Source organism: Neoarius graeffei, chromosome 20, assembly GCF_027579695.1.
Source record: "Neoarius graeffei isolate fNeoGra1 chromosome 20, fNeoGra1.pri, whole genome shotgun sequence".
Classification (NCBI taxonomy): domain Eukaryota; kingdom Metazoa; phylum Chordata; class Actinopteri; order Siluriformes; family Ariidae; genus Neoarius; species Neoarius graeffei.
Window position 1 is genome coordinate 32883060 of NC_083588.1, and position 109795 is coordinate 32992854.

Sequence of the window (109795 nt, forward strand, 5' to 3'; positions counted from 1 at the left end):
GCGTGTTGCTGAATCCAAGGACAAAATAAAAACTATACTCGAAAACAAAACCCACTAAAATACAAAAACAACCCCCACAAAATATGGAATGAAGGTATTTGATGGTAAGAACTTTTTTTTTTAAAGAATTATTATTACAGCATTTTTCCAAATTGCTACTGTCATTTCGCTGGTTTGTTTACATTCTAAGTGGAAATGATTTTGTTATCAACTTTGCAAAAAATAAAACTGCTCTCTCAAAATCCAGTGAATGTGAATATAATAAAACAGTTATTCCACTCAATCTTGCCATACATGGCTTATAGCCAACTCGGAGCTACATGCCTCGTCGGCTATCAGCTCATGTACGAATCAATTCCATGGAATAACTGTTAAATTTACCCAGACAGTCAGTAAATCAATCAGTAAGTAATCTATTTAAAGTCAGTACTCATTCATATTCCTCATGAAAAAAATAATAATAAATTATATACTTACATGGTCAGTGTTGTTGGTTATTTGTGTAGGGACGGATTGCCATGCCCGTAACCATAGTAACCCTTTCACAGTACAGTTTGAACACACCAATCTCTGTACTCGACGCCATGTTCTATCTCCGTCCATTCTTCTGACTCCCTGTAACGGTATTGGACAGAGGTGATACCGGATACCAGGTACAGTGACGTCACGACTGCTTTAAACTCACGGTGGGACTGAAATTCTGCCTCTCTAGCAGTGGATTCCCTCCCTGGTGGTGGATTCCACACATGAAAGAGAGAAGCCGATGCACTGGCATTACAGAAGGACAAGAACAAAGAACGAGCTATTGATACCGGACTTTAGCCAAAGTTCAATGTATTTGACCTTCGCAGAGTTGTATTAATAACTGAACCAGTTAGTTACTGCAGCCCATGCAGTGTTTCAAAGAGAAAAGGCGACCGGATCCCTTTTCCCTTTTTCAACATCGACAAATTATAAAAAAGATTCCTTCTAGATCATCGGACAACCGACGGGACACTGAGGATCTTCAGCTGACGAGTTGTGAGGAACAAAACCATCTTCTTCTTGGATCTGCATTCTGCGCTATCTTAGGAGAAGGCACACCTTCAATCGCTAACAAGAGCGATTACCCAAGTGAGGCTGGCACCTGGGCAAAATTTGTTAGTTTTTACTTGTAGTTAGTTAATGTGAATAGTGTTGTTTATTTGAATTCATTTATGATTTAAATGTACACGTTTTGATTCACATGAAAGTCGGTCTTAGACCGCGAGTTGTTTGATTTACTTTGTTTACTATCTGTATTTAGTTAGATTGTGCATGCGTTCTTTCTCTCTCTCTCTCTCTCTCTCTCTCTTTAACTCCCTCCATCATACTTCACTCCTCAACATTAGGATTTGAGTAGAATTTGGGTTTAAGGCCTAGCCGAGACTAGTTTGAACTACAGATTCCTTTGTTCAATTTTGCGCGCCCTTTCTGTACTGACCATCCCCCTTTTGGGCACAGCTGCATTCCATTCACATTCCACACATACACACATGGTTACCCTATCACATTTTAACATTCACTCGCCCCTACACTGTAAACCTGTATATAGCTTTGTGGCAGTGGGGGCGTGGTCAAGCGTCGGTCTGTGACCGGAGGGCGGGGTCAGGGAAGGTAAGTGGCAGAATCACTACACCTGATGTGAATTAACCTGTGTTTGTGTCTTCCCAGCAACCACGCCCTATATAAGGAGAGAGAGAGCAGAGGAAGTGAGCTCTCTCCCGAACCAGATGACTTATGTGTGTGTGTATGCGTGTGGCTGGGAGAGTGTATGTTTGTCACTGGAAAGTGCAAAAATAAAGAGTTTTGGAAACTCAGTTCTGGCCTCCCGTACTTCTGTGCTCCACCCACCTGGTCAAAGTTCTACAGTGGTGCCGAAACCCGGGACGGAGCACAGAGGAGAACAGCCCCATGGAGTGCTCCCCCTTCGCAGACCTGATCCACGCCCTCACCACGGCCCAATGGAGCCAGCACCAGGCGCTGCTCGCCCTCCGAAAGGTGCAAGAACAACGGTTCGAGGCCCTGGTGCTGGCGCAACAGGAAGATCGTCAGGCGTTCTGGCACCTCCTTGCGTCAGTGGGGCCCACCATCTCCACCGCTGCGGGCCCACTCCACCTCACCCTAACAAAGATGGGCCGGCACAACGACCCCGAGGCCTTCCTCACGCTGTTTGAACAAGCAGCAGAGGCCTCAGGGTGGCTGGTGGAACAGCGCACGGCACGCCTCCTCCCCCTGCTAACGGGTGAGGCGCAGCTGGCCATGCTACAGCTCCCCGCCGACAGCCGGCAGGTCTACGCAGACCTGCGCCGGGCTGTCCTCCAGCGTGGGGGGCGCACCCACGAACAACATTGTCAGCGCTTCCGCGCTCTGCGCCTAGAGGAGGTCGGCCGCCCGTTCGCATTTGGCCAGCAACTCCAGGACGCCTGCAGGTGGTGGCTGAGGGCTGATAGCCGCGACGCTGAGGGAGTCGTCAACCTGGTGGCACTGGAGCAGTTCATCGCACAACTTCCCAAAGGAACGGCGGAGTGGGTCCAGTGTCATCGCCCGGCATCGCTGGATCAGGCCATCAAGTTGGCGGAGGATCATTTGGCGGCTGTTCCCACGGCAGGATCACAGATCCTCTCTTCGCTTCTCTCCTCTCTCTATCCCCCTCCCCTTCTATGCCTCATCCTCGCCCCGTTCCCCACCACGGAGGCGGGGGCTGGCTCCCTCACAGCCGGTCCGCTGCACCCGCGGTGTCCTCCCGTTTCCCACTTCCGTGTCTGTCTCTTCTCCCCCTCAGGTGAGTGAGCCCCAGAGTACTGGTGCAGAGAGAAAGCCTGGGCCAGTTTGCTGGCACTGCGGGGAGCCGGGGCACCTCCAGCATCAATGCTCGGCAAAGGAGGTGGGCACGGTGGTCCAGATCCCCGAAGCGCCAGGACCCACCCTCGATCGGGCCGGAGCATATTGCATACTGGTGAGTATCCAAGGGGATACATATCAGGCGTTGGTGGACTCTGGCTGTAAGCAGACCTCAATTCACCAAAGCCTGGTGCAAGACGAAGCACTGGGGGGAGCACAGGGGGTGAAGGTGTTGTGTGTGCATGGGGATGTTCACAGCTACCCTTTAGTGTCGGTCCACATTTTTTTCAGAGGAGAAAAATTTAGAGTAAAGGCGGCGGTTAATCCTCGTCTCACCCACTCGATAATTTTGGGGACTGATTGGCCGGGATTCGAGGAGTTAATGAGTCATTTAGTAAAGAGTGGGCCCTGCCGTAGTTCAGCAGGGGGAGGTCCCGGTGTCACATTGGTGGGAGCAGCTGTCACAGAGCCGTCTACGTCATCTCCGCATCAGAGTGAGGAGCCGCCGGCTCCTCCTCCCTCTCTCAGGGAATCCCTCATGGATTTTCCGTTAGAGCAATCGTGAGACGAGACTCTGCGGCATGCGTTTGACCAAGTGAGAGTAATCGATGGTCAAACGCTCCAGCCAAACACCACCCCGTCCTTCCCCTATTTTTCTGTTATGAAGGATAGATTATACAGAGTGATGCAGGACACTCAGACTAAAGAACAAATCACGCAGCTCTTGATTCCAAAAAGCCGCCAGGAATTGGTATTCCAGGTGGCTCACTTTAATCCCGTGGCTGGACACTTGGGGCAGGATAAAACACTAGCCCGAATAATGGCCCGGTTATATTGGCCAGGAATTCACGGCGATGTCCGTAGGTGGTGTACGGCGTGCCGCGAATGCCAGTTAGTAAATCCAGCGGCATTCCAAAAGCGCCTTTGCGCCCTCTTCCATTAATTGAGACCCCGTTCAAAAGGATTGGGATGGATCTCATCGGGCCATTAGATCGGTCAACACGAGGGTACCGCTTTATATTAGTTCTAGTGGACTATGCAATGCGATACCCGGAAGCGGTGCCTCTTCGCAATAGCTCAGCACGCAGTATTGCGGAAGCGCTCTTCCGCGTTATCTCCCGAGTTGGAATCCCCAGAGAGATTCTGACTGATCAAGGCACCTCGTTTATGTCACAAACACTGAACAAACTTTATGGGTTATTAGGTATTAAGCCGATCCGCACCAGCGTTTATCACCCACAAACGGACGGTTCAGTCAAACAATTCAATCGCACCCTCAAAAATATAATTAAGAAATTCGTAAGCGAGGACAAACGTAATTGGGATAAATGGCTCGAACCCTTGTTGTTTGCAGTGCGAGAGGTCCCACAAGCCTCCACGGGGTTCTCCCCATCCGAAGTGTTATATGGGCGTAAGCCGCACGGCATTTTAGATGTGCTGCGAGAAAATTGGGAGGAGGGACCTTCACCAAGTAAAAATGAAATTCAATACGTTATTGGCCTGCGTGCAAAACTCCACACACTCACACACCTAACCCAGGAGAATTTGCGGCAGGCCCAAGAATGGCAAACCCGCCTGTATGACAAGGGTACGCGCCTTAGGGAGTTCGCACTGGGAGATAAAGTACTCGTACTGTTGCCCACATCGAGCTCCAAATTGGTCGCCAAGTGGCAAGGACCCTTTGAGGTCACACGGCGAGTCGGGGACGTCGACTATGAGGTGAGGCGAATGGACAGGGGAGGGGCGCTACAGATTTACCACCTCAATCTGCTCAAACTCTGGAATGAGGAGGTCCCCATGGCATTGATGTTGGTGGTTTCGGAGAAGGCGGAGCTGGGGCTGGAGGTTCAAAAGGGAGCATTGGCATCGCATACCTCTCCGGTCCCCTGTGGAGACCACCTCTCCCCGACACAACTCGCGGAGGCTGCCCAGTTGCAGACCGAATTTTCAGACGTGTTCTCGCCCCTGCCCGGCCGCACCAACCTCATAGAGCACCACATTGAGACGCCCCCGGGGGTGGTAGTGCGTAGCCGCCCTTACAGGCTACCTGAACACAAGAAAAAAGTGGTTCAGGAAGAACTCGAGGCCATGCTCGAAATGGGCATCATCGAGGAGTCCCACAGCGACTGGAGCAGCCCGGTGGTCTTGGTACCCAAGGCCAACGGGTCAGTCCGGTTCTGTGTAGACTATAGAAAAGTTAACGCGGTGTCTAAATTCGAGGCGTACCCAATGCCTCGTACTGATGAGTTGCTCGATCAACTAGGCATGGCTAGCTTTTACTCGACACTGGATTTGAAAAAGGGTTATTGGCAGATCCCCTTGACTCCATTATCCCCAGAAAAAATGGCCTTTTCCACACCGTTCGGCTTACACCAGTTTGTGACACTTCTTTTTGGGCTGTTTGGGGCACCCGCTACGTTTCAGCGGCTGATGGATAGGGTCCTATGCCCCTACACCACCTATGTGGCCACATACCTTGACGACATCATTATTTATAGTAATGACTGGCCACGGCACCTACAACACCTGAGGGCCTTCCTTAGGTCGCTGAGGCAGGCGGGTCTCACAGCCAACCCAAAGAAGTGTGCGATTGGGCAGGTGGAAGTACGGTATCTGGGCTTCCACTTGGGCAATGGGCAGGTGCATCCCCAAATTAACAAGACGGCAGCGATTGCGGCCTGCCCAAGGCCCAAGACCAAACAGGGGATGGGACAGTTCCTGGGGCTGGCTGGCTATTATCGTAGGTTTATACCTAATTATTCGAACGTCACCAGCCCGCTGACTGATCTGACTAAAAAGGGGGCACCAGATCCGGTCCAGTGGACGGAGCAATGCCAGCGGGCTTTTTCTGAGGTAAAGGCTGCACTGTGTGGGGGGCCACTGTTACACTCCCCTGACTTTTCTCTCCCTTTTATATTGCAGACACATCGGACAGAGGGCTGGGGGCTGTTTTGTCCCAGGAGGTGGAGGGGGAGGATCGCCCAATGCTGTACATAAGTCGGAAGCTGTCAGTGCATGAGGGGCACTACAGCACCATAGAGAAGGAGTGCCTGGCCATCAACTGGGCGGTCCTCGCCCTCCGTTACTACCTGCTGGGACACCCTTTCACCCTCTGTTCGGACCACGCACCCCTCCAGTGGCTCCACCGCATGAAGTATGCCAACGCGCGGATCACCCGTTGGTATCTGGCACTCCAACCCTTTAACTTCAAGGTGGTCCACAGGCCAGGGGTGCAGATGGTCATGGCAGACTTCCTCTCCCGTCAAGGGGGGGGAGTCGGCTGCGGACCGGACGGCTGCCCGGCCTGAGTCGGGCGGTGGGGGGTATGTGGCAGTGGGGGCGTGGTCAAGTGTCGGTCTGTGACCGGAGGGCAGAGTCAGGGAAGGTAAGTGGCAGAATCACTACACCTGATGTGAATTAACCTGTGTTTGTGTCTTCCTAGCAACCACGCCCTATATAAGGAGAGAGAGAGAGAGAGCAGAGGAAGTGAGCTCTCTCCCGAACCAGATGACTTATGTGTGTGTGTATGTGTGTGGCTGGGAGAGTGTATGTTTGTCACTGGAAACTGCAAAAATAAAGAGTTTTGGAAACTCAGTTCTGGCCTGCCATACTTCTGTGCTCCACCCACCTGCTCAAAGTTCTACAAGATTATTACTTCTGATCACCATTAGTGCCTTAGTTATCATCACATACACTACTGATTCTTATTTGTACATATTGTATTACCATTTATATTGAATTATTCCTTGGCTGCTATTGTTGCTATATCTGATCAGTATTAGTTTGCTAATTCATGTCAGCTATTTCAATAAATGGTATCTTTGGAATAAACTGTGTCCTGTTTATTGTTACAATATTCACTGAAGTGCCAACCTCTGCCAAGAAAAGTACTCTAATTATCTTCACCCATTTGGTTGTATGAATGTTATAGATCTAGAGTAAATGTATTACATTAGAGCTACAATACTCACTAAACTATAGCAACATCACCACCAAGTTATTCCAGTGATTTTAACAGTTTAGCTATAAACTATTAGACACTTGAATTAATGCTTAATGAATTTGAGAGACTGATTCCTTTTTATATGACTGTTAGGACTAGGATTGTTTTGGCCTCTAGAGGCCGCTGTTATTTCCTTTTCGTGTCATGTTTATTTTGGCCTCTAGAGGCCGCCAATGTTCCTGTGTTTTGTGTTTGTGTTAATTGCCTGTTTAGTCCTGATTATCTTCACCTGTGTTCAATTTAGTTTGTGTATTTATACCCCCTGAGTTCAGTCCTCTTGTCACGGAGTCTTTGTGCTGTTATGTTTATCTCCAGTTTCCTCTGTACCGTGTTCTTTATTTTGCATTTTGCTTTTCTTTTGGACCTAGTAGTTACTGTTTTTTGGATCTTCTGAGTTTTGGTATTTTTGCCTTTTCTTTTCTGTTTTTTGGCTTTTGTTTTGTACTTTTGGATTTTTTATTTTTTCCCTTATATCTTCTGAGCGTTTTGGTATTTTTACTTTTTGGATATTTTTTGTACATATTGTAAATAAACCTTTTTGATACTTTTTCTACTTCTGCCTCACGCCTCTGCATTTGAGTCATCCCCCTGGTGGCCTAGTGGGGGTTTGCTGGATTATCACACCAACGAACCAGGTTTGAATCCCAGCAAAACCCTAACAGAAAGACTCCGTCATGACCGACTCAGCAGAGGCTGCTTCAACTGTCTACCCGGCCAACCTTCAGGGAATTACGGCAGCTTTGACACGCTTCGGAGCGACCATGGACGCTCATGGATGTACGCTCACCAGCCAACGTGAGGCCCTTGCTCGCCATGAGGAACTGCTTCAGCAAATCGGGAAAACCCTGGCACAGCTGACATCTCTGCCTGCATCTCCTGATCCAGCTCCTGCTCCTGTGCCTCCTGCCATGCTGCCTTCTTCACCTTGCGAACCCAGCCTTCCTGCACCACAGAGGTATGATGGCAAGCACAGTGAGTGCCGAGAGTTCCTTACCCAGTGTCAACTCACCTTTGAGCTTCAGCCGACCACCTACACTACGGATCGCCGCAAGATTGCCTTTGTGATCACCTTATTAGCTGGTAAGGCACGAGCCTGGGCTACTGCTATCTGGCAAAGACAGGGACCTGAGTGCCTTGATTTCCAGCTGTTTTCTGAAGAGATGCTTTGGGTCTTCGATCAGGCGGACATCAGTACCGACGCAGCCCGAAAGCTCATGTCCATCCGGCAAGGAGGAAGCGTCGCAGATTACGCCATCTTGTTCCGAATGCTTGCAGCAGTAAGTGGATGGAACGAGACTGCCCTGGTGTCAGCCTTCCACCATGGTCTGTCTGACCCCATCAAGGACGGTCTGGCCTCTATTGGATGCCCAAGTGACCTCGAAACCCTCATCTCACATGCTATTCGTCTGGACAACAGGATGAGAGAACGCCACCAAGCCTTGAGCCCCCCCAGCCTCCCTACCTCTACCTGGAAACCGTCTACCTCCTTCAGTGACTGTCCAGAACCCATGCAAGTGGGTCGTACTCGCCTCTCCGCATCTGAGAGGGAGCGCAGAAGGAGGGACAAGTGCTGCATCTACTGTGGCAAGCCTGGTCACTTCCGAGCATCATGTCCCGAACTCTTGGGAAAAGGACCGCCCCGTCCAGCCGAGGGAGGGTTGTGACGGGGCCTACCCTCTCTCCCGGACTCCCTGGCCAAGGAATCTACATCCCGGTCTCCATCTCCTGGGGTGAGTCTGTCCACTCTTGTCAAGCTTTGTTAGACTCAGGGGCGGCTGGGAACTTTATGGATATTCACTTCGCCCAAAGCATCAATATTCCGACTGCGCCTCTTGAAGTCCCACTGTCTGTGTCTGCCCTTGATGGCCAAGCGTTAGGTGATGGAAGAGTGACCCCACTGGAGAACCTTGGCCCGGGCTTGATGTGGGACGTACAAGAGGCCCGGTGGCCCCGTCCCAGGACCGGGGTCCTGGCGTTGGGCTCGTCAGACAGCATCCTCAATACCCCAGCGGACAGGGGCCACAATCCGGGACACAGGGATAATAGGCCCGACTTCATTCTCCCTGTTAGTGGCAGAGAACAGCCTGGACAGTGCGTCAGGTTTGGTGTTCTTGGAGCCGGGGCGGTACGAGAGGGTGAAGTCAAACCGACTGAAAAACAGGGCCCACCTAGCCTGTCGAGGGTTCAGTCTCTTGGCTTGCTGGAGGTACTCCAGGTTCTTGTGGTCAGTCCAAACCAGGAATGGATGTTGCGCTCCCTCCAGCCAGTGCCTCCACTCCTCAAGGGCCAGTTTGACCGCTAGCAGTTCTCGATCCCCCACATCGTACCGGGACTCCGCAGGACTCAGGTGGTGGGAGCAGCAAGAGCAGGGCCGCCGTTCTTCCTCCGCACCAGGCCTACGACTGTGCCATCGACTTGCTCCTTGGGACTACCCCTCCTCATGGCAGACTGTTTTCCCTCTCTCAGCCAGAACGCAAGGCCATGGAGGAATACCTCAAAGATGCCCTGGTCTCTGGGTTCATTCGACCCTCCACCTCACCTGCTGGTGCCGGCTTCTTCTTTGTCGGCAAGAAGGATGGGGGGCTCCGACCATGTATTGACTACAGGGGCCTGAACAAGATCACTGTGCGCAACCGATATCCCCTTCCGCTGATGTCCACTGCTTTCGACCTGCTCCAAGGCGCCACCGTCTTCACCAAGTTGGACCTACGGAACGCATACCACCTCATCCGTATCCGACAGGGAGACGAGTGGAAGACTGCCTTTAACACCCCGTCTGGGCACTACGAATACCAGGTGATGCCCTTCGGACTCACCAACGCACCAGCTGTTTTTCAGGCCCTAATCAACGACGTCTTAAGGGACATGATTAACGCCATCCTTATCTTTTCCAAGACCGTGCAGGAGCACCACCACCATGTCCGCCAGGTTCTCCAGAGGCTGCTACAGAACAATCTGTTCGCCAAGGCCCAGAAATGCGAATTTCATGTTCCCGAGGTCTCCTTTCTGGGATTTATTGTACGGACAGGCCAACTCCAAATGGACCCTGCCAAGACCCTGGCCATCCGGGACTGGCCTACTCCCAAGTCCGTTAAGGAGGTTCAGCGGTTCTTAGGATTCGCTAACTTCTACTGCAAGTTCATCAGGAACTTTAGTTCTGTAGCAGCACCCATGTCAGACCTCACCAAAGGGACAGGTGGATCTTATGGCTGGTCTCCTCAGGCAGAAAAGGCGTTCAAAGACCTCAAGGACCGCTTCTGCACAGCACCCATTCTGGTCCTCCCGGACACCTCCCAACCATTCATCGTGGAGGTGGACGCCTCGGACAGTGGTGTTGGCGTGGTGCTCTCTCAACGTTCGGAAGGAAAGCTGCACCCCTGCGCTTACTTCTCCCACCGCCTGAGTCCTGCGGAGTCCCGGTACGATGTGGGGGATCGAGAACTGCTAGCGGTCAAACTGGCCCTTGAGGAGTGGAGGCACTGGCTGGAGGGAGCACAACATCCATTCCTGGTTTGGACTGACCACAAGAACCTGGAGTACCTCCAGCAAGCCAAGAGACTGAACCCTCAACAGGCTAGGTGGGCCCTGTTTTTCAGTCGGTTTGACTTCACCCTCTCGTACCACCCCGGCTCCAAGAACACCAAACCTGATGCACTGTCCAGGCTGTTCTCTACCACTAACAGGGAGAATGAAGTCGGGTCTATTATCCCTGTGTCCCGGATTGTGGCCCCTGTCCGCTGGGGTATTGAGGAGGCTGTCCGACGAGCCCAACGCCAGGACCCCGGTCCTGGGACAGGGCCACCGGGCCTCTTGTACATCCCACATCAAGCCCGGGCCAAGGTTCTCCAGTGGGGTCACTCTTCCCCTCTCACCGCCCACCCGGGAGCTCAGAGGACCCTGGACTTCCTGAAAAGACGCTTCTGGTGGCCTAACATGGAGAAGGAAGTAAGGTCATTTGTCCTGTCCTGTGAGGTTTGCACCAGAACCAAGAACCCATGACAGCGTCCCCAGGGTCTCCTGCATCCCCTGACCATTCCCCGGCATCCCTGGTCCCACGTGGCAGTTGACTTCATCACGGGTCTCCCTGAGTCACAAGGTAACACGGTCATTTTGGTCATAGTTGACAGATTCTCCAAGGCCTTCTGCTTCATACCACTGTGCAAACTCCCCTCTGCTCTTGAAACAGCGAAACTTATGTTTAATCATGTCTTCCGAGTCTTTGGTCTTCCACAGGACATCGTCTCAGACCGAGGGCCCCAGTTCTCCTCCCAAGTGTGGCACGGGTTCTGCAAGGTCATCGGAGCCACTGCCAGCCTCTCCTCTGGGTTTCACCCACAGTCCAATGGTCAGACGGAGAGGCTCAACCAGGACCTGGAAACCACCCTGCGAGGCCTGGCTATGGATAACCCAACATCGTGGAGCACCTGGCTGCCATGGGCGGAGTACGCCCACAACACCCTGCAGTCATCGGCCACCAAGCTGTCGCCATTCCAGTGCCAATTCGGGTTCCAGCCACCTCTGTTCCCGGACCAGGAGGAGGACGCGGGGGTGCCCTCGGTCAACCAATATGTGAGACGGTGTCACAAGACCTGGAGCAAGGTCAGGAAGACCCTCATACAGACCTCCAGAACCAACCAGACTCAGGCCAACTGCCATAGAAGACCTGCACACGCTTTCCGCCCTGGGCAGTGGGTTTGGCTGTCCACTAAGGACCTTCCGCTGCGGGTGGAGAACCACAAGCTTGCTCCTCGTTACATTGGCCCCTTCAAAGTGGTGCGCAGGGTGAACCCTGTCTCCTACCAGCTCCAGTTGCCCCGGACTCTGAGGATCAACCCCACTTTCCATGTTTCCCTGTTGCGGCCCGTACTGACGTCTACGTATGCCCCTGCCCCTAGGAACCCCCCACCCCCCCGCATCTTCCAGGGGCAGACTGTGTTCACTGTGCATCGCCTGCTTGACTCCCGCCGGGTCCGCGGCAGGTTGCAATATCTGGTGGACTGGGAGGGCTATGGTCCTGAGGAGCGCTGCTGGGTTCCTGCTCGGGATGTCCTAGATAAAGAACTGTGTCGGGACTTCCATTCGGCCCATCCGGATCGCCCTGGGAACGTCAGGAGACGCTCCTAGGGGGGGGGGGGTCCTGTTAGGACTAGGACTGTTTTGGCCTCTAGAGGCCGCTGTTATTTCCTTTTCGTGTCATGTTTATTTTGGCCTCTAGAGGCTGCCACTGTTCCTGTGTTTTGTGTTTGTGTTAATTGCCTGTTTAGTCCTGATTATCTTCACCTGTGTTCAATTTAGTTTGTGTATTTATACCCCCTGAGTTCAGTCCTCTTGTCACGGAGTCTTTGTGCTGTTATGTTTATCTCCAGTTTCCTCTGTACCGTGTTCTTTATTTTGCTTTTCTTTTGGACCTAGTAGTTACTGTGTTTTTTGGATCTTTTGAGCTTTGGTATTTTTGCCTTTTCTTTTCTGTTTTTTGGCTTTTGTTTTGTATTTTTTATTTTTTCCCTTATATCTTCTGAGCGTTTTGGTATTTTTACTTTTTGGATATTTTTTGTACATATTGTAAATAAACCTTTTTGATACTTTTTCTACTTCTGCCTCACGCCTCTGCATTTGAGTCATCCCCCTGGTGGCCTAGTGGGGGTTTGCTGGATTATCACACCAACAAACCAGGTTCAAATCCCAGCAAAACCCTAACAATGAGACTGATATGAATTAATGAATTTATGAGGCTGATTCCTTTTTATATGAGACTGATTTGATAAGCCCATTGCACCTACATATTTTGGTGCCCCGTGTGAGGATTGGTATTGTTGGATTCAGTGATTTTTGTAGTAATAACAGATAAATTTAGTGTTGAACCATTCCAGGCCTCTACTCATTAATAGGCTAGTCAAGTGGAATTGCCAAGGCTATACCAGAATGTATTTTAATTAATTGCAATGTAGTGATAGTGTTGTGTAACTAACCCAGGGCTGCCAACTTTTCAAAATTCCTTGGAGTGAGGTTTTTTTTTTGGGGGGGGGGGTCGACGGCAAAATTTTTCCACACACCACACAGTAAGTGGGAATTTTGTATTCAGTTTGATATTCACTTGTCCCCCTGCATTCTGGTGTTTTGTTTGTGGGTCGTCCAGCTGGAGATGGACAATGAAGGGGGGGGGGTTGAGATTTTGGATTTAGTAGATGTTCCTGCATTCTGGTGGATTTTTGGAGTGGCCTGCTGTGCCATACCTACATTCTTACACACCCTGACTTGCCAGGCCTTCAGCTTGTGGCCAACAAAAGCACCAAGTTTTGGCTTAAAAGCCCCCAGACTAAAAAACTACAGATGACTGCCAATGTTCCTGTAGCCCTATAGACCTGTGTTTCAGATTTAAAGGCAAGTTCATGTTTGAAAATATTTAATCAGCTAAGCCTAAACACCTTCTGAATTGAAACTAAATGTTAAGTTTTAATAACTGTTGCAAAAATAAGATTGTCCCTCGCTGACTATTCATTATGCATTTAAGAGCTTTCCCCACCACTGGGTTCAGCAGAAGATTGGCATGGGGAAAATATTAACAGCAAAAGAACAAATAAAATGCTTAAAAAGTAAGCAAAATGTGCATGTGCTACAAGAAACATTAAAATGATCAAGTTTGAACAGTACTGAAACACAAAAAGCTGAACCTTGGCCATTGGTGGGAATGTGCACACAAAGTTGGGCTTAAAAATTTGTCATACTTAAATAAGCTATATTAATATATTTCTTATTAATTTATTTCTTATTAGTAATAGAGCATTCATCAGGGCCTGTTATCTGACAAATATTCTCTACCTGTCTTGCCCTCTTTGAAACCCTGTCTCCTCAGTATATTGTTCTCCGTCTTTTTTTTTAATTATTCACAACAAGTTCAAGTTCTTTGATATTACAGGTGACCATGCTTTATTTACTTTAACTGAGCAATTACATAAATCATAAATAATTAAAAATAAATATCCTGTAAATAAACAATAGGTATGGTGGCTAATGGCTCTTCTTGCATTTGTAATATTATCTCTTACTTGCTTTATTTTACAACATTTCCAGTATGGCTTCAAATAAAGTCATAAAGTATTATAACATACAGTAAACAAACTAAAAATGCGCCTTAATAAACGTGTGCTAAGGAGGTGCTCTCCCTTGCTGCTTGTTGGGGAAGATAGAGGCTGTGGCACGGCAGTAGGCCTATAATGATTTAGCATGCCTAGTACACAGCTCTCGATATGGCATTAAATATTCTCACAACACTTATAGGCTAAAATGATTCAGAAACTTTATATAAGTTCATAAGTACACCAGTAACACCACACATTGGCGTGCATATGCACAAACCTGTCTGAGACACCCGTCTTCAACTCGGATACCTTCTTCTCCCTCCTCTTCCTAAGTGACGGTAGGCAATTATCCAACTTCCAGCGAGTGCAGCATCATTAGATGCGCCACCTACCATAGGGGAGTGTGTACAGAAGGGAACACCTCTCTGCCTGTTTAGCCATGCGTAAGGCATAATTGATTGATCGCAAGTGGTCGGTGCGACGCAATGGGTAGCCGAAATCAGATAGATAAACTAGATTTTTTTCTAGCGTGAGAAATCGGAGGTATGGCGTGTGAGCGTGTGAAGACAGTCAGATGCGTGTGTCTCACACTCATTGCGTGAGAGTTGGCAGCCCAGACTAACCATCTTGTGTGTCAGTCATACCGGAAACACAAATAGTAGGGAGTAAGTTACCGTACCACCAGTAGCCATTGGTAGAAACATGTACAGTTGCCATAGTTAGTTGGCATATTTCGAGAGAGAGCAGTAGTAAACAAAACCCCACAGGTTAGGAGCACCTGTGCATAGTAAACAAACCCCACAGGTTAGGAGCACCTGTGCATTTTCTTATTATCGCTGTTTGAGCACAGCCTGTCCGTCATCACCTCATAGCCACGGCATTATTTTATATTCAAAGGGGTAGGCTGAGAAATAGTGCCCACGTCACTAGCTCGTCAGGTATAGGTCTGTGCCTGAACCAGGCAGTCAGGATGAGCCGCCATAATTCCCCACATACCCCAGGAGGTGAGGAGGATAGCTCTCCTCCCCTGGAATGTATACCCCTGTCTGACCTCATCTCTAATCTCCTCAAAATCTCTCCTAAGGAAAGGAAAGAACTTGGGCAATTAACCCCGGGTGAGTGTCAGACATGGATTGATAGCTTGATACAGCACGTGCAGAATCCCCAACGCGGTGCCATCACCATCCAAGAGGTGGTAGGCAAATTAATTCTGCTCCATCACCGACATACCCGTTTGGAGCTGGAAACACTCCGGGAGAAGAAAAGGGAGCTGGAAACGCTCTGGGGGAAGAAAAAGGAGCTGAGCGTTAGTTGCGACCAGCTAGACACAATGAATCAGACCCTGCGCAATGAACTCAAGCTTAACAACGATTTGCTAGAGGAGTGTGCTAATAGACTCCAGCTAGTTGAATGTTCTAGCAGGAAAACTGCTAGTGACCAGGCCCAGGAAGAAAGTCGCAAAACGTGCCAGGGCCCAAGCAGTGCTTCAGGCACCATACATGGAGGCAAAGACAGAAACTGATCCAGTAGCTGGGAGAGGGGCCGAGTCTGACACAGACTCCGAAGATTTCTTGGTTGATCACCAAACGCCCTCCCCTTTCAAACCAAAGTGCCAGGCTGCTGCCCCCCCCGCAACCCCGGTGGAGTGGAATCACGCCCACTAGCACTTGAGGAGCCCCCAAAGCTCCCGACCATTAAAAAGGAGAAGAAGAATGAGAAGTCTTTGGTGGTAAACCCCAGCTACGAACACTCTCTTCCTCCTCCTCTTCTGATGAGTACCATGTGAGGTATCCCCCTCCATCAAACTCATCAGGTAGCTCAGAGAGCAAACCTCCCCTACGGTCCAGGAGGACCCAAAGGAACCATTCCCTGGGCCTCCGTATGCGCCAGCTTGACTCCTTTGTAAAGGATGTTGACCGATTCGACCCCGATTAAACCGAGTTATGCGGTAAATGCCATTACCCGTCGACAGGCCAGAGAGAGTCGTGAGAACTCCGACACTAAGTTGCAGACTGTTCGTCTAGGACCAACAGCCTGGCAATGCTGACTTAGTTTCTATGCCAGAACGAGACCCGGTGATCCAAAGAATCTGACAGTTAGTCACAGACCCCCAGGAGTTTCCCATTAATGGCACCCATGCTGCAACAATCTCCAGATTTAAGTCACTTTCAGAAGTTACGGCGTTGCCTGAAAGTGGAGAAAGGGTTGCTAGTGTATGGTCCCCATGGCAAGGGACCACTCTGGTGGGGTCTCCCCAGTCCAAAGGGGGGTGGATAGCTGTAGTGGCCTCACTCCACCTTTCCTTTTTTTTCCCTCATTGCATGCATCGCTAACCCCATAGGCATGCACCACCGTTAAGTATTCACCCAGAAATCTAACAGAACCTTTGTCCAACAAGACCAGCTGCAGGGCTCCCTGCAGGATCCCTGCAGAATGCTGCAGGGAACCATTCTCACAGTCAATATGCACTCAGCTTTAATAAATAACACCCTGCATGCTTTAGACACATTGTCAGGAATTGTACAGTCTGGCATATAGTCTTGGCAGTGCTATTTCCATATTTGTTAACCCGTTGAAACTAGGGTAGAAAGAGTAGGTAATCAATGGATAGTTAACACCCCAAACACTGAAATCCTGATGTCTTACACCCGGCATGACACAGTCACGAGGATGAAAATTCCCAACCAGACGGTGTTCCTCAATGTCCCACAGGGAGCTACTACTCATATAGATGACATTGCATTACGTCACCTCAACCCTGATAGATATGAGACTGAAATTGAAATGACAGACACATTCCAAGGTCACGACCTGAACATTAATGACACCCTTCAACAGCAGCTCCTGGCTGAAGGGACTAAAATGGTAAAGTTCAATCTGGAACCGGCTGGACTAAAAACCATATTTCCTAACCAATTAGTCAGACAGTCATCTAATCTAGGACATCCTGTCAGTCTGGTTGTCCTGGGACTCCTCCTCAGTGGCTGGGTCATCACGGCAGGAATTGCATACATGCTATACAAACATATACAAACACTACACGCCAAACTTGATTCCCTAGTCAAGGTACCTGACAGCTGGAAGTGCTGCAGTGTCCGGTACACCCCCTCATCGCAGGCCGCCACTAACCTTCCCAAAGAATAGGCTTGCTAACCCCTATAACTAACACGTCTTTGTTTCTCTTTCCAGGCATACTTGAAAATATACTTGAGATGTGTTGAATGTATTTGAAAATGTATTTTGAAATGTAACCTTTTAAAGTGTAGACTACCTCATAGTTACTTAGTGTTGCTTAGTTACACCAATAGTAGACATATCATCTGCCCAGATCCCAAAGCCTGTATAAACTGCTAATGTTTTCAGGACTGACAGAGCGTAAGTGGACTACGGACATGGACTACACAGTCTTCTGTTGCTCTCAAGGACTATGGAAGAACCCCAGTCTTGAGACCAAAAGGGGGGATGTAGGAACGGATTGCCATACCCATAACCAGAGTAACCCTTTCACAGTACAGTTTGAACGTGCCAATCTCTGTACTTGACGCCGTGTTCTATTTCCGCCCATTCTTCTGACTCCCTGTAACGGTATTGGACAGAGGCGATACCGGATACCAGGTACAGTGACGTCATGACTGCTTTAAACTCGCGGCGGGACCAAAATTCTGCCTCTCTAGCAGTGGATTCCCTCTTTGGCGGTGGATTCCACATGTGAAAGAGAGAAGCCGATGCATTGGCATTACAGAAGGACAAGAACAAAGAACGAGCTATTGATACCAGACTTTAGCCAAAGTTCAATGTATTTGACATTTGCAGAGTTGTATTAATAACTGAACAGGTTAGTTACTGCAGCCCACACAGTGTTTCAAAGAGAAAAGGCGACCGGATCCCTTTTCCCTTTTTCAACGTTGACGAATTATAAACAAGATTCCTTCTAGATCATTGGACAATCGACGGGACACCGAGGATCTTCAGCTGACAAGCTGTAAGGAACAAAACCGTCTTCTTCCTTGTTCTGCGCTATCTTTGGAGAAGGAACACCTTCAACTGCTAACAAGAGCGATCACCCAAGTGAGGCTAGCATCTGGGCAAAATTTGTTAGTTTTTACTTGTAAAGTAAAAGGTCCCATGGCATGTAATTTTCACTTTCTGAGGTTTTTTAACATTAAAATGAGTTCCTCTGACCTTCTTAAGTCACCCCAGTGGCTAGAAATTTCATAATGTGTAAACCAAACTATGCCCAACATTTGAGAATGGCGTGTCAAAACGGCGCGTTGATAAGCTCTTCCCTTTACTACATCAGCAAGGGAGATGATCCCCACGCCCCCCCTCTGGATTCCCACCCACTATATGGATTGCCCCGCCCAGTTGTAGTGAGGAGACCATAGAGGACACAACAACATGGCATCACCTAAGCGAGCGAAACATGGAAATTGCGCTGTACATGGATGTGACAACACAGAAAGGAGTCTGTTTTTACTGCCGACAGGAGAGCCCCTGAAGACGCAGTGGCTTAATTTTATTTACTTCAATAATATGCCGTCGAGTCTACCTAAGACGGTGTATGTTTGTCGGAAGCATTTTCCTGTGGAATGTTTCCACAACTTGGGACAGTACAGGGCAGGTTTTGCACATCAACTGTCACTGAAGCCTGGGTCCGTACCAAGCATCCCTGCCGCATCAGCAACAAACACCGAACAAGTAAGTGTATAACTGGTCGTTTTGCCGTGTTTTAAAATCGGTGCGTTAGCCTAGCAATGGCTACATTAGCTGTGCAGCTAACCGCTTCCTGCAGTTAGCCTGGTAATCTGCGCTACAAAACTAAAGAGCATGCAGCATGCTCTGTTAAACTGAGTTTAGTCTTGAAATTGACTGTAACTTATGAGCTTATGTTTGACTATTGCTCCGCAATGCATGTCTTCTGTCGGATAAGCGATATGTTGCTGTAGTTGCTGCTTCTATCCTCTTTGGTTATGGAGTGCGTGTTCAAGCCTAGGGTATTATACGTTCTTAAACTACCACTCTGAACACTCTCACTCTCTGTTCTCTGTGTCACGTTGAGTTTAGGAAAGGAGTCCGAGGGAGAACGGGGTTTTGTCTTAGCAGTGTGGCTACAGGCGCTGATAGCAGCGAGTATGTGTGCGCGCAGCTTGGTCAAGCCCCTCCCCCTCCCCCATGGCCCGCCCCCACCCTCTACCCTTCCCCGCCTCCTGCTTCTCATTAGCAAAACAACGCACTGGGAAAAGCGCTGAAATGGGGCTTTCTCCCAGGAGGCTATATTTACGTGCCAAGGGTTCATTTCGAGAAAGGCTGCGGATATAACATCCGGAAGCCTCCACAAGCCCGTTTAAAGCATCAACAAACCACCATACCATGGGACCTTTAGTTAATGCAATCGATGCCGTCTTGTTAATTTGGGGACGCACCTGCCCATTGCCCAAGTGGAAGCCCAGATACCGTACTTCCACCCGCCCAATCGCACACTTCTTCAGGTTGGCTGTGAGACCCGCTCGCCTCAGCGACCTAAGGACGGCCCTCAGGTGTTGTAGGTGCCGTGGCCAGTCATTACTATAAATAATGATGTCGTCAAGGTATGCGGCCGCATAGGTGGCGTAGGGGCATAGGACCCTATCCATCAGCCGCTGAAACGTAGCGGGTGCCCCAAACAGCCCAAAAGGAAGTGTGACAAATTGGTGTAAGCCAAACGGTGTGGAAAAGGTCGTTTTTTCTCGGGATAATGGAGTCAAGGGGATCTGCCAATAACCCTTTGTTAAATCCAGTGTCGAGTAAAACGAGCCGTGCCTAGTCGATCGTGCCCACTGTGACAGTTTGTATGAGTGGGTGGAGCACAGAAGGACGGCAGGCCAGAACTGAGTTCACAAAACTCTTTTTATTTTCACTTTTCAGTGTAAAACTTTAACTCTCCCAGCCACGCACACACACAGTCGTCTGGTTGGGGAGAGAGCCCCCTCTGCTCTCGCTCTCTCTCCTTAAATAGGGCGCGGTCACTGGGGAAGACACACAAACATTAATTAACATCAGGTGCAGTGATTCTGCCACTTACCTTCTCTGACTCCGGCCTCTGGTCACAGACCGACGCTTGACCATTCCCCGCTGCCACACCTCACTTTTCATGCTTCATGCTTTACCCCACCCTCTTTTGAAAATGGTAACTTGTAACCAGATACCCTTATGAATATGACTATGTTGATTAGTAAATTCGATCATCAGGGTTCATATGACAGAACCACTAAATCCAGTGAAACAGTAGTAGTTGTAATATTCAATAAGACAAGTTGCCTATTGTGTGCTCGGGAGCACTAAAGCCTTGGACACGATGACAACACAGAAGCAGAAGATATAGTACAATCAGTAATATATCCAGACCTGTTTATTCAGAAAACTTTAATTATTTCATCAGTAGACCTCAGTATGGACCTCTTCATTTCTTTTTGTACTTCGTTGTTGAAGAAATAGTTTGTTTCTCTAAAATCCAACTCTGTTTCTTTCTTCAGTTCCAGTCTCAGTCACCTCAATTCAACCCCCTGTTCTACCCCATCCTACCACCACAGTTCTATCCCCTGATCTACCCAACCATGCTAACCCATTTCTATCCCCTGTACCACCCCATTTTGACAACCTACTACTACCCTCCACCCTCAATGATGGGGATGAATGAACACCATGTCCCATCTGTCCAGGATGAGATTCTGGAAGGAAACACTGTGTCTCCTGGGACACCACCTGTGGTGAAAGTGTAGATGATGGCTGTGTGAACACTCCTCAAACTCATACCACTGACATGCTCACACTCGGTAAACAAGATTAAAATATATCTCAGTTTTCCGCTCTTGATTCTTTTGCACATTCTTTAATGTTGTAATGTTTTTTTTGTCTTAAAGTTCCATTTTATCTCCTTGTCCTGCAGTTTGTTACCAGTACCATCAGCACCAGAGCCTGAGCCTCGATCAGTCTGCCACCTGAAATTGTGGACATTGAAGTGCCTTTGTCCTCAAGACCCCCAAGTCCAAAGGCACCAACGTGGGGCAAAATAAAGGATGTTGTTGACCCACTCCCATCTAGACCCCCAACTCCAACATTATTCCCTTGTGGAGGAAGCCTGGATGTTGAAGGTTCTGAGCGGTCCACATCCCCAAATCTTGCATCACTCAGTTGGGGAAAAATAATGGACATTGTCGACCCGCTACCATCCAGACCCCCAACTCCCACATTACTCCATTGAGGAGACCTATTGGATGAAGCAGATGCTCAGCTGGAGGAGTTCAAGAAGGACGAGGGGCAGTTGGACGATATCCTGGAAGAAAAGGAGCAGGTTGAGGAGAAGGAGCAGGTTGAGGAGAAGGAGAAGGGTATAGCTGTCAGGGAGCAGAAAAAGAAGATTGAACAGTTTGAGGAGCCAAAACAACAGGCTGACCAGAACATCAACAAGCTCCCAAACTCCGACAGCGAGAACACCAAGGTGCAGCAGTCAAGTCTTTCTGCAGATCAGAGCTCTGAGAGGATATGCCTTTGTGTCCATATATGGGCATGGGGGTGTGTCTGAGTTCACTTGTCACTGAGCTCACATTTTTTGTTTTTTTTTTATGGTTTAATGAACACACTAGCACTGTTGCCTCACAGCAAGAAGGTCCTGGGTTCGAGCCCAGCGGCCGGCAAGGGCCTTTCTGTGTTGAGTTTGCATGTTCTCCCCGTGTATGCATGGGTTTCCTCCGGGTGCTCCGATTTCCCATACAGTCCAAAGGCAAGGCAAGGCAAGGCAAGTTTATTTATATAGCACATTTCATACAGAATGGCAGTTCAATGTGCTTTACAGAAGTAAAAACAAAACAGTAAACAATAGAGAATAAAATTATATAAAATAATTTTATTTTTATTCTAATATATAATATTAAAAGAATTAAACAATTAATTAAAAGAATTAAAAGAATTAAAAGAAAATAATAAGAATTAAACAATAGTAGAAATAAAATAATAAAATGAAGTAGTAGTTCAAATAGGAGGAGAAAAAGAAAAAAAAAGAAACCAGCAGAATAAAATAGAATAAAGTTAAAGTTAAAATAAATTTGAAACATGCAGAGAAAGTAAAAATTATAAAAAATGTAAAGAAGACAATATTAATTATTTAACAGAAAGCATCTGAAAACAGCTTGGTCTTTAACCTAGATTTGAAGCTGCCAACAGCAGGAGCATTTTTAATGTCCTCTGGCAGTTGGTTCCATAGCTGTACTGCATAGTAGCTAAAAGCTGCTTCACCATACTTTGTTTTAACAACTGGTTTTAATAGTACATTTTTCTGTTTCGATCTGGTAGATCTGATTGGGTTAGGCCGCTGCAACATATCAGAGAGGTAATTGGGCCCTGTACCATTTAGAGATTTGTACACCAGCAGCAATGCTTTAAAGTCAATTCTGTAGCTTACTGGAAGCCAGTGAAGGGACCTTAGAATTGGAGTAATGTGCTCTGTTCTTTTTGTTCGTGTGAGAACCCTAGCCGCTGCATTTTGAACCAGCTGAAGTCGTTTGATGGTCTTTTTTGGCAGGCCTGTGAAAAGGCCATTGCAGTAATCAACCCTACTAGAGATGAAGGCATGTATTAGTTTTTCCAGATCATTTTTTGACATAAGTCCTCTTAGTTTGGAAATGTTTTTTAGGTGATAAAATGCCGTTTTAGTGATTGCTTTCATGTGACTGTCAAAGTTTAGCTCGCTGTCAATGAAAACACCAAGATTTTTAACCATTTCTTTAGTTTTAATCCCTTTTGTGTCAAGAATAGTGGTAATCCTGAGTCTTTCATCTTTTTTTCCAAATAGAATTACTTCTGTTTTATCTGTGTTCAGCTGAAGAAAATTTTGTGACATCCAGCTGTTGATTTGATCGATACACTGGTAGAGACATTCAAGGGGGGCATAATCATTAGGTGATAGAGCAAAATAAATTTGGGTGTCATCTGCATAGCAGTGATACAAAATTGAATTGTTATTGATAATTTGCCCAAGTGGGAGCATATAAAGGTTGAAAAGTAATGGTCCAAGAATCGACCCCTGGGGGACACCACAGGTCAAGGACATTGACGTTGAGGAACAATTTCCCTTGGTAACAAAGAAGCTTCTATCTTTTAAGTATGAATTTAACCAATTGATAACTTTACCAGTCAATCCAACCCAGTGTTCAAGTCGATATAGCAGTATGTTGTGATCAACAGTATCAAAAGCTGCACTGAGGTCCAGTAATACCAGGACCGATGTTTTGCCTGCATCAGTATTAAGACGTATGTCATTTATAACTTTAATCAGCGCTGTTTCAGTGCTATGATTGGCACGAAATCCTGACTGAAAATTATCAAAATGGCTGTTTGATATCAAAAAGGCAGTTAATTGATTGAAGACAATTTTTTCAAGGATTTTCCTGATGAATGGTAAATTTGATATTGGCCTGTAGTTATTTAATACTGAAGGATCCAGATTATTTTTTTTAAGTAGGGGCTTTACAACGGATTTTTTTAGGGACACAGGAACAACGCCAGTCTCCAGGGATGTATTTATAATTTGAAGCACATCTGTTATTATAAGATGAAGAACAGACTTAAAAAAGTTGGTGGGCAGAATGTCCAATTCAGATGTTGAGGAACTGAGATTTTGTACAGTTTTTTCAAGAGTCTCATAATCAATTAAACAAAATTCTGACATTGTGTTAAAGTTATCTTTCTGTGTCATTGGTGATTGCAGTTTTTCAATTTTTTGCAACTGAGATATATTATGAGGAATATTCTGCCGTATTTTATCAATTTTACCTTTGAAAAAGGATGCAAACTCATTGCATTTATTAACTGAGAGAAGTTCAGGTGCTAATTGTGGTGGGGGATTAGTTAGCTTCTCTACTGTTGAAAATAGCACACGGGCATTGTTCATATTCCTGCTGATGATGTTGGAGAAGAAAGACTGTCTTGCTTTAAGAATTTCATAATTATAATTACAAAGAATCTCTTTATGGATTTGATAATGGATGTGAAGTTTAGATTTGCACCATTTTCTTTCAGTCTTTCTACATTCTCTCTTTAGCAGTTTAACAGCCGGGTACTGCTTCCATGGTGCTTTCTGCTTATCATTGACTCTTTTGATTTTGAATGGAGCAATATCATCCATAATTTGGGTCATATTTAAATTAAAAATTTCCAGTAAATCATCTACAGAGTCTGACATTTTGGTTGAGTTCTGAGAGAGAGCTTGCTCAAAGAGAGCACATGTGTTGTCTTTTATGACTCTCCTACCTATAGTCGTTGAGCTGTTCTGAATGTGAGGAGACATAGAAACATCAAAGAAAACACAGAAATGATCGGATAAGGCCAGGTCAACAACAGTAGTAGAAACAGTAAGACCCTTTGTGATGACAAGGTCAAGAGTATGACCACGAGAGTGGATCGGCCCCTGTACATGTTGTACTAGGTTGAAGTTGTCAATAATTGCAAGTAGTTCTTTGGCATAAGTGTTATCAGTATTATCTACATGCAAGTTTAAATCCCCAGATATAATAAGACAATCAAACTCTAAGTAAATGACTGACAACAGTTCACCAAACTCTTCAAGAAAGACTTTGGCGGAATGTCTCGGAGGCCTATAAATAGTTAATAATAATATGTTAGGAGAGCATGTAACAAGTGCACATAAGTGTTCAAAGGACGTAAAATCACCAAGTGAGGATTGTTTACATTGAAAAGAGACTTTGAATATATTTGCGATCCCTCCACCTTTCTCTTGTCGGGTAACATTCAAAAAATTAAAATTTGGGGGAGCTGCTTCAATAAGGGTGGTAGCACTATTTGCTTGATCCAGCCAAGTTTCAGTTAGAAGCAAAAAATCAAGATTGTGTTTGCAAATAAGATCATTAATTAAAAATGACTTGTTTAAAAGTGATCTAACATTCAGAAGAGCTAGCTTTACAGAAAGTCTAGAAGTAATATCTGCTTGTGCACTCTGATGTTGTTTTAAAACAGGAAGGAGATTAGATTGGTTCACCCCCAGGGTTAAATGTGCTCTATGTTTTCTATTTCTTATCAACACAGGAATAGAGAATGGCATAGGCACATTGGGTCCCAGCTGGTTTTCAAAACTACACCCATTCGCAGGGACCCAGAGTACATCAAACAAGACTTTCTAAATGTTCCATTTGGTTTGAGGGTGAAAGGATTGGAGATGACATGTATCTTTTGGATGGTGAAAAAGATTTGTAGCCAGCTGAAAGTCTTGGGCGAACACAATTTTGATGAACTGGGTACACTGCTTGTCGCGACAGATTTGGGCTGGAAAAAGAGAGTGTAGCCATTGGGAGCAATTTTTTCATGCTATTTGGGAAATCCATCCGGGGGGAAGATAGAGATGACGAAATGGGGTCCTCTGATTTTTGGCAGTCTGTCTTTGAATGTTGGCAGTCTTGTAGGTCAGATGTCTGTGTGTCCTTGATGACGACTTGCAAAGATGATTGTTTAGGCTTTGTAACTATGTCAGTCTGCGACATCTTATCAACTGTTTTCCTCAATGCTGGCTGAGAAAAGATTGCAAGTCTGTAATGGTCTACTAAGACTTTGGCTCCAATCCAGCTGAGTTCAGTGCTATTTGGCTTGTAAAATTCTCTGCGATTCCAGAAAAGGTTAAAATTGTCTATGAAGTTCATACCAAATGAAAAACAAGTTTTTCCAAGCCAGGTGTTAAGACTGAAGAGTCGAGAAAAAGCAAAACTTCCTCTCGCTGGAAGTGGGCCACTGATAAAAGATTGAATTCCAGTCTTATAGAGCTCAGAAAAAAGTTTTCTGAAATCATCTTGGACAAACAGCTGTTCTCTGAAAACATCATTTGCTCCCACATGCACAACAATACGTTTAATAGTTTTATGCTCAGACATGAGTTTCAAAATGCTGTCTTTGGTGTCAGAGATGGATGCATTTGGAAGGCAACAAATAATCATCCCATAACCTTTTAATTGTCTTACAGTGGAATCACCAAGAACAAGGGTTGTGGGATCAGGTGGTGTTACGAGCTGCTTTTTGTCTCTTCCCACAGCTCTTCGATCTTGGTGCGATCTCTTTTTACTATGTGTTTGTCCGCTTGAAAAATCCTCTTCCACATCCCTGAGGCATTCAAATTTGTTCTGAAGCCTTATGGGCTGTGGATTTTCCATAGGATTGTAGATCCTATTGTAATTTGTAGAACGAGCTGGTGTTGAAGTAATTACTCTTCTGTTTTTATTTTTGGGCTTGCCACCCATCATTTGCCAGTTTTCTGTACTCACATTTTGCCCAGCTTGATTGATGAATTCATCCACTTGATCTGCAATGCCATCGGTCTGTCGGAGTGCAATCTCTGCATTCTCAGCCACTGTTTCTGTACTCCTTTCCTGAGATATCGCTTTTAATTCGTCCGTCTTTGGCAGAGCATCAATCTTTGATTCCAGAATAGAAATCCTCTGTTCTAGTTCCATGCATTTTCTGCAGGATTTTTTGCTCCCTGGCATTTTGTTTTAAAAACTAACTTATCTTATAAAGATGAAAAATAAAATGGGGGAAAAAAAAGTGGAAATTAAATTAAAATTAAATTAAAAGCTTATAAAGATGAAAAACAAAATGAAAAAAATAGTGGAAATTAAATGAGAAAGTAAAGTATAGAAATAAAGATCAAGAAAGCAGGAGCAAAGCAAAGAAGCGTCCTACTCGCTTGAGTAGGAGGAGCAAAAAGACTAGGTTAGGCTAATTGGTGGCTCTAAATTGACTGTAGGTGTGAATGTGAGTGTGAATGATTGTTTTTCTCTGTGTCAGCCCTGTGATAACCTGGCGACTTGTCCAGGGTGTACCCCACCTCTCGCCCATAGTCAGCTGGGATAGGCTTCAGCTTGCCTGCGACCCTGTAGAGCAGGATAAGCGGCTACAGATAATGGATGGGTGGATGAACAGACTGGATGTTGACTTTGCCCTCTGTTCTGTAGGGAGTTGAACTACACATACGGAACATTAATTACAGAGTGGACTCCAGGCGTCTGTTAAACAAATTCCTCCTGTTTGGAAACATCATCAAAGCAAAAATCAGCAACTAAGCCCGGCATTTTCTTCCTTTCCCAGTAACCTGTGTTCACTTCCCCTGACGTCAAAACCAGTGTGCACTTGCAGCATAAGGACACAAGTGTGTAGTGCAGTGCTTATTTCATATCCTGCATTTTGTATAGCTGTTGCCTGAAATTACATTTAACACAGAAGACGTACATATGGACGATGGGGAGGTGCAATACCAGTACCCTGACACTAACACAACAAAGCTGTTGTGTTTATATTTTAGTGTGTGTGTAATGCTTATTTTTTGCTTTCTGTGTCTCTGTGCTGTCCCCTACAGGTGGTGATGGAGAAAGGGCACTCCAAGGGTTTGGGTGCGTCAGGTATCAGTCCATGACAGAAGCCATGACAGCATCCAGGAAGATGAACAGGAAGATGTTGGGCTGGAAGACGTTGGTAGCTCTGTCAAAAAGTAAAGAGGAGCACTAGTCTTGCTATGTCCAGAGAGAGCAGAAGACCAGGAGCGGCCTTCCATTCAAGCCTGGCAGAGTCAGAATATGGACAAACAGAGGGTCCAGCCTCAGAGTGAGTCACAGTCATCTTTGTAATGTCTTACAGAATGGGTCTTGTTCATTACCTCGGGAGCATGCTACTGAACAAAGCACATGTGGAGCGAATACTTTTGCATGCAATAATATGATCTAGAATAGTGCAATGGGAATATTATATACCGGGATAAAAAGGTTTGATGATTATTGTTCTAAAAAAAATCTCCTCTGCTTTTCTCTTCCATATCGTTCCTTAGTCACATCAACACGTGACTAAGGGACAAAAGAAACTTTTGAAAAAAATAAACATCTCAATTGAAAAATGCTGCACAAATGGGCTGTGTCTATCAGGGTGACTAAATGTTGTTGTAAACGGCTCATACAGCAACAGCACTAAAGGTGTTGCACTGTCAATCTGCTCAAATAATCAGCTATAAAATTCCACCTCAATAAAATGGAATTTTAATTGGACATTAAACGCTGAACACCATCAAACCTCAATTATTCACATTGATTAGTGATGAATAAATCTCATCTCATTATCTCTAGACGCTTTATCCTGTTCTACAGGGTCGCAGGCAAGCTGGAGCCTATCCCAGCTGACTACGGGCGAAAGGCGGGGTACACCCTGGACAAGTCACCAGGTCACCATAGGGCTGACACATAGACACAGACAACCATTCACACTCACATCTATGGTCAATTTAGAGTCACCAGTTAACCTAACCGGCATGTCTTTGGACTGTGGGGGGAACCGGAGCACCCGGAGGAAACCCACGCGGACACGGGGAGAACATGCAAACTCCGCACAGAAAGGCCCTCGCCGGCCACGGGGCTCAAACCCAGGACCTTCTTGCTGTGAGGCAACAGCGCTAACCACTACACCACCGTGCCGCCGATGAATAAATGATGTTTATATAAATACAGGTCATGTTTGTAATAGTAAACTGCTCAGAGAGGGTCACCCCACACTGGAACCTGGGACCAGAGGACTGAGAGAGCAACATGCAGCCCAGTGAGCTGCCAAGCCAGTAAAAACAGAGCACTGGGAGTGGCCCTCACTCAATTTGGCAGGGAGTCTGGGGGTCTGACTGCAGAAAGTTTAGTGTAGCCCTGGTCACTGCATCCTAGCCATTAAGTTAATTGACCATAGATTATTTGCTAAATAAATAAATAAATAAATAAATTCATACAGTTCATGACACATGGATAAATAGGATTTATGACAAAAATATATTAAATATAGCTATAAATCCAAAAAGAAATAAACACACAGGTTTATTCATATGCACTTCATTTTATCTCAAAAGTGACGAATGTGCTCTTCTTTCATGTGATAAAGACATGGGTGACATGTGGAGTTCACATGCGCAAGGACATGGGTGACATGTGGAGTTCACATGCACAAAGACATGGGTGATATGTGGAGTTCACATGTGCAAGCTGAGCCAATCAGAAGCCACCGGTGACTTTACGCTATTAGTTTTCCTCTCTGGAGGTGGCTGCTTGCCGACATTCACGGCAGATTCTGCTAACTGAGCACTTGAAACTTCGACATTTTACCTTCCTCTTGCTGTCATTGTAAGAGTCAACTGCATAAAAATTGTTTTGCCTGCTGGCTGAGCAAGGATTTTGTGTTTTTTTGCGACGGACACTAGAAGAAATGTAAGTAAATTGCTGGCTATGCTGCTAGTTTAAACTGTTAGCATACGAACGATGGAAAGTTCCATTTACGAAATTGCACACTGCTGAACTCCCATGTCCCCTGTGTTTTTGAAAGTGGTTGGAAGCTGGATTGGCGTGAGCTGTGATAATAGTGCCACTGTATGTGTGTACAGGATTTTGATCTCTGGTGAGTGCCCATTGATATTAACTCATAAATGACGTTTTGAATGTGTACATGCCAGTTAAGTTAGTACGGATGAACAAGTTGTTAATTTCATATGTTGTATTAAGCAGACCCTCCAGGATTTTGCGATGTTGCGATTTGCAACTTCAACGCAAATTCAACCAATCCCCACGAATTCAGGGCGGTGTTGCAATTATATCCAATCACCGCAACTTTCCCGCAAATTTGACCAATCGTTGGCGTCGTCTTGAGGTGATGTCGACAAACTACCTTCCGCCTTACTTCCGTGTTTCCATTCAAGAGAAGCAGCATGTGCGAGTCAGTGTTTATGTAGGCTTAAATTCTGTTACTGAAAGTGTGTTATGTTTACAGTGAAAGACTGTGTGCACTTTATTTTTTTACTTAATACAAGAAATTAATGGATGCCAACATTTTTGCCAAAATGGTATTTTATTTTCCATTGTTTAGGCAGCGTCAGCATCATACTGTGAGATTCTGTTCAAATTGTTTTTTTTCTTCTATGAAGCCTGAGCCATTTATTTTATTAGTTTATAATTATTGTTTAATTTAGTCTTCAGGAGAGACTGCCTGCACACAGTACTAGTATTAATAGTTTTTTTTCTTACATGAAAGCTGAGACATTTATATTATATTTTAAGGTAACTTCATGTTGTGCTGTGAAGTTCTGTGCACTTTAACTTTTGAACCAACAGGTGCATTTGGATAAGTAAAGCCTATTTTTCTGCATTTTTGTAGTCCTCGTAATCTTTTATATTGGTAAAGTTGTTTATAGGACCATTTCTCAGTGTCTTTTTGTTTTTTTAATCAATAGTTTTTCAGTAATAACTTAATATTTAACATATCACTCAATTTTAATCACAAAAAGAGGAAATCGCAACAATTTCTCGCAACTTTCACTTCCTCCCGCAATGTAATTGCAACAAAAACCTAAAAAACACCGCAACTTTCATCGCAATTTTTTGGAAACCCCCCGCAACATCAGACATTTTAGCCCGCAACAGTCACAAAAAAGGCCCGCGAAATCCTGGGGGGACTGATTAAAGGAGAAATGTTCATGCTAAGAAAATATATAGCTCGTTTACATGCTCTCACCTCATATGGTTCTGAGTGAGTGGAGATGAAGAAAGACATGAGACAAAGTTGATGTTTAGCCATATTTTAATTAGTGTAGTGATTGTAATTCATATGGATATGCATGTATATGTAGTTGTTAACCAGAACATTATTGTAACTGTGGTTTGGCCACTTCACAGCATCCGAAATAAGGCGTTTCCGGTTGTCCCGGACACAGCCATAACACCTCCGGACAACAAGAAATCGTCTGTAGTGTGTCCTGCCGGACAACCAGTGAAAATTACCCCAAATCATCCTAAAATCACCTACTAGCGTAGGCAGCGCCATTTTTGTTGTTTCTATGCGTACCGCGAGATCACGCGAGATGACGTAATTTTCGGTGATTTTCGGTGATTTCCGTCAACTGTCGTCTGTGTTTTTATATTCTCTCCTGCGAGATGGCGTGATTTCTCGATGATTTCCGACAAGACTGTGTGAATGGTGCCAATTTTGTGAGAGAGGAATCCCAGGCCAAGGTGAGTTATTTTTTTGTGTATATTACAAAATGGAATACATTTTATAATTTATTGTGTAATATTTTTTCATTTTCAATGATTTCAGTGATTATGACTTGCATTCACTTATAATGTACCTCCCTGAAACAGAAAGCATATATAAAAAAGATTAAATGACAAATATTGACATCAATATTTTTGGACAACCAAACATTTTGGCGGACAACCTAAAATGGTCATGAGGTTGTCCAATATTTCTCACTATTTCGGGCACTGCTTCATATGATGATTTATTCCATCTATAATGTATTTGTAGTAAATCCCTGAAGTGGGTGGAATACTGAAGAGCGGCAGGCAGGAAGTGTTGTTCACACAAACTTTTTTTATTTTCAATGTTTTCCTTGCTTTTCAGCTTTACACACACACATACACTTATGTGCTCTGGTTGGGAGAGATCTCCACTCTTCACTCTCTCCCTCCTTTTCTATTCTTTGCAGTTACTGCAAAGCATACAGACACAACGTTAATCGGGAACAGGTGTACTGACTTTGCCACTCACTTTCCCTGGCCCCGCCCTCCATTCACAAACCGACACTCGGCCATGCCCCCGCTGCCACATACCCCCACCACTCGACTCAGGCTGGGGAGCCGTCCGGCCTGCAGCAGACTCCCTTCCCCCCTGACGGGACAGGAAGTCCACCACGACCATCTGTGCCCCCAGCCTGTGAACCACCTTGAATTTAAATGGCTGGAGGGTGAAATACCAACAGGTGATCCGCACATTGGCATCCTTCATGCGGTGGAGCCACTGGAGGGGCGCGTGGTCCGAACAGAGGGTGAATGGGTGCCCCAGCAAGGAGTATCAGAGGGTGAGGACTGCCTACTTAATGGCCAAGCATTCCTTTCACACATAGAGAGCTTACGGCTGATATACAGCACTGGTCATTCCTCACCCTCCACCTTCTGGGACAGAACGGTCCCCAGCCCTTTGTCCAATGCGTCTGTCTGCAAAATAAAAGGGAGAGAGAAGTCAGGGGAGTGTAAAAGTGGCCCTCCACACAGTGCCACTTTTACCTTGGTGAATGCCTGTTGGCACTGCTCCGTCCACTGGACCGGGTCTGGTGCCCCCTTTTTAGTAAGATCAGTCAGTGGGCTGGTGACGTCTGAATAATTAGGTATAAACCTGAAATAATAGCCAACAAGCCCCAAGAACTGTCTCACCCCCTTATTGGTCTTGGGCCTCGGGCAGGCCACAGTCACTGCAGTCTTGTCAATTTGGGGGCACACTTGCCCATGACCCAAGTGGAAACCCAGATACGGTACTTCCACCCATCCAATTGCACACTTTTTTGGATTAGCTGTGAGGCCCACCCGCCTCAGCGATTCTAGGATGGCCCTAAGGTGTTCTAGGTGCTGCGACCAATTGTTGCTGAATATAATAATGTCATCAAGGTAAGCCGCGGCATGGGGGTGGAGGATCTTGTCCATGATCCGCTGGAACGTAGCAGAAATCCCAAATAATAATCCGAACGGTGTGGAAAAGGTCGGTTTTTTTCTCGGGATAGAGGAGTCAAAGGGATCTGCCAATATCCCTTTGTCAAATCCAGTGTCAAATAAAATCGAGCGGCACCTAATCGATCAAGCAACTTGTCAATGCAAGACATTGGGTACGCATCAAATTTAGACACCGCATTGACTTTTCTGTAATCCACACAAAATTGGACCAACCTGTCGGCCTTGAGAACCAGGACCACCGTTTTGTGAGATTTAGGAGTTATTGGGAATTAAATCCATCTGCACCAACATCTATCACCCACAAACAGATGGCTTGGTAGAACGATTCAATCAAACACTTAAAAACTTAATTTGGAAGTTTGTAAGCGAAAATGCATGTAATTGGGATAAGTGGCTTGAGCCCCTGTTATTTACAGTAAGAGAGGTCCATCAAGCCTCCACGGGATTCTCCCCATTCAAATTATTATATGGGCACAAGCCTTGCGGCATTTTGGACGTGCTGTGGGAAAACTGGGAGGAGGGACCTTCAAATAGTAAAAACAAAATTCAGTATGTCCTCGACCTGTGCACAAAGCTTCACACACTCGATCACTTAACCCAGGAGAATTTATGGCATGCACAAGAATGTCAAGCCTGGCTGTGCGCCTTAGAGAGTTCACACTGGGAGATAAAGTAATATATAGATTTAGGCACTGCCTAAAAGCAGAGCTCCCATCCGTTTCTGCGTTGTAGAATTTTCTTATATCATAGCCAGTCTCTTTTGTTTTATTTCTTTACTGGCTAGCACTGGCGGTGTGTATGGGTTTTCTAGAGCATTTTGGCAATTTCCTAAACACGCGATCAGGAAAAACCGAGCTATACGCCAGACATCGTTTTTAACCTCTAGCAACGAAGCTTTCACGTAATATAAATAATTCTCACTCTTTTCTGGTCAGTCCAAAAAATGGACTCTTCAGTTCATCTGCCATCTTTAGAATCCCAACCTGCATTACTGGCAGTCTGCGGTTTTTAACACGCTGTTTGGTTGTTGTCATGGAAACTTCATATGAAGCATTTGGTTGTCAAATTCAATAAAATTGATACTAAGAATAAGTATTTTGTCTAACATACTGGCTGACTGTTTAAAATTTATTACTCGTATTATCCTGGTTCACAAAAGACAATGAAAACATCAAAAAAACAACAGCAATTTTAAAGAAAAGGTCTGAACTGATTTCTATCAATGCAATAAGCTAGAAGTAACTAAGTTTACGGAAAATAAAATTAAAATATTTCATGTTTATTATAGGGCGGCATGGTGGTGTAGTGGTTAGCGCTGTCGCCTCACAGCAAGAAGGTCCTGGGTTCGAGCCCCGGGGCCGGCGAGGGCCTTTCTGTGTGGAGTTTGCATGTTCTCCCCGTGTCCGCGTGGGTTTCCTCCGGGTGCTCCGGTTTCCCCCACAGTCCAAAGACATGCAGGTCAGGGGCGATTCTAGCATCTGATCTTTGGGGGTGCTTAGCCCCCAGAGCTGACAGAGGCACCTGGCTTGAACGACAGTGTTTCCACGTTTATTCCGCATTTAGACTAGACTTATGCAATGTTTTAACAGAAGCTGACCCAATAAACTATGATATCTACACATTTACAGTCACTGACACAAATATTTACGTTATATTTTTAACTAAAGACCTACTACTGCATTTATAATGTTGGAGCTATTCATTTTGAACAGTGGTAATTGTTAATTAATGTGTTATTGTGTATTGTGTAATAATAGTGTATTATTATGATTTTACATTAGTTTACATTAGTTTATATTTTTTGTTGATAAGCATGATAAGAATGATAAGCAAACGTAAACGCTATGTTACATTAAATAAAATTGACTAACACACGGTGGTCTAGCACCGTAGCACTTGTACAGCTCTGCACAAAAGTATCTCGATATGGATGATAAATGTCGTTTTTATCATTCTGTTCATAGACCAGGGAACATCAATATTGCATTATGCATATTATTGTGTTGTGTTTAACAATTGTAACTCCAGTCCGTACCTTCACATCTCGCTATGCCAGTAATACTCAGGTGCTACTTCGAGTTCCTCATCAGCGTGGAATCCAGTTAAAAAAAACCACCATGTCGTAGCAAGCACTCGCGCGGACAGGCAACCCAATCAGAGGGGACGCAAGGAGGAGAGGGATTTTACTGCTCATAGAACTATCACGTAACAGGTGAATTCAAGAACACACACACGCCCGCGCACACATTCATTGCGCAGTGCGCAAGGGCACTTATTTCTGAAAATTACGTCCAAAAGCAGTGTTTTTGAGGGTGCTGAGCTAGGGGGTGCTGAGCTCGTTTTTGGGGGTGCTTGAGCACCCCCAAAAATAGGCTAAACATGCCCCTGAAGTTAAGTAAAGTTTAAAACATGTAAAGATGACATTTATCAGTTAGCAGAAAGCACAGCTTGGTCTTTAGTCTAGATTTGAAGCTGCCAACAGCAGGAGCATTTTTGATGTCCTCTGGGAGTTGGTTCCATAGCTGTACTGCATAGTAGCTAAAAGCTGCTTCACCACACTTTGTTTTAACAGGTTTTACCAGTAAATTTTGCTGCTGCGATCTGATTGGGTTAGGCCGCCGCAACATATCAGAGAGGTAATTGGGCCCTGTACCATTTAGAGATTTGTCTACCAGCAGCAATGCTTTAAAGTCAATTCTGTAGCTTACTGGAAGCCAGTGAAGGGACACTGCTCTCTCCCTCCTTTTATGCTCCATCCCTGTAACAAACACACACACACATTAATTGACAGCAGGTGGAATGACTTACCTTCCCTGACCCTGCCCTCCATTCGCAGACTGCTGCTTGGCCACGCCCCCGCTGCCATAATGTTTTTCTTGTTTCTGTTGGAAAAATATGCCAGTAGAAGAATTAGCTCCATTCCGGCCTGTGGGTGTAAATAACATGTGCATGCTCTGATTCCCTCAAAACCCTGACCAGAATAAAGCCTTTACTATGCCGAAGAATTAGTGAACAAATGATTTAATATCAGGCGGCACGGTGGTGTAGTGGTTAGCGCTGTCGCCTCACAGCAAGAAGGTCCGGGTTCGAGCCCCGTGGCCGGCGAGGGTCTTTCTGTGCGGAGTTTGCATGTTCTCCCCGTGTCCGCGCGGGTTTCCTCCGGGTGCTCCGGTTTCCCCCACAGTCCAAAGACATGCAGGTTAGGTTAACTGGTGACTCTAAATTGACCGTAGGTGTGAATGTGAGTGTGAATGGTTGTCTGTGTCTATGTGTCAGCCCTGTGATGACCTGGCGACTTGTCCGGGGTGTACCCCGCCTTTCGCCCGTAGTCAGCTGGGATAGGCTCCAGCTTGCCTGCGACCCTGCACTGTAAACCCGAATAAGTTGAGTTTACTTAAAAAAATTGAGGAAAGTGGTTGCCTTAAAAAAAAAAAAGTAATTATTAATGATTGAATTGAGTACCTTAAACTTACCAGAAGATTGTAAGTTTAAGGTACTCAATTCAATCATTAATAATTACTTATTTTTTTTAAGGCAACCACTTTCCTCAATTTTTTTAAGTAAACTCAACTTATTCGGGTTTACAGTGTGTAGAAGGATAAAGCAGCTAGAGATAATGAGATGAGATGATTTAATATCATATTATTTCTGCACAGGCGGCATGGTGGTGTAGTGGTTAGCACTGTCGCCTCACACCAAGAAGGTTCTGGGTTTGAGCCCAGTGGCCGACGAGGGCCTTTCTGTGTGGAGTTTGCATGTTCTCCCTGTGTCTGCATGAGTTTCCTCCGGGTGCTCCAGTTTCCCCCATAGACATGCAGGTTAGGTTAATTGGTGGTTCTAAATTGGTGTGAATGGTTGTTTGTCTCTATGTGTCAGCCGAGTGATGACCTGGTGACTTGTCCAGGGTCTGCCCCACCTCTCGCCCACAGTCAGCTGGAATAAGCTCCAGCTTGCCTGTGACCCTGCATAGGATAAGCGGTTATGGATAATGGATGGATTATTTCTGTAACTTGCATATTTTTAATGCTCTAGCATTTGCCTTCCATATTTTCAGCTCTGTAGGCCTGTGCATGTTGAGTGAAGCAAGTACAATCTACAAAACCTCCAGTCATTGTTTAGATCTCATTACTTAACGCATCACCAACACCTGTGCATCCAAGAAACAGTAGTGGTTTTAGGTGTTGGGCAACTCCAGGTTTGAATCCCACAAATAGATCCTTGGCTACTGTATGTATAAATTAATAAAATTAATATTGAATAAGCAGGCATGTCTTTTAAATGCTAAGTTTAATATAATAAACAATAGTTGCCCTCTGTAACCTTGTGGATGGACAACTATTGCACTATAATCCACTTATAAAAAATTGAATCAGCAAAAAAAAGTAAAAGATTTTTTCTTTCTTCAAAACCATAACTCTGACCAATTAAGCAGCATGTTAGCAGAATATTTCATTCTCTTTTCATTTTCTTTTCTGAGGGTGTGTGATGTTGGTGTGACATTTCTACACCTGCATGTGCGACCTTTCAACTCGGCCACATCACAAGACACTTTGAAGTGACCGCAGGAGCACATGTGGAGAGGATAATTCAACATGGGTTAAATAGCCAGGTTGGGAGATCGCAACACTACACAACGTTAGCAGAACTACACGAGCCTCTCTGAATGCATATAGATGACTATACAAGGTGTAGTCTCACAAGAGAAGCACTGAACTCATTGCAGAATAAATTGAGCTGCCCAGAGCAGTACTGAACAGAGACGTGATCAGTCTCATGCTACAGGTTGTGGCTGTGAGATGGAGTCTGGAAAAGTGTACAGCAGCAACACTGTGCTTCAAGCTAGAAAAGCGGTGGAGCAGCTGAGACTGGAAGCCAACCTGGACAGAATCAAGGTGAGATTTATTTCAATGCAAGACTTTTGTAACAGTATTTACTGATAAACATATATATAGTCAAGTGTTTATTTGTATAGTGCTTTTATAAGCATTGTCGCAAAGCAGCTTTACAGAATTTGAACGACTTAAAACACAAGCTAATTTTATCCCTAATCTATCCCCAGTGAGCAAGCCTGTGGTGACGGTGGCTGTTTTTATATATATATATATATATATATATATATATATATATATACACAGTGGTGCTTGAAAGTTTGTGAACCCTTTAGAATTTTCTATATTTCTGCATAAATATGAACTAAAACATCAGATTTTCACACAAGTCCTAAAAGTAGATAAAGAGAACCCAGTTAAACAAATGAGACAAAAATATTGTGCTTGGTCATTTATTTATTGAGGAAAATTATCCAATATTACATATCTGTGAGTGGCAAAAGTATGTGAACCTTTGCTTTCAGTATCTGGTGTGACCCCCTTGTGCAGCAATAACTGCAACTAAATGTTTGCGGTAACTGTTGATCAGTCCTGCACACTGGCTTGGAGGAATTTTAGCCCATTCCTCCGTACAGAACAGCTTCAACTCTGGGATGCTGGTGGGTTTCCTCACATGAACTGCTCGCTTCAGGTCCTTCCACAACATTTTGATTGGATTAAGGTCAGGACTTTGACTTGGTCATTCCAAAACATTAACTTTATTCTTCTTTAACCATTCCTTGGTAGAACGACTTGTGTGCTTAGGGTCATTGTCTTGCTGCATGACCCACCTTCTCTTGAGATTCAGTTCATGGACAGATGTCCTGACATTTTCTTTTAGAATCCGCTGGTATAGTTCAGAATTCATTGTTCCATCCATGATGGCAAGCCATCCTGGCCCAGATGCAGCAAAACCGGCCCAAACCATGATACTGCCACCACCGTGTTTCACAGATGGGATAAGGTTCTTATGCTGGAATGCAGTATTTTCCTTTCTCCAAACATAATGCTTCTCATTTAAACCAAAAAGTTCTATTTTGGTCTCATCTGTCCACAAAACATTTTTTCAATAGCCTTCTGGCTTATCCATGTGATCTATAGCAAACTGCAGACGAGCAGCAATGTTCTTTTTGGAGAGCAGTGGCTTTCTCCTTGCAACCCTGCCATGCACACCATTGTTGTTCAGTGTTCTCCTGATGGTGGACTCATGAACATTAACGTTAGTCAATGTGATAGAGGCCTTCAGTTGCTTAGAAGTTACCCTGGGGTCCTTTGTGACCTCGCCAACTATTACACGCCTTGCTCTTGGAGTGATCTTTGTTGGTCGACCACTCCTGGGGAAAGTAACAATGGTCCTGAATTTCCTCCATTTGTACACAATCTGTCTGACTGTGGATTGGTGGAGTCCAAACTCTTTAGAGATGGTTTTGTAACCTTTTCCAGCCTGATGATCATCAACAACGCTTTTTCTGAGGTCCTCAGAAATCTCCTTTGTTCGTGCCATGATACACTTCCACAAACATGTGTTGTGAAGATCAGACTTTGTTAGATCCCTGTTCTTTAAATAAAACAGGGTGCCCACTCACACCTGATTGTCATCCCATTGATTGAAAACACCTGACTCTAATTTCACCTTCAAATTAACTGCTAATCCTAGAGGTTCACATACTTTTGCCACTCACAGATATGTAATATTGGATCATTTTCCTCAATAAATAAATGACCAAGTATAATATTTTTGTCTCATTTGTTTAACTGGGTTCTCTTTATTTACTTTTAGGACTTGTGACAAAATCTGATGTTTTAGTTCACATTTATGCAGAAATATAGAAAATTCTAAAGGGTTCACAAACTTTCAAGCACCACTGTATATATATAAAACACATATAACATGTAGATGACCCCAACTGGGTTAATGAAGAATGAGTGTATAAATGCAAGTCATTTACAGTACCAGTCAAAAGTTTGGAAACACCTTCAAATTCAATGTTTTTATTTTTTAATTTTTTTCCTACATTGTAGAACAATACTGAACTCATCAAAACTATGAAATAACATATGGAATTATATGGTCAACAAAAAAAGTGTTAAAAAAACAATGTTTCATCTTTTAGATTCTTCAAAGTCGTCACTTTTTACCTTGATAACAGCTTTGCACACTATTGGCATTACCTGAACCAGCTTCATGAGGTAGTCACCTGGAATGCTTCTCAATTAACAGGTGTGTCTTGTCAAAAATGGAATTTCTTGCCTTCTTAATGCATTTGACACCATCAACCAGTAAAGGGTAAATAATAAAAATACAGTAAATAGCCCTGTTCAACAACTGTATTAATCCATATTATGTCAAGAACCACTCAACTAAGTAAAGAGAAATAACAGTCAGTCATTACTTTAAGACACGAAGTGTCTTTTAGTTAATTAAAATAAAGAAAAAACATTGAATTTGAAGGTGTTTCCAAACTTTTGACTGGTACTGTACTTCCTCAGCAGCCACCTGTTTTTGGTGAAATTGTGTATAATTTCTTGTTTTCTGGAATATTAGTCTCATTAACAGAGTCGATAATGTGTGTATCAGATTTCAGCTGCAGCTGCTCAGCTCGTGCAGTACTGTCAGGACCACCGGCGTGGAGATCCACTGCTCACAGGCATTGCTGCCTCATCCAACCCATTCAAGGACAAGAAGACTTGTGTGCTACTGTGAGACTACAGAACCATATCTATTATATGTGCATATGAATAAAGACAATGTATTAGCATGTTTGTATTGTGCATGTCACCTTATTTAAGTTTTCTTTGCTGTACTAGTTCTCACTAACTCCTATGTAACAGAGTTTTCTCCTTATGCTTTATTAGACTATAGCCTATTTGAACTAGCATCAGGATATGTTTTTCAACAAAGACTTCAGTTTATAAGTAGCTCTGGATAAGTTGCTGTAAATGTATCAACATTACAGTTACATTCTGAATTTAAAAGTGTTCTGCATGGACACTTACAAATTATTAGTGCTTGTGACTGTCCTGTTTAATGAATTCAGACCACTTGCCTGGATATTTATTTAAAAATAAAAAACAAATTATGAAAGGTCGCATATTGCAGAGGCTGATATTTGAGAGACAAGTAACCAACTGCCAAAGAAGTTAATTATTTTATTTCATTGCTCACGTGTGTGTGCATGTGTGTGTTCGCTGCTTCAGATGGGTTAAATGCAGAGAGGAATTTCACAAGTGTGTGATGAATAAAGTTGTGCTTTCTTTCTGACATAGTGTATATTGTCTTACAAACAGTTACGTATTGTTAATTGATTTAATCTGTTGGAAATTTTCAATTCAAGACATGAGCGTATTGTTTTGGATGATCTTTTATTCAGTCATTTAAAACAACAACAACAACAACAACACAGTGCAAGATTCAAAATGACAAACAGGAAATTAAGAAAATGGAACTTTGCACAAGAACGTGTATACGTGAGTAAGAGAATAAGGAATACCTGCTGATTTGAGATTTACTCTGAAAGGAAAAAAGGTACTTTGTTTTCATGATTAATATTTGAATCATTAATGGGTAATAATTAACGGACAGAGAATGCGAAAAGTCTAAATGCAAGATGAATAGCAATGTTTGTCAAGGTGTGTATCAAGTAAACTGCCACAGCACAATGAAATATTTGGGCACAAATGTATTGAAGTGCCAGATAAAGCTTTGTGAAATCGTCTGGAATAAATATTGAGATGACAGATACAGATATGAAGCTGGAATTCCCATGAAGGAACCCCCACGAGCACTTTTTTTTCTTTTTAGAAACGCTTCATAGGTGCCATGTGTGTCAGCTTTAAATACCCCTTTTAAACAAACATCCCTGTATTATGTAGGATTCATTTCAGTCCACTTCTATTTTACAGGCCAAACACATGGAAGTCATTTTCAATAATTTTTTACAGTTCTACGCTAGTAGTGAACACATCATGTTTATCGACATCTAGTTTAACCAAATGCATTTTTCCAGAATATTCCATTATATTTGCAGTGATGTGTTCTATCTAGATGCTGTGTTTATGCCAATAACAGGCCTATACAATGACCTGAGTGTAATTATTTATAGACTTCTAATTCAACACATTCAGTCAGTCAAGCCTTTAGGAATATGTATCATCAATGTAAGAATCAGACATGTATAAAATTAGGGTTACTATAAGTCTAATGCTCTGTCAGAAACTGCACTTCATTTACTACTTAGTACCCCCTTTTTTTTGGGTGGGGTGTTTCTATCTTGTAGCCATGTCTAAACATGGAGGAAAATATCCAGTGTGTTCCTGATGAAACTGCACAAGGCACTGCTGACCATTACTTCCTAAATGATGTTTCCTACAGGGGACAGAATACACGTAATGCATTTGTTGGTTATGCTGCAGAGCACATATCAGACACGGGACTGTGCTCTGCAGCATACCCAGCAAATGCATTATATCGGTATTCTTTACCCTGTAGGAAACATCACCTGACCATCACACCCATACGTAGTTCTTCCCCAAACTGTTCCTACAAAGTTGGAAGCACACAATGGTCTAGATTAGAATGTCTTTATATGCCCTAGCATTACAATTTCCCCTTCACTGGAACTAAGGGGCCCAAACCTGTTCCAGCATGACAATGCCCCTGTGCACAAAGCATAGTCCTGGTTTGCCAAGATTGTGGATAGTGGAAGAATTCAAGTGTCCTGCACAGACCCCTGACCTCAACCCTACTGAAACCTTTGGGATGAACTCGAACGCCAACTGCACCCCAGGCCTCCTCAACCAACCTGACCTCACTAATGCTCTTGTAGCTAAATGAGCACAAATCACCACAGCCATGCTCCAAAATCTAGTGGAAAGCTTTCCCAGAAGAGTGGAAGTTATTATAACAGTAAAGGGGGACTAAATCTGGAATGGGATGGTTAACAAGCACATATGGGTATGATGGTTTTGACCATATAGTGAATGAAAACAGAATTAAAAATAAATACACACACATATATACATACATACATTAAGGTGGGCCTTATATGGGGGTAAATTTTCATACTATTAATTCTGAAACTCTCACCCTTTAGATTTGTTTGATTATGAAAGAAAACTAATTTGCCTAAATTTGGAACATTTTGAATAATTATTAGAGGTTGCTCAAGCCTTCTGAAATATTGGACAACAGCATGTTAAATTATCGATACATCACCCTGTTTGCAATGCAGGTGTAAAGAACAAATGTTTGTCATAAGTAACGTTTATTTATTATACTTGAAAAAAATTATGGTACACAACAAAACATTTTGAATAATGTACAAGTCATTGAGTTTTCTGGAGTGGCAAGGCAACATAAAAAAAAGTCCAGGTTTTCTAGAATTTTCAGTCACTGCATCAGTGTCGCTTTATTCACATTGGGGAATTTTTCTCGGTGGTTTTGGACAACTTGAAGCAAATACTGTTTTTGCTCTTCATTGGTGGTAATCAGGGCAGCACGGTGGTGTAGTGGTTAGCGTTGTTGCCTCACAGCAAGAAGGTCCGGGTTCGAGCTCCGTGGCCGGCAAGGGCCTTTCTGTGTAGAGTTTGCATGTTCTCCCCGTGTCCGCGTGGGTTTCCTCCGGGTGCTCCGGTTTCCCCCACAGTCCAAAGACATGCAGGTTAGGTTAACTGGTGACTCTAAATTGACCGTAGATGTGAATGGTTGTCTGTGGCTATGTGTCAGCCCTGTGATGACCTGGCGACTTGTCCAGGGTGTACCCCGCCTTTCGCCCGTAGTCAGCTGGGATAGGCTCCAGCTTGCCTGCGATCCTGTAGAACAGGATAAAGCGGCTAGAGATAATGAGATGAGATGGTGGTAATCAGGGCAGCACGGTGGTGTAGTGGTTAGCACTGTCGCCTCACAGCAAGAAGGTCCTGGGTTCGAGCCCAGCGGCTGGTGAGGGCTTTTCTGTGTAGAGTTTGCATGTTCTCCCTATGTCTGTGTGGGTTTCCCCCCCAATCCAAAGACATGCAGGTTAGGCTAACTGGTGGCTCTAAATTGACTGTAGGTGTGAATGGTTTTGTCTCTGTGTCAGCCCTATGATAACCTGGCGACTTGTCCCGGGTGTACCCCGCCTCTTGCCCATAGTCAGCTGGGATAGGCTCCAGCTTGCCTGCGACCCTGTAGAACAGGATAAGCGGCTACAGATAATAGATGGATGGTGGTAAGTGCATTGTATTCTTCGATCAGAGCCACCCCTAGTTCTGTTGTCATTAATAACCTTCAGATTTTGCACAGTTGCAAATGCTGCCTAGTAGTTGTCTCAGTTGTCCCACGTTTCTGGATAAGCCTAAAAGAAGCTTGTTCAATGGTAGCTGCTGCACTTGCCCAGATGGTCTTCTTTAAGATCTTGTGATGGTGAAAGAACACACTTAGAACTTGCTTCTTTGAAGGCACTTTGCTTCCAGTTATTTCACTTTCCACATTGCCGAGTAACCACACAGAAGATTTACTTCTAGTTCCAATCTCCAAGTCAGCCATTGTGCAGTCATAGGTTAATCAGTGACATCTAACAGTACTGTCTGTGCAACTGAGATCAGATCTTTTCTAATTCTTTAGTATTGCTCTATTTCACCGACAGACAGACAGTGGTTGTCATGGAGTCATTTAATGTTTTTTTTTTTTTTAATTTCAGTCAAAACAGTGTCAATACTGCCATTAAAAGAATGCATTGCAAATGACTATCGATCTATCATTTTAAATTTCAAGGTCACTGAGCAACCTTTAAATGTTTATATATTCCCTTAAAATTTTACACAATATTTTATTTAATTTTCTGGAACATATTGATGGGGTGAGAGAGGATAATTAAATATAATCAATCACAAAATAAGGACCACCCTAAATTTTATGTATAAAGAATCATACATTTTGTCCAACATCTGACACTTTAGTGATGCATCCAGTCCTTTGGCCTTGTAGTGTACGCACAAGTTTGAGAACAACAATAATCTTAATTATCTGAATCTTAAAATCTGATTTGCTAGAAAGTGTTAATTTATTTTCAATAAACAGCAGCTCTAGCAATAGTGCAGGCTGCATTTCAAATCACAGGTTTATATTAGGGTACTCAGTCTAATTCGGTCTTGTTTCTGTAACTTGTGTGTGTAACGGACTTGTATGAGGGATGCACCACAGTGTGCAAGTCTATTAACAAACAAGTGGAACAATCTGTTCATTTTCAGACTTATTATTTAAAGGTCCCATGGCATGAAATTTTCACTTTAACGTTAAAATGAGTTCCTCTGACCTTCTTAAGTCACCCCAGTGGCTAGAAACGTCATAATGTGTAAACCAAACTATGCCCACCCTTTGTCAACAGTTGAGAATGGCGCATCAAAATGGCGCATTGATAGGCTCTTCCCTTTACTACGTCAGCAAGGGAGATGATCCCCACGCCCCCCCTCTGGATTCCCACCCACTGTATGGATTGCCCGCCCAGCTCAAAAGTTGCCACCATAGATACGTCACTTCAATTTTGTAGTGAGGAGACCATAGAGGACACAACAACATGGCACCACCTAAGCGAGCGAAACATGGAAATTGCGCTGTACATGGATGTGACAACACAGAAAGGAGTCTGTTTTTACTGCTGACGGGAGAGCCCCTGAAGAAGCAGTGGCTTAATTTTATTTACTCCAATAATACGCCGTCGAGTCTACCTAAGACAGTGTATGTTTGTCGGAAGCATTTTCCTGATGAATGTTTCCACAACTTGGGACAGTACAGGGCAGGTTTTGCACATCAACTGTCACTGAAGCCTGGGTCCGTACCAAGCATCCCTGCCGCATCAGCCACAAACACCGAACAAGTAAGTGTATAACTGTTAAGTCGTTTTGCCGTGTTTTAAAATCGGTGCGTTAGCCTTGCAATGGCTACATTAGCTGTGCAGCTAACCGCTTCCTGCAGTTAGCCAGGTACTCTGCGCTACAAAACCAAAAAGCATGCAGCATGCTCTGTTAAACTGAGTTTAGTCTGGAAATTGACTGTAACTTATGAGCTTATGTTTGACTATTGCTCCGCAATGCATGTCTTCTGTTGGATAAGTGATATGTTGCTGTAGTTGCTGCTTCTATCCTCTTTGGTTATAGAATGCATGTTCAAGCCTAGGGTATTATACGTTTGTAAACTACCACTCTGAACACTCTCACTCTCTGTTCTCTGTGTCACGTTGAGTTTACGAAAGGAGTCCGAGGGAGAACAGGGTTTTGTCTTAGCAGCGTGGCTACAGGCGCTGATAGCAGCGAGTATGTGTGTGCACAGCTTGGTCAAGCCCCTCCACCCATGGCCCGCCCCCACCCTCTACCTTTCCCCGCCTCCATGCTTCTCATTAGCAAAACGACGCACTGGGAAAAGGGCTGAAATGGGGCTTTCTCCCAGGAGGCTATATCTACGTGCCGAGGGTTCATTTCGAGAAAGGCTGCGGCTATAACATCCGGAAACCTCCACGAGCCCATTTAAAGCATCAACAAACCACCATGCCATGGGTCCTTTAACAAAGAAAAAGCATAATTGTTGATAAGTTATTAGGTAAGGAGATATTTAGCAGTTATTAAAGGAATCCCCAGTGTCAGTTCTTTGAAACCATCAGAGGTAAAGCTGAAATTTTCTGCCACTGTTCATAGCTGCTTTGAGATAAGTGATAACAGGAACCTGTTTCTTGGACATTCTACAACATTAAATGTAACTATAAATGGATAAAACATACAACGTGTCATTCTTTAATAAAAAAAAATCTTAGCATTGGCAAACTGCTGTGGTAGAAGATGAATAAAACATTTCAGGATGTGCTGTTATTAGAAAATAATCAATGTCAGGATGTTAATGGAGACATCACGTAACCCCATCATTGGTTATTTTCCTCTAACAAGTTTTACGCCTCACATAAGAATTATAAACACATATGTTTTGTTAGCACGCACATGTAAAGGTAAACTGCAGAGTGCCTTTGGATGATCATGTGATCACAGCATGACACCGGACACTGTCTCCAGGCACTGTCTCTGCTATGAGCATCACTGGCTGGGCCGCCACACTTCCACATTCATATCACCAGAGGCTACAGCCAGCACCCCTGCTTCAACACTCAGCTACAGGAGACAGAGAGAGAAAAACAATTTTGTGTGAGAGCTTAACTCCTAGACCAGGACAAGAATCTCATGGCAGAAATTCTGATCCAAGACAGGATTATTGGACCTGAATAACATGTGAGCCAAGTAGAAAAATAAATGTAGGTCTATTGTACATATTTCTAAAATATGGCATAACAGAGCTGGCATTAAATGTTCAACTGACTCATTTAATTATTAGAAATTTACACTACTTAGAAACAGCCTGGTGGCTGGTCAAGTGAGCAACTATAACAAGCTATTTCAAGTGGAAATGACATATTTCATGTGATGTAAAACCCCCCCCCCCCCACACACACACACAGTGAAATGCGCCAATGGTGAAAGTGAATTATATTTGCTTTTTTTGCTTGTTCTCTATTTGTTTTATCATCATCATCACTGATTAACTGCCAGCCTTGTGTGGAAATGACACATTTCTGGGGTTCTTTCTACAATTATTTCACACTTGTTTTTTGCATTCTGGAAATGTTAATCTTGCAACACTTCTTTTACTGGCAACATCTTAAACAGGTAGATTCAACTGGATTCTACCTCATTATAAATAACTAAAGTGCTGGATACATTCATTTTCTATAACGCTTATGCATTGTAGGTCATGGATGAGCTGGAGCCAATCCCAGCTGACTCTGCGCGAGAGGTGGGGTATACCCTGGACAGGTCACCAATCTATTCCAGGACTAACACAGCAAGACGGACAGCCATTCACACCTACATTCACACCTACATTCACACCTGGGGCAAATTAGAGTAGCCAGTTGACCTAATGTGCATGTCTTTGGACTGTGGAAAGAAACTGGCGCACCTGGAAGAAACTCACACAGGCACGAGGAGAACATGCAAACTTCATATAGAAAGGCCACAGTTGACCGACAGGTTCAAACCCAGAACCTGTCAGCGCCAAACACTGCACCACTGTACTGTAGTGCTGAATATTTATTAACGTAAAATACACAATGTTAAATGTTTTTGCTTGAGCGGTTTGACCTGTCCTTAAATAATAATAATAATAATAATAATAATTTCAACTTATATCGGCGCCTTTCACCCACCCAAGGTTGTTTTACAATTACAAAAAAGTCTACCAAAAGAGGGTCAGGATGTAATTCCAGTGGCGCAGCCACCCACAGTCCCACCAAAAGGTGTACAAAAGCACGCCCCACACTGCTTGCACAGCCCCCCGCGACGCCACCAGGCAACACCACCCGGAACACCACGCCATGGATCCACAAACCGAGCACAGAAGCACCGCCACACAGAGCGCCAGCACGCCCCAAACCACCCACACAGCCACCGCAACGCCACCAGGCAACATCGCCCGGAATACTGCACCTAGTGCAGAAGCGCCGCCACACAGAGCACTGGACAACCCAGACGTTAAAAAAAAAAAAAACACACAACGTGCTCACTGCAGTCCATAGTGAGGAGCGCAGGTATCACCCATAACGGACCAAGGCCTGGAGGAAACCAGTACCCAAAACCAGGTGTTGGCCATGCCACAACCAGTGGACAAAACATTTAAACAAAGAACACTCAAAGAACAAACATCAAACTATACAAACACAAAAAGAAAAACAAAGGGGAAAAAGTAAGGATGAGTAAAACTGAATTTACTTAGTAAATGCTAATGAATGAAAGGATGTGGCTACACTTACCCCATTCACTACTGATTTATTGCGAAGCATGCACAGAGTCTTTGGGGGCGCACATGGAAGGTGAACCTGCAACAATCAAGAAAGCCATATGACCACCTCAGAGGGAAAAACACAGAACACACTGTGTACAATAACTGACAGTATACTTTCACATGTAAATGCGGCAATATTAATAATTATGTTTTATTTTAATTCATTAAAGGTTTGACCTTAATAGTGCGATCAGAGGAGCAGGTGTAAAGAGTCCCAGGCGAGTGATGGATACCAGTCACCAGTGAACTGTGGCCTACATTAAACTGGGCTATTGACTTAAAGGAGCCTTCATTCATGGAGAAGGTGTGAAGGAGTCCATGGTAATCTCCAGCCCACACCTCTCGCCCACTGTACGACATGGACAACAAGTAGGTTTTCAGCTTCAGACAGACAGACAGACAGACAGACAGACAGACAGAGAAAATTATTCTCTATGTATTATATCATACAAGTTTTATATAAATATAATCAGAATGTTTATATTACACACACACACACATTTTATATATATATATATATATATATATATATATATATATATATATAAAATATATATATATACACACACACACACACACATACACACACACTAGTGCATCACAAAAAATTAGAATATTGTGAAAAAGTTCAATATTTTCCATCAGTTATTTAAGAAAGTGAAAATGTTATATATTATAGACTCATTACACATAAACTAAAATGTTTCAAGCATTTTTCTATTTTAATTTTAATCAGTATGGCATACAGTACAAAAACATTAAAAAAACCCCATCTCAAAATATTAGAATATTTCAGTTCGAGTGTTTTTTTTTTTTTGCACCAAGTCTTTTTATTTATATTTGTGCATCAAAAGATAATGTACAAAGTACATACATTCAAGAACGTATATGATCAAAAATGACACAAATATAAACAACAACAACAACAACCCCACCCACCCATCCCTGCAACAATAATACTGTACTGGTGTGCAACCACTTACATTATAAAAATGATACAGATAGAGTAAATAAAGAAAAAGAAAAAAAAAATTAGAAAAATAATAATTAATTCAAACAAAACAGCGTGATAAACAAGCTAAAAAAAAAAAATCAACAAGTGATTGACAGTGGTCCTCATTTCGAGTTTGAGTAAAACAGTATGAACACAGTGTATCTCTCGGTCTAGTTCAGTACACACAACCACAATCATGGGGAAGACTGCTGACTTGACTGTTGTCCAGAGGATGATCACTGATGCCCTCCACAAGGAGGGTAAGCCACAAAAGGTCATTGCTGAAAAGGGTGGCTGGAAAAGGTGCACAAGCAACAGGGATGGCCGCAGTCTTGAGAGGATTGTCAAGAAAAGTTGATTCAAGAACTTGGGAGAGCTTCACAAGGAGTGGACTGAGGCTGGTGTCAGTGTTTCAAGACCCATCATGAACAGACATCTTCAAGAAAGGGGATACAACTTTCGCATTCCTAATATCAAGCTACTCCTGAGCCAGAGACAATGTCAGAAGTGTCTTATCTGGGCTAAGGAGAGAAAGAAGTGGACTGTTGCTCAGTGGTCCAAAGTCCTCTTTTCAGATGAAAGTACATTTTGCATTTAATTTGGAAATCACGGTTCTAGAGTCTGGAGGAAGAGTGGAGAGGCACAGAATCCAAGGTGTTTGAAGCCCAGTGTGAAGTTTCCACAGTCTGTGATGATTTGGGGTGCCATGCCATCTGCTGGTGTTGGTCCACTGTATTTTATCAAGTCCAAAGTCAACACAGCCATCTACCAGGAGATTTTAGAGCATTTCATGCTTCCATCCGCTGACGAGCTTTTTGGAGATGCTGATTTCCTTTTCCATCAGGACTTAGCACCTACCCACAGTGCCAAAACTACTACCAAATTGTTTGCTGACCATGATATTACTGTGTTTGATTGGCCAGCCAACTTGCCTGACCTGAACCCCATAGAGAATCTATGGGGTATTGTCAAGAGGAAGATGAGAAATACCCGACCCAAAAGTACAGATACGCTGAAGGCCACTATCAAAGCAACCTGGGCTTCAATAACACCTCAGCAGTGCCACAGACCGATCACCTCCATGCCACACCGCATTGATACAGTAATTCATGATAAAGGAGCCCCAACCAAGTATTGAGTGTATAAATGAATATACTTTTCAGAAGTTGGATATTTCTGTATTGTAAATCCTTTTTTTGATTGATCTTAGGGAATATTCTAATAATTTGAGATACTAGGTTTCTGATTTTCATGAGCTATAAGCCATAATCATCAAAATTAAAACAAAAAAGGCTTTAAATATTTCACTTTACATGTAATGAATATAGAATATGAAAGTTTACCTTTTTGAATTAAATTATGAAAAAAGGAACTTTTTCATGGTATTCTATTTTTTTGAGATGCACTCTCTCTCTCTCTCTCTCTCTCTCTCTCTCTCTCTATATATATATATATATATATATATATATATATATATATATATACACACACACATACATGTGTGTATATATACACACACACACGGGCTGCAAAGGTAAGTATACAGTAAGGATTATTCCAGTATTACCAGTAGTGGTGCTAGGTTTCATTTAATACTAACGTTTTGTTTTCACTACTGTATACCTACTTTTGCAGCCCCCTACACACACATACACACACACACACACGTGCTTGAAAGTTTGTGAACCCTTTAGAATTTTCTATATTTCTGCATAAATATGACCTAAAACATCATCAGATTTTCACACAAGTCCTAAAAGTAGATAAAGAAAACCCAGTTAAACAAATGAGACAAAAATAGTATACTTGGTCATTTATTTATTGAGGAAAATTATCCAATATTATATATCTGTGAGTGGCAAAAGTATGTGAACCTTTGCTTTCATTATCTGGTGTGACCCCCTTGTGCAGCAATAACTGCAACTAAACGTTTCCGGTAACTGTTGATCAGTCCTGCACACCAGCTTACAAAAGTATGTGAACCTCTAGGATTAGCAGTTAATTTGAAGGTGAAATTAGAGTCAGGTGTTTTCAATCAATGGGATGACAATCAGGTGTGAGTGGGCACACTGTTTTATTTAAAGAACAGGGATCTATCAAAGTCTGATCTTCACAACACATGTTTGTGGAAGTGTATCATGGCATGAACAAAGGAGATTTCTGAGGACCTCAGAAAAAGCGTTGTTGATGCTCATTAGGCTGGAAAAGGTTGCAAAACCATCTCTAAAGAGTTTGGACTCCACCAATCCACAGTCAGACAGATTGTGTACAAATGGAGGAAATTCAAGACCATTGTTACCCTACCCAGGAGTGGTCGACCAACAAAAATCACTCCAAGAGCAAGGTGTGTAATAGACGGCAAGGTCACAAAGGACCCCAGGGTAACTTCTAAGCAACTGAAGGCCTCTCTCACATTGACTAATGTTAATGTTCATGAGTCCACCATCAGGAGAACACTGAACAAAATGGTGTGCATGGCAGGGTTGCAAGGAGAAAGCCACTGCTCTCCAAAAAGAACATTGCTGCTCATCTGCAGTTTGCTAAAGATCACGTGGACAAGCCAGAAGGCTACTGGAAAAATGTTTTGTGGACGGATGAGACCAAAATAGAACTTTTTGGTTTAAATGAGAAGCATTTTGCTTGGAGAAAGGAAAAAACACTGCATTCCAGCATAAGAACCTTATCCCATCTGTGAAACATGGTGGTGGTAGTATCATGGGTTGGGCTTGTTTTGCTGCATCTGGGCCAGGATGGCTTGCCATCGATGGAACAATGAATTCTGAATTATACCAGCGAGGGCTAAAATTCCTCCAAGCCGGTGTGCAGGACTGATCAACAGTTACCGCAAACGTTTAGTTGCAGTTATTGCTGCACAAGGGGGTCACACCAGATACTGAAAGCAAAGGTTCACATACTTTTGACACTCACAGATATGTAATATTGGATCATTTTCCTCAATAAATAAATGACCAAGTATAATATTTTTGTCTCATTTGTTTAACTGGGTTCTCTTTATCTACTTTTAGGACTTGTGTGAAAATCTGATGTTTTAGGTTATATTTATGCAGAAATATAGAAAATTCTAAAGGGTTCACAAACTTTCAAGCACCACTGTGCATACACACACACACACACACACACACACACACAGGGCTGCAAATGTAGGTATACAGTAAGGATTATATGCGAACAACCGCAGCAGGACGATTTCTACTTTCAGCAGGATGGGGCACCACCGCACTTCGCACTCAATGTGCGTGCACTACTTGACAAAGAATTTCCCAACAGGTGGATTGGACGTCGGGGAGCCGTTGACTGGCCACCACGTTCGCCGGATCTCACCCCTATGGACTTCTTTTTCTGGGGATGTGTAAAAGATAGGGTTTTCGCACGCAAGCCACGTTCTGTTGATTCCATGATTTAGTTCATACGGGAAGCTTGCCAGGAAATTGATGCTGATAAAGACCTTTGTGCCAGAGTGTGCATGGGTGTCCACACTCAACTAATGGAGTGTGTGAATGCCGGGGGCAAACAGTTTGAACATTTGAGGGATTAATATGTTTATATAATCAATCAATAAAATAAGATTTTGTGCAAATGTTTTGTTTTTCATTACTGTATACCTAATTTTGCAGCCCACACACACATACATACACATGCACACACACTGCCTAAAGGCAGAGCTCCTGATAAGGGTATGAACAAAATATTTGCATGTACAGAAAATTAACCTGAATAGAATAATATATAGCATATGAACCATTTAATTGTGTAGTATAGTGTGTCAATAAATTGCTGCATTGTTTTGTGACAGTGTTATGAATACATATTTATTCTTTTCTTCGACACCACATGCCATGCGCCAGAAACAACACCACATCATTTATTATGGTGCGGCTCTGCTGGGTGCCTGGTGGACAGGAGTGAACCGGCGCTTTTACTTGACCTCATTATTATAGAGTTATGATCGAATATCAAACAGGTGCCTGGTTACATCTGTCACATCCACATGCGTTGGCGCTCAGAACGGGCAGCTTTAAAGCACACGCAGCGCTAATTACCATGCATCTGTTCCTGATTAGAATGCAATCACAGCGCATACACAGGGCCGCTGACAGCTTTGGCTGGGCCCGGGACAAAATGCTCTGAATGGGCCCCCCGGGCCAACCCACACACACACCCACCTCTCTTATCCCAGTCTCTACTCACTCCAACCCTTAAATGACAGGTATTCAAAAACCATTCAACCGGTCAACAACCATTTCATTTTAGCATTTCAACATTTTTACAGTTTTAACATTTTAACAAAAAAAAAGCCCAAAACCAGCAACCTCACACACATTGTGATCCTGTGAAGTAATCCCCAATTTCACTGAATCTTTCCCCCCTGTACTGTAACAGAATAAACGGTTACTGTTATTTTGTATCCGTTAACCGAACGCCATTAAATGTATTCCATTACGCCCCAAGCCTGCATGCGACAGCCCCCGCAATGCCTTCCTAAACTCGTGGATAGTCTACTGCCGCTTTTCCACTACCAACGCGGCTGAATTGGGCTGAGCCGTGCTGAGTTGGGCTGAGTCGAGCTGAGTGGAACTGTTGGGGTTGCATTTCGACTACAACCGCGCTGAACCGTGCTGGCTGGAAGTTGGTGGACACATTGGGTGGAGTTAGCGAAAGTGGGTGGATGTCACATGATGTCGTTAGGCGGCGCAACCAGTGACATCAGTGACCTTTTAAGCGGTAGTCTCACGACCCGGATAGTAAACAATAAACATGGAGGACATGGAGTCGTTAGTGTTGCTGGTCTTGGTGCTGTGGCTTGTTGTCACCGACAACGCCAACAGATACTGGCAAGAGCGTATAGATGAGGCGAGGCGCATAAGGCTTCAGAAATTCTCGTAATTCTTCTTCTTCCGGGTTTACGGTGTTTACAGATGGTGGTTCCCAGCTTGCTCGCGGAGCGTGTGTGGGCATGTGAGGACACTCCTCCTCACCAATCAGTGCACAGGGGAGTGTCTCCTCACACCCCTAGCCTCACTCGGCTCGGTTTGGCTCGCTTCAGCCCTACTCCAAAACCATGCGAGTTTTGGGTGCTGAGTAGGGCTGAAGCGAGCTGAGTCGTGCTGCTCGGAGGTAGTCGAAACGCGAGCCGTGTCGGGCTGAAGTGAGCTGACAAAGGGTAGTGGAAAAGGGCCATACTATAATCACGCGATTGGGGTGCTCTTGAAGGAGCAGCAATGGACGGGGGATTTCGGGCAGGGCTGGGGGCAAACATAGTATACTGTGCATGCGTACTGTCCAGTGTGAAAAGCAGAGAAGAACACACCGCTCGAGAAACGGCGGGATATGATTGCGGGCTAATGTGAATATTCTTAGCTTCAATCAGATATATGAAACACAATGTTATTAAGCCGTTGTGGTTATGAAATGATTCAATGCCCTGTGCATTTGATATGGTGTTCAGTGTGACTTGCTCTCCCCTCGTTTGTAACATGAATTGCGTGCCGCGCGTGCCTTGGTTGGGGTTACTTTACGGGGCTGGAAAAAGTTGGCTGTGTCTTACCTGGCTCAGCTGCCCCACTGCCTTTGCTAGTACCTGCTGCATCATCCGAATCTTTTTTAAAATATTTATGCAGTGAGCCCCTGAGTCTCTTGGTTTCTTCCTCTCTTTTCTTTGCTCCTGACTTGTGCATGTTGGCAAATAGCACACACGCTGATTGTCGAAGCGCTATGATCGAACGATGTCGTTTTTTTCCCCTTAATCAAAGAGTCAGACCAAACCATTTTTGCATTAGGGGTGGTAGGGGGTTCTTGACGCCTTTTTCAAAGATAATAAAAGGCAAAAGATCTAGAAATCATTTACTGAATGCAAATATAGCACATTTCTCCCCCAAATCAACACATTTTGAAATGAAATAAAATAATTTAATCGCAACTTCATGAGAGCCCAGTTCTGGGCCCCCCCCCATTCCTGGGCCCGGGACAACATACCCGTTTGTCCCCCCCCTGTCGGCGGGCCTGCGCATACATATCAGGATTCTCAGTAACACACAGACTTTGCAAAGTATACGCTCTGTACCCTGCATCTAATGTTACCAAGCCTTGTATTTTGTATCACTTTTCTGGTTTTGACCCAGGTTTGTGTTTTTGGACTGTGACTATTGTATTACCGCTGATATCCTGTCTATGTCTCACTCAACCACTGTCTGTTTTTCAACTCTGCCTTTGTCTACGTTTTGGATCAGTTTGTTAGCATGTTTATGATAAAAGTCTTCCTGCATTTACATCCATCTACTGCTCTTACATGACAGAAACTGCCAATTGTCCAACAAACTAGTGGACTAATAAAACTGTTTTACTAGTCTTATATGAAAGTGTCATGAATATTTTCCGCACAACATCTCATCTCATTATCTCTAGCCGCTTTATCCTGTTCTACAGGGTCGCAGGCAAGCTGGAGCCTATCCCAGCTGACTACGGGCGAAAGGCGGGGTACACCCTGGACAAGTCACCAGGTCATCACAGGGCTGACACATAGACACAGACTCATCTCATCTCATCTCATCTCATTATCTCTAGCCGCTTTATCCTTCTACAGGGTCGCAGGCAAGCTGGAGCCTATCCCAGCTGACTACGGGCGAAAGGCGGGGTACACCCTGGACAAGTCACCAGGTCATCACAGGGCTGACACATAGACACAGACTACCATTCACATTCACACCTACGGTCAATTTAGAGTCACCAGTTAACCTAACCTGCATGTATTTGGACTGTGGGGGAAACCGGAGCACCCGGAGGAAACCCACACGGACATGGGGAGAACATGCAAATTCCGCACAGAAAGGCCCTCGCCGGCCACGGGGCTCGAACCCGGACCTTCCTGCTGTGAGGCGACAGCGCTAACCACTACACCACCGTGCCGCCCTCCGCACAACATGTTAGTAAATAATCCCACATTATTTTTTTTGAAAAAGCAAACTAAAAATAAGTGCTGAATAAAAGCCCACCTAGTTTATGTAAATAAAGATACAAATTTCATTGTCTGGTGGTCAAGTGTTTTTGAGATACATTGCCTTGCACTTACAGTCAGGTTCCCTGTGGTGGTACGTGTTTGTACGTACGTCGTATGGTCAAAAGCAATCAAAAATCAAGTCAATGCATTACTATATTCTCTTAAGTATGGGGCTCCGCTCCGCGTGATTTATGCGCAGGGAGCTCCGCTATTATTACTTATTTTATATAGAGAAGACAGTGCACTATGCTATGTACTCAGCATTTAGCACACTGTTTTAACAAGTATTAATTTAACATGAAGATTTTAATGCACTGACAAATTCATTATGGTATATGAGGAATAAAACACTTCAGGATGTCATATGAAAACATTATACCCTTTATACACTGACAAATTCATTATGGTATATGAGGAATAAAACACTTCAGGATATCATATGAAAATATTATACCTTTTCAACACTGATTATTGTGAAGTACAAGCAAATAAATTAGACAATTTAGCTAATAAAAATTGATGAGGCATACTACTTAGCTAGTAAGTATTAAGTTAGCACAGAGTTAGCTAGTAGATATTAACTTGGCACACTATTAGCTAGTATATTAATTTAATGAACTGTATTAACTTGTAAGTATTTAATCTAGTTTTGGATATTATTGATTTAGCACACTATTTTAGCTAATAAGTATTAAGTCAGTACAGTTAACTAGTAAGTATTAAAGGGCTGATGACACGAACATGACTCTATGCAATTTCTTAAATAAACTATACAACACGGCAAACATGTTAGATTTCTGTTATAATTACAAGAAAAGAAGCTGTTGTTACGCGAATATCCAAATTTTAATTGCACAGCGCAAGAAAACTGGGTCCGTGGATCGCGGCCATGTTGTGACGTCAGCGGAAGAACACGCTGTGGTTCACTGGCTGTTCTACTCTAGCCTGGCTAACGCGACTTCAAAGCTCTCCGAGCATTTGGTCTGGCCAAGCTATTAAGCCAAACCGTTTCCCAGAGCCCGTGGTTGACCCGCCTCCCTGAAATGCCTCAGTTTGCTACTGGTCAAAGCCAGAAAAGGCTGTGACGAAGCTTAAACCAATCACATCACTCTTTCCTCTGACGTATGCGACGCGATGGGGCTAACTGGTAGATTAAACTCTTATCGAAGCCGGTCGGGAGCAAGGCGAAAACGTCCTTCCTTTCAATAAATACCTCCAGGGCTGCTCTTTGCTCCGTTTTCAATGAGAACTTCTCGTTGAATGCTTTCAATACAGCATCTACCGCTGTGTTAAAGGCTTGCTGCTGCTCCATGTTCGTGATGTGAATGAAGCACTTCCGGCATAGATTCTGTAAACAATCTATGGCTTCCGGTCGCAGTTCTACTACGTCACTGCCTTGAACACGCCTCTACCCAGGGCCGTTGGAGATGCTCAAAGTTGACTGGTTCCCGATTTTTCGGGAGCTTGGAAATGCTGTAGATAGCCTGCCTGGCCAGACTAAGCTCAGAACAGGCCCTCGTGTTGCGTCACGCTTAGGATGGGCGGGCCCAGGCCAGTTCTACTCTGGTTCTACTCAATGGAAATGGCACATGAAAACGCCGGTGAACTCTCTAGTGCTAGCTCTTCCTCTTCTGGGAGTCTAGAATTGTGTTGATCTCTTCCGAATAGAATCTATGATAGCCTACCCTCTTTACCCTTTGCCTCTCGTTGCTAGGCGGCAGTTACATGAAAGCCGCAAGCTTTCACAAGCAAATACATGACTGATATCATGCTGACTTTATGATTACATTTATGATTATCATGTAGAATCTATAGCTCTACGTACCTTTATCTTATGTCGTTTCACAACACATGTTCTGACAGGAGGACTGTCTTTGGATCCGGCGTAGCTACGAGTAGACTCCCTCCGGAATACTGGCAGTGTTGCCAGATTGGGAGGTTTCCCGCCCAGTTGGGTGGTTTCAAGTGCATTTTGGTGGGTTTTGAACATATTTTGGGCTGGAAAACGTCAGCAGTATCTGTTGCCAGATACTGCTGACGTTTTCCAGCCCAAAATATGTTCAAAACCCACCAAAATGCACTTGAAACCACCCAACTGGGCGGGAAACCTCCCAATCTGGCAACACTGTGTAGTAGAGGTCTGCGCGGGTCGGATTTTTCAGTCCCGCTCCCACATTGTGCAGTCCCGCTCCCGCCTGCGCCCGCAAAGAATTATGAATTTCAGTCCCGCTCCCGCCCACAAAAAAATTATGATTTTCAGTCCCGCTCCCGCCTGCCATATTTTGTCCCGCTCCTGCCCGCAAATCCCGCATGATGCAGACGTTCGCGTTATTTCTCAGGAAAGTTCTTGTCTTGACACAGCGTGATGGTGCCCCGCCCCCTACTTTGAGTGGATTTGAGCATAAATATCTACAGCTCACGTTCACATTTGTTATTATTTACCTTGTTTCTGAATTCAGCATGTAGTGTCTATAATAATAATAATAATAATAATAATAATAATAATTAGTGCTGTCAAGCGATTAAAATATTTAATCGCGAATCGCACATTTTTATCACATGAGAAACCATTGTAATTCTCTGATCAGCATAAAAAAAGTGAATGGGCTTGCTTTGTACCAATGGTGTTTTTTTTATTTTATTGCAAAGCAGAGCTAGTAAGAGAAGTGAATTGATTTACTGCTTGAGTTAGTCTACAACTCTAATCAGAGAGACAGGTTACACAGTGACGGTAGGCTTGACTCAATGCTATCCCAGAAATCCTTCCTGTAATATGCAAATTTGGCCGCCTCTGATTGGACAGCCAAATTTACATATTACAGGAAGGATTTCTGGGATAGCATTGAGTCAAGCCTACCGTCACTGTGTAACCTGTCTCTCTGATTAGAGTTGTAGACTAACGCAAGCAGTAAATCACTTCACTCATGGTTCTCTTGCTAGCTGGGTGTGAACTGCGAGTCATTAGAGTGATCAAAGGATTTCCCGTTAGGGTGATCAATGGCAAATTTAAGATGCCATTCCTCACTCAATCTGGCAATCTGACTCTCTCTGCAAATTTAGGCATTTTAAAATGTTTTTATTAATGCCAAATAAAATATCCAGCACAAATTATATATGATAGACATAAATTAATAATTTATAAATTTTATTTCAAACACGTTTTTAGTTAGCGGGACTGCAGCTTATCACCGCTCCCGCCCGCGCCGCATATGTGCACTCCCGCTCCCGCCCGCACGCGCATATGTGCACTTCTGGTCCCGCCCGCGCCCGCAATGAGCTTTCAAAATTTTTCCCGCGCCGCACTGCTTTGCGGCGGGTCCCGCGAGTTCCGCGGGAGTGCAGGGCTCTACTGTGTAGGCACTGCTGATGGTAGTAACACACGTTTGTGCTGAACTGCACACCCAAGAGATTCTTTTAAGCTGGGAAGGGTGTCAAAACAATCCAAATCGAAGTGTTCAGAGCACAGGACGGATGTTGGTGAGGGCTCCCACTTGTCACGAGTGCGCCTGACTTGCTTCACCCACTTCACATGCACCTCGGGATCTCTGGGAAACTTGAATAAACTTACCCCATCCTTGTGGATTTTGGAGCAAAAGCTGGCAACACAACGCGAAGGCATAATAACTATATATATATATATATATATATATATATATATATATATATAAAATGTATAATAAAAATACTAATAAATGATAAACTGAACACCTGTCGCATCAACAACAAACTGGTAAGTTAGGAGGAAGGTTCTTTCGCTGACATCATATAGCTCCTCCTCCTCCTTCGTCTCCTGGGTGCTGCAGCCCCGTCAAATTTGCCCAAATAGCCGCGTTTTTTATCATAACTTGTAAAATAGGCGCCTTCGTGAATTAATATATGGCTCATCGGGAATTACTTTTTATGTTATAAAACATCGCCAAAGATGTCAAAAACGTGTCATCAGCACTTTAAGTTAAATTACTCTTAGCTAGTAAATATTAGTTTAATGAACTGTATTAGCTATCGGTATTTAGGGCAAAGTTTCGGCTTCACTTAGTGATAGCTGGTATTACGTAATTCATATGTTGACTACTAAGGATTAAGATAGGACAAAGACTTAGCTAGTTAGTTAATAGGTAAATACCTATTAGTTAATATTCATTTAGTACAGTGTTACTCGTATTATTTTAGCACACTGTTTTACCCAGTAAGTATTTAGTGCATAGTTTAGCTAGCAATTATTAAGATGGCATAAAGTGTTAGCCAGTTAATTTAGATCACTCTTTTACATATTGACTTATTGATTTGTAATTATTTACTGCATATTTTAGATAACGGTACACGATGACCATGACACCCATAAGTGTTACTGAGCAGCCTATTCGAAAGACATGGCATTAATATTGTTGGGATACACTTGGTGTTCCAATTCACTGGGGCAGTGGGGTTGAGGTCAGGGCTCAGTGCAGGCCACTTGAGTTCATCCACACCAATTTTGGCAAACCATGCTTTAGAGCAGAGGTACATTGTCATACTGGAATATGTTTGGGCTAGACCTCTTAGTTCCACTGAAGGGAAATTGTAATTCTATCACATACAGCATACAAGACATGTAATAGAAAATCAAGTACCTCCAACTTTGTGGCAAAAGTTTGGGGAAAGCCAACATATGGGCATGGTCATGATCAGACCATATAGCATATATTGCTAGTAAGTATTTAGTACCAAAGTTTTTAGGTATTCATTATGTATTGCATTTTTTTTGTTTGTTTGTTTTAAACAATCGACTAAGTTGATGTGTATTTACATGTATTTTCTTCAGTGGTTTTCCAGCTCTGCGGTCATACACAGCCACCGTGTTGTCTTTGCTGCCAGACACAATGTACTGCTCATCAGATGCCAGACACAGCACGATGTCACTATGGAGACGAAGGCTTTTGACCAGTGGTTCTGCAGCTGTGACAGAGAAATGACATTGTTACACATTACACATGACATCACCAAAGATAAGAGTAAGTCTACCCATCACAAGAGTGTCACATGGAAAATGACAGTCATGTAGAAACACAACAGGCTGCTAATTATGGCACTCATAGAATAAAGGCAATACCATACAAAAGAGACAGGAACACCACGTTCTAATGCAATAGGTGTTTTCTAAAATACTCAAAAACCATTTTCATACCCATCATCTAATCATTAAGTATACACTACATGGTCAAATGTTCATGGACATCTGACCATCACACTCATATATGGGCCTTCCCCAAACTATTACCACAAAGTCGGATGCACACAATTATATAGGATGTCTTTGTAGGCTATAGAATTACAATTTGGGCGGCACGGTGGTGTAGTGGTTAGCGCTGTCGCCTCACAGCAAGAAGGTCCGGGTTCGAGCCCTGTGGCCGATGAGGGCCTGTGCGGAGTTTGCATGTTCTCCCCATGTCCGCGTGGGTTTCCTCTGGGTGCTCCGGTTTCCCCCACAGTCCAAAGACATGCAGGTTAGGTTATCTGGGGACTCTAAAATTGACCGTAGGTGTGAATGTGAGTGTGAATGGTTGTCTGTGTCTATGTGTCAGCCCTGTGATGACCTGGTGACTTGTCCAGGGTGTACCCTGCCTTTCGCCCATAGTCAGCTGGGATAGGCTCCAGCTTGCCTGCGACCCTGTAGAACAGGATAAAGCGGCTAGAGATAATGAGATGAGAATTACAATTTCCCATTCACTGGGCCTAAAAGGCCCAAACCTGTTCAAACATGACCGTGCCCCTGTGCACAAAGCAAGGTCCATGAAGACATGGTTTGCCAAGTTTGAAGTGGAAGAAACTGAGTGCACAGAACCCTGACCTCAACTCCACTGAACACCTTTGGGATGAACTGCAATACTGACTTCACCCCAGGCCTCACTGCTTGACTTAAATTTTCTGACCTCACTAATGCTCTTGGCTAAATGAGTAAAATCCCCACAGCCACACTCTAAAATCTAGTCAAAAGTCTTCCTAGACGAGTGCAGGTTACAGCAAAGGGGCATGGGATGGAACAGGATGTTCAAAAAAAAAAGCACATATGGGTGCGATTGTCAGGTGGCTATGTAGTTTGTAGTATATAAACATATTTTGCTTGGCAATCCATGGTGCTGTTTACCATTTATTCAACTTTAAGAGAAAACATCACTTTGAACTTTTTACAAATTACAAAACTGAGCAGTTGGAGAATTCACATGCCCCATTGTGTTGGCATCTTTAGAAAACTGGCCAGGCCAGTAAACTCTTAAATACTGACTTTCTAGTCTTTCCTGCTATTACAAATAAACACTTTGTAAACACTTTCTATTTTATGGCCATTTTTTCCCAGTAAGTAAGCTGATGCTGTATACAGGATTTAGACCACTGACCTCTGGTGTCATAAATGCTGACTTTCTGATCATGTGACCCAGCAAACAGCATGTGATCCTGGCAGGAGAGAGAGAGCACGGCCGCACGACTCTGGATCTTTCCCCGCTCTGCCCCTCCGGCATTCAGATCCCAGAGCTTCACTGTGCTGTCGAAAGAGCCAGAGGCCAGGAGATCACCACTGCCTGCCAGGCACCACACCCAGCCTTGGTGTGTGCTGTTGTAGCGGCCATGAGCTCCCAGTGTGCCCAGCAGTGCTCCGCCTGAGCTCCTTCTCAAATCCCACAGGTTCACATTACGGTCTCTGGAGCCAGAGACACACACAGAGCCCTCACCTCCAACTAGCAGGACTGTGTTAACATCAGCAATGTGACCTGAAGAGAGTGTGATGTGCTCCAGGGCAGGTGTGGGGTGAGTCTCTATATTTATCCTGAATGAAAGAGAGATTCTTTTATATCAGCAAATATATCAGAGGGTTGTGACTTCAGATCCCAGTTCTACCAAAGTCATTCATTCATACAGGAATAAACTGATGATGTAATCAGTTATGACATACACCGATCAGCCATAACATTAAAACCACAGACAGGTGAAGTGAAGCGCATTATCTCATTACAATGGCACCTGTCAAGGGGTGGGATATATTAGATAGCAAGAGAACAGTCAGTTCTTGAAGTTGATGTGTTGGAAGCAGGATAAATGGGCAAGCGTAAGGATCTGAGTGACTTTGATAAGGGCCAAATTGTGATGGCTAGATGACTGGGTCTGAGCATCTCCAAAATGGCACATCTTGTGGGGTGTTCCCAGTATGCAGTGGTTAGTATCTACAAGAGTGGTCCAAGGAAGGACAACCGGTGACAGGGTCCTGCATACTTATTATAATGTAGCTATGATTCTTCTCAACAGGTTTTCATGGTATTTTAACTTTTTATTGATGGCTTAACTGATACCTAGGTTATTGGCATTGGGTTTTTCTTTTACTTGCTAATGCTATCCAAACTAATTCCAAAGCACTCTGTTGCATTTAGTAAGTGTATATGAGTGATTCCACGCTTATGGGTACTGAAATGGGGACATGAACTTATTTTTAAAAATTCACCTAAAACCATTTCTTTTTTTTTACCATCAGGTCACAAAACATGTAATCTTTAATGAATATGTTAAAAGATAACTTTAATTTTCTGAGATGTAATAAAAACATATTTATATGCCAAAGTCAGAACGTAACAGAAGCGTTGTGGACATATATATTCTCAATTTTAACAATGTAGAATTACTTTTTGAAACATAGGAAGGTGATGTTTTAGCAAATATAATTAATAAACATGTGTAGTAGAATAAACATACACATTCTTTCAATAAGATTAACATGGTATATAGCTAGATTGTAATTAATTTGTAACAGACGCGAGATGGACAATCGTAACAGAAGTAATGTAACAGACATCATTTTGGAACTCATAGGCTTGACTTTGGCATATAAATATGTTTTTATTACATCTCAGAAAATTAAAATTATCTTTTAACATATCATTCATTAAAGATTACATGTTTTGTGACCTGATGGTAAAAAAAGAAATGGTTTTAGGTGAATAAGTTCATGTCCCCATTTCAGTACCCATAAGCGTGGAATCACTCATATACAAGTTTTATGCTGTATTCAGTTAATGATAATTCTGTGAGTGGTGTTGGTGCAGTTGAAGGGAAGGACTGTGTTTTATTTTGCTTATTTCAATAGGGGTGTACTCGCCAATGTTCTGATGTACAGCCCACTATTTTTTTTGGAGTGTGGATTATGAATTTGACAGGTGGCCAATTATCACACATTGCACCTTTAATGCCTTATGTCTGCACTGTGATATGTTGACTTTGACATAGTTCTCCTGTTGCCACTGAATGAAGACCTGACATTCAGTTTTCCACAGTATTTTAAACACTAACTTAGGAAAATATAACAAACAACTTTTTCTGACAACAAAATGTTATAACACATACCCAGTGTCTTCTTGCTCCAGGTGTCCACCTTGGAGTCGTTCTTGATTGTGTTCGTCCTGAATGGCAGCATTCACTCTTCCCTCTTCTCTGATGATTATTACATTATTTTCCTGTTCTTCTGCTTCTCTATGTCTTTCAGGGCCCTCTTCATCTTCTGGCCCGATTTCCTCAAAAGCAGGGCCAAGCTGTCTCTCTGCATCCACTTCATGTGCCTCTCCATCCTGATCTTGTATCTCAATCCCTCGCTCTGGTTCTGCATTTTCTTCTTGCTTTGCCCAGCATTCAATTAACTGTTCCATCTCAAGGCACGCTGTGGGCCAATTAAAATTATTCCTTGGCCCAACTGGGAAGGAACTTTGATGGCCTGTAAGTCGTTGAGCCCGGAGCTGCCAGGCTGATGTGTCCTCACCCACCTGTCCCAACGCCTTGCACACCTTAAAGAGAAATGAGGCACGACAGGGTCAATTTTAAACCACCACTTCAATAATTGACCTAACAGAGATCTCAGGGTTTTAAAAACATGCAGTAAGAAGGCTCCTGAGTGATGCAACAGAAAAGGATTTGGCTTATTGTCGAGAGATCACAAATGTGATTGCTGACGATTCCACAGCTGCTCATAGCCAGAAGTCTAGAGAACAAAATTAGCAGTGCATTCTGGGTGGGAGGGATTATTCTCTCCACCCTGTCAATCAAAGTGACTCTAGCCAATAGGAGGTTATCTATGAGCTCATATAGAGCAGCCTTTCTCAACCGGGGTGCCGCGGCACCCTGGGGTGGCGTCTGGCTTCGTTAGGGGTGCTGTCAAAAAATTATATATTCTAACATTGAAATAAATAAAATGAATTAAAATTCCAAAAAACGATAGTTACACTAATGCAGATCATCGCCGCCTCATGCATCATCAAAATTTGTCTCACGGCCCCCTTTCCCATGTCACAACGTCACTGCCGGGGTCAGCGTATGGTTAGCGTGACTGCGTATATTTTATATAGGGGTGCCTTGAGAATTTGCATACTTCTGAAGGGTGCCGTGACTGAAAAAAGGTTGAGAAACGCTGATATAGAGGGCAGTTAGTGCTTTCCTATGAGTGTGCTACACAGCATGAACAGCAGTTTGAAAAGTGCACTGTCTGACTTTATGTGTCTTGGAAGAAATACTTGTTACCCTTTAATCTCTCCAGACAGTAGCTGATGATAGGGGAATTGGCAAATGAGCAAATTGGGAAGAAGATGGGCAAAAGTATGGCATTGGAAAAACATAAGAACAAAAATGCGTATGTTATGAATTGAAAATGTGAAATTAACAATTTAAAAAGACCAACAATAGAGATCTTGCAGTCACGTGACCGGAAAGTACACAACCGCCATCTTGTCAGTCAAAAACACCGCTGAATACTGCTGCACTCGTGTACAGAATGGATCAATTTCAACCGACGGACTACACGGCTCATTTTTCTAATGAACAGATAACTAGATATATGTCTAAAATAAACGACCTACAGATTAGTGACCCTTATGGCTTTCCGGACGGAGTTTTCACGACCGGATTTTGAACTGCTAGGAATACCCGGACGTGTATAATTACCTCATTAACTTTCCCTCGCTGTTCAGTGGTGAAGCACTGCGTGCTTATAAATCTCTGGACAGTTATCTTTACAGAAATTCAGGATTTGTCAGCGACTCAGATGTGGCATCTTGTAAACAAGAATACTCATTGGATGGGTAAGTCACTTAAGTATTGAGTATAGCACTGACCAGCCGATTATAGAATAGAATAAGGTAATTCCAAATCGTCCGTCTTGTTTACCTGGCATTGGAGAGGTAGAGGCTTGGCAGTGGAGATTTGAGTAGCCGTTTTCTGAGCTTAGTCAACAGGCCGGCTCTGCAGCCTCGCTTTTGCTTCGGCTCCCGGCACCGCCTCCTTCGCTTTGCTTCCGATAACAATCCACGGAGACCCCGCTGGTCTCGCTATCTCATCCGGAATGTTTTTTTTTTTTCTCGTCCGGAATGTTGTGCATGCGATGGAAATCGCTACAAACCGTCATTTTCTGCTGGAAACCAATGTCCAGTAAGTCCATACGGTTGTAGTGGATATTGAAGTCCGGTACAGACGAACAACACGCAAAAATACACACAAAAAACATAAACGTGCACAAGTAGGGAGAGCTTGTAGCCGCAGCCGTTGTAGTAGAATTGTATATAGTAGGGTTTTCCAGAAGAAAAGATAGAAGTAAAAGCAGAAGTAGAACCAGAAGTAGAAGTAGAAGGCGGAATATGGCGTTTGACCGACACGATGGCGTCTGTCACAATCTGGATCGGCTGTGACGTCACATGCAAGTGCTCCATATGTACAAATATATAATATACAAAATTTACACATACTCTAAGTTACACTTACATGAAAAAAAAAATGTACGAAGCTCTCATTAAGGAGAATTTTACCTGATTCTGGGTGGGAGGGATTCTTATTTAAAATAAGATGTACTATAGCTTGTATACACCAATCAGCCATAACATTATGACCACTGACAGGTGAGGTGAATAACACTGATTATCTCATTACAATGGCACCTCTCAAGGGATGGGATATGTTAGGCAGCAAGAGAACAGTCAGTTCTTTAAGTTGATGTGTTGGAAGCAGGAAAAATGGGCAAGTGCAAGGATCGGAGTGATTTTGATAAGGGCCAAATTGTGATGGCTAGATGACTGGGTCTGAGCTTCTCCAAAATGGCACATCTTGTGGGGTGTTCCCAGTATGCAGTGGTTAGTATTGACCAAAAGTGGTCCAAGGAAGGACAACCGGTGAACTGGCGACAGAGTCACGGGTGTCGAAGGCTCAATGATTCACATGAGGCATGAAAGCTAGCCCATATAATCCAATCCCACAGAAGAGCTACTGTAGCACAAACTGCTGAAAATTTAATGCTGGCTAAAACAGAAAAGTGTCAGCATGAACTTTTTCAGCAGTTAAGTTGAAGGGATCCCATCCCTTGACAGGTGTATACAGGATGTTGGACATGAGCTGTTCAAAAATGAAGCCAAAGTGTTCCTGCCGCCCTCTAGTGGTCGACTCTGGTATGCAATTTAACCCCACCCACACCCATGCAAGTAAATAATCCATCCATCCATTATCTGTAGCTGCTTATCCTGTTCTACAGGGTCACAGGCAAGCTGGAGCCCATCCCAGCTGACTATGGGCGAGAGGCAGGGTAGAAGAAGAAACCTTTATTTGTCACATGAACACTTCAAGCACAGTGAAATTCATCCTCTGCATTTAACCCATCTGAAGCATTGAACACACGCACACACTCAGAGCAGTGGGCAGCCACACCAGAGTGCCCGGGGAGCTCATTGCAGGGCTGACACACACAGACACAAACAACCATTCACACTCACGGTCAATTTAGAGCCACTTGCATATCTTTGGACTGTGGGAGGAAACCCACGCAGATATAGGGAGAACATACAAACTCCACACAGAAAGGCCCTCGCCGGCCACTGGGCTCAAACCCAGGACCTTCTTGCTGCAAGGCGACAGTGCTAACCACTACACCACCGTGCCGTCCCAAGTAAATAATCAATTATTTACATTTTTTATTATTTCAATTATACTTTTTCCAGCAGTTGCCTTCTCCTACTTCCAAGAACTCCTTGTACATAAATAACTCTCCCATTGTTTTAATATATGATAAAAGACATTTACATAAGTTATTGAATGAATGATACTATATTTCTCAGGAAGCGGTTGATAAGGAGTGGAGCTGCGTTGTCCACCACTGCACTGGCATATCATCTAAATCCAGCATGTATTGAAGTCAAAGACGAAATAGTACATTTGCTATTGCGGGTGTCTGGTTCTCTGAACGTCCAGGTTAAAACATTTACATGCCATTCCCACTACCAAACCCAATCAGCTCACCTGAGGCAGGACGTTGAGGACACACCGAGCAGGAAGGTGAGAGGCTATGCGTGCAACCATCTCCCATGGCAGAGACAGTAAGCCAGAAGGAGAAGGACTCATCTCTTGGGTGCTACCACATTGCCTCAAGTTTAACCTGTGAAGACAATTTTACAACTATACAACAGAGCACACACAGACACACACATACAGCAGAACCTGTGCAATCCAGCAACTGATCCAAAATTAATTGAATTTCAAATCATGAAAATACAGATTTAGAAATAAAGCATTATAAACCTCATTATACCAAAGTCATCATCTTCAGCGTCCCTCAGGATGCACGCACCTGGGGGGTCATGGGTTGGCTATCTTCCTCCACTTTTGTCTATCCTGGGCAAGGTTTATGGCCTTATCCAGGGTCAATCCTTTTCCCACAATGTGTTGGCTTATGGTGTCTCTCCACCTCATCTGGGGGCATCCTTTATTTCTCCTACCTTCCACAGTATGTTCAGATTCCCAACGGCATAGTCCATCTTTGGGCATTCGGAAGACATGTCCACCCCAGCGCAACCTGGCTGATTCAGTGTCTTCCTCAATTTGTCTCACTGCCATTGCCTGATGCAAGACCTTTAGAGGCACCTTGCCAACCAGTCACTTTCTCATGATCTTTCTGAGATAGGTATTATCTACGACTATTAGGCGATCATTGTCCTTCTTCTGGGCATTGAGTGTTTCTATTCCATATAGCAGGCTGGGTCTGACACAGGTCTTATACACTTTGCCTTTAACATGTAGACTGATGTCTTTGTCATAAATTATAGGTGAGATCTTCTTCCAGGCACATGCTGCTGCTTGCTTTTTGTGGTTGATCTCTTCTTTTGCTCTGCCATTTTTGGAAATAATGCTTCCAAGATATTTGAAAGCCAGCTTCTCTTCAAGCTGTGTGCCTCTGATGACTATTGGGGTACTCTGGGTATCATTTCTTGAGAAAAGTACCACCTCAGTTTTCTCAGTACTGATGGCCATGCCAAAACTCGATAAGACATCATCCCATTTAGTGACCATGTTTTGCAAGGAAATGCTTGACTCTGATATTAGTGCCAAGTCATATGTATAAAACAGCTTATCCTGGGGCCTATCTACCTTGCTCAGTCTACTGATGTATTCAATAACAATGATGAAAAGGAGAGGGCTTAGGTGCACTGCTCTGACAAATTCCAATTTTCATCTCAGACGGTTTGGTCAGCCCATAACAACTCTGGCTTCAGCACCCTCGTAAGTTGCCTCCATCAGTGTCACATCTCTCTCCCTGATGTTGAACCACCTCAGTACTGCAAAGACCAATGGTCTTGGTACAGTGTCAAATGCCTTAATCAGGTCGAAAAAACACACTTGTAGTTTGTGGCAGCGGGGGCGTGGTCAAGCGCTGGTCTGTGACAGGAGGGCGGAGTCAGGGAAGGTAAGTGGCAGAATCACTACACCTGACTGCAATTAACCTGTGTGTCTTCCCAGTGACCGCGCCCTATTTGGGGGGGGGGGGGGGGGGGGGGGACAGCGAGAGCAGAGGAGCTCATCCCCGGACGAGACGTTAGTGTGTGTGTATGTCTGTGTCTCTATTGTGTGAAGGGAACATTGTTAGACTGAAAAGTGTGGCAATAAAAAGCCTACATACCAACCTGATCTCTGTCCTGCCATCCTCTGTGCTCCACCCACTCCTATTGAACTGCTACAGTGGTGCCGAAACCCGGGATCAGAGTGGAGCACCAGCCGATCAGCCCCATGGAGTCCTCCCCGTTCGCCGACCTGGTCCACGCCCTCACCACGGCCCAGCAAAGCCAGCACCAGGTGCTCGTCACCCTCCGAAAGGAACAAGAGCAACGCTTCGAGGCCCTGGTGCTGGCCCAGCAAGAAGACCGAGAGGCGTTCCGGCACCTCCTTGTGTCGGCGGGGTCTACCAGCACTCCTACCGCAGGCCCGTCGCCCCTCATCGTCACCAAGATGGGCCCGAAGGACAACCCCGAGGCGTTCATCACGCTCTTCGAGCAAGTCGCGGAAGCCTCGGGGTGGCCGATGGAGCAGCGCGCGGCGCGCCTCCTCCCCCTGCTAACGGGAGAGGCACAGCTGGCCGCACTACAGCTCCCCACCGACCGCCGGCTGGCCTACGCGGATCTCCGCCAGGCCGTCCTCCAGCGCGTGGGGCGCACCCCAGAACAGCAGTGCCAGCGCTTCCGTGCGTTGCGCTTGGAGGAAGTCGGCCGGTCGTTCACGTTTGGCCAGCAGCTCCGGGTTGAGGGCCGACAACCGCGACGTCGAGGGGATCATCGACCAGGTGGTGCTGGAACAATTCATCGCTCGCTTGCCAGCAGGAACCGCGGAGTGGGTCCAGTGCCACCGCCCGGCGTCGCTGGATCAGGCAGTTGAGCTGGCAGAGGACCATTTGGCGGCTGTTCCGGAGGCAGGACAGCAGACGGCATCTTCTCTTCTCTCCTCTTCTCTCTCTCTCTCTCCCCCTCCTCCTGTGTCCCGTCCTCGCCCCATTCCCCCACCGCGGAGGCGGGGGCCGGCGCCACCCCAGCCAGCCCGCCACACCCGCGGTGCCCTCCCGTTTCTCCCTTCTGTGTCTGTCTCTCCCCCCCCCCCTCAGGTGAGTGAGCTCCAGAACACCGGTGCATAGGGAAAGCCCGGGCCGGTTCGCTAGCGCTGCGGGGAGCCGGGCCACCTGCAACAGCAGTGCACGGCGATGGAAGTGGGCACGGTGGTTCGGATCCCCGACGCGCCAGAGGCCGCCCTCGATCGGGCCGGAGCGTATCGCATACCGGTGAGTATCCAAGGGGATACATATCAGGCGTTGGTGGATTCTGGCTGTAATCAGACCTCAATTCACCAAAGCCTGGTTCAAAACGAGGCATTGGGGGGAGCACAGGGGGTGAAAGTGTTGTGTGTGCACGGGGACGTTCACAGCTACCCTTTGGTGTCGGTCCACATTTTTTTCAGAGGGGAAGAAGTTATAGTGAAGGCGGCGGTTAATCCTCGCCTTACCCACTCTTTAATTTTGGGGACTGATTGGCCGGGATTTCGGGATTTAATGACGCACTTAGTCAAGAGTGGGTCCTGCCATTTAACGGGGGGAGGTCCCGGTGTCGCTTTGGTGGGAGCAGCTGTCACAGAGCTGTCTACGTCATCTCCACGTCAGAGTGAGGAGCTGCCGGCCCCTCCTCTCTCTCTTGGGGAATCCCTTGCAGATTTCCCATTAGAGCAATCGCGAGACGAGACTCTGCGACATGCGTTTGACCAAGTGAGAGTAATCGATGGTCAAACGCTCCAGCCGAACGCCACCCCGTCCTTCCTCTACTTCGCGATTATGAAGGATAGGTTATACCGAGTGACGCAGGACACTCAAACTAAAGAGCAAGTCACGCAGCTTTTAATTCCGAAGAGCCGCCGGGAATTGGTATTCCAGGCGGCTCACTTTAATCCCATGGCTGGACACTTAGGGCAGGATAAGACACTAGCCCGAATAATGGCCCGATTCTATTGGCCGGGGATTCGCTGCGATGTTCGTAGGTGGTGTACGGCATGCCGCAAATGCCAGTTAGTAAATCCAGCGGCCATTCCAAAGGCGCCTTTGCGCCCCCTTCCATTAGTTGAGACCCCGTTTGAGAGAACTGGGATGGATCTCGTCAGGCCATTAGATCGGTCAGCATGAGGGTACCGCTTTATATTAGTTCTGGTGGATCATGCAACGCGATACCCGGAAGCAGTGCCTCTGCGCAATATCTCAGCACGCAGTATTGCGGAGGCACTCTTCCGCGTCATCTCCCGAGTTGGAATCCCGAGATTCTGACTGATCAAGGCACCACGTTTATGTCACGGACACTGCGCGAACTGTATGGGTTTGGGGGATTAAGCTGATCCGCACCAGCCTGTATCACCCACAAACGGACGGTTTAGTGGAACGGTTCAATCGCACCCTCAAAAATATTATTAAAAAATTCGTAAGTGAGGACGCACGTAACTGGGATAAATGGCTCGAGCCCTTGTTGTTTTCAGTGAGGGAGGTCCCCCAAGCCTCCACGGGGTTCTCCCCGTTCGAATTATTATATGGGCGTAAGCCGCGCGGCATCCTAGACGTGCTGCGGGAAAATTGGGAGGAGGGACCTTCACAAAGTAAGAACGAAATTCAATACGTTATGGACCTGCATGCAAAACTCCACACGCTCACCCACCTAACCCAGGAGAATTTGCGGCAGGCCCAAGAACGGCAAGCCCGCCTGTACAACAAGGGTACGCGCCTTAGGGAGTTCACACCGGGAGATAAAGTACTCGTACTGTTGCCTACATCGAGCTCCAAATTGATCGCCAAGTGGCAAAGACCCTTTGAGGTCACACGGTGAGTCCGGGACGTCGACTATGAGGTGAGGCGAATGGACAGGGGTGGGGCGCTACAAGTTTACCACCTCAATCTGCTTAAACTCTGGAATGAGGAGGTCCCCGTGGTGTTGGTGGTTCCGGAGAAGGCGGAGCTGGGGCCGGAGATTCAAAAAAGGACTTTGGCATCACGTACCTCTCCGGTCCCCTGTGGAGACCACCTCTCCCTGACCCAACTCACGGAGGTCGCCCAGTTGCAGACTGAGTTTTCGGATGTGTTCTCACCTCTGCCCGGTCGCACTAACCTCATAGAGCACCACATAGAGACGCCCCCGGGGGTAGTAGTGCGTAGCCACCCCTACAGGCTACCCGAACACAAAAAAAAGGTGGTTCGGGAAGAACTTGAGACCATGCTCGAAATGGGCATCGTCGAGGAGTCCCACAGTGACTGGAGCAGCCCGGTGGTCTTGGTACCCAAGGCTGACGGGTCGGTCCGGTTCTGTGTGGACTATAGAAAAGTCAACGCGGTGTCTAAATTCGATGCGTACCCGATGCCTCGTATTGAGGAGTTGCTCGATCGACTCGGCACTGCTCGCTTTTATTTGACGCTGGATTTGACGAAGGCATATTGGCAGATCCCCTTGACTCCACTATCCCGAGAATAAACGGCCTTTTCCACACCGTTTGGTTTACACCAATTCATCACCCTTCCGTTTGGGCTGTTTGGGGCACCCGCTACGTTTCAGCGGCTGATGGACAGAGTCCTCCGCCCGCACGCCACTTACGCGGCCGCGTATCTAGATGATATCATCATCTATAGTAATGACTGGCAGAGGCACCTCGAATATCTAAGGGCCATCCTTAGGTCGCTGAGACGAGCGGGGCTCACAGCCAACCCAAAGAAGTGTGCGATTGGGTGGGTGGAAGTACGGAATCTGGGCTTCCACTTGGGCAACGGGCAGGTGCGTCCCCAAATTAATAAGACTGCAGCGATTACGGCCTACCCGAGGCCCAAGACCAAAAAGGGGGTGAGACAGTTCCTGGGGCTGGCTGGCTATTACCGTAGGTTTATACCTAATTATTCGGACGTCACCAGCCCGCTGACTGATCTCACTTAAAAGGGGGCACCAGATCCGGTCCAGTGGACGGAGCAATGCCAGCAGGCTTTTTCTGAGGTAAAGGCTGCACTGTGTGGGGGGCCACTTCTACACTCCCCTGACTTTTCTCTCCCCTTTGTGTTGCAGACCGATGCGTCGGACAGAGGGCTGGGGGCAGTTTTGTCCCAGGAGGTGGAGGACTGCCCCGTCCTGTACATCAGCAGGAAGCTGTCAGTGTGTGAGGAGCGCTACAGCACGATCGAGAAAGAGTGTCTGGCGATCAAGTGGGCAGTCCTCGCCCTCCGTTACTACCTGCTGGGGCGCCCTTTCACCCTCTGTTCGGACCACGCGCCCCTCCAGTGGCTCCACCGCATGAAAGATGCCAATGCGCGGATCACCCGTTGGTATCTGGCACTCCAACCCTTCAATTTTAAGGTGGTCCACAGGCCGGGGGCGCAGATGGACGGCCGGCCGCCCGGCCTGAGTCAGGCGGTGGGGGTATGTGGCAGCGGGGGCATGGTCAAGCGCCGGTCTGTGACAGGAGGGCGGAGTCAGGGAAGGTAAGTGGCAGAATCACTACACCTGAATGCAATTAACCTGTGTTTGTGTGTGTCTTCCCAGTGACCGCGCCCTATTTGGGGGGGGGGGGGGGAGCGAGAGCAGAGGAGCTCATCCCCGGACGAGACGCTAGTGTGTGTGTGTGTGTGTGTGTGTCTCTATTGTGTGAAGGGAACATTGTTAGACTGAAAAGTGTGGCAATAAAAAGCCTGCATACCAACCTGATCTCTTTCCTGCCGTCCTCTGTGCTCCACCCACTCCTATTGAACTGCTACACAGTTCTTTTTGGAATTCCAGGGTATGCTCTATGTGTTGTCCTATGGTGAATATGGCATCTGTTGTTGACCTGCCAGGACGGAAACCATGCTATTCTTCTATCTCGCTACCAATCTGTGTTCTTATCCTCCTATCCAAGATTCTTTCCAGTATTTTCAAACTGGGGCTCAAGGAGCACGATGCCTCTATACTTTGTCAGGTCACTAATGTCTCCTTTTTGTTTCCAGATTGGCAAAATAACACCCACACACCAGTCATTTTGTATTTTACCCTCGTGGTGTACTGCAGTAAGGACTCTGTGGAGCCAGTCCACACCGGCCTCCCCAGCTTCTTTTATCATGTCTACGGTCACTTCATCTTCTCCAGGGGACTTGTTTCTTTTCGTTTTTTTCGAGGGCTGACTTAACCTCCTCTCTGGTGAAAACACTTACTGTGTTCTCCTCAGTTACAGTTGCTGGTAGTGTTGCTGTGAAAGGTCTACCTTCATTCATCAGGGTTTGGAAGTAGCGTTCCCAAGTATTCATCACCTCACTGGGGTCCGTGATCAGACATCCAGCTTCCTCTTTCACATTGAGCGATTTCCTTACGTCCACCGCTTCCCTGTTTCTCGTTCTTGCAATCTGATAGATCAGTTTGGTTCCATCCTCCTCCTCTAATCTGTCATACAGCTCCTTCTTGGCAATCACTACTTCCTTTTTGGCCCACTTCTTTCTGTCTCACCTTTAGGTCATTATTGGTGATATCTTTCTCAAATGCCTTGGTTGCAGCTCTTTTGTCCTTGATGTCTTCTTGGACTGTGGGGTTCCATCAATACTGATTTTCTTTTCCATGATATCTTCCTTCCTTTCCTGATGTTCTCCCACATACTGCTACTGCAGCCTCTATGAAAGCTTTTTTGAATTTATGCCACTCTTCTTCTACGCTTTGTATTGCTTCTAGCAGCATTTTGAAATTCTCTTCCACCACATGTTTGAATACATCTTTCTTCTCTCCTTTGCACATCCACCATTTGATTACTGGTCTTTGTGGTGGCAGATTTGCCTGGTACTTGATAACTCTGAGACAGGCAATCACAGGCTTATGTTGTCCTGCTACAGTTTCTGATGGTATCACTTTATAGTCTTCCAGGTATCTCAGATCTTGTCTTCAGATCATAAGGAAGTCTATCTGAGATTTGGTGTTTCCACTTCTATAAGGCCACATGTGACCACCTCTCTTTTGAAACCAGGTGTTTGCTATCATCAGATTGTTAATGATGCACATATTGACAAGTGTGTCTCCTTCCCAGTTCTTACATGGTGTATGCCCAATACTTCCTCCTCGCCACTCTTCTTCTGTCCTACATGGGTGTTCATGTCTCCTCCAATAAGCAATAGAGCTGCTGGGTCTACAAGGTTTAAGGTTGTTTCCAGGTCATTGTAGAAGGCAGCCTTCTCATCAGGTAGACCTTGCTGAGGAGCGTACCCTGACACTGTACAGACACCTTTTCTTCCCAGCTGGATCCATACTGCTATTATTCTGTCACTCGGTCTGTGAACCTGTACAACTTGATCTGCTAGCTTGGGTTGTATGGCAACAGCAACTCCATTCCTTTTGTGGGCAGCACCTGTGTGTACCATTCAATACCCATCTCTAATGGCCCTTTTCCACTACCCTTTTTCAGCTCACTTCAGCCCGACACGGCTCACGTTTCGACTACCTCAGAGCAGCACGACTCAGCTCACTTCAGCCTTACTTAGCACCCAAAACTCGCACGGTTTTGGAGTGGGGCTGAAGCGAGCCAAACCGAGCCGAGTGGGGCTAGGGGCGTGAGGAGACACTCCCCTGTGCACTGATTGGTGAGGAGGAGTGTCCTCACATGCCCACACACGCCCCGCGAGCAAGCTGGGATCTGTAAACACCGTTAACCCGGAAGAAGAATTACGAATTACGAGAATTTCTGAAGCCTTATGCGCCTCGCCTCATCTATACGCTCTTGCCAGTATCTGTTCGGTGACAACAAGCCACAGCACCAAGACCAGCAACACTAACGACTCCATGTCCTCCATGTTTATTGTTTACTATCCGGGTCATGAGACTACCGCTTAAAAGATCACTGATGTCACTGTTTGCGCCGCCTAACAACATCACGTGACGCCCACCCACTTTCGCTAACTCCACCCAATGTGTCCACCCACTTCCAGCCAGCACGGTTCAGCGCGGTTGTAGTCAAAATGCAACCTCAACAGCCCCACTCAGCTCGACTCAGCCCAACTCAGCACGACACGGCTCAGCCCAACTCAGCCGCGTTGGTAGTGGAAAAGCGGCATAAGAGTATGGCTCTGGTTGCTTGTCCACCTCGTCTCTTGTAAGCAGAGGATGTCAATCTCATATTTTTTCATCATATCAATGATCTCTTCCCTCTTTGCTGTTAAAGAGGAAACATTCAAAGTAGCACCTTTCAACTTTATGTTCTGCCAGATTTCACCGGTACGTGCAGGGTCCCTGCATATTGCAATCTGGCATATTGGCTCCCCCGAATGCAGTAGCATTCCTCGCCCTACCATGTATAGCCATCCATAATATGAGGGGATATAGTACTCAGCAACCACTACCCCATGCTGACATTGCCAGGGCTGTTTCTGTTGGGGACAACCTCCCTTAGGTCCTGGCCTCCAGGGCCTGTCTGGGACCACGGACTGTGAAAACAGAGTAATTTGACATACTCCACCCCTCACCTAGTTTAGTCTGCCAGCCAAAGCAATTTTCCATGGTGGGGCCGAAATTTCACCATATCCCTTCTTGGAGCCATAGGTGAGGAGTAGGCAGTTCCAGGGACCCACCGCAGGCATTCATGTGGACCAGGGGTTAGTGCACTACTCTGTTAATGGTGTTAAGAGCATGGCTGTACACCCTAAGGTGCTACCACTATACACACCCTCTACCACCCTCTCATTATACCACAGTGCTGTTGAATTATTGATTTGGGCTGGTCAGAATTTATTGATTCATTTCCAAAACAGGATGAGTGTGTCAGCTGTAGGCAAATAACAGGTTTATATTCTTCTGTGCATTCTAATAAATTATAATTTCTGCACTAACAATTAATTCACATGGATTTGCATGAAAGACACATAATTAACCCTAAAAATAAAGCAAATTTATTTTTCTTCTTTCTCTCTCTTTTTTTTTTTTTAAGAGTTGTCTTTTACCACTGAAAACATACAACCTCTCAGGTGAATCCTTCTGTAAGGAGATGATTTAACATTTATGAAAGGATTATGAATTAAGTCCATGTCAGTGTATTGAAATAAAGATATCTATTCTCTTAAACTAAAGATTTCAGACTTTCTTTGCATTATATAGTTTCTTGCAGTGACATTTTCTTTGTCTTATTAACTTCTGAAGAGAGAAAGAAAAGAGAGGAACTAAATTGCTTTGTGGTTGTGACTCATGTTCTGTAGTCAATTTAAAAATAAATTATATATATACAGTATATTTCACACACACGGTGGCATGCAAATGTTTGGGCACCCTTACTGAAAATGTCTGTTACTGTGAATAGTTAAGTGAGCAGAAGATGAACTGATCACCAAAAGGCATAAAGGTAAAGACGACACATTTCTTTTCAGCGTTTTCTGCAAGATTTGTGTATTATTTTTGTTTTGTACAATTGGAGAGTGAAAAAAGAAAAGGAACACCATGCGAAAGTTTGGGCACCCCAATACATTTGAGTTCTCAGGTAACTTTTACCAAGGTTCCAGACCTTAATTAGCTTTTTTAGCTGTGGCTTGTGGCTTCTTCATTAGGAAAGGTCAGATGATGCAGATTTCAAAGCAGTATAAATTCGCTGACTCCTCAAACTTGTCTCTAAAATCAACAGCCATGGGCTCCTCTAAGCAATTCCCTTGCATTCTGAATAATAAAATAATTGATGCTCACAAAGCAGGAGAAGGCTATAAGAACGTAGCAAATGCCGCTTTTCCACTACAAACGCGGCTGAGCCGTGCCGTGCTGAGTCGAGCTGAGTCGAGCTGAGCGGGGCTGTTGGAGTTGCATTTCGACTACAACCGCGCTGAACCGTGCTGGCTGGAAGTGGGTGGACACATTGGGTGGAGTTAGCGAAAGTGGGTGGACGTCACGTGATGTCGTTAAGCAGCGCAAACAGTGACATCAGTGACAGTGGCGGAACAAATCAGAGCCGGGCCGGGGGCGGGGCAAATGACCGGGCCCTTTATTAAAGCTTATCATAACATCATTTTAGGCTACAAAATGTCCGCAACTGCGGTGTTTACCAATTTCAACACTACCGGGTGCAACTATGTTATTTAGTACATCAAGTCCTTCAAACGAACATGTAACTCAGAAACAAAAAACATTAGGATACTGTACATGGCTCATAATAAAACATCAATAGCCTATACTGCGCACATTATTTGAAGGGCATACGAATGAGCGCTCAGAGGTTGCAACGGTGACAGGAAGAGTCAGAAATAAAAGGAGGGCGGTGCAAACCTCACTGAATGCACTGTGTTTACCAATTTCAACACTACGGGGTGCAACTATGTTATTTTGTACATTAAGTCCTTCAAACGAACATGTAACTCAGAAACAAAAAAACATTAGGTGACATACTGTACATGGCTCATAATAAAACATCAATAGCCTACTGCGCGCATTATTTGAAGGGCATACGACGAGCCTTGCGCTCCGCGAACTCGTCCACGATGCTCTGTATGTCACTGATTCAGTGATCTTTTAAGCGGTAGTCTCACGACCCGAATAGTAAACAATAAACATGGAGGACATGGAGTCGTTAGTGTTGCTGGTCTTGGTGCTGTGGCTTGTTGTCACCGACAACGCGGACAGATACTGGCAAGAGCGTATAGATGAGGCGAGGCGCATAAGGCTTCAGAAATTCTCGTAATTCGTAATTATTCTTCTTCCGGGTTTGCGGTGTTTACAGATCCCAGCGCGCTCGCGGGGCGTGTGTGGGCATGTGAGGACACTCCTCCTCACCAATCAGTGCACAGGGGAGTGTCTGCTCACGCCCCCAACCTCACTCGGCACGGCTTGGCTCGCTTCAGCCCCACTCCAAAACGGTGCGAGTTTTAGGGGCTAAGCAGGGCTGAAACGAGCTGAGTCGTGCTGGTTTTTGGTAGTCGAAACGCGAGCCGTGTCGGGCTGAAGTGAGCTGAAGCGAGCTGAAAAAGGGTAGTGGAAAAGGGCCAAAAGTGTTTTCAGGTAGCTGTTTCCTCAGATTATAATGTTAAGAAATGGCAGTTAACAGAAACAGTGGAGATCAAGGTGAGGTCTGGAAGATGAAGAAAACTTTCTGAAAGAACTGCTCATTGGATTGCTAGAAAGGCAAATAAAAACCCCTGTTTGACTACAAAAGACCTTCAGAAAGATTTAGCAGACCCTGGAGTGGTGGTGCACTGTTCTACTATGTAGCGACACCTGAACAAATATGACCTTCATGGGAGAGTCATCAGAAGAAAACCGTTCCTACGTCCTAGCCACAAAATTCAGCGTCTGAAGTTTGCAAATGAACATCTAAATAAGTCTGATGCATTTTGGAAACAAGTCCTGTGGACTGATGAAATCAAAATAGAACTTTTTGGCCACAATGTGGAAAGGTACGTTTGGAGAAAAAAGGGTGCCAAATTCCAGGAAAAGAACACCTCTCCAACTCTGAAGCATGGGTGTGGATCAATCATGCTTTGGGGTTGTGTTGCAGCCAGTGGCACAGGGCACATTTCATTGGTCAAGGGAAGCATGGATTCGAATAAATACCAGCAAACTCTGGAAGCAAACATCACACCATCTGTAAAAAAGTTGAAGTTAAAGGTCCCATGGCATGAAATTTTCACTTTCTAAGGTTTTTTAACGTTAAAATGAGTTCCTCTGACCTTCTTAAGTCACCCCAGTGGCTAGAAATTTCATAATGTGTAAACCAAACTATGCCCAACATTTGAGAATGGCGCGTCAAAATGGCGCGTTGACAAGCTCTTCCCTTTACTACGTCAGCAAGGGAGATGATCCCCACGCCCCCCCCTCTGGATTCCCACCCACCGTATGGATTGCCCGCCCAGTTGTAGTGAGGAGACCATAGAGGACACAACAACATGGCATCACCTAAGCGAGCGAAACATGGAAATTGCGCTGTACATGGATGTGACAACACAGAAAAGAGTCTGTTTTTACTGCCGACGGGAGAGCCCCTGAAGAAGCAGTGGCTTAATTTTATTTACTTCAATAATACGCCGTCGAGTCTACCTAAGACGGTGTATGTTTGTTGGAAGCATTTTCCTGATGAATGTTTCCACAACTTGGGACAGTACAGGGCAGGTTTTGCACATCAAATGTCACTGAAGCCTGGGTCCGTACTAAGCATCCCTGCCACATCAGCCACAAACACCGAACAAGTAAGTGTATAACTGTTAAGTCGTTTTGCCGTGTTTTAAAATCGGTGCGTTAGCCTTGCAATGGCTACATTAGCTGTGCAGCTAACCGCTTCCTGCAGTTAGCCAGGTACTCTGCGCTACCTCTGTTATAATAGCCAATCAAAACAGTTTTTACAAAGACACCCACATTCTTTTTTTTAAGTCACTCGTTCATTTTATTTGTTCAGTAAAAACCCAAACATTTGTTGAATTTATTTTATTTCCTCGCGTCGCACCTTAATGACGTCAGCGCGCGGTATTTTTCCCTGATTCTGGGCCGGGGTGTCGTGAGTGGCAGAGCAGCTCCATCGCTGTGATCCATTGAAAGTCAGCCCTAGATCCAATCTTTTGTCAGGAGCCAAGGTCGCACGGGCGACAAGCCTCCACGATCCCGTTTAAAGCATCAACAAACCACCATGCCATGGGTCCTTTAAAAGATGATGGGTCCTACAATAAGACGATGATCCAAAACACACCTCAAAATCTACAATGGAATACCTCAAGAGGCACAAGCTGAAGGTTTTGCCATGGCCCTTACAGTCCCCTGACCTAAACATCATTGAAAATCTGTCTGTGTGTCATACCACTGTGTGCACTGATCTCAAAAAAAGCAGTGCACGCAAGACAGCCCAAGAAACTTGTAGAACTGGAAGCCTTTTGCAAGGACGAATGTGTGAAAATCCCCCAGGTAAGAACTGAAAGATTATTAGCTGGCTACAGAAAGTGTTTACAAGCTGTGATACTGCCAAAGGGGGTGTTACTAGGTACTAACCATGCAGGGTGCCCAAACGTTTGCTTCAGGCCCTTTTCCTTTTTTGTCATTTTGAAAATGTAAAAGATGAAAATAAAAAATTGTTTTTGCTTAAAATATAAGGCATAAAGTTAAAGAGTCATCTTTAACTTTGTCTTTTGGAGATCATTTAATCTTCAACTTGGTTAACTGTTCACAGTAACAGCAATTTTGACCGGGGTGCCCAAACTTTTGCGTACCACTGTATCTATATATTACAGAAAAATTGTTGGCAAATTGTTTCACTCTCCCCCATCACTGATTATTTTCCTACAACACCACTCCCCTATCATGTGCTCTTTCTTCATTCATCTCATCTCATTATCTCTAGCCGCTTTATCCTGTTCTACAGGGTCGCAGGCAAGCTGGAGCCTATCCCAGCTGACTATGGGCAAAAGGCGGGGTACACCCTGGACAAGTCGCCAGGTCATCACAGGGCTGACACATAGCCACAGACAACCATTCACACTCACATTCGCACCTACGGTCAATTTAGAGTCACCAGTTAACCTAACCTGCATGTCTTTGGACTGTGGGGGAAACCGGAGCACCCGGAGGAAACCCATGCGGACACGGGGAGAACATGCAAACTCCGCACAGAAAGGCCCTCGCCGGTCACGGGGCTCGAACCCGGACCTTCTTGCTGTGAGGTGACAGCGCTAACCACTACACCACCGTGCCGCCCGCTCTTTCTTCATTAACTGACTATTTTATTGCGCTCTGCTGCTGATTTGCATTGCACACTTATCTTTTGATAAACAAAATGCAGTGTTTCCCACACATTGACGAGACTATGGCTGCCCGCCATACTCTAATTTGGGCCGCCATAGTCTCAGTCCGCGCCCGCCCACACGCACGCACGGCGACACTGGCGCACCCGGTCTGACATTGCGTGCGTTGCCTATCTGAGACAGCGTGAGGAGACAACTCTGATAAGCTACATCCTGTCTGCATCTACATGTTAAGGTAAGTTTATACAACTTTATGTAGCCTTTGACACGATTGAGAAGGTGACATTTAGGCTATGCTATTGTGCTTTATAGGCGCATGGAGAGCGCATTGATCAGACCCTCCAGGATTTCGCGATGTTGCCATTTGCAACTTCAACGCAAATTCAACCAATCCCCGAGAATTCAGGGCGGTGTTACAATTATATCCAATCACCGCAACTTTCCCGTAAATTTGACCAATCGTTGGCGTCGTCTTGAAGTGACATCGACAAACTACCTTCCACCTTACTTCCTCCGTTCAAGAGAAGCAGCATGTGCGGCAGTGTTGCCAGATTGGGCGGTTTCCCGCCCAATTGGGCGGTTTTAAGTGCATTTTGGCAGGTTCTGAACATATTTTGGGCTGTGAAACGTCAGCAGTATCTGGCAACATATTTTTTTACTTAATACAATTAATGGATGCCAACGTTTTTGCCAAAATGGTATTTTATTTTCCATTGTTTAGGCAGCTTCAGCATCATAACTGTGAGATTCTGTTCAAATAGGTTTTTTTTCCTTCTATGAAGCCCGAGCCATTTATTTTATTAGTTTATAATTATTGTTTAATTTAGTCTTCAGGAGAGACTGCCTGCACACAGTACTAGTATTAATAGTTTTTTTTTTCTTACATGAAAGCTGAGGCATTTATATTATATTTTAAGGTAACTTCATGTTGTGCTGTGAGGTTCTTTGCACTTTAACTTTTGAACCAACAGGTGCATTTGGATAAGTAAAGCCTATTTTTCTGCATTTTTGTAGTCCTGGTAATCTTTTATATTGGTAAAGTTGTTTATAGGACCATTTCTCAGTGTCTTTGTTTTTTAATCAATAGTTTTTCAGTAATAACTTAATATTTAACATATCACTCAATTTTAAACAACCCCCACAATTCAACCGGACACGCCCCCCAATGGGCTGCCCCCATAGTCTCCAAAATTTCTGTGGGAAACACTGAAAATGTGTCTATCAAAGCTGGATCATGTGATTCACAATGGGCGTATTCTGATACTTTGGTATGGACCTGCCACTGCCTACCATCAAAAGACCTGTAAACACTGACACAGAGCAGGCCTTGTACCATGACACAGAGCAGTAGAGGATAGAAAAGGCTGGAACATAATCAACTTGAGTCAACATAGTCCAATTTGTAAGTAAAGTGAATGAGCCTCACCCTAGCTGTGTGGATTGAAGAGTGTCACTGTCTCTGCTGTGTTCACACTGCTCTTCTTCATCTCTTCCTCTCTCCTCCTCATCCTCTCTATCTGTCACCTGCAGCATCGACATTCATTCCACTGCGAACTCAAAACGTCCTGGAAAAGAAACAAACAATCCCATTTATTTCTTGAGCATCTGAGATCTGAGGAACTCAAGTGTATAAATGTTCTGATCAGCTAGCTGAGTGCTACTGTAATAACGCCACTTCCTGCAGGACTGGAGCCCTCTGAACCACAGGTTAGATACTTCACATATATATTTTGAAACAGGCCCGAGTGTATATTGCATATTATATATTTTGGATTATTCTTATTTTTATTCTATTTATTATATAACTACTTTTGTCCTTTTTTATTCTTCTATCTTACCTGTTCAAGCACCAACCATCATAGCACATTCCTTGTATATGACAACGGACTTGGCAATAAACCTGATTCTGGTTCTGATTCTGAGTGTAGCTCCTACTCACTAAACAATTCCCAGTCCACAATTACCTCATGTTTCCCTTATTCTCATAAAACCTCCATGATGTCAGATATAATCCATTATCAAGCTCGCGACTGACCGCTGACGTCACTACCTGCCATCATTACAACTGCCAATAACGAACTTCTTCACTGTTTATATCTCGGTTATGGCTTTATAACGCCACGGACATCAAACCCGAAGGATTTTTTTTTTTAAAAGCTTATCGTGACTGTTAGCACTTATGAAGACCTGCTTTATATTTGCGAACGGCTTTACTCATGACCGTTTTAGCGGCATTTTGACTTCTTAGGAACAACAGTTTGAATTTTGTTTTAGTTCCGGCGCACAAAGGCTTCCAAAAGAGTCCTGCTTTAAATATTTTAACCGACGAAAATGTTCAAATATTTAATCTTATAAAAGTGATAGGTAATATAAGCTAATAAATATATTTAAAATATTTGGGTTATTATCGTACCATCAGTCCTTTTGCTACGGATAGTCCTTCCTAAAAAAAAAAACAAAAAACCGCAGTACCTTTATTTTGAAAAATTCCAAGCCTGACTTTCAAACGCTGTTCCAATTCTAGTGCACTACGTAGGGTGTAAACTTATGGCTTCTACGCCTTATTTAGTGTACTCTAGGTTCAATTGCAAGTTGTTTGGAAACTGGCCTAAGTGTCCATTTTGAGAAAATGTCATAGTTGCTGGTTTTGCGTCGCGACCTCCAGGTTAGTAAAGTGAGTGTACGCTTCTGTTTTAAATACGTTTATGTGAATTAAAACTGTATACAGCGAGTTTTATTAGTTCTCTTATGTATATTTTTGTTCAATACGTACAGGTGAGTAAAACCGGGTTTTATAACTTAGGCCCACTTTACACGGGGACGGTCTGAAACAAAAACGCAAAAGTCCGTTTTCGTTCTCACTCTTTTTTCCGCGTCTACACGACCGTTTTCAAGGAGGAAATCTGCGTCTATACGGTGACGCATAAATGTGTGGAATTCAATTGGATGTTGTAATAGAGTGTGCCGAGCAGATGGAGTAGTCAGTCAGAATGATGAGCAAAACAAGGAAAATTCTTGTACAAAAATAGTTTTCTTTTTATTCTTAAGCCAGCAGTTAACACAAACAGGACAAACAAAAAAAACACTGATGACAAAACCAAACAAACAAAAAAATTCTGGGACAAAATGCCCACGCAAGCTAGGCTACTCTGGCATTACTCACACAGAGCTCAAGTCACGCGTCCTCTCCCTGCCGAGGCCATCTCCTGAATGTTATGTTATGAAGGGGTTTAAGGACGCGCCCAATGAGAATTGATATGGCGTCCTGTAAATGTTTGGTTTATCTTATTAAAATACTAAATATTTAATCCAGTACCACTCAAGAGTTTGACAAGTTTATATACATATATATATATATATATATATATATATATATATATATATATATATACACTTTTAAATTAAAATATTTTTTTCAACAATAAATTTATATACATCATTATAGAACATTGGTTGAGACAAAATACTATATACAGAAATATTTAACCCTTCTTCGTTTAACTTTAATATAATTTGTTGGTGGAAGTTAACATATTTGACACAATCAAGAAGAACATGTTGTACATTTTCTAAGACTCCACAAGTATCACATAAACCATTTTCTTGTTTTTTAAACAAGATCATGTTATTGAAAAGGCATTTGCCAAACCTCAAACGAGTAAAAGTTGTTTGTACCACTTTATTTTTATTAGCACATTTAACTTTGAATGAAACTTCTGGTTCTATAGAATGATAAAATCTACCTTTATCACTAGAATCCCAACGATCTTGCCATTTAACAAGACAAACATCTTCAATTAGTTTTGCCACATCAACATAGTATGGGAAAATAATATCCAAATAGTTTTTATTCAAAGCTTTTTTAGCTGCCAGATCAACAATATCATTTCCTCTTATGCCAACATGAGAAGGAATCCAACAAAAGATTATTTCAACTCCCATATTAGACAATTGGTAAAATAGATAACGGAAATCCCTAAAGTCAAAGTTTTTGAAATCATCATCTGAATTAATAGCTTGTAAGACGGATAAGGAATCTGAGAAAATAACACATCTTAAAGGAGGTTTGTTAATTAAAACTTCCAAAGCCTTATTTATTGCAATCATTTCAGCTTTGAAAACAGATCCATTACCAATTTTGAAAGATTGTCAACTTTAAAGCAGGAATATGAAATGCTGCTGCACATTTTTCATCAGCTTTAGATCCATCAGTATAAATTTCTAAACTTCCAAAATATTTTCTCATGTGTTCCCTCGATAAATATTTCATAACATGAATATTATCAGACTTCTTATTTAACTTTTCTTTTAGCTCAAGGTCCACTTCAGGAGATGGATATTCCCAAAAAGGAAAACTGTCAACTAGGGGAATAGTTTCTGGTTTTGGAAAACCATTAACAAGATGTCCAACTTTAGATAGAATAGGTCTAAAATTGACATATTTATATCACAATTTTGTTCTTCAGTACAACAAGAGGTAGTAGGATGATTAACCAAAGACCGGTATTTTAGAGCACACTTTGCCTGTTTGAGTTCTCTTCGAAGGTCCAGAGGCATCACCCCACAATCTACTTCTAATGCAGCAATAGGGGTCCATCTTAAAGCTCCAGTACATATTCTGAGACATTGATTTTGTATAACATCTAAAGACCTTTTCCTAGTTATACATGCAGTATCATAAATTTCACAACCATAGTCTAAACAAGATAACACAATTGCCTTATACACTAATACCATTGATTCTTTATCGGATCCCCATCTACTGCCTGATATTGCTTTTAATAAATTACAACGTTTCCTACATTTACCTAATAAATAATCAACATGAGTTTTCCAATTGAGGCGAGAATCAAAATGTAGACCCAAAAATTTTACAGATTTATCATTTTTTAAATTCTTATTATTGTATTTCAAGAGAACCTTCTTTGAACCTCCACGTTGAAATAAAACAACAGAAGATTTGGTTTCAGAAATTTTAAAACCCCACTTATTACACCAATCTTGAATATAATCCAAAGCAGATTGAATTTTTCTTTGAAGAAATTCAGTATTACTACCAGATTTCCAAATAGCTGTGTCATCAGCAAAGATGGAAAAAGATACATTTGAAGGATATAAATCATTAATTGCAACTAGAAATAAGAAAGGACTGATCACACTTCCCTGCGGAACTCCATTTTGCACTTCAACAGAAGAAGAAAGTTCAGCATCTCCTCTAACTTTGATGTAACGATCAGTAAGAAAAGAGGATATCCAATTGAAGATATTACCAGAGAAACCCATTTTATGAAGTTTAAAGAGGATACCTTTTCTCCATGCCATATCATAAGCTTTCTCAATATCTAAGAACACAGCCAAGACTTTATGACCTCTGCCAAAACTTTTAATTATATTATCACTCAATCTTAAAAGATGATCCAATGTATTTCTTTTCTGTCGAAAGCCAGATTGATTATAATTAAATAAATTATGCTTTTCACAAAACCAATTTAGTCTGGCGACAATCATTTTTCCATTAATTTACAGAAATTTGATGTTAAAGCAATAGGTCTATAAGAAGCAGGATCTGAACTCGGTTTTCCTGGTTTAAGAATAGGCACAACTATAGCCTCCTTCCAACAAGAGGGAACCACTCCATATTTCCAAGATATATTAAAAAATTCTACTATAAATTTCTGAGAAAAAGAAGACATATTTCTAAACATTTGATAACATAGTTCTTCACCTCCAGGAGAAGAGTTTTTGCACTTCTTTAAAGCCCTTCGAAACTCAGACAAGGAAAATACAGTATTATAAGATGAATCATCATTAGATCTAAATGAAAAAACATTTTCATTTTCTTTCTCAAAAGACTGTTTGTTTTTTAAAAGTATCAGTATAATTTTCATCACTACTAACTTTAGCAAAATGAGAAACTAACACTTCTACCTTTTGTGCATTACCATTTGTAAAAGAACCATCATTTTTTCTAAATTCTGGGATTTTTAAATTTTTTCCTACATTATCCAGATTTTTCAAAACTTTCCAAATTTTAGATAGCCTTGATCTTTCATTCAAAGTAGAACAAATGAATGCCAATGATTTCTTTTAGCTTCTTTAATAATTTGTAGCCATAGCCCTTTTACATTTGAAATTTATATAATCATTTGAATTAAAACTATGCATTGCATTGCGTTTTGCAATATTTCTATCATTAACAGCTTGTTGGCATTCATCATTCCAAAAGCCTTTATTTCTTTTACCAACACCTTTAGATCTAGGAATACTAGATATTGCAGCAGAATGAATAGCTTCTATTATTTTTATTGTTAATTCATTAACATCTGAATATCAAGATCAATAGATTGAAAATTTTCATCACAAAGTTTAGAAAACTTGTCCCAATCAGCCTTTTTAAAAATCCATCTAGGAATACCTAATTTTTCATATGGAACTAAACACTTAATTTCCATTGAAATACAATTATGATCACTACCTCCATCAAAATTAGTTACTTCCCAATTAGATAGACAGGCTATATTAGGAGAAGCAAAAGATAAATCAATATGTGAAACTCCTGTATTATAAATTCTGGTAGGGGAACCTGTATTAAGACAAACAGTATCACAATTATCCAATACTCCCTCAATTATTCTGCCTCTAAGATCAGAAAAAGGACTTCCCCAAAGAACACTTTTAGCATTGAAATCACCACAAATGATAGTTTTCTAAATTCAAGATAGTATTCATGTCTTCAACACTCAACGGAAAAGATGGAGAACAATAAACATTTACCACATTTAATAATACCTAAAGAAGTATTGATTTTAACAGAGATTGCTTCACAATTAAGATTAAGAGTTTGGAAAGATGAAAAAGAAATATCTTTACGAATCAAGAAAGCTAAACCTCTATTTGTATCTGCAAATAGTACTGTATAATTATCAAAAGTAGCTATTTTATTTTTAATTAATGATTCTTGAAGACATATCAAATCAGGGAGACTATCTAAAGAATTAAGATACTGTTTGAATTCTAGAGTTTTATTAAGGAAACTATTACAATTCCATTGCAATATATGTAAACCATTGTTCATTATGTATTTTTGGTAGTTTTATTTTCATTTGTTTTAGAAAGTTCAGTTGTTTTTCCAATTCCGAGAGATGTTAAAATTTCATCTCTATTCAAGTGAAGGTCTAATAACTCATTTAAATTGGCAACCATTTGAGTTACAAAGAAAGTTCTGCTAGTCATTGTACTCTTCATCTCTGAGAAAGTTGTAAATATCTTAAAAAGCAGGATGGCCAAGTCCTTTGCTTTAATGAAATTATTATCTTCTTGGGGATTGACATTTTGTTTATCCTGTTTATTTGGGGAAGCATCAGGTTTAGAAGTTTCTATTTGTGTTTTTCTGACACTTCTGACTGCTTCAGCATAAGACATCTTTTGGACAGACTTAATTTTGATAATTTCTTTGGCCTCCAAAAACGATTTACACTCAGTTGAACTAGCTTCATGAGAGCCCCTGCAATTTGGGCATTTCAACTGTTCATGGCATTCCTCTACATTATGATTTAGCCCACATTTTTTACATCTTTTGATGGAGTTGCAACTATTTGCAGTATGACCAAATCTTTGACAGTTGTAGCACCTAATGGGTCGAGGAATGTACTCCTTTACTTTGAATTGTAAATAGCCAAATTTCAAAAATTCTGATAATGATTTTTCTTTCATTTTTATCATAATTGTTGGTATTGGGTTCTCACCCTTTTTGAATCTGGAAACTTGGGTTATTGTCAAATCTTTGTTACATTCCTTAAATCCCTCTAATAGTTCTTCCTCTGACAAGCCAGGGTCCACCCCATGTATCACCCCCCTGATCTCATTGTACTCTTCCAGTTTACTTACATTGACATCATCTCATCTCATTATCTCTAGCCGCTTTATCCTTCTACAGGGTTGCAGGCAAGCTGGAGCCTATCCCAGCTGACTACAGGCGAAAGGCGGGGTACACCCTGGACAAGTCGCCAGGTCATCACAGGGCTGACACATAGACACAGACAACCATTCACACTCACATTCACACCTACGGTCAATTTAGAGTCACCAGTTAACCTAACCTGCATGTCTTTGGACTGTGGGGGAAACCGGAGCACCCGGAGGAAACCCACGCAGACACGGGGCTCGGGGAGAACATGCAAACTCCACACAGAAAGGCCCTCGCCGGCCCCGGGGCTCGAACCCAGGACCTTCTTGCTGTGAGGCGACAGCGCTAACCACTACACCACCGTGCCGCCCACATTGACATCAATATTAGTCAATTTTTTCAGGCTTGTTATAGAGGTCAGTTTATTTTCTGGTATTTGCACCTTAACTTTTTTCCCTATTGGAGAAATTTCAATATTTTCTCCAATTCTTTTACTAAGATGTTGCCAAATTTTATATGGGTTGACCTTAGCTAGATTGATTGTTGGATCTGTGGCACTAAGTACCACAGTTACCGTGGAATCAGTTCTCATGTTTTTACAATTGTTTTCTATTTCCTCAGTTTCTAATTCATTGCAAGATCTTTTTGCCATTTACTCTTATTTGGTACTGCAACAAATAGATAGTAAACAAACACTTAGCTTTTTGGAAAAGTCAATGTGTATCCAAAAGTATCCCTCTTATCCATTTCTCAACAGCAGCCCGGGTGTGTCTCTAAAGCGGCTTCACTAGCAAACCCTCCTCCCAGTCTGCGCCAAACTACCAACAAAACCACCCCATCTCCTGAATGAACAGTGCAGCGCATATTTAAAAGACTACATCACAGTCTTAACACAATTAAAATCAATCAACACATCTAGACAGATTTTAACAGTTCTAAACATTTTCATTGCATGCATTACACTCCTACAACAATGCGCAGACCTTAAATATTACAACAAACACTTGCGTAAGATTTTTAGACCATTTCTCTCCGCTCTAATGAGCTGCTTTCCCGCGCATCGCGGAAGAAACCTTGAAAAGCGGTTTCAGACCTGCATTCTGCTTTGGTCCCGCACCCGGAAGACTACAGCAGGTAAATGGCTACAAACATTTCTGGCTGATGTTAGATAAACTCTAGCAGAAAAGGATTCAGATGTTAAACGTGCGCACTTAATGAATCTTTACACTCTATTGTTTATAGTGAAAACTAATAAATGCTTGCGCTGTTTAAACCTGTGTCGCGTCTTTTACTATGAACACGTATCAAACATTTCAGGTTTACATATCTAAAAGTTGTAACAAATGTACCCGTAACAAAACATACTTGTAAAGCCCCCATTACCAAACCCACAACAAACATACAACACAGATTGTATTTGGAATGTCTTTGCAACTGTGGTTTAGTCCATTGCACTTGACCATTGAAACATGACCAGCGGGAGGAACCGCTGTTTAGTGACAGACGCATTGCGCTCTGTCACAGATGTGCATGCCAGGCGGTGCTGTGAAAGACCTCCGCTATGTCTGCACGCATGCGCAACGTCTTCCGTCTTGTCTGATCTGCACATCTGCGCCGCGAAAGCTTTGACTACTCTGGCTATGGTAAGTAAGAAAGTAAGTAAAAAAGTAAGAGCATGCTATACCCGCCTCTGTTCATTAACGGTATATGTGCAGATTCGGTATAGATGTTCGAAGGACTCCTGGACGTTTATTAAAGTTGCCAGAGCAGCTTGAAGGTCCGTTGGATCGATGCAGACATGCTCTTACTTTTTTACTTACTTTCTTACTTCCCGGGCTGGCATGTACAGTATATGACATGTATGACGTAAACGCGTACCCGACGTGAGCAGATCCGAGCAGAGTTTCGTGTATTAGGTAGTTTAGACGGATATGCAACGGGAGCTGTTTTTAACTTATCCACTTTGGAAGGCGTTTTCAATTTTTTCCGTTTTTCAGCCTCGGAAACGCCGTCCCCGTGTAGACGAAAGGCACTTCCGATAAAATATTTAGTCGTTTTTACCCGACAGCGTCCTCGTGTAAACGGTCCCCAGTGTAATATTTTGTCCTCAGTGTTGACCGACAGGAAAACGCACAAGCCTCATTTAGTTAACTTTAGCTTGTGAAACTGCAGATTAGTTTATGATGTTGTAGTGAGACTGCATAACACACGCTATTATTTAAATAAGCTTTTTGGAAGAATGATTAGCGATCGTCACATTTGATCAGCTGGATGCCTGCAGCTTGGAATTAATCAGAGTTCACAGATAAACAAACAGAAGCCATGCAGAGCAAAAGGAAAATGTATAAACTCGGAAAGCGTGTTGGTCAGTGTTTCCCAGACACACGCACGGTTCACCTGAGCTCCCAGCACACACACTGGGTATTTAGGGTTCTTCAAGGAAAAGTCCACCCTGAAACTTTTTTTTTTTTAATAATATATGTATATTTAGTTAGAGGTTATGTAAGTTAGACGCTGTCTACCTTACTGATGTCACAGTGCCATTACTAAGACAGTTACAATGTCATTATTTAAAGCTAGGCTAGGTAACTTTGGAGAAACCAGCAGCTAGGTTTTGAAAGTATCCACCCGAAAAATCCCACCTCCTTCCAAAGCCACTCCTCCAAAACACATGAACGCACACTGCCTGACTACTTTTCCACCAAAGCAGTTCCAGGGCTGGTTCGGGGCCAGTGCTTAGGCCAAGTTTACATTAGACCGTATCTGTCTCATTTTCTTCGCGGATGCACTGTCCGTTTACATTAAACCGCCGGGAAACGGGAATCCGCCAGGGTCCACATATTCAATCCAGATCGTGTCTGGTCCGGTGCTGTGTAAACATTGAGAATACGCGGATACGTTGTGCTGAGCTCTAGCTGGCGTCGTCATTGGACAACGTCACTGTGACATCCACCTTCCTGATTCGCTGGCGTTGGTCATGTGACGCGACTGCTGAAAAACGGCGTGGACTTCCGCCTTGTATCACCTTTCATTAAAGAGTATAAAAGTATGAAAATACTGCAAATACTGATGCAAATACTGCCCATTGTGTAGTTATGATTGTTTTTAGGCTTGCCATCCTTCCACTTGCAAGTGGTAAGTGACGCGCATGCCCGATATGCACTGAGATCTCACACACACAGCGGCTCAGTCCCGAATCACTGCTCGTGCGCTTCACTCACGCGCTCTGTGAGCTGCGCAGGGCCGGAGTGCGCACCCTCCAGAGGGCACTCGCTGTTCAGGGCGGAGTGATTTGGAGTGCAGGATGCCTGCGGAGCCGAGCGTATCCGTGTATTGGCGTTGCTGTGTGCACACGAATCGTGTATTGGCGTTGCTGTGTGCATGCTAATCGTTTTAAAAACGTTAATCTGATGATCCGCTGATACGGTCTAATGTAAACCCCACCTTAGTTTGGAACCGGGTTTTCTGTTTCCACTGACAAAGAACTGGCTCTGGGGCCAGAAAAACTGGTTCCAGGCTAGCACCAACTCTCTGCTGGGCCAGAGGAAAGAACCGCTTGCGTCAGCGTGGGGGTGGAGTTGTTAAGACCAACAACAATAACAAGACCATGAAAGATCGCCATTTTTAAGTGACGAGAAGCAGCAGCTGTACAAACGTGAAGTAATTTATTATTGTTGTTGCTGCTGCTGCTGCTTCTTCTGCGTTGTTTTTGCTTCGATATTCGCGCCAAGGTTTACGCAAATGTAGCGACGTAATTGACACCTACAGCGACCTAACTGACGTATACAGCGACGTAATGACGTGGCTTCCCTTAGCACCACGAGCTATGGAAAAGCAAACTGGTTCTCAGCTGGCTCGCAAGTTGAATGAGTTGTGAACCAGCACTGGCCCCGAACCAGCCCTGGAACTGATTTGGTGGAAAAGGGGTACTAGAGAGAGTGAAAGGAGGGAGGAAAATAGCACATCTCATTCGCATGTAATGCTACGGTCACACTACAGCTCACGATGCTTTGTGATGGGTTATCGATGAAAATGAGGTGTTTGGTGGCAATGCTTCCCTGAGCTTCAGGAAGTATTCCCAAACCCATCTGCAAGTATTTGCTGCTTAGTTTGCCAACAAAAACATCACCAACACATTTCAATGCATGCATTGAAATTTTTCACAAGGTTTTTGGCCACTCACGAGGCAGAGGTGGAGTCACGGCCAAAAAAAAACAAACCCAAAAAACTTGCATAGCTCGGAGAACATTCGCTGTGCATTGCACGATTGGTGCCGATGCTACCAGTTTTTCGTCACCAAGTATTCGCAAACCCATCACGAGCTGTAATGTGACTGTAGCCTAAGAAAACACTTTATCATAATGAATGTAAACAACAGAGATGACTATTGTTAGTTTGCAGCTGCCAAGTTAGCATGTTAGTAATAGCCAGCTTTAGTAATATATCTGCTTAGCCTTGTGGAAGTTTCTGACTATGCCAATGAATGCACAGACAGGTAGGTAGGCCTGAATAGGTCTAGAATGTCAAGAAATCTAACAAAAATGCTTCTAAAATAAATTGCCCACCCTTGCTTTAATGGAACAAAAATGTTCAACGATCTCAAACATACAGGGTTTTTTATTTAGCTTTTGAAAAACAAAAGAACTGCAGCTTCTTTTTGTATTCATCATCTCCCACTGAAGTATTAATGCAGAAGTAGTGGTGAGAGTAAACATCGGACTCCAAGCTCCAGAATGCAGTGTGGTTAGAGGATGGAACCGTGCGGAGTTCAAACAGAGATTTGGTTTGGAAAGTCTTGATTGTGAAAGTTAACATGAAAGTTAAAACCTTAACTTTTTAGATGAGATGAGAGAGCAGGACAGACTAAAGCTCTGCTACATTGCTTTCTTTAGGTAAAGATTAAGCAAGGACTCAGTCCCACCTGTACCAATGAGCAGTCCAATGGCATTGTGGGGAATATAGGAAAGCATTTATCAAAGTGAAACTGGACCTATTGATATAAGTTTAAAGAAAAGTCAGCTAAGCATTTCATAGCAAATTAAAACTTGGATGCTAATGAAGGTTGTTATTATTATTATTATTATTATACACTGAATTGTGGGTGGATTTTTCCTTTAGGTGCTCAAGGTTTCTCAGCCTTAGAGTTTTAAGTTTTCTCTTATTGAAAGCTTGACATTTAATTCATGAGCTGAATTGGGTGTGACTTGGGAGAAGAAGTGGGAAACTCTAGGATGTCTCTTGCCATTGCCATACGCATCATCTCAATATGGTTTATGCATTAACATGTTTTATTTCATAGAGCTGTAGATCAGTATACAGTCAACTTTAGTATATGATCTTCCAGGCCTTGTACCCTAAGACTTTACTGAAAAATATTTTCTAAGGACAACTACTGCGACAATTCTGTCTGGCTGGAGGCTTCATGTAAGCCATGTCTGCACAAAAGGCATTGATATGAATAAAACGAGTTATGCAGATAGACTCTCAAACTTTACTACTGTAATATTGTTTTATTAAAAAGTACTCAACCCTTTTATTATGTATATTACACAGTATTTACAGAATTTTTTCTTGTTTCTAAATAGGCATGGAGGATGAAACGCAGGAAGACATTTTGGGTCAATTTAAAGAAAGGCGGCTCGGGGTATGGGGTCTGTTGCAGCTGACGGTGGGGACAGGACTGGCAGTCTATGCCATGTGGGCAGGGATTCTGATGCCTGGGTTTCGCAGAGTGCCTCTGAAACTACAGGTTAGTTGATGAGAGCAGCTGCACAAACAAAATGAAAGTCAGTACAGTAAGTCATTAATGAACATTGATTGCTATTTGTGTTCATTTAGGTGCCTTATATACCAGCCAGTAAACGACAAGTGGGCAATGTTATGACTCTGCTGAAGGGCCGCTCTGGAAGTCTTGCTGACTTGGGCTCAGGAGATGGTAGGATTGTAAGTGATTATCTTTTTTAAATTTGTAATCATGCTTGTTGATGATTACATTGCTCAAGTGCAGCTGTGCCTGCAGTGTTTCCCACACATTGACGAGACTATGGCAGCCCGCCATAGTCTAATTTGGGCCGCCATAGTCTCAGTCCGCGCCCGCCCGTACGCACGGCGACACTGGCGCACCCGGCCTGACATTGTGTGCGTTGCCTATCTGAGACAGCGTGAGGAGACAACTCTGATAAGCTACATCCTGTCTGCATCTACATGTTAAGTTTATACAACTTTTATGTAGCCTTTGACACGATTAAGAAAGTGACATTTAGGCTACGCTATTGTGCTTTATAGGCGTATGGAGAGCACATTGATCAGACCCTTCAGGATTTCGCGATGTTGCGATTTACAACTTCAACGCAAATTCAACCAATTCCCACGAATTCAGGGCAGTGTTGCAATTATATCCAATCACCGCAACCTTCCCGCAAATTTGACCAATCGTTGACGTCGTCTTGAGGTGACGTCGACAAACTACCTTCCGCCTTACTTCCGTGTATACGTTCAAGAGAAGCAGCATGTGTGCAGTGTTGCCAGATTGGGCGGTTTTAAGTGCATTTTGGCGGGTTTTGAACATATTTTGGGCTGGAAAACGTCAGCAATATCTGGCAACACTACATGTGCGAGTCAGTGTTTATGTAGGCTTAAATTCTGTTACTGAAAGTGTTATGTTTACAGTGAAGGACTGTGCACTTTACATTATTTTTTTTACTTAATACAAGAAATTAATGGATGCCAACGTTTTTGCCAAAATGGTATTTTATTTTCCATTGTTTAGGCAGCTTCAGCATCATACTGAGATTCTGTTCAAATTTGTTTTTTTTTTCTTCTATGAAGCCTGAGCCATTTATTTTATTAGTTTATAATTATTGTTTAATTTAGTCTTCAGGAGAGACTGCCTGCACACAGTACTAGTATTAATAGTTTTTTTTTCTTACATGAAAGCTGAGACATTTATATTATATTTTAAGGTAACTTCAAGTTGTACTGTGAGGTTCTATGCACTTTAACTTTTGAACCAACAGGTGCATTTGGATAAGTAAAGCCTATTTTTCTGCATTTTTGTAGTCCTGGTAATCTTTTGTATTGGTAAAGTTGTTTATAGGACCATTTCTCAGTGTCTTTGTTTTTTAATCAATAGTTTTTCAGTAATAACTTTTAATATTTAAAATATCACTCAATTTTAATCACAAAAAGAGAAAATCGCAACAATTTCTCGCAACTTTCACTTCCTCCCGCAATGTAATCACAACAAAAACCTAAAAAACACCGCAACTTTCATCGCAATTTTTTGGAAAACCCCCCGCAACATCAGACATTTTAGCCCGCAACAGTCACAAAAAAGGCCCTCGAAATCCTGGGGGGACTGATTGGTGGATGACGTTAAGTGTATTGTTTCAGTAAAATTACTTTGTCCATTTCGTACTGGCAAACCTACCTTTTCTGTAAGGCAACAGTAGGCTATTTTGAGGCAATATTAGTTAGCCCTACGTAGTTATCTAATTCGTCAAATTAACTTTATCCTACCAGGATCAGGTCGTTTCCAAATTCACCGGCGAAGTGCTTCCCGCTTAACATTATGTGCACAGTCTATCCAAGTGATGGAGACGTGAAGTGACAGCAATGATAAACTAATCTAGGTCTGCATGTACATGTTAAAAGGGAAAAGTAGTCTATTCTAACAGAGCAAACTTCGATGCCACTTTTGAGAATTAGTGCTAGTAGCCTTAACGCGATTTGTTACTGGTGAGACGGAAGACATTAAATTATTTTTAGCCTTTTCTAATAGGCTACCTTCTAAAGGTGAAGCTATTAGGCCACATAATTAAGGGAATGTAATGTTAGTTACCTACTTAATTAAATTAACTTCTTGACTCGAATTTGATCGTTTTCAAATTTACTGATGAGTGTTTCTCCACTAACGTAGGCCTTAATGCAACGCGTTGAATGTCAGGTGACGATGTCAGCCTTATTGTAGACGCTACAGCTGTAACAGAAAATCTCCGATCCTTATTAAACTGATGCTAAATTTTTGTTAATTCAGATCATGAGCATTTTGAATTATTTCAAAAAGAGGGATTGAAATTCACCTCAGGATGAAGAGGTAGTGACTGAGGTAGGCCTAACATCAACTGCTTGCTGTCTTTGTCAGAATGTCAAATTGGTATAACACTCCTAGCAAGTGAGTGCGATGAATGGGGGCAGATATACCCATTACTCAGCCACTTAGCAGCGATTGCCCTTGTTGTGCCGGTGTCGAGCGTGAATTGTGAAAGAGACTTTTCCACAATGAACAGGGTAAGGACATCTGCAGGCAAACCAGTGATGTGAATTTCAATTTACATTTACCCATTGTTTTTATGCTCAAATCCCACCTAAGTTCAATCTCACTTTCACTTAATTAAATATTTCAGAGTGAGCTCTACAATCACATGACTCATTGTAGTAAGTTGTTTGCCATTTTAGGTCAAAACAGACCTTCGTAACAGACTGCAAGGAGAGTACCTGGCCACCTGCTTAAGGATTTCCATTAACGGGCCACAACCAGAAGATATAAGTTATGAAAGGGCACTCGAACTCTTTCTCAAAGCCAAGAAAAATCAAATGCACAAGTGCAGGGTGTGGTCTTTGTAAATAGGGCAGGCATTTGTCAGGGTCACTTTTGACATACAGCAGAGCTAGAAGTCCTTGTTTTGTAGGACTTTTTGTAGGAGTTCAGGGTGTGAAGTATTGTAGGATTTTTGGTTTGGTTTGGTTGCTATCTGTAATATGTTCTTCTTGTAGGACTGCCCTCTGTAGCAACATGCTAAAATAAAATACAAGGTGCATAACCAATACCAACGAATCTGTTCTTTGTTAGTCTTAGTTTAGTAGTGTTAGTAGGCTAAACAACCCCCCGCGCACCCCTGCAATTCAACCGGACACGCGCGCCACGCGCTAAACAACCCCCCGCGCACCCCTGCAATTCAACCGGACACGCGCGCCACGCGCTAAACAACCCCCCGCGCACCCCTGCAATTCAACCGGACACGCGCGCCACGCGCTAAACAACCCCCCATGCACCTCTGCAATTCAACCGGACACCCCACCCCCCCATGGGCTGCCCCCATAGTCTCCAAAATTTCTGGCCTGGTATTAAGGTTTTCTTTTTTACTTTTTAGTGTACTTTCTCAAGGATGGCTATACTTGCAGTGAAATTTTCTCTACACTTACAAGTGAAATACAGTATAATACAATGAGCATTTGAGTGTTAAAAGAGCAGTTTTTAATATTTAGAGCCCTCTGCTGCCTGCAAGGTGAATTGCATGTGCAGAGGCCTGAGCGGCTACTGAACCTTTTCTCCTATAGACCCTTTTCAGTCACGTGACCTTCGTAAACGCGACCACCATTTTGGACATGTAGCGGACTTCGGCTCGAATTGGTTTGAATGCGAGGAAGGCGACAAACGGAGAACATGCAAGAAAAAGGAGCGAGATGCAGAAAACACCTTCGCTATCCAGCGACGTAGGGCATTTACAGGGCGAGCAGAGGGAGAAATAACAACAGTAATGACACATTAGCAACGCCGTACAGAAATAACGGTTTATGGCACAGACCCTTTCGGTTCTTGCTCATCTAGCTGCTACAATGACTGCTTAGACTGCAACAATAATACCTAACACACATTTAAGTATCCATCATAAAGACGTGAAACTCGTCGAGTGACGAGTGTGTTCACTGATAAGCTAACACAATCTAAAAGTAGACATACCATCACACTGCCCTGGTGCTGTGTACAGTTTACCTTCTATGGTTTGTGCACTCACTATTTGCCATTACTTTCTCCAACCGTTGTTACAGATTATAGGGAACGGCCTGGATTTAAGAGACAAATACATGTTCCTCTTGTTTTGAACACTTATTTGTAGGCAGTGCTTAATTTGTAAAGTGGGAGGTCCCGGAGCGCAGAGGATGAGCGGCTCCGGTGCGGAAAAAGAGGGGGGCGCGGTGCTGCATGTTTTGTAATAACACTGCAAATTAAGTTCATCTGCAGATATTTTGTGGATGTCGTTTCATGAGAGAAATCACCAACAAGACAGATATCAAAATCGGACATTAACACTAAATAAACTTGCATTTTTTTATTTAATTATTTGTTTGTTTGTTTTTTGTTACATAGTCAAAAGAGGTGTCGGATCACCGGATCCAGTGTAAATAGCTGCCGGAGCCAACGCCCGAGGTTCCGGAGCGTGCTCCGGCTTGCTCCCCCTCAAATTAAGCGCTGTTTGTAGGACACTGCCTCTGATCTGTCCTACAGTCTACCAACAGCAAAGGAACACAACGCTAGCTAATGTCGTTAGCTAATAGCTACTACAGAAGAACAAAGAGGTTACAATGGGTTATTTTAGCCTATTTAGTTACACACTTGCCGGCACAGAATGTTAACAGCAATGTAATGCCTTTTCTGGCTAATTTTATTTGTCTTACCTCCAACAAAGTGGTCACTACACAAGCGTTGGTATGCCGAGGGCTGCCAATCTGTTAATGGCCGCTATCCATCTTCTCCGTCAGGATCTGATAAAATGATAAACCTTGCCTTGTTTGTTGATGGTTACTACATCCAGGTGCACAACAATATAGTGGCATGATGGAAGTCTTGCTGAAAATAAACACTTTCTTTGCTGCCGTTCCTCAATGTTGGCTGTGGTAAACTACTGGTAGTACATGTCCAAAATGGCAGCCGCGTTTGTCGTGACGTCACGTGAAAAGGGTCCATAGTGAAATTCAAACGTTCATGCAATATTTTGGACTGAAATTGCAGTACAGCAACAACAGCAGATAAAAGCGAGTAGCTTAGCAATAAGGAATAACTCTAATGTTGATTGCCTTCTCAAAACAGGGATTAGTATGGTCAATGTTAGAAGCCCTTTTTTTACACATAGTCTAATACAGTACTGGCATAAAGAAGGTATCTCAATATTCCGACTTTAGTGATTTACACTGAACTAAATAGAGCTGGCAGGAAGCTGCGCTTGTGTGTGGGTTTTTTTTTTTTTTAAACACATTGTGTGTTGTGAATGTGAGGGTGATGTATCTACATGTCAGAAATATGAACACCCTGAGCATACCGGCCTTGCTTTCTAAACAGTGGCGGGTGAACTGAGTGTTGAAGTGCTTTTCTTGGTCTCACACATTTATACCACTCTTCAGACACAAAGTCAAAGTGAACTTTGTCATTCAGACCATACAAGAAGTCATGCACAGCAGAATGAAATTGTCTCTCCTAGCTCCATGTGCAGTGAAGGATATAACTGACATAAATAAACAAACGGAGACCTACTAAATAAATATTGCACCTGTTATTTCAGGACTTATTGCACAATGTGACAAAAAACAACGCAAACAAGCAAAGTTACTACGCATCATATGGAACATGTAAGCATGTCCTTTTAAAATAAGTCACTTTTTTTTTTTCTTTTTTTTAAAGGAAGGCCTATGTAAAACATACTTGTTTCCTTTTGCTGAGCAGGCTTTTCAAGAAAAAGTCTGTCGCACAGAAAACTGTACTTGTAAATTTGGGGGGCGGCAAGGAAGAGACAAGTGAAGAAACTTGTGCAAGCCATATGTTTGTAGATCAGAAATATGTTGAGGACAAAGTGAAGCGAAGTGATTTGAGGCAGAAAAGTGTGTGGACCTTAGACGCTGTAGATGGAGACAGTTGAATTTGCCCTGGTCTCAGAAAGAATGTCAGTGTCAAAAACGTCACACCCCTGTTCCACCACGCCGGCTGTCCCTTTTACACAGACGTCAATTTCGGTCATAGGCAGAACAATACAGACTTCCGTTCCGCATTCCATTTTATACAGAACATGAGGCGGAATAAAGGCGTAAGAATCCCACCTTGAACAGGCTGTGTAAAAGGGGCTATAGATTCAGATTCAGAATATTTGTCATTGTCACAAAAAAAAGAACAACGAAATTTCATTTGGAGCATCCATACAGCAGAGTTGATAAAGTGCAAACCCATAAATAAATACATACCCCCCTAAGTAACCCAGTGTAAGCATTTGACCCAGTATTACATCAGTACAACAAAAAAACAGCATAGCAAATAGCAGCATAAGTTCAAGTCATCAATGCTGATAAAGTGCAGAGCAGGGACATTCAGACAGATACCTGAGTATTATGACATTGTATAAACAGTGTAAAAAACCAGATCAGTGCCATTATAGTGTTATAACGTTATTGTCTGGGGGGGGGTCAGGGGAGAGAGAGTAGTGACAACTGCAACAATGCAAACCAGTTCAATGATATTAATTAGTGGTTGTGGATGTGGCAGAGTTCAGTAGCCTCACAGCTTGTGGATACAGGCTATTGGCCAGTCTGGATTTTCTGGCCTGTATGGACCTGTATCTTCTCCCTAAGGGCAGCAGGTGGAAGAGGTGATGAGCAGGGTGGTGCTGATCCCGCAGGATGTTGCGCACTCTTCTCAGACAGCGAGTGGAGTAGATGGTGCTGATCTCTGGGAGAGTCGTTCCAATGATTCTCCCAGCAGCTTTCACCACCCGCTGAAGTGCCTGCTGGTCGGCCTTAGTGCAGCTGGAGATCTACACTAGAAATCTATGTGTCGGCACACTACTGATGGCACAGTTGTAAAAGTTCACCATCAGAGGTCTGGGGATATTAGCGCTCCTCAGCTTCCTCAGGTAACAGAGCCGCTGTTGTGCTTTTCCCACGGCTGTGGAAATGTAAGTGCCCCAGGATAGGTCCTCAGTCGCTGTTACCCCCAGGAACTTGAAACTCCTCACCCTCTCTACCACATCGTTGCCTATGGAGAGAGGTAGGTGGTCAGTGTGTCCTTTCCTGTGAAAGTCCACGACTATCTCCTTGGTCTTCTTGATGTTTAAGGCCAAGTTATTGTTGTGGCACCACGACTCCGGGTGTTGTACCTCTCTCCTGTAGTTTGTCTCATCGTCATTAGTAATAAGTCCGAGAACCGTGGTGTCGTCAGCGAACTTGACGATGAGATTGGACGAGGAGGAGGCAGAGCAGTCGTTTGTAAACAGAGTGTAGAGCAAAGGGCTCAGCACACACCCTTGAGGGGCCCGGGTGTTAATGACAAGGGTGGAGGAGGTGTTCTTACCCACTCTGACACTCTTGCCCCTTTTCCACCAAAGGAGTTCCAGGGCTGGTTCAGGGCCAGTGCTTAGTTTGGAACCAGGTTTTCTGTTTCCACTGACAAAGAACTGGCTCTAGGGCCAGAAAAACCGGTTCCAGGCTAGCACCAACTCGCCATTTTTAAGCGACGAGAAGCCACAGCTGTACAAATGCGAAGTAATTTATTATTATTATTGTTGTTGCTGCTGCTGCTTCTTCCGTGTTGTTTTTGCTTCGATACTCGCGCCAAGGTTTAAGCAAACGTAGCGACGTAACTGATGTATACAGCGAAGTAATGACGTGGCACTGCGAGCTATGGAAAAGCAAACTGGTTCTCAGCTGGCTCGCAAGTTGAACGAGTTGTGAACCAGCACCAGCACTGGCCCCGAACCAGCCCTGGAACTGATTTGGTGAAAAAGGGGTACATGTGTGCGATTTGTTAGAAAGTCCACAATCCAATTGCACAGGGTGGTGCTGAGTCCCAGCTGGTGGAGTTTGGACCGGAGTTTGAACGGCCGGATGGTATTAAAAGCCGAACTATAGTCCACAAAGAGGAGCCGTGCATAGGTGTTCTTATGCTCCAGGTGCTCCAGCAGTGTGTGCAGCACCGTGGCAATGGCGTCCTCAGTTGACCGGTTCTCTCTTACCCCTTTTCCACCAAATCAGTTCCAGGGCTGGTTCGGGGCCAGTGCTGGTGCTGGTTCACAACTCGTTCAACTTGCGAGCCAGCTGAGAACCAGTTTGCTTTTCCATAGCTTGCGGTGCTAAGGGAAGCCACATCAGTTACGTCGCTGTATACGTCAGTTATGTCGCTACGTTTGCATAAACCTTGGCGTGAATATCGAAGCAAAAACAACACGGAAGAAGCTGCAGCAACAACAATAATAATAATAATAATGGATGACTTCATGTTTGTACAGCTGCTGCTTCTCGTCGCTTAAAAATGGCGACCTTTCGCGGTCTTATTGTTGTTGGTCTTAACAACTCCGCCGCTGACGTAAGCGGTTCTTTCCTCTGGCCCAGCAGAGAGTTTGTACTAGCCTGGAACCGGTTTTTCTGGCCCAGAGCCAGTTCTTTGTCAGTGGAAACAGAAAACCCGGTTCCAAACTAAGCACTGGCCCTGAACCAGCCCTGGAACTGCTTTGGTGGAAAAGGGGCATCTGTAGGCAAATTGGTGTGGATCCAGTGTTGGTGGTAAGGCGGCTTTGATGTGTTTAATGACCAGTCTCTCCAGGCATTTGGCGGGAATGGAAGTGAGTGCCACAGGTCTGTAGTCGTTAAGACATGTGACATTGGACTGTTTTGGGAGGGGGACAATGGTGGCTGCTTTGAAACAGGCTGGAACCAGAGAACAGGACAGCGAGGTGTTGAGGATGGAGGTGAAGACGTCCGCCAGCTCCGCAACACAGTCTTTAAGCACCCGGCCCAGCACTCCATCTGGTCCGGACGCCTTCCTGGTGTTAATGCTGCGGAACACACATCTCACCTCATGCGTGCTCAGGACTGGAGCAGGGTTGGTCGAGGGGAGGGGGCGCAGGACAGGATCGGTGTTGTCCCTATCAAAACAGGCGTAAAAGAGGTTTAAATCCTCAGCCAAGGTGGGACTGTCAGCTGAGGGTGGTGGTGTTTTCCTCTTGTAGTCCGTGATGGGCCTGAAGCCCTCCCAGACCTGCCTTGGGTTTGTGGTGGTGTCAAACCTGGCCTCAATACGCCTCCTGTGATGGTGTTTGGCAGTATTGATGCCTCTCTTCAGGTTGGCCCTGGCAGCACTGTACGCCTCCTGGTCCCCAGAGTGAAACGCAGAGTCTCTAGCTCGGATAAGCTGTTTTACTCCATGTGTCATCCATGGTGGTGTATTGGGGAACACACGGAATTGCCTCCAGCAGGTGACATTGTCCACACAGAAGCAGATGTAATCTAAAAACAGTGGAGGTGTAATTGTCCAGTGAAACACGATTGTCAGTGTCCTGCTCTTTGAATACATCCCAGTCTGTGTGGTGGAAACAATCCTGGAGCATAGGAACTGCGTCCACCGGCCATGTTCTCACAGTTTTGGTTGTGATCCCAGCGAAAGATTTAACCAAGGACTGTTTCTCTGTGATCACTGATCTATTGAACCAATGCTGCTATAAATTCATTTAAAAGTTGAGAAAGGGGACTTTACACTGTTCAGTGTGTGCTGCCATGTTGATTTGATATCACTCTGTAAATGGGGAAGGCACTGGTAGTTAAGAAGACTACTCCTAGTTGGCAAGTTTAAATTTCAACTTGAGGAGGCGCTTCATGGTGGTGTAGTGGTTAACACTGTCACATCACAGCAAAAAGGTTCTGGGTTCAAGCCCAGCAGCCGATGGGGGCTTTTCTGTGTGGAGTTTGCATGTTCTCCCGTGCCGGCGTGGGTTTCCTCCGGGTGCTCTGGTTTCCCCCACAATCCAAAGACGTGGTTAGGTTAACGTGAGACGGCCTTGGGCTGAAGTGCCCAAGAGTGGCGGTGCACACATACGCAGCGGCTTTGCTCTCCAATGATGAACTAAACTTCGTTGTACATTTGTGCAGTGACACAGGCATTCTATTCAATGGTTTTTAGCAGTTGTAGGCGGGGAATTACAAATTGCACCCTCATCTTGAACACTGCATGTGTGTGTGTTCATGAAAAGAGGAAGTGTTCTGAGAACAGGGCTCATTTCTAGGCTGGAAAAATGGAGGCCTGAAATGAAGCTGTCAAATCCATTGCACGTCAGTATTGTAAATTGCAGCAGGTTCACGCCATTGCAGGTTTGCTTTCATACTGACAAATTTCTTATGAACTGCTAGACAAATGCATCAATTTGCACGAGTTTTGCAGAATGCACAAGTTTAGCAAAGAGGAGATAGATTTTATTGTTCTGATGTATTGACAAAAATCTAACAATTTGTTTTTTTGCTTAGTGGTACAAGTGAAACCTTTCAGTTAATTCTGTTTGCTATACAAAAATGATTTCATTGTTTTTGAGTTGAAGTCATTTCTGTTTGAATGCCTTCTTCACTCTGTGAATTGAGAAGATATTCTGTCTCAACTGCACACCACAAAATTACTTGAGACTTGAAACAGGAAATAATGTGGTGGAAGTTCAGTCAAGTTCAACCAATAACATTATTTGCCATTAAGCCTTCAAAGCAGATAACTTTTTAATATACTCTCCATATTCCTCTAACTGCAATAAGGTTTTTCATACAGCAAGGAAAAGGAGAGACAGCATTTATAGACACAGCATTTATAGACACTTCAGTACAGTGAAGTTCTTTCCTTTGCATATACTGGTATTGTGACGGAGTGCCTGTCACTACATTTGAGTATGTGCTCTGACTGCCATACCAATGAGCCTGGCTCTTTGATGTTGTAGTCAGGGTGCAGGTTTGGCATCCTGTAGACCTGGGTTCAAGGCAGGATAAGGTAACTGTTCTCTCGCTGCACTACAAGCATGTTAACATTTCTGGAGCACAGAGGGTCCAACAGTTGAGGCTTGATGGTGCTAGGGTTCAAACTCAAAACTTTCTGTGCAGTTTCCCAAAAGCATCACAGCACAAAGATCATCATTAAATGGTAAAGCAAGCAGCCCAATGAATGCTCTCTTGCCAAGTTAAGACACTCTTAGCATGAAGGGGCTTTTTGGGAAACCCACCTCTGATCAGTTGGCCAAAACCTGAACCGTTCACTTTTTACTACTATACATGTGCTTCATGGTGTTTCCATTCTTGCTGTGCACATGATGTATATAAATTCACATTAACTACTGCATTATTATTATTATTATTATTATTATTATTATTATTATGCGTGTGTTTGTAGGTCTTGGAAGCAAGCCGACAGGGTTTCTCTCCTGCTGTAGGCTATGAATTGAACCCATGGCTCCTCTGGCTCGCAAGATTTCATGCGTGGAGAGCTGGCTATTATGGGAAAGTCTCTTACCAGAGGGATGACCTGTGGAAGGTGGGGGTGTTTGACTGTCCAGGGCACAAAAGAATCTCATTTCTGTTTCTGCTGTAGAGGATTTTTTTTTTTTTAAGAAATTTTATTTTTATGTTACAGGTTAATCTTTCGGGCTATGAGAACATCACAGTGTTTTTGGCTCCAAGTGTGGTAAGTGATTTGATTTAGTGATTTTCATAGACCCTGTGTGTGTACACAGGGGGACACATGGCTATAAACAAAAATATTTGCATCAAGTGTTTTACTGAAAGCATCATCTTCCTTCAGCTCACACTTTTGCAAAAGAAGTTACTAGCTGAGCTCCCTGAAGATGCCATGATTGTTGCTGGACGTTTTCCCTTCCCTGATTGGACGCCATGCAGGATAGAAGGGGACAGTGTGGACAGAGCCTGGGCCTACCACGTACAAGCTCTCCGAAAACACCATCTGTCATCCAAGGACAGCAGTTCACCAGAGCAAACCAGCTGATCCAGGCGTCATGTGACCTTATTTTTAAAACAAACGGGGACATTCCAGTGCTAATCTTTGTGATTTTTTTTTTTTTTAAAGTATGGTTTTACTTGAGTTTTGTTTCTGCAAAAGGAATGTTGTATACTAATGTCCCTTTCACTATTGCATACTGTACGCACATGCTTCTACCAGTACTGTATTCAGTGTGTTTAGGATGATGCAGGATGCCATACACGCTTGTTGATCTTCTGGTCATGTGACTTGGGTGGTGGTGGTGGTGGTATCTACATCCACACTCAATGGTCTGTTGATTATGTACTCCTAAATTCTGCTAGTGCCTGCTTCCCTTTTAGCAGCGCCACACACTAAAATGTCACTTCCTGTCAGTGTTTACTTTGTGCAAATAGCATGTGGCTAGCATGTATTATAGTGGTCAGTAGCCACTGTTGATTGGTGTACAGAGAGACTAACAAATTGTGGATAGTGTGAGAGGCTGTAGTCACTGAGCACCTGTATAAAGATGTACATGATAAAATGTCCAGTGAATGAAATGTATGTATAAACTAAGTAGATCTAATAAAGTAGCCACTGAATGAATTATATACAAGTGTAATTTTCCAGTATTTAGCTAACAGGAAATATACAATACATTTGTGTGATCATATAGATAGGGACACAGTACTCGGGTATTTCAAGCAGATTTACTGCTAAACCTTTGTGTACCGGAACTGTTCCTTTGGTGAGATGCGTAGAAAGCCCAAATCTGCGTTTTTCAAAATCACTTTGTGCGCACGTGCATGCGTGTGAGGTCTTTTTGAAGCACACTGGTTACTTCCTGCTTCTCTATATGACCTAATTCATTTCACACATGCTTAACAAAAAATAAATTAATGTATTTGATTCCTCTTTATATTTTGTTCTTGTATAGCTTTCATAATTATAGATATTGTCATGTGTACATTTTTTTGTGAATGTTTAGATTGTATCAGAGGAAACTGAGTAAAAGGAGAATGTCTACATTGTGACATGTTCATGCATGAGGCTGATTGAAATACGGCGATCACTGTGATGTAAAGATAAAGCTACCTCATCAGTCCCCTAATCCACTGGATCAGCATATCTGTAGTAGGAGCTTGTATCGAACAGGTCTAGTAAATTATTTCAGAAATGAGGATTCAACTTGTTAATTACCTTAATGGCCATCCCTGCTGAAAAATCTAGCTTGGTCTGACCAGCTGTCTAAAAACATAGTCAGAGGTGGTCAAGCTTGTCCACCATGTGCCAGTTTCCTTATTACTTATTTAATTTGTCAATAATTGCGAGCATTAGTGGCAGTTTTTGAGAAACTTTAATTTCTACCAGTTGGCAAAGACGGTCTACCAATTTGAGCAGCTCGGCCTGTGTTGTGTCAGATTAAAGTGGATTTATCATCAGGGAAAGCTTTTGTAAAGAAACTGCATCAACACACTGGGTCAAGTAAGTAAATGTAGAATTGTGGGTCAAAATTCTTAGATTAAAGAAAAATACCCAGGTAACGGATGGGTCAAACGTCCCGATAAACTTTCAGGCAAGTTTAAAAAAAACCCACTTTGTAAACAT

At 43.7% G+C, this 109795-nt stretch overlaps 3 protein-coding genes across 9 annotated transcripts; 2 read left to right on the forward strand and 1 right to left on the reverse strand.

Annotated features, from left to right (window-relative positions):
• Window positions 1-34317: 34317 nt before the first annotated feature.
• Window positions 34318-40067, forward strand: gng14 (G protein subunit gamma 14). Of its 2 annotated transcripts, XM_060902582.1 has the most exons (3): window positions 34318-34330; window positions 37308-37387; window positions 39942-40067. In XM_060902582.1, the coding sequence occupies exons 1-3, from the start codon at window positions 34318-34320 to the stop codon at window positions 40065-40067; spliced, it is 219 nt and encodes a 72-aa protein (XP_060758565.1). The 2 variants fall into 2 exon arrangements, with proteins under 2 accessions (XP_060758565.1, XP_060758563.1); XM_060902580.1 differs by lacking the exon at window positions 34318-34330 and having other exon boundaries at window positions 37292-37387.
• Window positions 40068-40722: 655 nt separating this feature from the next.
• Window positions 40723-85946, reverse strand: fbxw9 (F-box and WD repeat domain containing 9). 4 transcript variants are annotated; one of them, XM_060901515.1, is made up of 10 exons: window positions 85906-85946; window positions 84169-84307; window positions 68516-68651; window positions 64598-65031; window positions 62605-63032; window positions 61017-61165; window positions 48399-48602; window positions 48190-48255; window positions 47944-48086; window positions 46420-46495 (listed from the first exon to the last, which is right to left on the reverse strand). In XM_060901515.1, the coding sequence occupies exons 2-10, from the start codon at window positions 84279-84281 to the stop codon at window positions 46492-46494; spliced, it is 1677 nt and encodes a 558-aa protein (XP_060757498.1). In that variant the 5' UTR covers window positions 84282-84307; window positions 85906-85946; the 3' UTR covers window positions 46420-46491. The 4 variants fall into 4 exon arrangements, with proteins under 4 accessions (XP_060757500.1, XP_060757498.1, XP_060757499.1 ...); XM_060901516.1 differs by lacking the exon at window positions 85906-85946 and adding an exon at window positions 84707-84984; XM_060901514.1 differs by lacking the exon at window positions 85906-85946 and adding an exon at window positions 84581-84984.
• On the forward strand, window positions 84042-108803 carry antkmt (adenine nucleotide translocase lysine methyltransferase). Of its 3 annotated transcripts, XM_060901520.1 has the most exons (7): window positions 84042-84144; window positions 84273-84449; window positions 96234-96397; window positions 96487-96591; window positions 107606-107746; window positions 107846-107896; window positions 108014-108803. In XM_060901520.1, the coding sequence occupies exons 3-7, from the start codon at window positions 96236-96238 to the stop codon at window positions 108212-108214; spliced, it is 660 nt and encodes a 219-aa protein (XP_060757503.1). In that variant the 5' UTR covers window positions 84042-84144; window positions 84273-84449; window positions 96234-96235; the 3' UTR covers window positions 108215-108803. The 3 variants fall into 3 exon arrangements, with proteins under 3 accessions (XP_060757503.1, XP_060757502.1, XP_060757501.1); XM_060901519.1 differs by lacking the exons at window positions 84042-84144; window positions 84273-84449 and adding an exon at window positions 85313-85407; XM_060901518.1 differs by lacking the exons at window positions 84042-84144; window positions 84273-84449 and adding an exon at window positions 85325-85416.
• The last annotated feature ends 992 nt before the right edge of the window (window positions 108804-109795 follow it).

Coding starts and splice junctions, on each gene's coding strand:
- gng14 (XM_060902580.1), top strand. CDS start 37,292: ATGGAGTCTGGAAAAGTGTACAGCAGCAACACTGTGCTTCAAGCTAGA. Junction 37,388..39,941: donor CCAACCTGGACAGAATCAAG/GTGAGATTTATT, acceptor TGTGTGTATCAG/ATTTCAGCTGCAGCTGCTCA.
- fbxw9 (XM_060901515.1), bottom strand. CDS start 84,281: ATGTCGATGCTGCAGGTGACAGATAGAGAGGATGAGGAGGAGAGAGGA. Junction 63,033..64,597: donor CTGGAGCAAGAAGACACTGG/GTATGTGTTATA, acceptor TCTTTCATTCAG/GATAAATATAGAGACTCACC. Junction 61,166..62,604: donor CAGCATTTATGACACCAGAG/GTCAGTGGTCTA, acceptor TCTCTGTCACAG/CTGCAGAACCACTGGTCAAA.
- antkmt (XM_060901520.1), top strand. CDS start 96,236: ATGGAGGATGAAACGCAGGAAGACATTTTGGGTCAATTTAAAGAAAGG. Junction 96,398..96,486: donor GAGTGCCTCTGAAACTACAG/GTTAGTTGATGA, acceptor GTGTTCATTTAG/GTGCCTTATATACCAGCCAG. Junction 107,897..108,013: donor TGTTTTTGGCTCCAAGTGTG/GTAAGTGATTTG, acceptor ATCTTCCTTCAG/CTCACACTTTTGCAAAAGAA.